At 38.1% G+C, this 144,179-nt stretch overlaps 4 protein-coding genes across 6 annotated transcripts; 1 reads left to right on the top strand and 3 right to left on the bottom strand.

Moving 5' to 3' along the window:
* The first annotated feature begins 46,026 nt into the window (after positions 1 to 46,026).
* LOC128016847 (bromodomain-containing protein 7-like) lies at positions 46,027 to 58,058 on the top strand. Its single transcript, XM_052601681.1, has 17 exons — positions 46,027 to 46,194; positions 46,891 to 47,078; positions 47,166 to 47,289; positions 47,395 to 47,452; positions 48,099 to 48,243; positions 48,437 to 48,547; positions 48,711 to 48,895; positions 50,679 to 50,793; positions 50,921 to 50,996; positions 51,080 to 51,187; positions 55,441 to 55,576; positions 55,768 to 55,879; positions 56,038 to 56,094; positions 56,878 to 56,974; positions 57,266 to 57,409; positions 57,638 to 57,781; positions 57,932 to 58,058. Exons 1-17 carry the CDS (start codon positions 46,146 to 46,148, stop codon positions 57,967 to 57,969), a joined length of 1,887 nt encoding a protein of 628 aa, XP_052457641.1. The 5' UTR covers positions 46,027 to 46,145; the 3' UTR covers positions 57,970 to 58,058.
* Positions 58,059 to 58,901: 843 nt separating this feature from the next.
* LOC128016846 (adenylate cyclase type 2) lies at positions 58,902 to 99,825 on the bottom strand. Of its 2 annotated transcripts, none has more exons than XM_052601679.1 (26): positions 99,614 to 99,825; positions 78,878 to 79,401; positions 74,389 to 74,589; positions 73,180 to 73,362; positions 72,941 to 73,090; positions 71,596 to 71,753; positions 70,751 to 70,862; positions 69,968 to 70,095; positions 69,683 to 69,841; positions 69,442 to 69,574; positions 69,158 to 69,346; positions 68,446 to 68,486; positions 67,606 to 67,686; positions 67,404 to 67,473; positions 67,169 to 67,266; positions 66,951 to 67,035; positions 66,405 to 66,542; positions 66,219 to 66,284; positions 65,753 to 65,943; positions 65,472 to 65,577; positions 65,215 to 65,373; positions 63,878 to 64,024; positions 63,215 to 63,319; positions 61,206 to 61,320; positions 60,258 to 60,382; positions 58,902 to 60,093 (listed from the first exon to the last, which is right to left on the bottom strand). In XM_052601679.1, exons 2-26 carry the CDS (start codon positions 79,040 to 79,042, stop codon positions 59,947 to 59,949), a joined length of 3,252 nt encoding a protein of 1,083 aa, XP_052457639.1. In that variant the 5' UTR covers positions 79,043 to 79,401; positions 99,614 to 99,825; the 3' UTR covers positions 58,902 to 59,946. The 2 variants fall into 2 exon arrangements, with proteins under 2 accessions (XP_052457639.1, XP_052457640.1); XM_052601680.1 differs by lacking the exon at positions 99,614 to 99,825 and adding an exon at positions 98,860 to 99,090.
* Positions 99,826 to 100,079: 254 nt separating this feature from the next.
* Positions 100,080 to 116,694, bottom strand: LOC128016844 (terminal nucleotidyltransferase 4B-like). Of its 2 annotated transcripts, XM_052601676.1 has the most exons (13): positions 115,871 to 116,689; positions 109,135 to 109,258; positions 108,061 to 108,107; positions 106,536 to 106,656; positions 106,334 to 106,441; positions 105,579 to 105,743; positions 105,184 to 105,312; positions 104,630 to 104,843; positions 104,396 to 104,522; positions 103,821 to 103,930; positions 103,539 to 103,741; positions 103,059 to 103,208; positions 100,080 to 102,925 (listed from the first exon to the last, which is right to left on the bottom strand). In XM_052601676.1, exons 1-13 carry the CDS (start codon positions 116,332 to 116,334, stop codon positions 102,791 to 102,793), a joined length of 2,097 nt encoding a protein of 698 aa, XP_052457636.1. In that variant the 5' UTR covers positions 116,335 to 116,689; the 3' UTR covers positions 100,080 to 102,790. The 2 variants fall into 2 exon arrangements, with proteins under 2 accessions (XP_052457636.1, XP_052457637.1); XM_052601677.1 differs by lacking the exon at positions 105,579 to 105,743 and having other exon boundaries at positions 115,871 to 116,694.
* A 1,288-nt stretch (positions 116,695 to 117,982) lies between these two features.
* Positions 117,983 to 133,427, bottom strand: LOC128016843 (HEAT repeat-containing protein 3). The gene is made up of 15 exons (XM_052601675.1): positions 133,172 to 133,427; positions 131,219 to 131,391; positions 130,858 to 130,945; positions 130,103 to 130,206; positions 129,670 to 129,779; positions 129,039 to 129,179; positions 126,762 to 127,054; positions 125,964 to 126,054; positions 125,638 to 125,792; positions 123,663 to 123,745; positions 123,445 to 123,581; positions 121,991 to 122,079; positions 121,749 to 121,892; positions 119,772 to 119,948; positions 117,983 to 118,296 (listed from the first exon to the last, which is right to left on the bottom strand). The coding sequence occupies exons 1-15, from the start codon at positions 133,301 to 133,303 to the stop codon at positions 118,183 to 118,185; spliced, it is 2,031 nt and encodes a 676-aa protein (XP_052457635.1). The 5' UTR covers positions 133,304 to 133,427; the 3' UTR covers positions 117,983 to 118,182.
* Between the last annotated feature and the right edge of the window lie 10,752 nt (positions 133,428 to 144,179).

The following is a 144,179-nucleotide window of genomic DNA, read 5'->3' as shown; positions in this document are numbered from 1 at the left end:
GAGGGTGAGTTATTATGTGTTGTTTTTGCTGTTTAGTAGCAGTAATATGCAGTTATTAGCCGTGTCCACTGAATTTTTTGTTGGTTTTCATGAGAACCCCCTTGAAATGACCAGGACCCCCCATTGCCCCCCCAATCAAAATTGTCTGGAGCCGGCACTGTGCACAACATGTCAAATCTCCAAGCAGATGGACTACAGAAGCAAAAGATGGCATGTGCCACTCCTGTGAACTACTGTGAAATTGAGACTACAACTCGCACAGACTAACCAAAAGTAGATAACAGAAGATTGGGAAAAGGGCTTCATTTGATGCGTCTCGATTTCTGCTGCAACATTCGGATGGTAGTGTCAGAATTTGGCATAAACAACATGAGAGCATGGATCCATCCGGGCTTGTATCAGTGGTTCAGGCTGCTGCTGGTGGTGTAATGATGCAGGTGATATTTTTTTTAGCACACTAAGCACCAACTGAGCATTACCATAGGCTTACCATGTCAAAATGAGTGGTGAAACAGAAGATTTGCATCATGGATGTGACATTACTGGGACATTAGAGCAGATTACTTATCTAATTATCTTCCATTAACACAGCTGTTTACTTAAAAGATGTATAAAAATTAGAATGAGAATTAGAACAGGATGAGAGGGGAAAAGGAAAAACCCAAAGGCTAAATGCTCAACTGAGCCCACAGAGGAGGGAGGGAGAGGGACAAAATTGGGCTGGACAGCAGTTTAGAATTACCTCGCTCTGCTTTGGCTGGTCAAGGAAATATTGAGCAACTTGGCCCACTTTGATCCTCCATGCCTACTTCACAGATCCTAAGAACCTGAAGTCTGAATGATTTCATCAATACTGACTGAAGCACAGAGCTAGAAATCAGAGAGTTTGCTCCTATGCAATGGCTGCCATGCAAGGTGACAGCCAGCGCTGTTGAAAGCACTTCTTTATGCTGACAGTCAGTTGCAGTGACTAGCTACTAATAGGTTGAACATTTCATTCTTTCCTCTGTGCTCTCTTTTTTCTTTACTTCGGTGCTTTTAAGGTTCTTTACGCATCCCTGAGCTACAGTAAATGCAAGTAAATAATGACAAGTGCTTACACGACAACAGCTAAGCGTAAAAAAAAAGTAGAACATCCTCAGTTGCTAAAATTATTTATAAGGCAATTACTTGGTAGGCAGTTTTCTGGAAACCCAGTTTTAAACATATCAAAAAACGATTGTTCTTGTCAGAATTAGTGTTTTGCAAAGTGCATCGTTTTTAAACTATAGACTATAGTATATATTTTTGTGTTTATGCTCGAATGCATCACTTTTTTTTCCTATTTATTTTGGACTACAATGTACCAGACTTGTTGTTCACTTGTTGTGGCGGAGTAGTAAATTGAACCTAAATGTTGTCACTGAAATTAAAAAAATATTTCATGTTAAATGAAAGTTAAGCTTAATTGGCAGCACTTGCGACACACCTAATGTTGATTACCACAAACATTAATTTTTGGTTGTCTGGGATACAGTGAGCCACTTAAAATGGAAGTGGATGGGGCCAGTCCATTAAAATACACACTGATTTGATAGAATGTAAACAATGTATATGTTAACACAGTTTTAGTATGAATGAACTACGCTTATTTATTATTATTATTATGGTCAGTAAAGACTTTATACTTATATTTACATAGTCTTTAATACTAATCAACAGGAACACAGACAGGGAATCCAGGAGGAATGCAAACCAATGATATGCATATGTAAAAATAAAAAATAAAAAAATAATCGGCAACTGAGGCCCTGTCTACACAAACTATTTTCAAAAAAGCTGCTTTTTCTATGTGGTGTGGCTGTTTGTCAACGCACAAACTCAACACCAGATAACTGAAACTAAACATTTTTGAAAACTCCTGCCAGGGTCCAGCCTACTGGAAGCTTCTGATTGGCCAAAATGGTTTAATGGTTGAGATTATATCGCCACCTGTTGGTTTGGCGTGCTCTTTAAAAGTACCTCATAGCATTGTTTGCGTTTTAATGTGGACTAAGATTTTTTTTTTTATGGAAGAAGGAAAAACTCTGTTTAAAAATAAAAAATACCTGTGTACGTGTGGACATGCCCTGAGAGAACTAAACAAGGGGTAATTATTCAATTGTAAGAGAGGAACTAATGACTTAATTAACAGGACACAGGTGAACAGAATGAACTAATCAAGGAAACTAAGGAAAACTAGGTCAATAAACAAAACTACACAGGAGAACAGGAAATTAAAACTCCTCAAAGTCTATGAAAACTAGGGCTGCTCGATTATGGTAAAAAATCATATTCACGATTATTTTTGTCAGTATTGGCATAACGATTATTTAACACTATTATGAGGGTGCCATATGACCAAAACTTTATATGAATGATTTATTTAAATATAGTGATACATCAAATATGTATTTCCTGTAAATAAGGTTGCTAGGACATCTACATTGTAGAGACCAGCACAATTTCAAACAAACAAACAAACAAAAAGTCCTAAAAATTATTACAAATGATTAAACTGTCAGTAATAAAAAAAATAAATAAAAAAAAAATCAAAAGGACATAAAATGGAATAAAAAGATACAAAAAAAAAATAAAACCTGCTGTCACTTTAAAGGTCCCCTTCTTCGTGATCCCATGTTTTAAACTTTAGTTAGTGTGTAATGTTGTTGTTAGAATATAAATAATAGCTGTAAAATGCTAAAGCTCAAAGTTCAATGCCAAGCGAGATATTTTATTTAACAGAATTTGCCTACAAAAAATGACTTGTTTGGACTACAGCCCTCTAGTTCCTGCAGTAATGACATCACTAAAACAGTTTTTTGCCTAACCTCCGTCCACAGGAATACACAAACAGGGGGGCATGGCCTTGTTGCACTCCGATGGAAGAGAAGGAAGAGCTGGTTTGTGTTTGCCATGTCGTTGAAACGCTGTTAATTTCATCTCGGAGTCCAAACACCTTTGTTTGGGCTTCCAAGGGACGCTGTACTTGGACATTAATGGTTACAATTTATGTTTAACTCAGATCTCCGAAAATTATAATCCACATGTAAAACTATGTGCAGCACATTTTGCTGAGGACAGCTTCCTCAATCTCAATCAGTTTAATGCTGGATTCGCACAAAGATTATTCCTGAAAGATGGAGCAGTTCCCTCTTTGTCTGGAGAAGGCGTTGTTATGGACCACAACCGGTAAGTGTATTTTATTATTTAAGTTGGTGCGTTTAACAGTTTCTGTAACTAATTACACAAAGGGCAATGCTTTTTAGCTTTGTTAACTAGATGTAAGGGCTGTGCAAAAAAATCGAATGCGATTTTCATGCGCATCTCGTCAGTAAAAACGCTCCTGTGATTTAGAAGTACATCTCCAGCACATGCGTTCTAGTCCAGTTGCGTTACCAGGAGGGCAGCCTGCTCTAAGCTGGTATCGAATCACAACACAGGAACCGCTGGCCCAATCACAACTCGTTACATATTTCTGAAGGAGGGACTTTATAGAACAAGGAAGTCATCAGCCCGTTTTTATGACAGTGAAAACATCGGTATACAGATAGGTGAATATGTGTGCGAAAAATACTGTGTTTTTTTACACACGAAACATGAACACATGTTATATTGCACACTGTAAACACAATCAAAGCTTCAAAAAAGCATGAAAAACAGGACCTTTAAGAGCCGCATGGATCCAAATGACTGTTACACGTATTTTCATTCTTAACTCTTTACGTTAAGTTAAGGTATACATGAATAAGTCCGGCATTTTGACACGTTTTTGAGAGTATTTAACTGTTAAAGGTCCTATGACATGAAAATTTCACTTTCTGAGGTTTTTTAACATTAATATGAGTTCCCCTAGCCTGTATATGCTCCCCAAGTTTCTAGAAATTTGAATCGGTGTAAATTGAGATTTTTCTATCTTTCTCTGCCTTTGAGAAAATGGAAGCTCAAACGGCCTGATCTTGAATCTCCTCGTTGTGACGTTGCAACGAGAATTGTTACCTCCCCTTTCTCTGCTTTGCCCGCCCAAATATTTACATATAATTCAGTCGCAATGTCAGCACAGGCGTTTCAAACAGACTTTTATGATATGGATTCGACAGCACCGGCACAAACGGTGAGTAACAGTGTTCATTAATGCCTGATCTGTGATCAGTGATTTCTGATGGGTAGCTAATCATTCAAGTTCACACAGACTTTCTTTCTAAATCGTTTAATACTGTTTATGCATCAGTGAATCAAGCCAGTGACTAAACGATCAACTTCAGGTTGTTTCTCTTAGAACCATGAAACAAATCTGTTATTTAAATTGTGATTTAACTACAGAGAGTGATCAAAGAACGCTCGCTTTTTTCTGGAGCTGTTACACATTGCGAGTATATCTGCACACTACATTCACCCAAACTGCCGTTACAATGAATGACGCTGTTATGCTGCACAACGGAGCTCTTACTGTATTCATGTGTTTTCTGTTAGCTGTGGTGAAAACATTTTGTGAGAGAAAACGTGTTGCAATAATGACGAGATCACTGCATTCACGCGATAAACAGACTCTGTCTACTCAATGCTCATCACTGCAGCCTTTCATGTGATGGGAAAAGATCGAAAAAATAATTATATAATCAACACTTCCACGATTCGTTAATCTCGACAGCTGTAATAGTAAATATATATATATATATATATATATATATATATATATATATATATTTGAGAGGGGTTTCACATGTAATTTGCATTTCGAATGCAAAGATGTCAGCCAATCACAACAGTTGTGGTTTACTCTGAGTCTCACAGCAGACACACCCCTTCAAACAGAGCATTCAAGCCAGAGGGCTAATATCATGATCTAAAAATGCTTTTTATTTCAAAATTTGAAATGTAAAAATCATACCAACAATATAAGTACACCTAAGGAAACATTAAAAAGCATTTAAAGAAAAGGAATTCATCCATGTCATGGGACCTTTAAGGCCTGCACCTTTAGCTAAAAGATGACTTTACATGTCTGTGTTCTGTTCCAACTCTGAGCGCATATCTCTTTCTGAGGAGCAGCACAAGTTCTCTTTCACGCTTTTAAAAACATGAATAAATATACCATGATAAATCAAGCACATTCCATTTTGCAAAGTCACATAACATTATTTTACTGACTTGCATAGGATATTAGGCTTTTATGGTGGAACAAAAGCACTGCGCTGAAAAGGCGTTGTAATGGGGCACAATAATCATTTTATCTTGATTATTGTATTTTCATAATCGTTGGAGGCCAAAATCCAAACAGTGTTTTTTGTTGTTGTTTGTTTTTTCAATTAATTGCACAACCCTCATGTAAACAGAGCTTTAACTGTGACAGTACTCCCCACTCCAGCCAGGCACAACCTCACGCCTTAGCAAAAACATAGGAGGGGACAGGCAGGCAGATGACCAGGGGGGTGAAAATAGAGGAAGGAGCCAGGATGGAGGAAGGAGAGACCAGGGCAGACCAGACAGAGGGAAGAGCCAGGAGGGACTAGGGCGGACCAGATGGATGGAGGAGCCAGGATGGAGACAGGAGGGACCCAGAACGCAGCTAACATGACAGCCCATGGTGGAGCTGATAGAGGCAGGAGCCATAGTTGAGGAAGGGCTGATGACTCCAGGAGGCAGACTGACAGCGGCGGAGCAGGTGGGAGGGGAGCCCAATGTGGAGACGGAGAGGCGATGATCCAGGGTGACACAGAGGATCCGGAAGACCGATGTGGGGCAGATGGCTCAGTCGACTGAGGTGGAACTGGAGGGAGGGAGGAGCCCAACCAAAACAGTGGGTCGGATCGACGAGGCGCAGCCAGAGGAGTGGAGTCCTCAGGTAATGGCAGGTCGGTGAGTGACCAAGACGAAATCAGAGGGATGAGGGAGCTTAGTGGAGCTGGTGGACTGATGGGCCACGGCAGAGAGGAGGGGGCTAAGAGCCATGGTGGAGCTGCTGGCTTGATTGGCCCTAGGAGTCCAGGTCTCAAAGACTGGAGGCGGAGACAAGCGATTCTCCAGCCATAACTCAGATGGAAACTGGCAGACCCTCGGAGACACCATACCACTGATAGTGAGCTGAGGATGAGCAGAGGGACTGATAGGAGACAGTGGAGGTGATGGCGAAGACTGGTGAAGATGGGGAGCTGGTGGGAGGGTGGGTGGGGACTTGTGGCTGGGTTTGGCACAACCACTATGGTCATGATGGGGCAGACAGACTGTTCAGGGCAGATGGACAGTTCATAAATGGCTTCCTTGGCCATATTGGGACAGGCACAGTGTTTGTGACATATGTATGTATATATGAAGAAAACTCTTAACACTTTCTGCCCATAAGCATACTAATCACACTTACGCAGTTGTGGACAGGATTTACTCAGGTTGAGTGTTTTTGGGATTGGTCTGTGGTTCCCACAGTTTTCTGTATTGGAGAGAATGAGACAGAGAGAGACAGGAATGTTCCCAGCCTCCCATGCAGAGAATAGGCCAAGGAGAAAAGAAATGCTTTAAACTTCCACACAAACATGCAAAATATCTGAAAAGAATTTGCACGTCTCCTCTGGGTGGCATTTGCAAATTTTTGGCTAATGAAACTCTGCTGTGTACCGCTTGGTGCTTTGGAGTGCAGTCTTAATGATAATTAATTGATTCCTAACAAAACTGCATGGCAATTACAACATTTCTGCAGAGCCGCACTCTGGCGTGCCAGCATGTACAACATTAATAGCGTAACCTTCATTTGAAAAGAAAAAATAATTTGAGATGTCTCAAAACAGCCTCTGCTCATTAAAGGGAAATCTGTTGAGTCGTCATTAAGGGATTTCTTCCCACCTTTTCCCTCTTTCCTCATTCACTAGAATGCCGACAGAAACAGCAAAGAAAGAATGCTTTATTTCCCTGAAGTAGCCTATAAGTGAAAAGCTCCAAAGAGATTTGTTTTAAGTTGTAAATGGTCAAGCATTCAATATTATTCTTTATTTTGTATGAAAAGGGTGAAACTTTAAAGAGTTTTATGCTAATGCAAAGCTTAATTGGCATTAGCAAAATTGCTGTGGCATGCTGAGGGGCTGTGAGATTACCTAGAGAGAAAGAGCGAGATAAAACCTTCAAAAGGCCTATTTCAGAGGAATTATGGGTTTCCTTTGAACATCTTCCAAGATTTAAATACATTAAAAGCCTGTTGGCATACATGTAAATTAAGCAGCACCAAAGCGCTCCAGTGAATTCATGCCGTATAATGCCCAGGGTGGGAGGACAAATAAGAAAGGGCTCGATCACAGGGGAAGTGAAGCCAGCGATCCCTCCATTGCCTGCAATCCTTCTCAGCTCACTCATTCTTCCGTTGTCCATCGCTCTTTCTCTCTCCTTGTCTGTCCACAGGCCAAGTGGCTTAAGAGATGAAAAGGCAGCAGAGTGGTGAGCGATCCCAGAGAGACAGTCATCTGAACCCACAGCTCAGTGACAGAGTATCACAAATGCACATACACACATGCTATCAGGCACAAAAGCCTATTTAACACTACTCAGTCAAGATCAGTCACAGCAAGCCTTGGAGTGAGAGTTTATAACACACATACACACACATGCACACACACACACACACACACACACACACAGTAAAATGAAGTCTTCAAGCATCTGCTGTGAGTTACCTGTTTTGAAGCTGACCAATGAACGCAGCTCAAATGGATGTAAGGCATTTTAACAGAGTGAGTATCTAAATTCCAGATGCCGGAAAGCTTAGACTAATGTAAATTTACTCATTTTTTATTATATTATTATTAGTAGTAGTAGAAGTACTTAAATTCCACATCATTTTAGCATGACTGATTAAACTATGTTTATTTGATTTACTGTCTAAATGTTTTCTATTACAGATACATGAGTAAACTCACTGGCTAATTCAGTGAAAAACCAGTGCAATGTTCTTGGCCTTTGGTAAATCAAATTTACTTACTACCGCAGTCTAACAGGTTCTGGCATTGGGAAAATGTCAAAATATTACTGCAAAGAAAAATGTTTTGGGAATCCACATGAAACCTACACAAAGAAATAACTGACCAAATTAAGTATGAAAAATTTTTTATGAACACATTTATTAGAAAGAAACCTTAAGATAGTTTTGTTTTCCAGAGCAAAAACGCTAAATGTCTAATACTAAATTATTATTTTAGGACGAGTAACTGTCAAGATTGGGTTCAGCTTAAACAGTTTCATTAGAAAGCTTTTTTTTTTTTCATTTATCACTCTGGCCCTCAAGATCCATTTTCCTGCAGAGTTTAGCTCCAACCCTGATCAAGCACACCTCAACAAGCTAATCAAGGTCTTCAGGATTACAGAGTTACAGTCAGGTGAGTTAAATTCAAAAGTTAAAGTTTTAGACCTCTTTAATCACACAGAAAGAGACACAAACAGAGGCATTGTGCTTCACAGACAGATTATGCCTCATTTTGACACCATATATACAAAACAAAGACAGTATCTTTGACAGCTAGAAATACTCTGGATGTGAAGAATGACATCCTTAGCCTGTGACCTCTATCAGAGCCCTGAAAGGAATAGCATGCATTTTAAGTCCCTGTGTTAGAAGTTACCTCACCATAGCACTTCAATTCTAATTTCATATGGACGGCAACAAACTGATACCTACATAAGATGAAGAGAGAAGACATTCTTTTGGTGAGTCCTTAGCAATCCTAACAAACCCCCTCCCTTATTCTCACACATACACACAGATATACAAATACATGCTATGATGACATCGGTGTTCTTATACAAGGTTCTTCTACTTTGAGTGACTCTCAGTTGTGAATCAGAATCTTTGCTTCATTTCCAGACTTGCTGGAATCCATCGGATGAACAGAGACTGGAATGACTCCGATGCCTCAAGCAGGCCACAACACTAAATATAAAGTTAAGAAGATTTAGATCAAAAGGTTAGCAAGGGGGAAATAATGGGCAACTCAAATGAAAAGCATTGCCTTCGCAGTTTTTAAGCTGCATGAGTATCTCAACCGATGCAAGACTCTGTTGGTTTTTTCGTAGCCTCTAGAGATGAAAGAGAAGATTGTCCGGTAGCCAGCACCACATTAGATTCTGCTCTATCTGAACATGCAGCCAGCCGAGAAAAGTCTGGCAAATTCAAAAATGTGCCATTACAGCTGTCAGAGCGGGGGGATTTGTATAATATTGATTATTTTGGCTTACCATGATAGGCCTGTGTGGACTGAAGCCTTGTTGTTTGACTTGTGTCAAAGGGAGGACAAAAGGGACTGTGAATCTGCTTTCTTTCAGGACTTAATCAAAAACCATTTTATGAACCTCATCTTCTTTTTCTCTTCTCTTTGTTCAGGACAACCGTTTTCACATTTATTTATTTTCCCCCTCAAAAGTACTCTTTCAAAACAGCTGGAGTGCTTTAAGATGCTCTCAACCACCTGGTGAGTAGGAGACAGCTAATTGGTCAGCTCTAGCTGATATTTTATCATCAGCAAAACAAGCATCAAACTAAATCAAATCAAACATAAATCAGCAAGCTGAAATCATGGGGTATGTAGAAAGCAGAGCAGCAGTACGGGGACTCAGCCGGTGCTTGCAGGTGGCTAATGGCTAAAGCAGTCTGCAGTCATATTAATATTGATTACTGGCCCAGCTGTGCAAATGACAGATAAGCTAAGTAGCCCATGCCAAGCGTTTACACTAAGCCAAAACATTTAGCACAGCAAGGTGAATATTTCCCTTTTATTTGGATGGATTTGCTAAGACTGTATATACTTTGTATCAAATCCCAGTTTGCCAAAGCTCACTTTTGAAGAATGTCAAATCAAAGAGTTGAACATTCAGACATCATTTACTCGCCCTCATGTCAGTCCAATCCTAAAAGGCTGTCATTCATTTTTCGAAACACAAACACATCAAAAAGTAATTACGAGATTGCAGTCCCTCCGTTTAAAGTCTTTTTAACTAAAACTGACAACTCAAACAATTCACTGAAATAAAAATTGTAAACATAATCCATATGAATCGAGTGGCCATCTGAAGGGGCATGATTGATTTATATGATGAACAGATAACATTTAGACATTTATTCACATAACAGCATCGATCAACGCATCGTATATTGATCACATAAAATATGGAAGATGGAATCAATGATGTAGGTCCTTGTGCATCAATCAATTAATCACTTTGATTAATGTGCGTCAACCAATGCTTATATATGAGTAAAAGCCTAAATTAAAATCTGTTCATCGTATACAATGACCACGCTGTTCATATTGATTATGTTTAGAATATTTTAATGAACCTTTTTTTTTCTTAATTTTCAAGGTTTTGTTTACATGGACTTCCAATCAGGTGACAGAATTTTCTCATAGAGTAAATGATGACAATTTTCAAGATTTTGTCCCATCTATATAATTTGTTGAACTGATAATCAATTCACTGTAGCAGAAACTGACAAAAAATTACAACATTTAGAACAGATGTGCCCTATTTTTAATTATTTGGTTTTCCAGCATCTTTCAAACGATTCCTATGATTTTGAGACCCATCTTTTCACACTGAGGACAGCTGAGGGACTTTCATGCAACTATTACAAAAAGTTTAAACTCACTGATTATTTAAGTTTAGTTTTTACTGTTGTTATTAATGTTCATGTTACTCTCTCTCTCTCTCTCTCTCTCTTTCTCTCTCTCCGTGTTCACAATGAGAAGCACTCTTCTTTCCCACATAAAACTTCTACTTCCTTACAGTTGTCTTTTGTTTTGCTGTAAAGCTGCTAAAAACAGTTATGAATAATCCAGTGTCATTAGAGGGCACTTTTACTGCAGCTTACCAGCCTCTGTTACACTGCTCTGGTAAAGTGTTTTAATCTGTCTGCCATGGTAGAGTAGTCTAAGTCTGAACAGGTGCATGCCGGACATACACACAAACCTCTAAAAACACACACACACACATGTGCGCACACACACACACACACACACACACACACACACACACACACACATAATTAAACACTCTATCTGTATGCACTTCAGAGAGGACAAAAGGGACAAAGTGAGACACGAGTGGCCATTGAATTTTGTGTTGCGTCAACATGGAGATGACATTTACAGTGCCTTCCAAAAGTCTCCCTCTCTCTTTCTTGAACTCTCTCTTTCAAGCTCTCTCTCTCTCTCTCTCTCTCTCTCTCTCTCCTGCAACATGCCTACAGGGTTCTGAGGACAATGGCGCTCTTCTACTTCAAGCAGCTTCAAAGGCTTAGCTACAGCAAGCAGGCATCTGTGACTTCCTCTGAAGTGCATCGCTATAATATATTGTATCTAGATGTCCCCAAAGTGCCGCCCAGGCCTGCTATCTGGACCAGAACCATACCAGGGTCTTTGCCCCTCTTCATGAAGTCTATAATCATTCCACTGCCATCATGATACATTTGAGATGACATGAGATATGAGGAACAATTGAGAAAATCAAAACGGTGAAAACAGAAATGGCATCTTTGTTAAGCCAACGAAGACTTCTTAGATGTGACTTTAGAGAGTCAGTGGGTACACAACAATGATGCAAAGGGAATACCAGATGAAAGCATTAGAGATGTAAATAACTCTTCTCTCAGGGAGAGAGAGAGAGAGACAGAGAGAGAGACAGTGAAAAACAGACAAAGAGAAAATGTGAATGTGAATGTGAAAAGAGATGGAATGAGTGCTATAGAAACAGAAGGAATGTGAAATGAACCAAATCCATAAGCCTATATGAAATCTATGTGCACTGAACTGATGATTTCTACAGAACTGAATTGCCTGTCATTCACAAAGTTATCCACCTCTTGCAAATTAGTTACTAAACATTGTTTAACTGGTTAGTTTCGGCATGTTCAAATCTATTGTACAGACGGCCTACTAAAATAAACTCAGAAAAGCAAATGTCTGAGAATTTATTCGATTTTTGATTAATTTTTAAACAGTTGCTATGCTAAGTCTATACCATATAGCATATTATTATGAATATATAATAATAATAATAAAATTGGTAACACTTTCTATGAAGTAGAATTTATAATACATTATAAGGGTATTCTTAAAGCATTATAATGACTGCATAAGGCATTATAATAAAACATATAATATGTTGTATCATCTCATAATAATATAATATTTACTTATTTGTGATTATAGCTTTTAAGAGTATGATGATTTATAACACAATGAACGTGTTGCATCCACTTTTACAATGGATTATATTTCTCATAGTTATAATGTATTATAAGTCTCATATCTTGCCATTTTTATGATGCTACTTTACTTAAAGCGGTCAAAGACCACTTAAAGTAGTAATAATAATAATAATAATAATAATAAAATTTTGCTTTCTAACAGCCATAAGATAAGATATCAGATCAGTTGAATGTGTAATATGACACATTTGCTTTGGATTATTTTTATTGTAATATCAGTTTAATTATTTTGATGGTACCCTTTAGACAGCTGTTGAGAAGTAACTCCGCAACTACATATCAACTAGCGGTCATTAGAGTATGTCTGTACTGTAAATGTATGCTAACGCTTTATTTTGATGGTCAATCAGCAGATAAACTGACTATAATTCAGCTTATTCTACCATACTAGATTCTAGCATTCTTGAGCATACTAATACTCTAATGAGAGTTAGTTGGCATGTAGTTGCAATGTTGTTTATAGTCAACTGCTTAAGGGGACCATCAAAATAAAATGCAACCATATAAAACATAGCATTTTTTTCAGTAGGAGTATTATGCACGTCAATTAATTAACATTAACTCCACAGGAAACACTCAAATAACACTCCACATTTAACCACTCACAAGCTGTATAAGACACTGTGCAGATCTTAAATAAACAATGTCAAGATATGAAACAGTCCAATATACTGTAAATGAAGTAGATGGAATATGGTGTTCATTGTGTGTTTTAAATAATCATACTCTTAAACTTATAACCACATATACGTTAAGTATTATGATGTATTACAATTGTTGTTATGATTATTCATGAGTTGATATAACATATTATAAGGTTTTTATAATGCATTCATTATAATGCCTTAAGAATACCCTTATAATGTATTATAAATAAGGCCTTCATAGAAAATGTTACCAAAAAATCTACTAACTATTAACATCCATCTCAGGTGATCTGATCACAGGTGTTCAGTTCCACAAATCATTCAAAATGTTAAAATATTCAAAAAAAAATAAAACATGGTGGCTGCTAAGTGGTGTATTTTATAAGGAACTGGATCATTCGATTTAAATAGTTCCATGGGGGCTGCACAAAATGAATCATGGTTAATAAAATGTATATATCAATACTTTGAAGGTTTTAAAGAGAGGAGTGTTTGGAATGAATCAAAAAGGTTGAGACGCACTGATCTAGATGCTCATTTAGGATAAAATAATTAAGATGTCTCAATGTTTTGAAAGAGGCCTCTTAGGATCACGTGACACTGAAAACTGAAATAAGGTCTGATGAAAATTCAGCTTTGTGATCACACATTAATTACATTTGTAAATATAACAAAATAGAAAATTAATGTTAAATTGTAATAACATTTACAAAAAATTTTTTTACTCTATTTTTGATTAAATAAATGCAGACTTGTTGAGCATAAGGGACATCTTTTATCGACCAGTTGTGGAATTATACTCACATTAAGCTTCTAAATACAAAATATAAGATACAAAATCATGACCATCGAGGATAAAAAGAAAAATTGACAGGGTCAAAAATAGTATACATTTAATTAAGAAAATATATGTTTCATGACTGGAGAGACCTATTGATGAAATAGAATAGGTGTATGAAGTACATTTTCTTAATTCATCCACCAGTGGCAAGCTACTTTTATTGTCTGGATACATATAATAAATTAAATATAGATCAAATTTATTTTGCATTGTGTGGAATGCTCATCCTGAATCGCATGGTAATCTTATCGATCAGGAAAGCTGAAGGCTTTGAAATCAGGACACAAACAAACAGAAGATGTGAGCGTGAAACCGAGCAGGAAGCAGAGCTCATTCTTTCTTTCTAAAAGAATCCCACGTCCTGTTCCTTCCTTCATCTTTTTCTCACTCTGTTTAGTTCTTCCATTTTTAAACCTTGCTCATTTGAAAGGGAGATTCATCAAAGATGGAATTTCAGTCCAATTTGTCATCAAAAGAAGGTAAAGTCTCTCATTATGTGGGCTGTTCCCCTTCATTCCTATTAGAAGGGCTGAGAGAGAGAGAGAGAGAGAGAGAGAGATGTGTTAGTCATGGCCACTAATCTAGCAACCTTATGAGTGCAGGATTAAAAGATGAAAGAAGAGAGAAGAGATAGTGTTATAGAGAATGTAAGCCGTTTGTGAACTCTACAGACTCAGCCTTTATCTCTTTCAAAAAATATTCAAACCTCTCACTGTCCCTGTCAGTGTCACCCAAATGAAGAATAAGTGAAAGCATCAACTAGATTCTTCCAGGAGAAGGTTGTTTCAGACAGCAAGGTGACAGCGATACTCTGCTTTTAACATGCATAAACATATTCATAAAATAAGTGGTATATGACATGCAATAATTCATCTAATTCTTCTGTAATAAAATCAGCTTTACTGACCTTTGAACTTTCAGTGAAAACTGTCTCACCATAGAACTATTGTCAAGGAAACAAAAGAGTTCAATAGTGGCTTTACAAACTCTAAAGACATGGTATCTGGAGACTTCAGCTACACATAAATATGAATGTATTTGCATTATGTAACAAAATATCAAACAATATGCCATTTATTTTAAATACAGTTTTTCTGAATTGCTAAACGACAGTGAGCACAACTGGAGCTACATGTTCAAAACTCTGACTACTGTACAGTCTGCACTACCAACAGCTAAACAGTTCACATCACCTGCAAAACTCATTCCAAGCAACACAACTCTTAACACATGGCTCAGAACAGGCTCAGTGCAGCCAAACACTACACACAACCCTCACTGAGATAACACACACTGTCACTCAGAACACACTGAGAGGAAAAACACTAGCATCAAACACCAATACAGAAAATACTAAATTCATCTTTACAGTTTGAACAATTTCAGTTACTTCGTACAAAGTAATATTTTCTTCAAAGGAAAGAGTGACATTCTTTCACATGATTTATTTACATTTTTAGAACATAATTATTTAAGGTAAATGGAAATTAGCAGTTTGCTTCAATAGTCTGTAGTAATTTACGCAATTACAGTAATAAGAAAAAAGGTATAAACTAAAAGTACATACTGCAGTTCGAACAAATAATTTCCAGGGCTTATTCTGAAATTGCAGTCAGCAGTGTTTGAAAGGCACAAGGCTGATATCTATTCTGTTTTGAATGTGTGCTTCACAGTTTTGACAGCAGTGTGTTAGCATTTGAACAAAGTGCTGTAAATCCACAGTGTTGTGCAGGTTGTGGTTAAAGTCGTGGGATACATGTGTAGAGTTTTGAAAACTGTGTTCAAGCAATGAAAAACGAACTAGAGTTTGGTCCACATGTAATGCTGCTGTGCAGACTGTAGTTAGAGTTTTGCACGTGTGACTCCAAGTTGTGTTCACTGTTGTTTAGCGATCGAAAAAAAACTGTGATATGACAAATTATACCTGTGGCTAATCTAAATTTGAGAGGAACTGACTTCATATATAAACCATATATATATATATATCTGTGTGTGTGTGTGTGTTTGTGTGTGTCTGTGTATAAACATGTAGGGGCCAGTTGATTAAAAGCAATTGCAAATAATAAGCATATATTGACGTCTGATGCATTATTACTGTATGTGTTGTCTGCCCATATTCAGTTCTAATGGCCTGATATGGTCTTTGACTTTGATGACTTTGAAAGTGACTGTGAATTGTTCAACACTAATTATGTATAGATGCAGTTCAATTACACACTGAAGAAGCGAGAAGCATTGAGATCAGAGTCATGTGAGGTGTGAATTTCACAGTCATTATAGTAAGGTGCTCTACAGTATATACATTATGACTGTGAAATATGATCAGAAGACAAAAAGTAAAGATAACCGGAGAAAAGAAAAAAGCCTGCAAAAAACAATAGAACAAGAAAAGCAATGTTGGAGGATGGAATGTGCTTGTTATTTTTGCAATAAATAAATAAATAAATAACAACTGTAAAGGTCCAGCTGACCTTAGCAGCAGAAGAATTATTTGCGTGGCAAAGTCAGCTCCAGAAGGATTGCTGTACCGCTCTGTGTTCTTGAATGTGGTGTGGGGGCTTCTCTAAACAATGCCGAAGCTTTGAAGTGCTTCAACCTTTCATATTTATTTTGTATTTAAACACAGCTCTGAAAAGTGAGAATTGGGGAAAAGAGCGCTTGTGTGAGAGAGAGAGAGAGAGAGAGAGAGAGAGAGACTGTGGAATACGTGAACTATATTGAAATAATCCATCTCTTATGTTCAGAAACTGTCATCTTAACCCTCTCAGGCTCAAATTAAGTTTTAGTAAAAAGTTTTTAGTACTCCAGATACAAAAAATATGTATCTGGAGTAATAAGGTAGTTAGTTTTTAACTGTGGCAAATCAGCAACGCCTGCCTTGAGAGGGTATTCACATGTTCATAATGGTAAATATATTTGGCTTGGTGTCTATGTTGGAGCATTTGAGCTCAACTTTGTCCACCTGAACGTATAATTAGATAAATCATCTCCTATATCATAAAAAAAGGTCATAGAAATAAGTTGAAATTGTAGGGGTAGAAGCATGATAAATGAAAACAGACATTTGTTTTGTGACTGATAAGAGAAGATTTCTTGTAAATAAATAAAAAAAAAAAAATTCTGTCAAAAACTGTATATTACTGAAAGTTTACGTATATAAATATAAGTGTATATATATACATATAAGTATAGAGGCAGACTTGCTGTGTCTGAAATTTTTCTACTAATAAAAAAGTATGTTCTGTGTGTCATGAATGTATTTAGTATATTTGTATAATATTCATATTCCTACATCTATCATGTTGTCACTGACATGTGACTTAGTTCGTTCACAACTTCATACAACTATGAATACTATGAATTCAGACATTCTGTTTGTCTGTATAATGGTTTACAATAAGCATTTAAGAAACATGGATTACTTTCTTTAATAGCTCATAGCTATATAGTCTATCAGTACATTGACTTGAATGGGTCAGCAATCACATGAAAGGCTATGTAATTCACTCTAATGAGACCAAATTAAACCTCTAATGTGATCGATTTGGCTGTCTAGCTATTAATATTTAAATGTATAAAGTCAGCTTACAAAGATACTGCTGGAGCAGAGCGGCCATCTTTGACTGTTGATGTGTGTTAATATGCTTACCCATCCAAGTCCATCGCATGTTACTTGCACAGTGCAGTCTGAACTTAAAGTCCTATACCAAAGCTTCAGACAAATGTTCACTTTGACTGTGGCATCTGTTAAAAGACTTGGTTTTAATACTGTCGAGATCAGGTGAGGTAAAAAGTGCAAAAATAAAAACAAAAAAACAAACAAAACAAAATGTAATTGATGTAATTGCAACTGGAAAAAAATAAAATAAAATTAACATTAAAATATAAAAGCGATAATAAAAAATAATTAATCATTAAATATAAAATAAACACTCAAGGACCTAATGCACATTAAGAATATATACAGAAAACTTTTTTTAATATTACGATCAAAGCAGTGACTGCAAGATAGTGTGCATCCCAAATGTTATGAGCTGCCTCAGATGCATGAGTGACCTCCTCTCATGTTCCATCGCAATCATCTCAATATCATTATACTTCCTTCATTCATTTTCCATCCATACCTCACCTCTGTCGTTGGGGTCCCGTGGGGTTGTGAGGAATTAAAACAAACAGGGCGCAGCACAGAAGTAGCCCTCTCCAGGAGAGCAGCCTGCAATCAAAGACTGCTGCACCCCTCTTCCAGATCCCTATCACAACAACACAACCAGCAGAAACAATTATTTATTCCCTTTGATGTGGGGTTTTGAAGTTATCCCTCCATCCTTTTTCAGCCCCCCCAAATAAAACCCTCTCCCTCACTTGCTCTTTCTCTCATCTTCCCCTCCCTTTCCCTCTGTGTCTGCTTTTTTAAACACTAAGGAAATGGTTATGCTAGTTTATTTCGGAGAGGGGATTTCTGTTTGAGTGTGCCGAAATCTGGGCTTTGTGTCCCGCCCTGTTGGATCTGTTAGGAAAGATAGACTCTCCTATTCATCAGAGTGAACATGCCTCACTATCAGCTTCTCCGGGCCGTGATCTGAAGTGTGCAGCGTATCGGATCGGTTAACTCAAAGAAAGTGGAATAAAGACCTGTGAACGTGTATAGCTGTGATATATGACTGTTTAGACAAAGACTAAATGGTACAGGTGAATCAGACACATTTATTCTCTGTAGAATTCAGTTCTATAGAATACAGTGCGATCTGTGGCTCCAGTAGATCAGTTCAGTTGCCTGTAGGTCTTTTGGCCTTGACTGTGACATTTTGTCTTGAAGCTAATATAAAGGAATTTTTTCAGGTTTAATACAAGTTATTGACAACAATTTGTAGCACAATTCTAACAATTCTCAGCAAGTCCCTCAGTTAAATAAATAAATAAATAAAATGTTGTCAATAATATAAAGCATTTACAATGGAAGTTAATGAGTCCCATACTAAAATACCAAGACTAAAATACTATAATGTTATACAAAGAGATTATCACTTATTGACCTTGTCTTTGTAAAGTTACATTTCATCTTTCAACTTCACTTTCATGATGATGTACTTGTCGCTTTCCCATTGTCTTTCCCATTCATAATGTCTGATAATGAAATCAAGTCTAAACAAAAGCCATTTGCTTCGTCTTTATTAGACTCCGGGTTTATAACAATTCTCCTCTGCTGATACCGTCGAAACCCTCAGATACTGCATCAGTGACAACAACTTCACCGCTCAAATAATACCCATTGATGAGAGAATTTATGTAAATGATTTAACAAAAATATGAACTTCATATTTTAGTGAAAAAATATGAACTTCATATTTTAGCACTGAGACTTTTCTTCCATTCCCACTCTAACCCTGATTTTTACTTTTCAAACAAAAATTAATTGAAAATGGTCGATTTAATTTCAAAATTTTCCTTTAAAATGGTTTGCAAAACTTACCTTCAGCAATGTTTATTAGAAAGCATTGTTTTCATGCACATTCATGAGAACTGCCACTGGTCATTATCTCCCAAACTGTAGCCATACTGTTCACCTGTTAACACTTAACAACAATTTTCAATCCCAGAACAATTGGGAAATGGGGACGAAAGGCAGTTCAAAGTCGGTTCTGTTACAGAGCTTTTTAAGATCATGTGGAGAACATCCTCTTTACAAAGAAAATTATAAATCACCAGTGAACAAACAGCCTGCTTTTTTATTCTATTTCAACATACGAGTGGCCATGTCTCTCACAGGAAGGTGAAGCAACATTGAATACTCAACAAAACAGTTAATTTACTGACTGTATCACTTCTTAAATCATCAAGTCTACATCTGTAATAACAATAAAAGCAGTGAAATATTTCATAGCAACAAAAAATAGCCTTTTAGTTACTTTTACAACTCTCAGTCCAAAACATCTGCTTAAGCCATTAAAGTTCTCAGCCCTTCTCCAACAAAAGGCTTAAAGGCAGATCCCTTGAGACAGATGCCATTAATCATGTTTCATTCGCTATTTGTTGGGCTTTGATCATTTCTAGTCATTTAATTAGTCTTGATGCAATTCTTCATTAACACTCATGTCCAACAGACTCTGGTGACTTGTCCTGGTAAACATAAGGCAGAACGTGATGTTGATCATCTTTCATTGGGGATCTGTTTCACAAAGTCACCCCTTATTTAAGAAAATGACTTAACAGATCTAATAAACTAATGACAACATCAACCCTGTTTAAGCTGCAACTGAATATATCTTATTTTTCCCCTGATCACCTGTGTCTAACAGTAGCTTTTCATAATGCCATAAACACATTAAAATATCTGTTTTGTATCTTGCCTTCCATTCTCAACTTTTGACAAGTTACTGAGCAGAGAACACATTTGATAATGCAGTGTAATGGGGTTAAGTAGCAGAAACGGATATTTTGGCTGTAGGTTGTGTAGGTTTAACCACTACCCATGTCTGTGAGTCTGAAATAAATCATACAACATGAGGCTATCCATCATGAAATTATATTTCAGCTGGCACCAGCGTTAGCTGCACTTCATAGGCAGCGATCCATTCCAAAAAAAGGAAACTTGTTGGCATCGGAGTGAGACAGCCCTTAAAATACAGCCTAACCCCAGTGTTTCTGAGAGTCGAGTGATGTGCTGTGGATGCAGCGATGACATGAGCACTTCATCTGACAGGAAACAGACAGACTGCATCCAACTGCTTGCATTTACAGCTGAGAAGAATTTCAACATGTGAAAACTCCCGCTTGCATTGATTTTGAGTCACTTTTTCAATTTAAGCATCATGGGAAATACAGGTTTGTGTAAAGTTGTTCTAATAATACCCAGTAATATAGGTTGTATATGATGGATTAATATAATTATCTCACACGCACAGTAAATTTGCACGTAGGAGAGCGTTTACATAGTCCCTTTGTTTCTGAATCTGTTATGATTCCTGAAGCCATGGAATATGACACTTCGTGGGAAGTGAGATTCTATTATTCAGTAAATAAATAATTGCAAAGCTCTTGTGCAACTGACCTCAAAAGCTAAAATATGAATTGCCTTGCGCAAATTGTCTTAATATAATGACAAACATTTTAAATGATTAAATCACTTGTTTAATTAGCAGTAGTGAGTCTCGGTTAATTGTTTATTTAACTTCAATATCAAATTTACTGGCTTCTATGGTAATATTTTACATCTGTTGCATGTTATCGATAAAGTCTATTTTCTGTTTAATAGCAAATAGTGGAGAGACGTAAAGGCCGCAGAACATTAAACATGAAGCCTTAGTTTCTGCGATTTCAATACAGCCTTGAAGGACAACATAGAGCTTGTAAAGCATTTAATTTCTGTTTTATAAGCAGCTTTGTTGTGCCTCTCAGCCTCCCTGCTTCAAATCTCTCTTTAATTAAACTCCAGCTAATTACACAACTCTGGAATGGCTGTTGTTGTTCCTCAGGAATGAGGGGAGTTCCAAGAGCGGCTGTTTCTTTAACTGAATGTCAGCTGACACCCAGAGATTCACTGCTTTCTCTGAATTACAGCCAGTGACTGGCTAGTGGCCAGTAACACACAGATTTAGATCAACAGGAGTCGAGTGAATTCACCCAACTGTAATTATGTTAGATGAATTTGCTGTAGGGAGTCAATCACTGTGTAATTAACATAAAAAACACACAGAGTCTGCAAACTAGTAAAGGCCTGAACACTTTTGGACTACTTCATCTTCAGTTCTAATTTAAAATGGAGGTAAAGTCAGATGAGGTTAAAGGCTGTCTCATTCAAGATTCAATGTAAGACCACTACAGAAGATCGGCAGAAGAAGGAACTGCATCAGATATCAAGGTAAAAACAAAAGAAAGAAAGAGAGAAAGTAAACCTTTATTATTTTTATATCATTAAAGCTAAAAGCATAAAACAGTTATTTACAACAGTTGTAAGAAAACATTAAGTTAGTGAGATGCACTTAAATTATATAAATGAATAAAACCTTTTCCCCTTTTATTACTTAAATTCAGTCGCAGTAAATAATTTTATATTATTTTCTTATTTTCTTAAATAATAACTAATTTCAAGTGTTAATTCACAGCATTCCACAAACACAATTGCTAGATCTTAAATGTGTCATTTAATCTGTTCTCAGTTTAAAGGGGTCATATGATGTTGCTAAAAAAAGACATTATTTTGTGTATTTGGTGTGATGAAATGTGTTGATGCAAAAAAAAAAAAAAAAAACATTATTTTCCACATAATGTACATTATTGTTTCTCCTCTATGCCCCGGCTGTCTGAAATGTATCATGTTTTACAAAGCTCATCGGTCTGAAAAACGAGGTGTACTTTGATTGGCCAGCTATCCAGCGCTCTGTGATTGGCTGAACGTCTCCAGCGTGTGACGGAAATGTTACATCCCTTGCCATACTGTGATGTGTGTTCTGGTCAGAACACCGCTGCGACAAAACAAACCAATAAAACCCATTATAAATGATCCACTTGTTGCATCCAGTGGGGACATAATTACAGATTATAATGTCTTACACTGTGTTTTTATGCATTGTGTTGCATCGTGCCACGTAAACATAAAACCATGTCTGCATTTTTGATCGGAGAAACGACAAACAATAAGCGCCAATTTACAGTCAGCAGTTCTCAATTCCAGTCCTCACGCCTCCCCACATCGTGATGTAGACATGTGGGGGCGTGTTTACACGAGACGTTTTAGGATAGCATGGACGAGTCTTACATTTTATAAAGAATATCTCTTTGGGTTTACGACTTCAATCTTTGCAACTTTACAGATCTTCTTTATGCTCCAAGAGCTTGTAACACTCCAAAGAGAAAGGAAAAATTAGCCTTTCTGGAGTTGTAAAGTCATAATCTGTTAAATTCTATATTTCAAACGTTCATAAGCATTAAAACTTTAAAAGATGCATTACAGAGACTTTGTTTGATCAAGTTACATAGTTATATAGTAGCTATATATATATATAACTGCCATCATAAAGTTCAAATATAACTGCCATCATGAATGAAAGCCATTTGTATGAGATGTGTAAGTTGCGGGAGACTCACCAGCAGCATGTCACTGTGGTCTACTGGTTTGTGTGTATTAATCATGGTCATCAATAGAGTCTGGAATACTTTTTCCTGTATTCTAGTCTCTGACAGTCCTCTCGTCCTGTGCCAAGAAACATGCAATTTAGTGATACCATGTGATACCTAGTTTAGTAATAACTTTTTTATTTTGATATTCAGTAACAATTTTAGAGATTCTCCAGGCACCTGGTGATATGTGGTGTTCTCATATTTAAACAAGTAGGCCTACCTGTTCCCTTTTAAGGGAACTGGCTTTTAAAATGTAGCTACATTCAAAACCCTTAAACCTTGAAAGCGGAAGAACTGAAGGTGTTTGACGGGCTGCTGTGGGTCCATTTATCTGTCAGATGCTCAGGGGAAATCAGCTCCCATGTATGTTTCCTGTAGAATGTGGTCTACTTACTGTTAACAAGTCCCCTGACTCCAGTTGACAGACAGCCACAAGGAAAGGTTTAGTAAAGTCAGACAAGTCTATGCTCTCCTGAGTATTGCTCACTAATGTTCTATCTGAAGAGGAATCAGAGAGAAAGGATAGTTGGTTGTACACTCATTAAATGTAATGCAATGATGAACAAAAAAGAGTGGTTTAAACTTTTATATATGTAAAAATATAAACTTAAATTTGTATCTTAATGGATAAATAGGGCATATCATCCATTAACATCAACATGCATCAGGTTACGGTTGTCACTTTTCAGAAGTTTTTCACAGTGTTTTTTATTTATTTTTTTATTAAAAAATGTTCTTTTTAGCCTTTTATTTATCAAAGAATGCTGAAAAAGTATCACAGGCTCCAAAAGAAGAAGAAAAAACTTAATTACATTAAGCAGCACAACTGTTTCCAACATTGATAATTAATCAGCACATTACAGTGACTTCTGAAGGATCATGTGACACCGATGACTGGAGTAATGGATATTGAAAAAAATTCAGCTGTACCCTCACTGGAATAAATTATATTTTAAAGTAAAAAAATAAAATAGAAACCTATTATTTTAAATTGTAATAATATTTCACAATATTACTGTTTTAAATAATTGCTGTTTTTCTGTATTTTTTATCAAATCAGTGCAGCCTTGATCAGCATGAGAGACTTAAAACACATTCATTAAAACCCATTAAAAATCATACTGAACCCAAATATTTGACGTTTTTGTGTGTGCAAATATAATTTCATTATAAATTGAGAACACATTCAAGCCAAAATATATTATTCAGTTTTTTTTTTTTTTTTTTTTTTTTTTTTTTTTGCATGAAAACATTCCTACACAGATTTTAAACACATGTATGTAAGTACACATACTTAGCAAATGAGACTTACATTAGCCCTGAAAATCACTTTTATGTAACAACACCTTGCACCGCACACATATTAACACAAATTTAATCCTGTATACTTTGTTTATCTGCTAGTGAATTCTTGAAGAAACATCCTGTAAGACATGAAATAATGAAAAAAAAAACCCTACTGATTTTCATTTTACCTCTGTTTTCATCAGAATAGCCAGTGCTTGCTGTGGGAATGATCCCTTTATCTCAGTTTCATTAGTGTGTGTGTGTGTGTGTGTGTGTGCCGCTCTTGGCTGGGATGGCATGTCTGTAAGACAGTCACTTCCTGGTGTCTGTGATGTTCAGGCAGATTACAGAGATGCTTTGAAGCTTTGGATCCTCATGTCTCTGGTGACAGAACGAACAGACCCCTGCCTTCTTCTGCCGTACACAGAACCGAGCGGAACATTGACGAAAGGCGCCATGCTGAACCTAAGCTTCTCATCTGCTTTATATGTTCCTTTAGTTCCTGTGAACAATAAAGCCACACCTATTAAATCTCAATCCAGGGGCTTTAGAGAGTGGGAAATTACATGCATAATTCTGGACGTCCAATGGAGCTAAAACGGAAATAATGGCTGGTCAGTAATCGGCCTTAACTGCAGCCATCCGGACTTTGGTGTAGATATTTATCAGAATATTCCACCTTGTAGCATGGTTTCTCACCAAGAAACTTAAAAGAAAGTCAGAATGACAAAGAGACTCTGAAGGCTGACTCAGACCTGGACTATAAGATGATTTTTGATAATCAAGGGTTTGATCATCTGCCCCCTGGGAATTAAAGCGGAGCTTTGAGCTATAATAACTGTAAAATGTCAGTCTGAAAGGTGGTGATAACAGCTCAGGGATGAACAGATCTGTCCATAATGGTAAAAATTCATGAAGCAAGCCTTGTCGTCCCCTTGGAATTAGAAGGTTCTATCTGCATTCCGATTAGTTTTGAGATATTGAGCTTCAAAGTTTTTGTGTTCCATTCGACTGTCCTGGTTTCCATTGGATGTACAGAGAAACAAATAGAGACATAATTAGCATAGCTGCTGTTCCAACAAAGTAAAACGAATTAGTTTAACCCAAGTTAAAGAATAATAATGTGCATTTGATCAGATACAACTATACTCACAAATTATGAGATGCATTATTTGAATTCTGCTCTACCTCCTTTAGTGGACTTTGCTATCCTAGAAACTACCAAAAGTCCAGCATTTTGTGACCTTAGGGAGCGTGATGGATTGTAACGTGGTAAAAGGCTAGTTAGGTATGCAGGAGCTAAACCATTTAGGGCCTTAAGTAATAATACTTTGTAACTGATACGGAACTGAATAGGTAGCCAGTGCAGAGACTGTAAAATTTGGGTAATATGATCATATTACCTGGTAAGGACTCTAGCCGCTGCATCATGGACTACTTGTAGCTTGTTTTTTGAAGAAGCAGGACCACCCACCTAGAAGTATATTAACAGTAGTCCAGTCTAGAGATCATGAATGAATGAACTAGATATCTGTATCAGAAACAGTTAACATGTTTTGTAGCTTGACAATGTTTCTAAGATTGAAGGATTATGTCTTTGTAACATGAGAAATATGGTTTTCAAAGTTGCTGTCTAATATAACACCCAGATTTTTGACTGTAGAGAAAGTAACATTATATTAGTCTAGTTGCAAACTGTAGTCTACGAGATTCTGTTTACTGCTTTTTGGTCCAATAAGTAATATCTCTGACTTTAATAGGAGAAAATTATTGGTCATTCCATCTTATACATTTTTAACACACTCTATTAGCTTAGAGAATTTAGAAGTTTCATCTGATCTCGTTGAGATATATAGTTGAGTATCATCAGCATAACAGTGGAAACTAAACCCGTATTTTCTAAAAAATATTACCAAGGGGCAACATGTATATTGAAAACAGAAGGAGACCTAGGACGGATCCTTGTGGCACTCCTTATTTTACTGGTGATAAATGAGATGACTCCCCATTTAAATAAACAAAATGGTAGCGATCGGATAGGTAGGATCTAAACCATCTTAGAGCCTGCCCTTGAATACCTGTATAGGTTTGGAATCGATCTATGAGTAGGTCATGATCTATGTTGTCGAAACTATCAATGAGATGCAACCTTTATCTGATGCAAGAAGTCGTGGCCTAATGGTTAGAGGGTTGGACTCCCAATCGAAGGGTTGTGAGATCTAGTCTCGGGCCGGACGGAATTGTGGGTGGGGGGAGTGCATGAACAGCTCTCTCTCCACCTTCAATACCACGACTTAGGTGCCCTTGAGCAAGGCATCGAACCCCCAACTGCTCCCCGGGCGCCGCAGCATAAATGGCTGCCCACTGCTCCGGGTGTGTGCTCACAGTGTGTGTGTGTTCACTGCTCTGTGTGTGTGCATTTCGGATGGGTTAAATGCAGAGCACAAATTCTGAGTATGGGTCACCATACTTGGCTGCATGTCACTTCACTTTCACTTTTTCACTTTCACTTTCATTTTAACAAGTGCAGTTTCTGTGCTATGGTGGGGCCTGAAACATGACTGAAATTCTTCATACAGATAAAATTTTAGACATAAATGGAAGATTTGAAATGGGCATATAATTTGCCAGTTCACTCTGATAGTTGTGGTTTCTTAATAAGAGGCTTAATAAAAGCCAGCTTGAATAGTTTTGGGACGTGACCTAAAGATAACGATGAGTTAATAATATTGAAAAGTGATTCTTCGGCTAGAGGTAACAACTCTTTCAATAATTTAGTGAGTACAGGATCTAATAAACTTGTTGTTGGTTTAGGTGCAATGATAAGTTTATTTAGCTCTTCCTGTCCTATAGTTGTAAAGCACTGCAGTTTATCTGTGGGTGCGATGGATGAAACTGAAGTATTAGACACTGTAGAATCTACATTTGTTATTGTATTTCTGATGTTATCTATTTTATCAGTAAACGTCTCACCTGCACATTCATCCGCCATTGAAGCAAGTAACAGTGAGTAAAGCAATGGTAATGTGTGTGAATATAGTATTAGCAATGGAAGCGGGATTAGTGGCAACCACACTGGCGATGCTAATGGGCTATAAGCTAAAAAGCGGACTCGGGAAATCGAAATAAAACTAGTGATAACAAGGCGCTCTAATTGTTTTTGTTATAGAATATGATAGAGGATATAATCACACGTTATAGAAATGAAAATAGATTATAGAAAATCGATTTCTAAGATAAAAAATAGTCGATATATAATGATAATATAATAATCTGATATCATGAAATGTCATTAAAGAGCCACACAGATGGGAAATCAAAAATTAACTGTATTACAGTGTATGATGTAGCTGTCCATCAGTGTAAACAATGTGCAAAGTAATTAAACCAAAAAGTACATGATTTATAAAGTTATTGGCTTCTAAAGTAAGGAGTCGACTCTGAATCGCTGAAACGAGTCGTTATAAATTTCAAATCTTTTGCCCATCTCTATGTACGTCACTAGGAACACTTTGCATAATAATCTCCGCCTACCGTGTTGGGAGAAACGGAACTCTGACCTGCCCCCCACCCACCCCCCCCCCCCCCCCCCCACACACACACACACAGACGCTATGGTTGGTGTGATAGCATCATGTCGAGGAGACAGTGTGTTTTTAATTGTAAAGGCAAGTTTGTTTTATTTTCACTGCCAAAGAATGAAAATCAGAAGAACCAATGTCTAAAATGAATTTTTACCACAATACCAGAGCAGTACAACAAATCCTGGTTCTGCTCACAACATTTCACTGATGACTGCTTTTCTAATCTCGGTGAGTACAGCAGGATTTTCAAAGCATTTGGCCATAAAAGAGGGTTCATTACCAACTTTATTTAGAACAACGAGCATCTCCGAATCACAACGCGAAGTATCCCAGCCGGCACATGACCGACCTTCAACGTTGAAATATGGTTGAAATAAGGTCAGTTGTGGTTTCAACGTTGAAACAACGTTGATTCAACGTTTAAAGCTGAATGGTTGAAAAACATCCAGCACATGACCAACTTTCAATGTTGAAATATGGTTGAAATAAGGTCAGTTGTGGTTTCAACGTTGAAACAACGTTGATTCAACGTTTAAAGCTGAATGGTTGAAAAACATCCAGCACATGACCAACTTTCAATGTTGAAATATGGTTGAAATAAGGTCAGTTGTGGTTTCAACGTTGAAACAACGTTGATTCAACGTTTAAAGATGAACTGTTGAAAAACTTCCAGCACATGACCAACTTTCAACATTGAAATATGGCTGAAATAAGGTCAGTTGTTTTAATGAAACGACGTTAAAAATGTTTAATGCTAAATGGTAGTTAAAGGTTAACAAGCTTTTAAATTATTTATATTAAATTATTTAAATTAATTAATTATTTTAATAGCATTTTAAAATATTTTAGTCATGATACCTATTCTAAAATCTAAAGGTATATGTTAAATATTATCATCATTAACAACAATAAAACTGTATACATTTCGCTGCTTTATCACACTGAAACAACTCCCATTGGTAGTTGTATTTTATTACTTCTATCATGATTGGTTAATCTGGCTGTCATTCAGGAAACTGGACAATGAATCGGTTCGCGCCTTTCTACATTTAAAAATATGACCGTTATTGTCGTCTTTCTGTGAGTGAGGCGGCTGACTGTGAGCTGCTGCTCGTTATAACTGACTGCTCTATCGGTCCCGAATTATTTCATATTTGCCTGTACATTTTTTATTTATTTTGAGCGAATTTGAGTCGTGACATGTCAATGGAGAACAAAAACTGTGAACACAAGAAGGGTCAGGTGTTCTGCGAGGTCCTGAAAACATCCTGGCAAAATGAGGTAAGAAAATCGCTAACGTTATCTTTATTATCTTTTGAAAATAGTAAAGTATTACCAGAGTTTACAAATGGGTAGTTTAAAGGACATGTAATCTGCAGATGAATAAATACCCGTGTGTCTATTTTTGCATTGCTTTATCACAGCTGATCAAGTTAGGTGCTCACCTAATGTGTTGCTGGTAAGAGAGATTTAGAGATGGTTTAGAGATTTTCCCATATTTTCCTGATATGTATCCCATGCATTAGGTGTGTTATATATGTTTGTATGCTTATAATAGTTTCAAAGTGTTTTCTGAAACATATAAGTGCAAATGTCTGTATTTAAATAATATAATTTTAATGAATTAATGAAAATGAATAAATAAATAAAAGGATTGTTTAAAGCCATGGTTCTCAAAGTGTCAGGCCCCCTCTAGTTGTTATGCAGGTGAATCACTAAATTAAACTAATTAATGTTAATATATTTTAACTTAATCTTTGAGTAAGTTTTTTTTTGCACATTTAAGTATGTTAGAGTTAAAGTACAGTACAGTTTTGTAACTTTTGTTACATAATTACATTTAAAATTACATTTTAATTTAAACTTTTTTTTATTTACCTGTGTATGTAAGCACAGTTGTAGTGTTAATGTTCAAACATGGTAAAGTGTCTGACAACAATAAATATTCTTATTAGAATAAAACTGCCTCATTTTTTAACTGTAGACCTGTAGCTGAATAGTTTGGTCTACTACGCTGCTGAAATGTAATGTTGGTCATTATGGTGGAACTTAATATTTAATAACAAATATTTTCTGAAGTGGTACTTGGTATAAAAAGTTTGAGAACCAGTGGTTTAAAGAAATGGTATAATATGAAATCCTGCTTTTTAAGAACTTTTCAGTAAACCATTTCTTCTTTCCCCTTGTAGAGTCATCGAGGAGTCATCGAGGATCCAGCTTGTTCTTGAAACATTGGTAAGAAATTGTTCATCTGCTACACTGCACTGTCACTTCTGCTAGAGATGCTTTGACCTTTTGTGATAGGTTTTGATTGTACTTAGTTTATTAAAAATTTACTGAATTAGATTTTATTTGTTTTACTACACTGTATTACTGGTGTTCTGATTAAAACAGTGTAACTGGGGGCTCTGAAAACACTGCTTGTGAATAATTTGTTAATATTGTAAATTTTCATCTGAATACATTAAATAAGTGTTTAATGAATAGTGTTGTCCACTTTGTTTCCAACCTCACTGTTACTGAACTGTAAAGTGAAAATATTGTGTGATTTATTTTGCATTCAGTTTTCAGTTAAATATATTTCACAATATCAAAGTTATTGTGAAACATTGTGGACATACCTAAACAAACTGGTTAAATCTTATGTTCCCTCCAGAAGTTTGCCCTCTGCAAGTGAACGACGCCTTGTGGTGCCATCCCAAAGAGGTTCAAAATCACTCTCACGGACCTTTTCCTGGACTATGCCCAGCTGGTGGAATGACCTCCCAATCTCAATCCGAACTGCTTAGTCTTTACTCATTTTCAAGAAACATTTTAAGACTCATCTTTTTCACCGGAACTTAACCAACTAATGCTAGCACTTTTCCTTCTTTTCTTGTCTTTCATATTTAAAAAAAAAAAAAAAAACCTGGCTATGCGTTCTGTACTAGACTAACTGAGACTTGTCTTGGCACTTGTATACTGTTGTTGTTCGCTTGTACACCTGACTGCTTCTGTTCTTCTCATTTGTAAGTCGCTTTGGATAAAAGCGTCTGTTAAATGATTAAATGTAAATGTTTATACAGGACGGTACAGAAAGTGCACAAGTGGGAGAGAGTGGAGGGGACGGCGTCAGAAAGGACCTAACGCTGGGACACTTTCAAGGATCACCCGAAGCACAACCACACTGTATACACGAGGCTGCTGGTTCTAACATTTTAGAGTGCCCTGCGGTAGAAATCTCATTCTGCTTCCCCACGGTAAAGAAGACACAGTCCGGGGGGGTTCCCATTAGAAATCAACTGGTTGAAGGTTCCCTGCTCGTACTGTGCAACACATTTTCACTGCACAAATGTGCACAACTTGAAATGAGACACATTACTAAAACATGTTTTTGACAGAAACTGTAGTATTCCACCAAAATAAAAGATCCACTGGTTTCAGTCATAAAGGTACAAGGGTTTGTCTTGTAAGTGCTGAAAAAAATATGCATTTTTGTGCCGAATTATTTTACAAAAACCTTTAAATATTATTGTATTTGGATTGTTCTACTACATGTTTTTAGCATTACCTCCATGCATACTCTGCATAATAAAGTGTGGGATTATTTTCATCTGTTTTATTCAGTATGTTTCCAAAATTTAACTGCTGTTTGACAATTTTGAGCATGTGGTAGTTTATTGAAGTTGTTTGTAAAGCCATTGCTGTCAGTCATTAGATTTTTAGCCTTGCATGTACATTGTTGATCTAAATGCCAACTAGGATCTAGGTGTATTTATATACGAGGTACGACGGGGAAACAACGTCGTGTTATCAACGCTGATTAACTTTTCAAAATCAACACCTCATTCAGCTTTCATCCCAGGGCTGCAGCACGACCCTAATTCACCCATAATGCAGGTAAGACGGTGAAACAGCGTCGCGATTTCAACGGTGAATCCACGTCGTGATTTCAACGTTGATCCAATTTGCAAAATCGAAAGGTTATTCAACGTTGATTCAACGTCGGGATTTCAACAGTGAATCAGCGTTGTGATTTCAACCGTACATCAACGTCACGATTTCAACGGTGAATCAACGTCGTGATTTCAACGTTGATCCAATTTGCAAAATCGAAAGGTTTTTCAACGTTGATTCAACCATGGTACCTGACGTTGTTTCAACGTTGAATCAACGTTGAAATGCCGGCTGATTATAAAGTTATGTGTCTGTTTTCTCCCGAGCGTCTTATCAGTATGTGTGCTGTCTGCAGCCTGTCTGCGCTGATCGTCATGTACAAACACGTCATTAAAATGAAGTGTAACTCCGTGAATACTCAACGAAGAGACATGAGTAATGCATATGAAAACAACGCGATGTCTGTTTTTCATGTCTCCCTTCGTTATATCTAATGTGACCACGCCCCCGCGATGAACGCGCTATTCAGATTCAAACTGAAGCGCGCGGCTTGAATACACCCACACAGAAGAAAAAGCAGCGAGACTGTTCAAGTTTTTTCATGGCTCATTTGGCTCATTTACAAATAAATTACATTACAAAAAATTAATAACATATCACAAAAATAAACTATAGAAATTGTGTTGTTTCATTGGCAAAATAAGTTTTTTTTTCCCCCACTGTTTTCTCTTCTTGAGAGAATGCTTAATAATTAATTTGTTAACCAAAAATAAATAAATAAACAGACTCTCCATTCCCTCCCTGCTCTCCTGTGCTCTTCTCTCCTCTATCTCTCTCTGGAATTTGACGTCCTCCCTGAGAAACTCCATCAGCTCACCAGCAAAAATGTGTGTATTAATGTGCTTACATTTTAATTTCCTTCTTCGCCAGGCCAATTTTCTCCAGAACTGTCCTAAAACAATTGTCCTAAAAAATGTTAAGACAGGGCTGCAATCTTAAAGGAGTTATATTACGTTGCTAAAAATATATATATATGGTGTATTTGGTGTTTAAAAAAAAACATTATTTTCAACATAACGTACATTAGTCTTTATCCTCTATAACCCGCCTTTCTGAAACTGGTTGATTTTTACAAAGCTCATAATTCTAAAAAAATCGAGGTGTACTTTGATGGGCCAGCTGTCCCATGCATTGTGATTTGCTGAATGCCTCAAGTGTGTGACGAAAATGTTATGCCCCTTAACAATGTCATGCCGTTTCCCAGCAGGACGAGACTCAATCCAGCTGCTCTGCTTGTGCACATCCCATCATCGGTTCTCTTTTTGTAGTTTAGTTTATGTACTGTTAGGAGTAACTGAATAACTCGGGATATTGGTTTATTTCGCGTCAGAGGGAGTGTAAGGCATGTTTATAAACCGAATGCCTTAAGTAATTTGTGTATTAGTCTGTACTGGAGATGCAAATTGTTTCAAATGATTCAGGTTAAATAGAAAGATTTGTTCCTGATCTGGACATCATTAGACAAGACAAAAACAATAAAACCCATTACAAACATGGCATTTGTTGCATCCAGTGGGGACATAATTACTGATTATAATGACTTATACTGTCTTTGCGTATCGCGATGCGTAAACATAAAACTATGTCTGCATTTGTGATTGGAGAAACAACAAACAACAAGCCAAATCTACACTGCTCAAAACTTGCTTTTGAATCATCATTGGCAAATTATTTAAAAATATAAAAAATGTACTTACAGTCTGTAAGTTGGAATTGCTTAACTTTATAGAAACAGCCTTTGTGCCACAGACCCATTGTATAAGCTTCTGGTTCAGGAAACAGTCCTTGTCCTCCATAAAATGTGCAGCACATATCTGAATATTTGGGTTGAACTGTCCTGGAACAGTGTTGTAAATACGTCTTAACCACTGATTTCTAGTCTTGTCCTCATTTGGAAGGCCAAACAAAGTAGGTTCGCTTTCACAAGCAAGCACACAGCATCTCCACAACATGGCAGTGGGGGCAACAGCACGAATAAAAGTTACGCCTTCTTTCTTTGCGTGAACATTTGGGTGGTGTTTAGCAAATCATCCCACACAGTGACGTAGACATGTAGGGGCGTGTTAGAACGAGCCGTTTTAGGGACAAGTCTTAACTTTTATAAAGAATATCTCTTTGGGTTTGATACTTTAGTCTTTGCAAAATTACATACCTTCTTTATGCACCAAGAGCTTTTAACCCTCCAAAGAGAAAGGAAAAATTTAAATCGCATCATATGACCCCATTAGCATTATATGACACAACAGAACATGCCTACAAAATACTAATGTTTGGTTAAATCCTTTGTTGACACATCTTGCATGACCGCACTACAACACACAGCAGAGTGAAAGAATATTGCCTTAAATACTGGTTGTCTTATTATTTGTGGACTTTGTGTAGAGTGATAGCTGTCTGCTCGTTGCTCCCTAAAACAATTGTAATATTACAAGTTTTGTCTCAGACCATCTAACAAATGAAGCTGCGCAGTGGTAACATTTTTAGTTTAAGTTCACGTTTAAAAAAAATAACATCCTGGCTTAGTTTCGCTAAGTATTTCAATAAATTGAAACATAATACTTAAATTTAAATGTGAATTCCTCGGACACCACAGAACTCTCACCCCCCATGATCTTTGAATATAAATTCCATCTGCTTGCAACTGATTGTGAACAGGGGTGCATAGACGTATAATATACACTCCATTTTCCTGCGAAACTGTAGGAACATTTGAATTCACTTCCAAATTACATAGCCTTCTTTATGCCACTGGCCTTCAAATGAAATCTTCAAGGTGTGCACCCTTCACATATAAAGCTATAGTATTGAGTCAGTCATGGTATTGCACTGTACATTCACTCCCCCCACTTCCAATACCTGCCGGTACCAAGACTTAAACCCACAACCTTTGGGTTACATTCTGACTCTCTTACCATTAGGCCACGACTGCCCCATAAAAGATCGTTAGCCCAATCAAATAACAGAATTCCATATGAATACATTATCACTATTGATTCTATCGAATCAATCAAGCAAGCAAATCTTTATCATAATTTATTGTGCAGAATGAAATTATATAAAAAGTAATTAAAGATTAAATCTACTCTTCAAAACAAAATCGATAAGTTCAACTCATCAAAGCTAAATATTTAATAATCCCCTATACCCTCTCCCTCTTTAAAACAGAAAAAAGTAATTAAATCTTAACACTTTAGATTGAATAAATTTCACAAATATTGATGTTTAGGGTCGGAGAGAGTCATTTCGTCACACTGATATTAAATTTGATTTTGTGGCATATTTTGTTCACATTAATCATTAATCACTACGCAGACTTGCGTTATTATGAAATGTTATTAGCAATGGTTCAGTCAGTCAACTTCAGGCTTATTTAAATTTATTTTGGACTTTTATCCAAATGATTAATGTGTGCGAGGCACTATATTGCTTTTGTGCCATATTTTGATGCAAATAAGTACATATGTCTAGGCAGAGAGACTGGGATGTTGAAGGGAATCACGTGGTATGCAACTTTTCCCTTTGAGGGTACTGATTATTTGAGTTAAAAGAGATTTCAAAGAGAATGACAGTGAGCAGCCTTTATAGTAAGAGCTGCTGGGGTCACAGCTTGCCTTTTCTTCTAATCTGTCTTTTTCTGCTTTTCCGTTCTCTTTATTACTCTCTGTCCGTCTCTCCATTTCGCCCTCTACCTCTCTGCTGCTGTTTCCACTCTGCTGCCCTCGTTTTTATGATAAACACAGCGAGTCGCAGACGGAAGCACACCAGAGCGTCGTGTGTGTTAAAAAATGTTTCCCAATGGCAGCATCACAGTTTGTGTGAACTTTTTAAATGTCTCTGAATCTGGTGGAAGACCATCGTGGCGCTTCTTGGCTTTGAACAGATATTCTCCTGTGAATTCTCCTCTCCAAAGGGCCTCTGCCTTCAGAGGTTCACAGAGAAGAAAGGCCTCGAGCGACAGATATCAGTACCCCCCACCCTCCTTTTCTTCATCACACACACACACACACACACAGATAGAGTGTGCCTCCCCCACAGTGTCTCTCATCAGAACAGGCTGTTAAAAAGCCCACTACTTCCATTAAAGAGACCTTAAAAAACTGAATAATACATTAAATAAGCTTAAACATCAGATATAGCCTGCTATAAAAACAATAAGTAAGCCAAATGAAATAATCATTAGAGTAACTGGATCAGAGAGCAGTGGCATGTTATTGAGTTACTGGAAATGGATGATGCTGACGATGACAGTGTATCAGATCCAAGCTCTTTTTTGATTTTAGCTTTCATCCTAAATGAAAAACTTCACTGGAATTTCAGAGTAAATGAGATGATGCTTGCATTTATAGGCATTTATGGTCTGTACTGATCTAACAATATACACCAATATGCAAACTGTAACTTTAGTATAAATAGAGGTTGGGTAAATGACAGCATTTTCATTTTTGGGTGAACTCATATATGATTAGAAGTCATTAACTTTGTATTTGTTCTGTATGTTTAACGAAGGGCCATTCAGCAAGCACACACACTGAACAAAGTTATAAATGCAACACTTTTATTTTTGCCCCATTTTTCATGAGCTGAACTCAAAGATCTAAGACTCTTTCTATGTACACAAAAAGCCCTATTTCTCTCAAATATTGTTCACAAATTTGTCTAAATCTGTGTTAGTGAGCACTTCTCCTTTGTCGAGATAATCCATTCACCTCACAGGTGTAGCATATCAAGATGCTGGTTTAGACAGCATGAATGATGCACACATGTGCCTTAGGCTGGACACAATAAAAGGCCACTCTAAAATGTGCAGTTTTATCACATAGCACAAGAGCGTGTAATTGGCATGCTGCCTACAGGAATGTCCACAAGAGCTGTTGCCCATGAATTGAATGTTCATTTCTCTACCATAAGCCGTCTCAAAAACTGTTTCAGAGAATTTGGCAGTACATCCAACCGGCCTCACAACCGCAGACCACGTGTAACCACACCAGCCCAGGACCTCCACATCCAGCATCTTCACCTCCAAGAGCATCTGAGACCAGCCACCCGGACAGCTGCTGCAACAATCGGTTTGCATAACCAAAGAATTTCTGCAGAAACCATCTCAGGGAAGCTCATCTGCATGCTCGTCTTCCTCATCGGGGTCTCGACCTGACCGCAGTTCGCCATCATAACCGACGTGAGTGGGCAAATGCTCACTCTGACGGCATCTGGCACTTTGGAGAGGTGTTCTCTTCACGGATGAATCCCAGTTTTCACTGTACAGGGCAGATGGCAGACATCATCATGTGGGTGAGCAGTTTGCTGATGTCAACGTTGTGGATCGAGTGGACCATGGTGGCGGTGGGGTTATGGTATGGACTGGTGTATGTTATGGACAACGAACACAGGTGCATTTATTTGATGGCATTTTGAATGCACAGGGATACCGTGATGAGATCCTGAGGCCCAATGTTATGCCACGAGCATCACCTCATGTTCAGCATGATAATGAACGGCCCCATGATGCAAGGATCTATACACAGCTCACGGAAGATGAAAACATGGCCAATGCATGGCCAGCATACTCACCGGACATGTACACACTAATCATGCTGTCTAATCAGCATATTGATATGCCACACCTGTGAGGTGGATGGATTATCTCGGCAAAGGAGAAGTGCTCACAGATTTGGGAACAATATTTGAGAGAAATAGGTGTACATAGAAAAAGTCTTGGATCTTTGAGTTGAGATCATTAAAAAATGGGGGCATTATCATCAGTATATCAGAACAACGTACACAGAACACGTACAGATCCAGAAATGGAATACCCTACTGTTGGTTTCTACTGTGTCACTGTGTCTCATTTGAAAATAAATGTGAAAATAAATTAGTCAGGGAGAGAGAGTACCCAAACCTTTACACTGGAAAATGACAGGTGGTCTCCGTTCATCCCTAATGGTTTTGCTGATTAAAACATTATGCAGATTGTACAGATTTATTTTATTTATACAAGATACTGGCATATGAATAGCAGAAAAGTATATTATAGTATTTCATCATTGCAATGTCCATCTGTCCTTCACAGCTTCAGCATTGAGTCTTTGAACACATCCTTTGCGCTCTAGTTTGGTTCACAGTGCTGGCCATATAAAAAGATCGGAATCGTTTCCTTTGAGGAGGGCAGGGGATCAAACCAAATTTCAATTTAGCCCCTGCTGCAACAATGTTGTTCCTTTAGAATGGGACTTTCTAATGTGTGTGTTTTTGGATTGTATGTTCCTATGTGAATATCTCAGTCTTTTTTATCCTGGCTGAATTAGGCCAAATCTGCCATGAGTTTTCAGTAAACCTAAAGGGGTAGTTTACAGAAAAAAGAAAATGTACCCTCTTATGGAAATGTGAATTTGATGAAAGTGAATGTGGGCTGAGGCTGTCAAGCTCAGAAAAAAGCACCTTAAAAGCTGTCCATATGAGTTGTGTGTTACCTCTTCTGAAGTCAAATTATTGCATTGTGTGAAGAACAGAGTGATGTTCAAGTCATTCTTCACTGAAAATGTTCACTGTATCCCACTCTAGCTCTCAAATAAATGACTGCAGCAGCACGGCATCAAACATCAGACCAGTGGCTCTTAACCTGTTTGACTGCAAAGAAATCTTTTAGATTTCATTGTCTACAATATTGAAAAGGGTGTTTGTTATTCCCTGAATCACAATTTCTGGAAAAGGGGAGAAGATAAGTCAAAGTAAAGAGTGATTAAAATTTTTGTGTTATTGTTTGGCTTAAGAAGACATAGCACATGTGTCTTGAAAAGGCTTTCCTATAGCTCCAACAATACAACACGGCACTAACAATAGCAAAGTCATCGGTTCGATTTCCAGTAAATGCATTAACTCCAAATGTGTCAAACTAACTGTACTCCCCTTGACTTTCATTTAATGGAAAAATATGCCTTTTTTCTTCAAAGAGAAAAAAAGTCACACTGATTTAAGTAAGTGATAATCATATATGGATACCAATCCAATTCTACTAGCTTATATGCGACAGGGTGAAAGAAGCTAGCAAGTCTTGATTTTGTTCTTAAATGGTTGCACTCTATGGATGAATGCTTCTGCATTTAGCCTCTGTCACCACTGCAGCTTATGGTGCAGCACAATGTATACAAAAATAAGGGTTATGGTAGTCAAACCTTCTGTTTCTCTTTACTATAATGTAATGTAATGTAACATCATGGCTACTATAGTTAATACAAATAGAATTTACTATATTGTTACAGTAATATCATTTGAAGTGATCAATAGTTATTAGAAATACAACATACTGTAACAGATTTGCTTTGGAAGAATACTATTCTGGAAGTCTGCAAAGAGGAATTTAGTGGAAATATGAAGACATTTAGCTTGGATACAAGTGCATTACAATAAATTAATACTGTATTAAAATGAGCCACTATGACAGCCTGATGAAGGAGAGCAAATACATTTTTTTTGATCACAGCTCAGGTACAGAATGTAGCGTTGTTGTAATGAAACTTTCTGAAAGTTTAATCCACTATCATTTGATTGGGAACGAGTTAAAGACAGCTTCTTTTTCTGGAGCAAAATCCCATGTTTGGGAGCCAAGTTAAAACTAAAGACTTCACAGAGCAGCGTTCTAAGATTTCATGTCAGCAGAGACAGATAATGCACCATGGGTGCGCCTGATGAAGGAGTCTGTCTCTACCAGAGACAGTACCAGACACAGACAGTTACCGTCCTAAGCAGAACCACGACCCTATAGCTTTAACCTGCCATGCTAAAACAAATCGCTATAAATCTAAAGCCAAGCCCCAGTTACCTCAGGCTGGACTTCCAAGACTTCAAAGAACACCTGGCCAAGAATCCTAGAAATCCATCTGAAGCAAATCAAGATTTTATTCCATTCCCTTATGAAACATGTCCAACATACAAAATTAGTTGTAGTGTCATCCCCGATCACAAATAAATAAATAAAAACTATTATCATGGAAAATAAAAAGCAAATGCTGAACCATACAAATATATTTAAGCAAGTCAAATAAGTCACAGAACCAGTTCTTAAGGAACCAGCTGAGTAAACAGTACAAATGGGTTTCACAGTTTAGGGATTTTTGAGAGACGATTGTGTATATTCTAGTGCATGAGTGTAAATGATACATAATCATGCCGTGTCCTCCTTCAGGGTGCCTTTCAAGTCCAGAGCTGAGTGAAAATCAAGACCAGCCCTGTGTTAGATATTAATGGTAAAATTAATCACCAGAACAAATGTGATGATTGTCCCCAATGGTTTGTGGCTGCTTTGATTAGAAATGCATCCAATGAACTGTTTTCAAAAGACATTGAAGGGCATTGTCTTGTTGAAGTAAATGAAACTGACCCACCTCATTGTGCTCTTTTGCTTTTGGATCCAGCTCTTTAGAGTATGGCCAATATGGTGGTCAGATTCAATTAGATTTGAAGCCATAAATGTATCATAAGAGAGCAGGGCTCCATGGTATCACTGCACTGCCTGCATTATGATTAAAAGAATAAATACCATTTTTGTTTTTATATAACAAACTGTATTCGAGAGGATGAATTCATCATTGGACATGTTGTAGGAGAAAATTTTATTTTACTATTTTGTTTAATGCTTTTATTATTTTGTAGTTCTATCCATATTTAGATTTCATATTTAGAGCTTTATTATTAACTAATTGTAGTTCTTCAACTTATTTTATTTCAACTGGCAAGGCAACATTTCTAATTTTCATTTAAGTTTTTGTAGGTTAAAATTTTTCCATTAAATATTTATATTTTAATTAAAGGGGGGGTGAAATGCTCGTTTTCACTCAATATCCTGTTAATCTTGAGTACCTATAGAGTAGTACTGCATCCTTCATAACTCCAAAAAGTCTTTAGTTTTATTATATTCATAAGATAAAGATAGTCTGTACCGATTTTTCCCGGAAAAACACTAGCGCCTAGAGGCGTGACTTGTGGGCGGAGCTAAAGAATCACGAGCGCCAGTAGGATTTTGTGTTGAGCGAGTCTGGAAGCTGTGACACAGATCCAGAGGCTGAAATTTAACAAGAGCAGCATCAGCAACGACGTCTCTATGTGGTATGTACTGAAACTGTATATATTTGCTTAGCGGTTTTGGAAAATGACTAAGTTCCACTTTGTCGTCTTTTTTTTTTTTTTTTTTTTAAGCTGTACATGTGGAAAGTGCAGTTTGATAACAACATCCCATGTTGTTTACTTGATGTGCTTACACGCTAGTGATGGCCGATTCGTGAACGAATCGTTCAATTTAACCGGTTCTTCTTAGTGAACCGGTTGAACCAGTTCACCAAATCGAACTGAATCGTTTGAAACGGTTCACGTCTCCAATAAGCATAAATCCACAAATTACTTAAGCTGTTTACTTTTTTAACGTGACTGACACTCCCTCTGAGTCAGAATAAACCAATATCCCGGGGTAATCCCTTTACTCAAACAGTACACTGAATGAAATGCTATGAAGACCGAACTGAAGATGAACACCTAGCCGAGCCAGATAATGAACAAACACGCCCACTGCTGGAGCAGTTCTCGTTCTCGAGTCAAGAACCGGTTGCTTCGGTTTTCAGATCACCAGTACACTCAACCGAGAATCGTTTCTGTCGGACGCGTCCGAATTGAGAACCGATGAACTGATGATATTGCGCATGCGTGTAATTTTGTAAGTATTTTGTTAAACATCGGAAAGTGTGATAAAATAACTATATTTTATTTTGATTTTTTTTATTATTATTTTTTTTTAGATTAATGTTTCCAATCTGTATATTGTATATAATGTATAGGCCAAATGGGTTTTCAGGGAAGTTGGACAATAATTAAGACTCTAAAGACTCTTATGTTTAATAGGAATAAGGGATGATTTATGAGATATCTGTACTGTATTTATAGGTAATGATGACATTCACAAATAGAGTTTGTAGTAAACAGAACATGAACACGAGTAGAGCAGCTGATGAAACTGAACTGCAGCACGTGCCGGTTAGAGTGATTCTCCTTCTCGAGTCAAGAACCGGTTGCTTCGGTTTTCGGATCATCAGTACACTCAACCGAGAATCGTTTCTGTCGGACGCGTCCGAATTGAGAACCGATGAACTGATGATACTGCGCATGCGCGATTCAGCGTGAAGCCAACTGACTCACAGCATGTCTGAACCAAAGGGATTATTTTGGTGATTGATTCTGATTCTGTACTAGTAATGTTATGAGCGCGGGTATTTCGAGGGCTTGGATGAAGGGCAATCTGGCGAAACGTAAGTTCATTTAATAACAAATACATCGCAATGGATTATGTTTAGTAAGTGGATCATGGTTTCTGCGCTGATGACACCTAATTTATTTACTTTATATCTTGAAGACTTAAATCCTCATATGCACATTATTGCTGTTACTGTATTTAGGTGTTGTTGCAAAACTCAAATGTAAACTTTTCATGATTATGAGGTTTTAGCTGACTAAAGTTATGATTACTGACTTTATATATTTGAATGTTTGATAGACGTGACGCCATTACGTCATCGCCAATGACGTCATTACGGCGAGCGTGAAAGAACCGATGAACCGGTTTTTTCAACCGGTTTATTGAATCGAACCGTCCGAAAGAACCGGTTCGCGGAAAAGAATCGAACTTCCCATCACTATTACACGCTGATAGCTAAGTTAACAACACAGAGATATTTGAAGCAGTTTTACTTGTGCAGTTTGATGACAACATCGCATGTTGTTTACTTGATGTGCTTACACGCTGATAGCTAAGTTAACAACACAGAGATATTTGAAGCAGTTTTACTCACCGCCTGCGGTTCCAACACACGATCGTGACCCTTTTTCGTTGTGATTATATTATCCTTAAGAAATAAACGATGTGCAAATCCAGCTTCAACCTGGGCCTTGTTTGTAAAACAAGCATCTTCGAAATGCAGGGGAACAAACACAAACACTTGCACAACTCCGTTGATGCTCTGTAAAAATAAACTCCATCCACTGGTCCCTTAATGCTGGTTTTTTTTTGGTAATCTGTGCAGGGTTGTCTTGCCCTGGCAACCAAAAACACACTCCTTTTGTGACATTTCGCGACGCTCTCGCTCTGATCAGTGATTGTCTGTGCACAGCCTCTCTCTGCTCTGCTCTACGGGAGCGTGCGCTCTTCCGGCAGACGCGCCCTTAGCACCCATTTAAGGAAATTCCGCTCCATCTAACGTCACACAGAGCCATACTCGAAAAAAACTTTCCGAAACTTGTGACAAACCGGAAGGAGTATTTTTGGAACAGAAATACTCCTTCAAACGTACAACTTAATTTTTGAAACTTTGTCCATGTTTAGCATGGGAATCCAACTCTTTAACAGTGTAAAAAACTCAGTATGCATGAAATAGCATTTCACCCCCCCTTTAAACTTTATTTCAATTTATTTAACTTGCAGTTAGTAAAAAATAATAAATAATAATAAATAACAACACTGGTTGGAGAGAGTCATTTCGTCACACTGATATTTAAGTCTTTTGTTTTGCACAGGTTACACACTTTATAGGATGAGTGAATAGAACATCAGTGTCATGGCTTAAAAAAAATAGGTCTGATTAGAATGAAAGGATTTATTTCTAACAGTGATTGCTGTAATATTCCTTACAGTAATAGTTATTCAAAAGATTCAAAGCAAGCATAGAACCAGTGTGAAATGGCATTACAAAGAGTATGTGATAGAAAAAAAAAGATCCAACTTCCAACATATCTATTCAAACATTGATAGCTTCGCTCAGGTTTAAGGCCTGTTACAAACAGATACAGCACAGCTTAGATATGGCCATTAAGGCTGTGTGGCTTTACTGTATATGAGCAATAAGAGCAAATGCAACAGTACATGAGATGGACTGAAATGAGTTAAATCACATCACAGACTGCCTGAAGAACAGCCTGAGGGACTTTGCATGTATACAGCTTTTGGAAAGCCTAAGCCATACCAGAGAAGGACAAATTGAGGGTCATGGGTCATTTTATATAAAAAATGCAGATCTGAATCAAGTAAGTGTTTAATATGTCATGCTAAAAGTGACTATAAATAATAGCTGATGGCTTCATTAAAGGGTTAGTTCACCCAATAATCAAAATTATGTCATTAATGACTCACCCTCATGTCGTTCCAAACCCGTGAGACCTTCGTTCATCTTCGGAACACAGTTTAAGATATTTTAGATTTAGTCTGTGAGCTCTCAGTCCCTCCATTGAAGCTGTGTGTACGGTATACTGTCCATGTCCAGAAAGGTAAGAAAAACATCATCAAAGTAGTCCATGTGACATCAGAGGGTCAGTTAGAATTTTGTGAAGCATCGAAAATACATTTTGGTCCAAAAGTAGAAAAAACTAAGACTTTATTCAGCATTGACCGGTTGCATCAGTTTTCGGACAGTTCGATTCAATAAACCGGTTCACCGGTTCTTTTGCGCTCAACGTAATGGCGTCATTGGCGATGATTGCCCTTGATTCAAGCCTTCGGTTTACCCATGCTCATAGCATTAGCAAAGAATCAGTTCAGAATCAATCACCAAAAGAATCAGTTCAGTTCAGACGCTCTGTGTGTCGGTCTGCTTCACGCTGAATCACACATGCGCAGTATCATCAGGTCCTTGGTTCTCGAATCGGACACGTCTGACAGAAACGGTTCTTGACTCGTGAATGAGTCAATGTTTTGTTCGTTATCTGGCTCGGCTCGTGTTCATCTTCAGTTCTCTCTTCACAGCAGTTCAGTCAGTGTACTGTTTGAGTGCATGCATTACTCCGAGATATTGGTTTGTTTGAACTCAGAGGGAGTGTCAGCCACATTAAAAAAGTTAACAGTTTAAGTCATGTGTGAATTAATGCATATTGGAGACGTGAACCATTTAAAATGATTCAGTTCGATTTGGTGAACTGGTTCAAGAAGATCTGCTTACATCGAGTGATTCGTTCGCGAACCAGATATCACAAACTGCTTTGTTTTGAACTCTCTCTCACAACAGACACGGAAGAGAAGACAATGCTGCATAAAGTTGTGGTTTTTGCTATTTTTGGACCAAAATTTATTTTCGATGTTTCAAAAAATTCTAACTGACCCTCTGATGTCACATGGACTACTTTGATGATGTTTTTCTTACCTTTCTGGACATGGACAGTATACCGTACACACAGCTTCAATGGAGGGACTGAGAGCTCTCGGACTAAATCTAAAATATCTTAAACTGTGTTCCGAAGATGAACAGGTTTGGAACGACATGAGGGTGAGTTATTAATTACATAATTTTGATTATTGGGTGAACTAACCCTTTAAGTAAACTAAAAATCATATAACATCATTATAATCCTGATAAATACTTTGCACTGTTCAGATGAATTTTTTTTACAGCAACCGCATAGCATTGTGGGATCACTGTTGTTTGAATTTTGAAATTACGTGGCCAACGGACGGTGCCAGAAGTATTTTAACATTTTTGGAAGAAAGAACATGTCTCAGGTATGTAAGTCTTTATATATTAATACCGGTGATCTGAGTGAGTGCTGATTGTTTCATTTGGTATATTTTCAGTGGAATAGGGTACTAAAATATTATTTATTAATAAAATACCCCCCCCCCCCAAAAAAAATAAAAATAAATAAATAAATAAATAAATAAATAAGATAATGGCGTTTTTTGAGAATTAAAAATTATCTGATATATTTACACATTGCAATCAATGCATGGAGGACCAATATAAATTGGTAAAACAAATCTTTACATGTCTTGAAATAATAATTTCTAAACATTAAACTGACTAAACATTGACTGTGAGTCTTTATTCACCTGTTTCTAATTGTTTCTCATTAAAATTCATTAAAGTAAATAGTGTAAGTTACATCGCTAATGTCACAGCCCTTACGAAAATTAACCATGGTTTTACTACAAATAAAACCAAAAAACCATAGTTACTGTAGTTAAACCATGGTAACCACAAATTAACCATGGTTTTGCTATATTAACCATAGTTTAACCATGGTATTTGTAGTAAATCTGTGGTTTTACAAATGGCAGTCAATGCGCCAAAAAACCATGGGTTACTACAGTTTTACTATAATAAAACCATGGTTATTTTTCGTAAGGGAGAAGAATAGCACATTGTAACTGTTTTTCAACGGCTCTGGTGTCAGCTAACCCCGCATTACTTTGTGCCCCGCGCTCCCCTAACGTTACTTGTGCTGTTATTATTTTTGTTATTTTGCCTTTAATGTGGTGTGCGTGTGTGTGTGTGCGTGTGTGTGTGTGTGTGTGTGTCATGACACATTAACTGTAATTCTCCCGCCGAGCATCAGGCGCCGCTGTTTGAATCCTGCGGCTTCACGAGAGTCGCTCTGAAGACTTTACCGACACAAAACAAAGAGCGGACTGGTCAAGCACTGAGCTGACTGAACCATCCGCTTTACTATAAATTATGGGCAAAAAGCACAAGAAACACAAATCGGAGAAGCACACACACAACGGTAGGTCACTCACGACTTATCCCTATGCTGGAGAATATTTCACTATAGACTGAAATCCTGCGTTAAGTTACGTCTTGGACTCAGTTGAGCTATGAAGCAGCACTAAGACTCTAATGCTGTCAGATATTACATGTGCACAACGTGATGTTAATACAGAAAATGTTCTGGTTTATATAGAATAATAGGCTTAAGTTATCGGTTTTCTCATTCGCTTGCTAGCAGCTGTTTTGCTCCGGAAAACTAGCAGCTGTTGCTCAAAACATCCATAATTTCCGCAAATTGCTTAAGTCTAAATGCAGATTAAAGTGCATCACCAGTTGTAATAAATTAATAATATTAATAAAAAAGTCATTTTGTCAAGTCGCTTTGGATAAAAGCGTCTGCTAAACGCCTAAATGTAAATGTTAATGTAAATGTTCTGTGGGTTTTTAAGAGAGGATGTTTCAGACTCTGACACATGCAGTAGTGTATGAGAAGAGTGGATCCTCTCAAATGAGGGAAGTATTTGTTAGGTCTAAAAACGATGACAAAAATAATATATAAATGTTCTCCTAGTTTGAAAAGCAAGACAAAAAGAAACGGGATACTATGTGTACAAACCAGATCCAGTGTATAGTCATGGTAATGAATGGGACGGTATTTCAATATTATATTATATTCGTGTCCTAAATTACAATGTTGTGTTTGGCCTTTCAGAGCGTCCACTGAAGCTGGTGTTGAAAGTGGCTGGGAATGAAGTCACCACGGGCAGCCCTAGCCTCCAGAGTGTTTACAACGACCCTGTAGATTACGACAAACACAAAGACAAGAAAAAGAAGAAGAAAAAGAAGGACGAGAAGGACAGAGCCAGTCCTCCAGTGTCACCAGTTGACAAAAAGAAAAAGGTGGGATATGAATACGGTGTTTTTGTGATTTACTTTTGATGTTTACTTGCCGGCTACATCCTAATCAATGTTATGTGTGTCCTACAGATGACCAAAAAAAGGAAGGGCCCAGACTCTGTGGATCCAGACTGGGACGAGCAGAGCAGAACTCCTGCTCGCTCCAGTGTGTCCCAGGACAAGCCCCTCACTCCCTCACTTGCCAAAATGGAAGGTAGAGCTGCACACCCTTTCATGGTTTAGAACTGATCTGTTTTAATGATATTGTTTTGAGGGATTGAGTGCTGATTATTTGTCGTTTATGGCTTTTGTAACTCAGAAAAAGAGCAGACGCCTCTACAGGAAGCTCTGAGTCAGCTCATCCGACAACTCCAGAGGTACGAGTAAACATTGCTGACCGGTGGACAGTTTGTGTTTAGACAGATTGTGGATTTATACATAACTAATGTGCACTTACATTCAATGGTTTTAAGGTTGGTAAGTCTCTTTGATCAAAAACTGAGTAAAAACAGCAATATTGTGAAATAATATTACATTGTAAATTAACTCACAAGATCCTTCAGAAATCATTCTAATATACTGATTTGGTGCTCAAGAAACATTTATTATTATTATCAATGTGGAAAACTTTTGTGCTCCTTTTTTTGCTGAGAACATTATATACATTTTTTGAGGATTCTTTGGTGAACAGAAATTTTATAGCTCATAGCTTTATAACTATAAATAATTTGTATCATTACTTTTTGATCAATTTATTGCATCCTTGGTGAAAAGAAGCATTAATTTCTTTAAAAAATAAAAAATAAATTGTCCCTAAACTTTTGAATGTTAGTGTATAATTGTAAAACCGTTCTCTCTTGCACAATTTCCACAACACCTCTGATTCTGGATGAGTTGTTTTTATATGCATCTTATTGAACCTGTTTTGTGGGGGTCATATTCCTGTAGTGTATGTATGATCACAATCCTGTCTATAATTTCTGTGAATGAAAGTCGAACGCTGCTGGCTGCTGTGTATTACAGGAAGGACCCAAGTGCGTTCTTCTCATTCCCTGTGACTGACCTGATCGCTCCAGGATACTCTCTCATTATAAAGAGACCCATGGACTTCAGCACTATGAAGGAGAAAGTGAAGAAGGAGCAATACCAGTCACTCGAGGAGCTCAAGGTAATATAATCATCACAACTGTTAACAGGACACGGACAGTCGCTGAATGATTGAATATGCCAGCTGCCTTAATTTGCCTTAGAACATTTGAATTAGTCATAGAACATTTGAATATTGATGAAGGTAATTTAGATGAAAATACATTTTTCATTTTTGACAAATGGATGACACTGCTGTACTGTTCTCCCAACAGCTGGATTTCAAAGTGATGTGTGAGAATGCTATGATCTACAACAAACCAGAGTCGATTTACTACAAAGCCGCAAGGAAACTCCTTCACTCTGGCATGAAGATCTTGAGCAAGGTGAGTTGGAACTTGTATTTCATTTAGAAAGTGTCTGTAGGTATGGTTTGTGAAACTAAACTTGTTTTAACACCAGAGGGCACTGGTGTGCTGTGTGTGATGTGATGTGGGTTATACACATTCAGATCTATCAACTGGAAGATGACTATGTGTGTGCTCTTAGGAGAGACTGGAGAGTTTAAAACAGAGCATCGAGTTTATGGCTGGCCTGCAGACATCCAGCGGTCATTCAGCAGAGGACGGAGAGGATGAGGGCGGGACGGCAGACCCTGCCAAAGAGAACTCCTCTGTTATGGACACAAGTGACAACTCCCAATCACCCCGTGTAGGCAGCAAAGATACACCAAGGTATGAATCGTATGTGTCTGTATTTTACTTATTATCTAGGACTAGTTTGTCTAGAACAGGGGTGACCAAACATGTTTATGGAGGGCCTCTAAGGCATGCACTTGACACTACATCATAGCGTGCATTTGTGTTTTCATGTGGATGGAGATTTATTTAAAAGTGGAAGAAGGAAAAACTCTGTTTATTAAAAATACCTGTATACGTGTGAACATGGCCTAACCTGCAGAGTTTAACTCCAAGTCTAATTGAACACACCTGGACCAGCTAATCAAGAGCTTCAGACTCACTAGAAACTTCCAGGCAGATGTGTGTTGGAGCTAAACCCTGTCAAATAAACTGCTAATTATTTTTTTATTCAATGTTCTCGGTGTGAATCACTTATTAAAGGTAATTTGAGTTCAGGGTTTAGAAATTAACTTCCATTTAGACTGATTCTGAGGTTGCTTTGAAAACTGAACCATTCCATTATTTATTTATTTGTATATTTTCTGAGGAAGATTTCCCTAAATAATAGTTTCTATTAATCACAGGCAGGATATAAAACACTTGCCAATTGTCTAATGTGAATAAAATGGCCAGTTGTTACTTGTGTAACTTCAACATAATCAAATTCAAATTCTCCTGTTGATGTAAGTGACGTGAGTAACATGTAACAACACATGTCTTACGTCACCGTTTACTTCAGAGGAAAATGTACACATTCTCAAGAAAACATTCCAAGAGTACATTTTCTTTTTCTCCAGAACTCAATGTGGAAACACATTTCTGAAATAGTCCCTGCATTAGGACACTGAAACAAATGTTTTATGTTTTGATGTGTGCAGAGGAGACTGGATCAGTATCTGATGCTGCAAGAAACAGCGTTTGTTTGTCACAAATGAAGAAAAAAAAATCATCATATTAGAACGATTTCTTAAGGATCATGTGACACTGAAGACTGGAGTAATAGATGCTGAAAATTCAGCTCTTTCACAGGAATAAACTATTGAAGACATTTATAATAATTCCTTTTTTTTATTTTTAATCAATTAAATGCTGTAGTGGTGAAAAATAGAAAGTTCTTTAAAAAAAAACATTTAAGTCCCTAATCATAGATATTAATTGTCCGCCTTTAAAGTGAGTTGATTCCAGTCATTATTTATCCTGGTAGCCTATCATATCTGCCTGGAAAAAGGAGTGTGAGTGTACATAAAAGAGTGATCCAGTCAGTAAAATGATTCAAATTAATAATCAAATGGTTAATTTCATTGTGTTGTGTTGTTGTAACTGTGCAGCAATTCACAATAGCTTTGTAGCTGCATTCAGGTTTCTTCAGCTGTACTCGAGCCAGTGAGACATTGCAGGATGTTGCCGGGGTGTTCATGGGCTTTCTCGCTTTACTCTCTGTTTTTGTTGCTTGCCTAATGCCTACGTAAATCAGCTTGGCTGTTGCTGTGACCAAGAGTCTTGGAATTCTTAAACATGTTGTTACTTGTAGGCCATCTGTAGCGCACAAGCTACACACTCTTTAAACACACACACTTTGTAGCTTTTCAAGAAGGATGAATCATCTTGATTCAGAGAAGCTTGAGAACAGGCCCTTAAGGACCACACATTGACCTATTATCACATTATTTATCATTTATCCAATCACTGCTCTGACTGACTGAGTTTATTAGGCCTGGAATCATTTCAGAAATGATGTGTCTCATATGTGGGGGATTTAATCACTTTGAAGGGGGTAGAACTGATGACATGAATATATCCAGAATTGCATCATAGATAGTATGCAATGTTTGTGTAGAAGGGACAGTAAGGATGATGCTCAGAAGAGCCAAGCAGAGAAGGACCTGGAGGAGATCAAGAAGATCGTTGAGGAGTCTGGAGGGAAACTCTCAGACAGAAGCCTGCAGTGTGAGGTAAGTGTACAAGACCAGATAGGGTGAATCGTGTTCTTGTACATCCCTCAAATGAGAGATCATTCACTGAGGATGGCAGAGAACAGTTGATGAAGGGACACTTTTTTTATTTATTTTTTATGAGCAGCTGGAGTTTGAGAGAAGGAAGTCTGATGGTTCAACTACTCTGGGCATTCTGAACCCCGCTGACTTGAGCGCTGGAGGTTTGTGACGATGGGAGTTGAAGAAAACAAACAAATGGATGTTGTACAGTACATGTGTACAGTTCATCATGTTTCCATGTTAGACCCAGGATACTGCCCAGTCAAATTGGGCATGATGGGAGGTAGACTGCAGACTGGAATCAACACCCTTCAGGGTTTCAAAGAGGACAAGAGAAACATGGTCACTCCAGGTATAGTGTGTGTGTGTGTGTGTGTGTGTGTGTGTATGTATATATATATATATATATATATATAACTCTCCATTCGTTTTCCAACCAGTTGAATCTCACTTCTGTGTATCAGTCTCAATCGTTCTATTAAAACCGTGCGGCAACCTCGCGCTCTCTCTCATGAAGCCAATAAGGAAGTGACAAAAACTGCAATTCATCGACTGGCCGCTTGAGGCTGGCTACAAAAGGGAGTCAGTCCCATAGACTCCCCATATTAAAATTAAAAAATATATTGCTAATTTTGCCCTTCATGACAACTGTGAGGGGGGTGAATTTTTTTTAAACTCATCCTTTTAAATTATATTAAGACTTAAAGTTCTGCATAATTAAGGGCATGGCCACTTGGGTGACAGGTGGATAGCTGCTGCTGACAATGCCGTCGCGCTAGGTGGGCGTGGCTTCAGCAATCAGCTCCCGCCTTTTTGGCCATTTTCGACTATCCGGGAGAGATGCGCGGTGACGCGCTGCCAAAATGGTGATGGCCCGCTCTGCACACTTTGCGCTTCAAAACCAGGCGGCAAGGAAGTCGACCGGAAGTTGAAGTCGGCTGCGTGCTGCCATCTTGTAGCAGAACTTCACTTGCGTTAGTATTCTCATTGACTCCCATTCATTTTGCCGTCACTTTGACAGCGAGTAACTTTACATCTGAGGCGTTTAAATACTCCGTTTGTCCATTTATTTATTTCTAAAGCTACACGACAATGTATAAAGGCAATTAACTTAATATGGCGTACTGGCGTTACATTTTAAAATACTATACAAAATAATTAATCAGAAAACATACTCCTGCTCACTCACGACAAAGAACTCCCCGTTCAAGCTCGCCGTCTCTTCAAGATTAACGATGGCAGTTTTCACGCACAGCTACTAGAACATTTACATCTGTCAGACAGGTTGCCCACGTCGTCAAGCTTCGTTTGAGTCTGCGCGTCAGAAACGGAAGTGCTAAAAAAACGTTAAAAATGGGCTTCAATTGTCTCAGTTGAGTTCCAATGGGGTCGCTGTGTCCATTTCTTTTACTGTCTATGTTCAAAACCGCTATTGAGGAGTCTATGGCTGACGTCACGGACACTACGTCCATATTTTTTTTTTACAGTCTATGATTAAAACCAGTACTCATATTCATTTTCCTGGAAAAGCAACCTCATGCAAAAACTCTCTCTCTTCTGTGGCCTTACCTTCATTCATGTGGACAAGATCATGGGAAGGGTGCGATACTATCTCTGTTTGAATACCCAGTGTTCAACTGCCAGAGGAATGTAATATTATCCAGTTGTTCCAAGGAAAATAGAAATAGGATAGGTCAAAATCACTGCAGATTCAGTGGACTTTAGTTTCTACTTCTCTGTATCTTTTATCTGTCAGTTTCAAGTTTGTTTTATTTATATAGCACATTTAAAAGCAGCAAGCACAGCTGAGCAAAGTGCTGAACAAACTAAGACATAGAACACATGATTCATATCATAAACTCAGAATAAATTAAAAGCCAAAGAAAAGAAATAGGTTTTAAGAGATGATTTAAAACATTTAAAGACCGTACCAATGTGATATAGGCTGTGAAGGCTGTTCCACAGCTTGGGGCCAGCAACCACAAAGTCTCTATCACCTCTATGCTTTAACCATGATCTGGGGACAGAGAGTAGTCTTTGATCACCAGACCTCAGAATTTGTGTAGGATTGTATGGATAAGTTGATCAGATAGATCGCTAGGTGCCAGATTTCAAAAACATAGAGAAAAGTTTTGAACTCCATTCTCAGATGCACAGGTTACCAATGCAATGATTTCAAAATTGGAGTAACGTGATCCAATTGATGCTGTTTTGTACTAATTGGTGAAGAGCGATGGAGGATTTAGAAATGCCAAGATAAAGAGAGTTGCAGTAGTCCAAGCGATATGTATGAGCGCATGGATAGCAATCTATAAAGTTTTCACAGAGAGAAAAGATTTAATTTTGGAGAGAAGGCGTAGCTGACTAATAACCATTTTTATTTGTTTATCAAATTTAATACTCTGATCCCAGAAGACACCTAGGTTCTTATACAGGAAGAAGTAAAAGGAGCAAGGAAGCCCAGGTCAATACTTCTGCTCCCTGAATAATCACTAGGGCCAAAGACTGGCCAGACTGGTCAGATTTGATTCATATAGAATTATTATTATTATTTTTTTTTGGGAGAACCAGGTTTTAACTTCATCCAGGCATGCAAAAAGAGATTCCAGAGCAGCATGTTTATTTCAGGTATATAGAAAGAGAAAGTGAAACAGCGCACACAGGAAAGCGATCGCAGGCTTTCGCAAGTGTCAGCTAACTGTGTGATCGCCTGCAAACACCCCTCCCCCCTAATCTCGCTCAACGTGATATGTGTGAGATCGCTCAAATCCCTTCTCCTTCATCCTTTAGCTGAACTTGCATTTTTATGTGTCTTCTCCAGACTGTTAACTCAAAAGGTGGCAGTGCTTTCTGCAGTTGAGTCGGATCGAGGTCGGGTCATATTCAAACCTTTAAAGAACCATACCAGAATTCCACCTCTTCATCTGGGTCTCGGTTCGGTTGTTTGGTATACGCCAGAGTGCCAATGCTGTATTCACACCTGCCAAAAAGATCCGCACCAAAGGGGGAAACAAACCAGAGTTAATTTCAGTCTAACCAAAAAAGACAGGTGTGAATAAACCTTTTATTTATACAATTTTTGGTTCGGAGGGCAGCCATGGGTTGTTGGTCCTTGGTACTTATACTCTTTTTGATTGTTTATCCTGTCTTAAGCAATATTTTTTCGATCAGCTTTACTAGGAACGAACTACTGGACATCAGAAATAGCACACCAAATAATTTTCTGCCAACATTTGAGCAATCAGATGTTTTACTGGACATTTAGTCAGAGGATCTGCGTTCCTATACAAGCTCTCCAGGCGACTCAAGCGAGGGAAGCGTTCAATTCAGACAGTGTGGATTTAGGACGGCGCCGCCGAGCATTCATCCAACGAATCTCTGCTCCCTAGCAAATAAATCAGATGAACTACGACTCCTGAACTCATAACCTTAGCCGAGGAAAAGGCATCAAAAATAATACAGGCTTATGATCTGAGAGCAAAGTATCAAGAACCTGAGTATCAGTAATAGAAAAACGGTAAGAAAGAACCAAGTCCAAAGTATGTCCGTGAAAGAATCAATAATACTGAGAATCTCCAGTTCCAGAGGTTTAGACTGACAGCACACATGAATATTAAAATCACCTAGCAGAAGAATATTGTTATATTTTGTCATACAATCACCCATAAAAGCAGAATCCTTTTTTATCATCTGTCAGTGGTGCTTCTTATTTTTCATATTTTTACTCTGATTATTAGTCTTCTGTGTGCCAATTTGTTCAGACCATGCTACTGATACGAATAATACCTCAAAACATTAAGTAATAGGCAGACAAATATCACAGCCTTTCATTTAAGGAGTAAGAACATTTAGATTTGAGGTGGGCTTCATTTTTGGGGGACTAGTCAAAAACTGCATTGCTCTGGTAACCTTTTAGAGCATCCTGCTGAGGTTTCCATTTCTCACATTCTTTCACATTCTCAAAATGTAAAACTCTTGTTCTTTGAAAAAAACAAAATGATAAAAAACTAAGGTTTGAGTCTTGTTAAAGAAATGTACAATGCAGCTTCAGTAGTGGAGTGGGCAGAGCATTAGCTTGACACTACTACTTCTCTTATAGTTCTTATAGCGGGAACTGGGATTTTGAGACGAGGAAATTTAATTAAAAAAAATCTTAAGCCATTAAAAAAAAATAGATATTTAAAAAAAAAAATAATTTTTAAATTATTTTATCAGGTAGAAAATATTTTTTTTTAATCTTTAGTCCTTATCCAGTACATTGTGAACCGTTATAAAGAAGAGTGGGAACCCTGAAGAACATTCCACTCCTAAAACGTTTGAACTTATGCATTTCAGTTTCATAATTTTAATTCGAATTATTTTAACTAAGAGTGCCCATAAAATTAAAACACGTTTTAGAAACAAAACTAGGGCTAAGGAGCCTCGTGTGGACTTTAGGCGGGCTTGAAGTCAAGATTTTTAGACCGTGTTCATTCCTTCCTCTCAGTCTAACTACTTGCTTTGGAAGTGACTTGACAGAAATGTTCTTAAAAATATAAGTACTATTTCAGTCTGAAGTTCATTGGATCTTTGAAAGTCTTCTCATGCCCCGCTCTCTCTTTGCAGTTGCTTATATGAATTATGGCCCATTCAGCTCATATGCACCTACATATGACTCCAGTTTTGCCAATATCAGCAAAGAGGACTCTGATCTCATTTACTCCTTCTATGGAGAGGACAACAGTCAACCAGAATCTGAAAGGTGCGTGCATAGAATCAGACATACGATGAAATAAATCCATTGATCAGTTTTAGATGACTAAGTGGTTTTTGCACTAAGCCACACGCATTTGTGCGGCCTTGTGAACCTCTCAAACAATAAAGCCCTGATTCACACCCTTCCACTGTTCCCCTTGGGTTCCACAAATGTAATCTGGATGTGTTTCTGTGCAGCATTGCAGATTACCTGGCTAAATCCAAGGAATACATGAGCAGGTTGGCAGATAATGTCTTGGATGCTTTGACCAGTGGAGAGCACTCAAGACAACTGAAAGAGACCGAAACCGTAAGAAACCTCGCTACACTCATTCATCAAATACCAGTGATTCCATGCCAGAATAAATGCATGATGATAAACCACTAAAATGATATACTGTATAATATCAATTTTGAATTTCCTTTCAACTGGGCAGCTTACTCTTTGATCGTTTTTGTTCTTCTCAGAATAGTCTAACCATGGAGGAGCCTGCGGAGAAAGCAGACACAACTGATGATGCTGAGGTAAAATGCTCTTATGTCCTCAAAAAGAGATTTTTTTTTAAATGCCTATAAGTGCATACTAGTGTGTATAGCTCACTTGAGTGGAAGCGAAGACAAAAACCTGCTATTTGAAGGCAGCATAAGGACTGCAAGCTCTCTGCTCTGCAGCAGCTGTGTCAACAACACCAAGCACACTAATGGAAAGAGTATTTGCCCAGACACACACAAATACCGCCCCCTCCCCTTACCCTTGGAGTTTTTGACTTCCTCCTTCACTCACAATAATCTGTGTGAGGGTGCTGATGACGTAGAGGGAAAGGGAAGCACGAGTAGTCTATGAACATACATTAGTCTTTGACTGTGGTTCTTCTAGCATACTTGGGCAGGGTGCTGCTACTGTTCAACACTGTGTTTAGCAGTCCAGATTTCACATATAGCATAGGTTATAACTATGTATCATCCACTAGCGAAGTCTGTTTGGTTGAAGGAGAACAACAAGCATTTTATCTAGGGATCCTCAACCAGATGTCCTGCTTTGGAAAACCTGAAAGAGAAATTCTATGAAAATAATAGTCAGGCAGTACAATTACAATAACTAATTTTAAATAAAGCCATGTATTTTATTTGCCATATGAACATAATAATATATTTTGTGTGGAACTGAATGCAAATGCAATGCAAATTCACTGTAATATAACTCACAATAATATAAGCACCTTCCATGCACTTCTTTATCTGACAGTAAACACACAGATACACTACCCTTCAATGTGTTTTGAACACATTTCTGTTTTGGCCATGCAGGTTGTTGTGTCAGAGCCCAGCAGCGCTGATAGTGTGACGGCTCTTGGTGCTTTGGGTTTCAATCCTGACCTGCTTCCTGAGAGCTTTGACTCAGAAGGTAAAAGAAATCCCATTATTAATATGTTTCGTTTGAAATACGGATCATAAATCTCTCTTAGTCATTTTACATATGATCAAACCCTATGGAAATCAAGGCCCCACGTGTTTTTTTTCTTCTAAAGTTTATTAATGAACCGTTTTCTAGAGACACATCTTTCATGTCCGTTATGCTGAATGAATTCATAATGATCCTCCTCCCTCAGCAGTGGAATGGAAAGCATCACATCAAAAACACATGTGAGCCCTTTTCCACCTATTAAACAGACTGATTAATCTCTTCCTCCATTAGAAGCAGAGCATTTCCAGCAGAAGCTGGATGAGACGACAGTGTTGCTGAAGGAGCTGCAGAGGGTTCAGAAAGAGAGACTGAGCGCTAAACAGCCGCCAAACATCATCTGCCTACTGGCCCCTACTGCTAAAGAGCTGCAGCTTGGTACACACACACACACACACACACACACACACACCGGTTTACTGCTCTCACTTTTCCACATGCTAGACAAACACTAGAAGGGATGGTTTTTTTTCTGCCTTATGAGCATTTGATTTTTTCTTACTCAAGAAGTTTTAGTCAGTATTATTGCACATTAACGGACCTTTCAAAAGCAGATATGTTTTGAACAGTTTAGATTACTTCTAACCCCCACCTTCCTTCTCGCAGCGGAGAAAGTTACGGGGAACCTGACCCAGCTGACCAGTCAGGTGACTCCTGGTGACGTGTGCAGTGTGTACGGTATCAGAAAGGCCATGGGGATCTCGCTACCTAACCACACTGCACAGGATTCCTTCATACGTCTGACCACAGGTAACATTAAACACAAGAAATATCGAACACCTTCGGCTTAGTGTTTCACAAGTTTTGTTTGCGAAATAACTTTAAACGGCAGTGCATATAAAACGTATCTTGTCATAAATTGACAGGATAAGGAGTGTAAATGTGTTTTGTGTGTTTCAGTGGGAGATATAACTGAACCCATGGAGGGAGTGTGTTGAGATCCTCCATCACTGCAGTCCATCTCATCCCAAATGGTGCTGTTTCTAATTGACTTGTGTTTCATTAAATAAACATCTTTTTTTTTTAAGCATTTTGTGTTTCCATTCTTAAATTGAAGAAAATTAATATTAGAAAGTAAGTAATACAGAAATAAACTGTTCGTTTAAAGGGATAGTTCAATCAAAATGAAACATTTAGATAATTTACTCATCCCTAATTTTCGGCGGCACACAAATAAATATATTTTCTCATCGTTTTTGTCTTTAGTCCACCCAGCCAAAACGTTAATACTTGGAAAAAAGATGCTGTTGAAGTTAAGAATCTATGAATAGAGCGGTTCACTCAAGTCTTCTGAAGAGCACATTTAATTCAGGATTTTAATCAGATCGAAGCACATACATAAAGCTTTTCAGGTAGTAAATGGAAGCTGAAATATGCTTGTGACATGTCAGAACAAACCTCATTGGGTCTCGTGCATCAAACATGTTTCGTTTCCTTTTACCATTATCTGATGTGCTCTATGTATGTGTGTTTATCAATGTTTATACTCAGTTTTTTGAAGATGGGTGTTGGACTTCTGGCTTTGTTATGAGGGTGAGTAAATGACAGTCAGAGAGTAGCATTTGTAAAGGTCTGAATAAAATACTAAACGGTTTCTAAAACGGTTAACATGAGAACAGCTATAATCTCTGCTATCTATCTGCTAGATTGCACAAATCCTTTCATGCTTTGGAAGAATTATGTGTAAACCTTTCAGCACTGGGAAATACTGATGATTCAGGTTTCATAATGACCTGTTGAGATTTGCTACCGTTTTAAGGCAATGAACTAGCTATTTGAACAATAGTCCAAAAGTCCAGTGTGACCTCTGACATACAGGACATACAGTTTCTCTCATCAATTTGGCAAAATTCTAGACAGGAAGCATATAAAGTGTCAAATGATTTATTCTGTAACAATGCATACAAAACCGAGGAGACAGCAGGCGTTCCTCACAAACACTGCGGTACAGAAAGGCAGCGCAGAATCTCAAACCATGTGAATTCAGTCGCTGTCACACTCTAGAGATGCATAGGATTTTCAGTCTGAATTGAACATTTCTGCCAATGGCTTCATCAGGCACAAAGAAGATGCATGAATACATCCAGTATCAAATTTACAACTTCAGATGGCAGAAGCCACAGAGCCATTTGGTCAACATCTAAGATAGATCCATCTAAGAAGTACAAGCGATGAAAGAAAGCAAGTGATGAAAGTACACTTTGACTTGACGTTAACTGAATTTCAGTCATTGACATTTTTTTCCCAGCATTTGTAAACATTCCTAGTTTTCATCTGTAGCATATTATGAAGCTAAGAAAGGCTCATCTCCAACATCCACAATCTCAATTCAAAGGCAATAGCAAATCAATATCGATATTTGGCAGTAAATACCAAAAAAACATCCCCAGCAGTGTATATTCCAGCAACAATAGGCATCCACCATTTTGTTGGTCCAAATGTTGACAGAATGGTTTCTACTAAGATACATGCTATTTGAAATGACTGAACACATTCTAGATATTTAAACGTCTGCTCATCTGTCACGATGGGTTTGTGTGGGTCCGGCCGAGCAGCTCAGTCATCCCAAATTAGTCTATATCCAACAGGATCAAGGCCACTATGACAGCAGCACACAGAAAGTCTGAGAGCAGTATTTTCCTTCACTGAACTCAGTTACCCGCTGGATCGCAAAGTTCTGCTTGTGTTTGTGTGAGATGCGTGAATTTATGTAGCTTTATGTCTGAAAGTTTCAGATCTCCAAACGCTGCCAAAACAGTTCTTCAGACATGCTCTAAGGAAAGAAATCCAGTAGCAATAAAACATTCTTAAATGAAAAAAGAAAAAAAAATAGATCACCTATAGACCCGGAGTCTGTGTGTGTGTGTGTGTGTGTGTGTATGTGTATGAGGCTGGCAGCGGCAGAGGCTTCAATCTCAGCTCAGACCGATGCCCTGCTGTTTGCTGGAATCTGTGCACACAAAGAAGGTTTTGAGCTCTCCTTTGCCTTTCACATTGATCAGGCCACGACACTCACATGAATAGCCCAGCTTCTGCAGGACATCTGATGTCTCCTCTGTCACCTGCAGCACAAAACGTGTCATAGCAAAAACCAATTGATGGTCATTTAATGTTTATTTTTTTAATGACTTGGCTACTTTGAAAAACCAAAACTGAGAAGAGAAACGTGATCATAGTGGATAAAGAGAGCTGAAGTACTGTACTATAAGAGAGATTCAGTGCATACCTGTATTTTACCCAGCTCTCCAGTGCTTTCCATCCGGCTGGCCACATTCACAGTGTTTCCCCAGATATCATACTGTGGTTTCCTGGCTCCAATCACCCCAGCAATCACTGGGCCATGGTTTATACCTGCACAAACAATCATGCACAGATCACTAAACAAACTCTGCAAATATGACATTTACATGATTTCTGCACGCACGCACACACACACACACACACACACACACACACACACACACATATATATATGTATGTATGTGTGGTCTTAGGCCATTAATATTTTCACAAAAAAAAAAGAGAAAAAAATGGTATCAAGCCAGTTATTTCTATCTTTTTCTGTAGAGTATAAGTAGGAAACATCTGTTTACATTTCCAAAAACTGACAACAGCCAGTTTATAAGCACTAATCATTTTTGGAAGATGAATGAACAATATTGCTGCTCTGAAAACACCAGATCAGGAGCTGCTTGAATGTAAAACAACACAGTGCCACGATTCACTCTAAAAGAGACAGCGGCAGTGCATAGATTTATTTCAAAGAAATCACAGCCTTCACAACTTAAAGCTTTCAGATGATGTATAAATTTCAATTTCGAAAAAAAATTGACAATTAATAGATTATATATAAAACAGATCTTTGCCACAGATGAGCAGTATGCACTCAGACTCTTTAATGAAGCATTTATGAAGCATTTCACGCCAGTTCCCAAGTGCATCTGTTACCCTGAGCTGCTGAAGAGCTGCTGCCTCTGTTTTCAGTGAGATTTTCAGCTACATTTTTAACCCTTGATGCAGAAGTAAAAGTTTAAAAAGAAATATCTATGCAATGCCTGGACGTAAAGTGTTTTTCATCCCGAGTCTGAATAAATGCAAGTATTAATTCTGACTCCAAGCAATAACTGAGTAATTAACAACAGTGTAGAATTGAGGTGTCTGTAATCATACTCACCGACCCGAAGCCTGAACGAGTTGAAGGAGTGTCTGTTGATGCCGTCCAGCTTGCCGATCAGAGCGATGGCGAACTCCACCATGTTTCCTATCTGAGCATTCTGCCTCTCACGGTCCTGAGGGCACACACAACAGAGCTCAGTCAACCAGGGACACCTACATTATGTAGCTTGAAGGACACTTTTGGAAAATGCTGGAATAAAATGAACTGCAAAGAAGAAACTTCTCTTTCAGTTGGTTTTTATATGTGCTGCCTCCTATTTTTATCAGCTTATTCATCAAGCGCTCCTCAGTCACAAGTGCTGGTCAGCCTTTTCATTTTTCATAACAATACAGTTAAGGTGAATTGAAATCTTAAAGCACTAATGTGTTGAATTAAAATTCATCAATTATTTCAGCATGTTCCCTTCTCAGGAATGTTCACTTCTCAAGCAAATCTCATATGTAAATGATATTCAAGAAAAGAAATTCACTATAATTTCTGTTAAGTCAAGGACATGGGATTGTAAGAGTATCTAAAGTATTCAGATCGACATTTCTTACCCATTTCCTCGATGGGAAAGTGCTAAAGCTAAAGCAACACTGCTCAAAAACAGTTGCCTCATGTATCATCAGCCTTAGCTTGATATCAGAAATGTATCAGTCCATGTTGCGTTAGATTTTGGTAGATCTGTTTCTATCAAGCTTTTGAAATTCGCTGTCACTTAAGATTTTTGCCATTTTATAAAAACCCATTTTGAGGTTTAAATATGCAAATTGCTTTGTGCGATGCGGTGCGTATCCTGATGCTATACGTTTATTAATACAGAACTAACTTAATTAATCTTTTGATTAGAATTAGTAAGTAATCATACTAATCAACCACTTAACTGTAATTCACAAAAATGTTAAACACCCTGTCTACACTCAGAAAAAGAGGTGTGTAAAACAAACTTTAAGTTTCAGTGAAATAGAAATAGATATTTCTTCTATATTGTGATTATTGGGGGGTAAAATGAAGGACAGGGACTGGGTTCTATCAATCGTTGTAAACTATGATGGAGGCAGATCTGAATGTGAGCTTGCAGGGGCAGGGTTTAAGCTGAATAAATGATAAATGATTTCCAGCATGCTTCACATGAGCATCGATGAATACTTAAAATAAGATCAATAACATGCATGTAGAAAATAGATGTGAAGTTTCATTTGAAACATTACATTTAATGTGCGAATTGATCAATTCAATTGAGCAATTCAGCTCAATTTCCGATTTAGTAATCCTGAAGCTAACCCTCAGGATATGAAAATGACGCCATGACTGACTGGCTTTCAATTCAGTAGCTACCAAATGTCAAAAGTATGACGGCAAAAGCTGACAATTTAAAGGGGTCATATTTCCATTTCTTTAGTGTGTTATGTAGCTATTTGTGCATGTATACGATCTGCAAAGACGCAAAGCTCAAAGTCTCCCACAAAAGGATTTTACGTCACGACACGATATGGAAACATTTGCGAAATGCCACCCAAATGTTCATGTAGTGTTAATGCAGCCATGTCAGGGAGACACAGCGTGTTTCTGTGCAAAAGCAAAAGCACTTTATTTGGCCTTCGGAAGTAGATGCAATGAAGAATGATTAGTTAAGATTTATTCAAAACAGAACAGCACTATCTAAATGTTCGAATTTGTGCAACACATTAAATGGACGACAGTTTTGTGAACCTAGGAGAGTACGAGTATTTGAAAAAGAATGTGTTTTTTGAACATTTGAACATGTCAACATATTCTGTTACACCAAATACACAAAATAATGATATTAAAATAGTATCATATGACCTCTTTTACACAAAATTAAATAGTTTCTAAACCTACAATTAGCATGAGAGAGAGCATGCTCCTTCACTTTTTTCTTAAATATAATATACACAAGACATCGGAGAGGTAAAGACTTTAAGAATGCATTTATTGAGTCTTATGTCTCTGAATTCCCTTTGCTCTAGATGTTTGTGTAGGGGTATGGGGTAGTGCAGTACCTGGCTGCTCTGTTCTGGAGGTCCGCTCAGTCCCGCAGCAGACATGTACGTGCTGCCGATGGTTTTAATCTTCTCCACACCACTGAACTTGGGCTTAGACAGCAACTGCAGGTAAAGAGAGGAGGGAAGGGCCAAGTGGATATCAGTGTTTCAGAGCAGCAGAAATCCATGCCATGATGTTATCTCACATTAAATGACAGAGAGAGAATGAGAGGAACAGCAGCCATACCACAGTGAAACTCAGCACTATCAATATGTGAAGCCTGTATTTAGATCCCTCTGGGTGAAGCAAATTGCTGCCAGAACTGTTGGCCTAAACATTTGTGTGGTCAGTCAACACAGGGCTTTGTTGTGATGGTGATCACCAACGAGTCCTGGCCCTTTCCTTGCTGACTCCTCAATCCAAATGCAGCTTACATAAGTAAGCAGTTGAAGAGATATGACTGTCCATTTACACAACGGCTGCCTCGTTTCATTAAATTACCAAAGTGATAGCTGAGGTGAAGTCCTTAGAACTGAAAGCATTTCGGATGTTGGCAGAGCGCTATTCATACTCAATGATTCATCCATTCATTCTTTCATTCGTTCAGGGAATGACAGGAGAAGAAAGAGTGGAATAAGGAGATCAAATGCATATGCTTTGAGACATGACATCACTCTGACCTCATCAAAGTCGGCGATGATCTCATTGAGGAGCCTCAAACACTCCAGTCCTTCTTTATTTATGTCACACTCAGTGTAGAACTCTTTGAAGTCTGGCACCGAGGCAAACATCACACATACACAGTCATATGACTTATAGTACAGGTCCTGGAGAAGAGGATCAGAGAGACACATGCAGCAAATCTCGCAATCATTCACATGGTACCACAGACAAAAAACAACAACAAAATATGTTTTATGACGGGACATTCACAGACTAATGTAAATATGCATGATTGGTTCATGATATATGATGTTGGGTGTTTTGAGTAATAGAAAGAACATTTTCTCTAAATGCACTCCAAAATCAGAGAGGCACATGACTAAATGTTCTGAGAAATAGATTTATTCAGGAAGGACATTCAATTGATCGAAGGTGACCCTGAAGACTTAAAACGGTCCAAAAGGAAAAAAAAATGCTAAAAATATATAGATGTTCTTTTGAACGTTCTATTTATCATAAATGTTTTTTGTTTTGTTTGTTTTTTTGGGAGGGGGGGGGCACCAAATCTGCATATAAAAATGATTTCTGAAGGATTCTGTGACACTGAAGACTTCTTCCAAAAACAATGAAAAAAATCTTACAGACCAAAAGGGACCAGTAGTGTGTTAAATTAACATAAAATTATTTCTGGACAGTGAGAAAAAGGAAATAAGACAAAACTTTTAGATAACTGTAATAATACGCTTACATTTCTTGTCATAAAGACGAGAAACCATTGATAATAAAAATACTCATAAGTCACAATAATTATTTCAGGCCTATTTTCAGACCTAAGTTCTTAATTATGGTATGGTATATTATAAACTGTGGTAGAAAATGATTGAGAGGTTACTATAAGATTGAGAGTTGGATGCTCTTAGAGTATGATATTGGAATGGTATGGTGGAGTATTGCATGATATTATTATCTTGTGTGGTATATGGAAGTGTTTCCCAACCTTTTTTCATCTTAAGTTCTGCCACAGCCCAATCTATAAGGCTCTTACAAACATTCATCTTTCACACATTATTTTGTTTCCTTAAAAAGATCTGCAAAACCATTCAATTATTCAAAGTGAGTAATTTGAATGAATTAACATTTGTTTCTGTTTTAAATATTCAACAAAGCTAAGTCAAAATCTTTCCAAGTGTCCTTTGGAACCGGCTTAGGAACCCCTGATTGGGAATCACTGGTATATGTCTGGTCTTGAATGGGAGACATGAGGGGGTGATATACAGGCTCATCCCACCCATTCCAAGCCGGTTCCTACCTTGTATTTCCTGTTTAGTAAAGAAATAGTGGACAGCAGCCCCACCTCATTCTTTTTGTTCTCGCCCACGAAGAGAGCGGCCACGTGCGCAGGGAGAACATTCTCCAAAAGAAGACGGTTCAGGTTTTCGCACAGCTCAACTTCTTCCCTATCGGCCATGTTCTTGTTCTTCAACAGGAAGTCCTGACGACAGCAGTACTCATTCTGAGAGGAAGAGCGAGAGAGGACAGAGCAAAGATGGGCGTAACTCTCTGCCCTGCCAGTATGGCGTGTTTGGGTTGTGTGTGGTGTGAGGTGGGTACCTGGTGGGATATGAGCAGCATGGTGAAGAGGAAGAGTGTGATGTAGATGCAGCTCATGAGTTGTGGGTCCTTCATAAGTCCATCGTTGAAATTTTTTTGAAATGTGCTGTAGATCGCCATCAGAGTTATTTAGCAATGTTAACAGTGTTATTAACGTTGAGTGTGAAAAGATGGCAAAGCTAATAGAATTGGAGGGGAAGGGGAAATGGGGGATATAAGCATCTACAATTTAATAAAAAATGATTTGACAGTTAAATGCATGTGTGTTTGTGAGAGTGTACCTGTTGTGGTTGGTGCCGAGCAGGCAGCTGCAGTTGTAGCTGTTGAAGAGATTTTCCTGAGATGATGCATAGAAGATGATGATGTAGGAAACGCTAGAGACGATGAGGAGGAAGGCCATCTTCAGCTCCAAACTCACCCTCAAAAACACGCCACAGGCGATCAATGCCAATATACAATTATATACGGAGTACTGGAAAGACAAAATCATACAGAAACAAACAAAAATAAAAAATCATATTTGTACAGTAACATCCTAAATAATGTAATAAATAATAATGCAAATAATTTGTTAGGGTAACAATCTGGATTTAGAGTATTCATGATAAACTGCATTTAAAAACAACCAGAAGTTTAGAGAATGTCTCCATGTAGCTATCCGTGTAATCTTGTGTGTGTGTGTGTGTGTGTGTGTGTGTGTGCTTGTGCGTGTGTGTGTGTGTGTGTGTGTGTGTGCTTGCTACTCACAGGCAAATATCGAAGTTCATTTACTAAACATGGATGGATGGTGCTGTTATTTTCAATTTTAAAATACTGTGGATTGAAAAAGTTTGATGAGCAACAAAGTTTAGAAGTGGACCTACTTTTGTAGTGCTTCAAAAAAACAAACAAACATACACCAACAATACTGTCTTATTATTAAAAAAGCATTACAAAGTTGAACATGGCGATGATGACTATGACTGCGGTGGCCACGGTTGCCAATGGGAGGCGCAGAAAAGGTTTCTTAACCACTGCTTCTGAAAGCGCCGAGAGCCACGTACATGACTTTAACTTCTCCGGAAACATCCTCTGAGAAATAAAAAGGGAAAAGAAAGGGAAAAAACAGCTGTTTAAAAAAAGACAGAGCTGGATTTGACGGAAGTAACGGACGTCAGAATGTGTTGGAAAATGCTACGGTGTATTTAAATGGGGCAGAGAGGACACTGGGAGGAACACTGTATGCATGGGCGTCTCACGTGTCATGGTGTGTTTATGTATTTATGTTTGTGACACTGTAGCAAAATGTCAGTCTGTTTTTAGTTATTTCACATTCACACATAAGTCAGTGCCAACAGTGGACACAGCATATGACAATCTCCATGCCACAGCATCTTTAAAAACCATTATACCTTTACTGTGCTAGACACACAAACAGAACACAGAACCCATCAGACTAAGTGCATGTCTGTGCTAAGGCAAAGGTAGTGGCAGTCTAACCTGTATATGACTTGCAAAACAGATGCAGAGAATCAAAAGCAGAACACACGCCAACACCGCAAAGGCCAGCCCCAGCTCTTTACGACTTAGAGAGAGAGAGACAAAGAAAGAATCATACTCTGTCAGGGCAAATGGTTGTAACATATGAAGACACGTTCAGCACCAAAGTGTTCAATTGAGTCTGCCTGTGTTGCTTAGCTTGTATTCATGACACTTACTGATTTGTAACAAGCATTTGGATGATGAAGATGCATAAAAAGATGAAGGTGGCACAACCAATGTAGTATTTAAAGCTTGGCATCTCTATAGTCCTGTACTGAGGGAACAACACACACATATTTTAATACTCATTTATTTGTGTTATTTGTTATTTTCAAAAAAAAAAAAACACAGTCTATGAAACCTGAATGAAGTTTTAGGACATTTAAGTTAAACCCACAGTAAAATAGCTACCTGCTTTTCCAGATCTCTTTTAGTAAACCACAGTGTGAGGCCAGAGTTTTCTTCAGACTTCATCCACTGCCTGCACACACACACACACACACACACACACAAAACTTTTCACTCGTTTTCATGCATATACTAACTGCACAACATTAACCAGACCAGACTTAATTCAGTCCAAAATGATTTGATGTGCTTGTTCAAGACTAACTTGCTGGAGCTCAAATCATTGATGGTGGTGGTCATCCTGTCGTAAAGATCTTCATCAAATTTAGTCTTCTGTGATTTATTCCTACAAAAACAGCATACACAGATCATAGAGACAGTAACACACTTTGTAACCATGAAGTAACACACACACACACACACACACACACACAATGCACATGTCTATATGTGGGACAGGAAAAATGTTCATAGCTGTTGTCATGCTGTTATTGAGTTATATTTGACTGCAGCCAGTTCAGGGGAATCTCGGGTGAATATGTGTGAAGTCTGTAGCTAGAAGTGGCTTGACTTGACAAGTTTTGCAGTTAATGCTTTGTGTAGTCAAATAGACATAAGAAAGAAAAGTTCTAATTTAATTTTGTTGAGAATTGAGGTGGTGTTTTTATTTGTGTCTGTGATAATAAGTGTGAGACAGGATCCCGTGAGTTCATTTAAACGCCTAAAAGAGATTGCAAGTGTCCCCTTGCAATATACCTCAACACGGCTCAGGAAAGAAAATTCTGTTTCCTTTCTCTCTCTCTCTCTTTGCAAGCAGAAAACACACATGCTTTCGGGAGCGCTAACCGTATGACTAGTTAGCAGTGGCTCACTGAGCGTTTGCATTGTTAGTGTTAAACTACGGGCCCCATAGAGCTGGCTCCACTCACTCACTTATATGTGCTCAAGGGAGGGACAGGTAAAGAGAAGGACTCCTCAAGAGACTCATCAAAGCTGTCAGAGAGCAACAGTGAGAAAGATAACTTCAACATCGCTGCTTCATTCAGCAAGACCGGGCAATAGACACACACAAAACAGACACACAGATGACACAAACACAACTCACCTCTCTACAATTTTGTTATGTACTGATCTAAGAGGGATGTCCTAAAGAGAGAGACAAACTTAAGCATCGTTCATAGAGAGTTGCTTTCATCATCAACATCATCATCAATCGAGTAAATATAATAATGAAGATATTACCCTTATGACAGCATCATTTAAACACTGTCACCACTTTAGAAGCATGGGTACTCTATCTACTGTATGTCTGTCATAGACCTGATGAATAAATTACCGTACTTCTACCGTAATGCAAAAAAAAACTAAAAAAACATAAAAGTACACACAGGATGTTATGATGAAACAATATAATGGTAGAATATAATGGTATTCTTTCTGCAGATGCAAACATATGTTGGCGGCATGTAAGTAGTAATAAATGGGCAAAATAAGTATAAAATGAAAGAAAATCCCTTTATAAAATATATCAACTGTCCTTTTGTTCAACAACTTTTCTCATTTTAAAACTTCACCGTTTAATTGTTAATGAGGTCTTGCATTTTTTCCACTGTATGCAACCCTTTTTACTTTTTAATGTTGGGAATTTGCCTAAAAGGAGCAGTATCACACACAGTTTGATGGTCAAAATAGATGGCATCATCGAGGCTTGTCAGCACAGTGATTTGATTGGCTATTATTTGGGCTGTCTGTCATTTGTCTGTCATGAGGTCAATTCTCATTGTTGAGCATTCACTCGTTTAACATGTGTTTCTGACCTTGCAGCGACCCTTCCCATTGACCATAGCATCAGTGCTGAATTCCTCTCGGCTCTGCAGATGGGCAAAAGGTTTAACAGCCCCCCACGACTCCAGGAAGCGTGTCATACGCACAGATGCTCGCATCTTCAAACCATCACTCACACGAGGCTTAGTGACACTGGGAGCCATCAGTGATGAGTCTTTTGACTAAACATGGACACCACATCAACATGTTGAGATTCACACACACTGACATATATGTGACAGGCACACACTACTAATATATGTTTTAAAGTTCCTACCCGCGGGTCTATGACCAGGAACGTCTTGATGTTAAGCTCTTTAAGGTAGGAGTCTCTCAGGTGACCATTCCCCTCCTCCACCTCATACGCTTTGTTCAAGTGCTTCAGAGTTGCCTCTGTGATGTGAACTCGGCTAATGGAGGAAACACAGATGTAGAATCTTATGGAGATGAAATGGCATTTATGATACTGTATGCAGCTTAAAATGTTCTTGTTTGATAAGCGATTTTATTGTTCATACCCTGGTAATCCACCTGACTCCATATGATTGGCTAAGGTGACATCATGTGACCACACATCAAACTGCCATTTCCGTAAGCCAATCACACCACAGAGGACGTTTCCTGAGTGCACACCTACACGCATGTTTATATCCACACCTGTCGCCTCACGCACCTGCCTGCAAGTGATGATTAGAAAAATATTCAGGCTGTTATTTGCCACATACACACACAAGGAACATTGGCCAGTGCTAGGAGAAACACTATAAGGAGAAATGCTGTGCTAATAATGATTACAGACTTACTTGATGGCTTCACACATGTCCAGGCCCATTTTAACACAGTTTTTGGCATGATTTGGCAGGGAAACAGGGAGGCCAGACACACAGTAATAACAGTCACCAAGAATTTTTATCCGCATACACTCATTCTCCTACAGGGGAACACACACAAGCAGATACTAGTCATCTTCAAGGACAGCTAATATGTTAAATTCAGAGCACAAGTATCTAATTTACTAAATCATCAATGGTATTTTTGTTTAGGAACCAAACTGACTGATAATAAGATTGGATTTTAATACATTTAATAACATAATAATCATTAAATTACATCCAGCGCCATTGAAAAAGCTCGGGGTCAGTTTAAAATAACGTTATTCAGTTAGGATACACTGAATTGATCCAAAGTTAGAGTGAAGACAATTATAATGTTACAAAAGAATTCTATTTTAAATAAATGCTGTTATTTTTAGATGCTCATGTTTCCACAGACATAAGCAGCACATTAAGCAGCACAACTGTTTTCATCATTGATAATAAAAATGTTTCTTGAGCACCATAAGGCATATTATTTCTGAAGGGTCATGTGACACTGAAGACTGGAATAATGGCTGTTGAAAATTCAGCTTTGCCATAATAGTAATAAATCATATTTTAAAACATATTAATGTAAATAAGTTCTTTTAAATTGTAATATTATTTGTCACTATAATTTTTTTAATTGTATTTTTTAACCAAATAAATGTTGCGCATAAGAGCATAATTATATTGTATTATATACATTTAGTCCTATATCGTGATACTTACTTTTGCAATCTGGTCAAATTTCCCAAAAAGTTCATTCAGCATGATCACAAGCTCCTTAGGAGAACAGTCACTGGCCAGACGGGTGAAACCCACAATGTCAGCATACAGGATGCTAGTAGAAAGCAGACAAAAAGAGACACTGTGTTTTTGTAATTCTGGAACTGAAACAAAGGGGAAGAACATGCTTGCTAGTTTGAAGAAGAGGCACTTAGAAGTTGATATGATTGTGCTGAGTATTTTTTAATGAGGAGAACAGAAGCAGCTCAGTGTCAGCTGCCTGAACGCCCAGAGAAGTATAAAAACTTCATAAACATGGCTCATGGAAATTAACCTTGAAGACCCAGCTGTTCTCAATGTGGACTACAGGACCAAACACACACACATACACACAATCCATGTCATCACACTCCTAATGAACAAGTTCAAAAAGAGAGCAGACCCCATGAATTTCGGCGGGTGAGCAGCTCTCTATTGTTTGCTCACATACACAGGTAAGTGAATCTGTGTTCTATCTGAGCATCTGTAATGAGAGACAAACAAGCCGTCTATCTAAATATAAACAGCTGCCTGAGAACCAAGCATTGTGGGCATGGGACAAAGAATAATAATAGATGCACCCCATCCCCCATCTTCACTCTTGGGGTTGATGGGAAATAAAACTAATCAAATGAGTGGCCTCATGATGAGCACTCTGAGAGTCAGGGCTAACAGACTGACCATTCATTCCCTCTCATGACCTGATTAATGAGGAAGGGCCAAATTAGAGCATGGAAACGTGGAACAACACACAAACAACTAGATATGAATGAGGGTGTATATGTGTGTGTGAGCACATAACGTGTTACCTGACGTTCTCATGTCTCTTCACGTAAAGACTGTGGAAGTTGTTGTCACAAACCATACGCTGCTGTTCCTCTCTATCTTTACACTTGCAGCGCTCCATTATGGCCAACTTCATCTTCATGGATATGTACACAGGAAGCACTGACTGTAAGAGGTTTTCCTACAGCACAACAAACAAATACACACATTTAAAGATAATACCCGTGAAATCATACATCCAGTTTGCTGTAAAAGTCTGTCTGTGAATTAAACGTGTTCTTTTCTTTAAATTAAATACGATTTCTGTCTAATCTTGGGTGTCCTATTCTTTGTCAGTTTCAACTATTGTTTGATTGTAACAGCTTAAGTGTCAACAGAGATCTGGAGTAGTAAGAGAGGGTAATGGGAAACTAACAGATCATGCGGTTTCATTCAGAAGGTCATTTCACTGTGTCTTGTAAGGACACTAGTGTCCCGTGTGTATGAATGTTTGTTTTAAGGATCCACCATTGTTTCTGAGATTTATTATTCTGAACATATACCGTCAGGGAGGTTAACAGCCAGTCATTAAACTGCTTTTCACTGTTTCCCTTACAAGATGTCACTTCCTTGACAACACTCACAACAAACCAAGAAACATAAACAAGCTTAAAAAGGATACAAGTAGTTGAGCCTATTTCAGTAGAAACCTCCTTGATTCACTTTTCAATGTCTAATATAACAGTAACAACATTAATATAATATGCATGGTGCAAATTTTAATTAGTGCATAGTGCATATTTTACATGAGTAACGATTTTTCTAACCACGTGAATCCTGTATGTTCAGCTCACGTATGCTTTTAATATTTTTGCATTAATTAGTTTGTCCAAAAGGTGACAACACTGGCCCTGGACATGGTTTCACAGTTGAAAAAGAAACATGAGACAGAAAAACAAACATGACAACAACTATACGTTAACGAGCCACTCTAGTTTAAATAAGTACAACGAAATCAGTCATGACGTCTGGAGAGAAATAGCGCAGACACTGAACGAAGTTTAAACTTTCTAGTGCTATTGTATCTATTTCTAGTCTGTTCTAGTCTAGTTCTGTATGTTCTGTCTGTGACCAACTGTGTTCGTGTACACTCTTAATTGGAGGATACTTTAAAAGAATATGTTTTTGGCTGTACACATACACCAAGTGTTCACAAACCCATATTTGTACAATAACAAATTTGAAGTCACAAAAATTCTATAAAATTTGATACTCTTGCATAACAGACATAAGCATGTATATTTACACAGAGCATTATTTGCATTTGTTTCTCCTATATGTTTGCTTTGGCTGTGTCTGTGATTTGTTTGAGTGAAGTTGTGTGAGCACCTGCTGTCTCTTCTCAGTTTCCAGTATCATGCGAATGCCAAGGCAGCGAAGAGTATCCTGAAATGTCTGCTTCAGAGCTTTCTCCATCAGAACTTTATGAAATGCACCAACCACATTTCCACAAAGAAACACCATAGCATTTGACAGCAACTAAAGAGGGAGAGGGAAACTGACTTTTAACATTGAGATGTTACATGCTTTTCAGAATCTTTTCATATAGGTTTGCTAAAGCTGTAAACCTGCTTTTCTTTTAACCAATCATGAACCGGATTTTTTGGACATCTGGGGGGTAACTTGAACACTGTGACCGAAAGAACAATGATGTGAGAAAGAGAGGAGATGATACTCAGGGCTACAGCATAGCTCATCTGGAACGGCAGCATTGTGTAGACTGTAATGACGATGAAGAGAAAGAAGGGCACCTGGAGAGAATAAGATGAAGAGTGCAACATTAACATTTATTTAAGACTGACCAGTATCAATTACCAGTTACTGCCAATATTGAATGTTTCAATGCATGACAGAGAACACCATAAGAATGCTCCTTCTTTAAAGGGCACCTATTATGCCCCTTTTTGCAACAAGTAATATAATTCTCATATGGCCCCAGAATGTGTCTGTGAAGTTTCAGCTTAAAATAGCCCACAGATCTTTTATAATATCCTTTTGAAAATGTCAATTTTAATTGGAAGCAGAAACACTGTTTAATGCATGTATCTTTAAATGCAAATGAGCTGCTGCTCCCCGCCCACTTTTCCAGAAAAGGGCTGTGCCTTTACAGTTCACACCTCAGATACTCTGCCAAAACAAAACATCTGTTTAGTTTTGATTATCATGTATATCGTGCTGAAATCATGTGTTTTAAAGTCACATCAGAGTAAACTAATTTCTCCTTCTAATAAAACTAATGTCTAATTGCATTTTAACTTTCAAATACACACAAGGTTATGTCAAAAACACACATTATATAAACACAGTTGGTTATGTCTGTCAAGGTTAACAGCTGGGAAAGTAATTTCAAAGTAAGACCTGTGACAGCAGCATAATATGCAGAACCTACTGCTGTCTGTGCTGTTTATATGACCCAAACAATAATATAAAAACAGAAAATCACTTTGGAGCCAATAATTTCTATAGCTTTAATAAGTTGAAATTTATTACTTAAATGCTGTTTTTAAATGCTCTAGCTTGATGATAAACATGGTAAACATGGCATAACATTGTACAGATTCTGCGAACAACTTGTTCTGAGACACTCAGAACAAGTTTTTTGAAAAAAAGGAGTGGGTGGATTTTTATCATTATTGTATGGTTGTGTTCACACACTGACAACAAACATTTATGTCCAAACAACATTTAAAAATGAATTTTGCATAATAGGTGCCCTTCAAAAACTACTCTTGTCATGTAAAATCTAAAATAAAATATTAAAGCTAGGTGTGTGTTACCTGGTCCCATGGTTGTATATTTTGTGTTGGGCTGAAAATAAAGGTGAAGCCCATTGTGAGGTGTGTGGCCCACACGGCGAGGCCAAGTAAAGTTCTCCAACTCTGAGAGAGGGTATCTGTACAAACTAATATAAATACAGCCAGGAACAAGCACAACGCTCCTCCCACAACTCCCACAAATACACCATGGACATTTGCATCCTGAAAGACACACACACACACACACACACACATGGAGAGAGAAAGGTGTTAGGGGCAAACATACATATCATATAAGGCAGCTCATTCAAGGGGTTTGGAAAAAGCAGTATGTGTGTGTGTGTGTGTGTGTGTGTGTGTGTGTGGAAGTGGGTGTATGTGAAAAAATAAAGAGCACTGTTAAAAATAAATTTGTCAATGCTTTATTTAGAAAAACTTTGTGAATGTGTGTGCATTTACATGTTTGCATTTGCAGTCTATCTTGGAAACATTAGTTTTGTACTTTAGTTTAATGGAGCCATTAAAGGCATATTTCACCCAAAAATGAAAATGTGATTTTATCTGCTTACCCCCAGGGCATCCGAGATGTAGGTGACTTTGTTTCTTCAGTAGAACACAAACTGAGATTTTTAACACAAACGGTGGCAGACTTTCAGTCTTATAATGGAGGTCAATGGGAATAAAGGCTAAAACATACAATAAATTAAAAAACAAAATGATCGGTCTGTGCAAGAAACTGAAGAGTGTTTATGTCGTTTATATGTTAGAACTCTCCTGAGCACATTCTCAGCAGCAGGCATGTGAGGCGTCTTCTTCTTCTTTTTCTTTGCATACGAATGAGTGCATTACTGCTCAGGAGACTTCTAACAGTTTGGACATTGAGTGAATCAGAGGTAAAAGACTATATAAATATTGTTCAGTTTAAACAGTATTACTGTATTATCAGTTAAATTTAAAGGGGGGGTGAAATGCTAATTTTCACTCAATCTCCTGTTAATCTTGAGTACCTATAGAGTAGTACTGCATCATAACTCCAAAAAGTCTTTAGTTTTATTATATTTATAAGAGAAAGATAGTCTGTAACGTTTTTTTTTTTTCAGAAAAACACAAGCGGATGGAGGTGTGACGTGTGGGCGGAGCTAAAGAATCACGAGCTCCAGTAGGCTTTTTCGTTGAGAGTGTCTGTAAGCTGTGAAATTACCGTGAGGAAAAAACCATCATCCAAAACAAACCATGGCTAACAGTCAGATTCAGCCGTATATTTATGATCCAAAATCAGATCCAGAGGCTGAAATTGAACAAGAGCAGCATCAGCAACGACTACAGCAGGACGTCTCTATGTGGTTTGTATTGAAACTGTTTATATTTGCTTAGCGGTTTTGGAAAAAAAGTTCAACTTTATGTGGTCTTTTTTTTTTTTTTCTTTAAAGGTGTACATGTGGGAAGTGCAATTTGATGCCAACATCGCATGTTGTTTACTTGATGTACTTACGCGCCGATAGCTAAGTTAACAACACAGATATTTGAAGCAGTTTTACTCACCGCCTGCGGTTCCAACACACGATTGTGACCCTTTTTCGTTGGGACTGCATTATCCTTAAGAAATAAACGATATGAAAATCCGGCGTCAAACTGGGCCTTGTTTGTAAAACAAGCATCTTCGAAATGCAGGGAACAAACAAAAACACTTGCACAACTCCGTCGATGCTCTGTAAAAATAAACTCCATTTACTGTACCCTTCATGCTGTTTTTTTTTTTTTTTTTTTTTTTGGTAATCTGTGCAGGGTTGTCTTGCCCTGGCAACCAAAAACTCTCTCGCTCTGATCAGTGAATTGCTCTGCTATACGGGAGCGCGCGCTCTTCTTGGAGAAGTGCCCTTAGGATCCATATAAGGAAATTCCGGTCCATCTAACGTCACACAGACCCATACTCGAAAAAAAAAACTTTCCGAAACTTGTGACAAACCGGAAGGAGTATTTTTGGAACAAAAATACACCTTCAAACGTGCAACTTAATTTTTGAAACTTTGTCCATGTTTAGCATGGGAATCCAACTCTTTAACAGTGTAAAAAACTCAGTATGCATGAAATAGCATTTCACACCCCCTTTAAACAGACTGATCGTTTTGTGTCTTTCCACATGCTTTAGCTTGATGATAAACATGGTAAACATGACGTTATATTGTACAGAATCTGTCATAGATTGTTCTGAGACACTGCTTATTATTTATGGGGATAAAAAAGGTGGCAGTAATGCAATTATAAGTCTGCGATCTGCCATAAAGCAAGAAGAAGAAGAAACCTCCTCACGCACCTGCTTGAGAACGTGAATAGGAGGACATGCTAAGGAGAGTTCTAACAGTTCAGACATTGCTTGAATCAGAGGTAAAAGACTATAAAAAATCATCACAAGCCACAGGGTTTAATTTTTTTTGTATGTTTTAGCCATGATTCCCATTCACATCAATTATAAGACTGATAGACTGCTACGATTTGTGTTAAAAATATCAATTTGTGTTCTACTGAAGAAACAAAATCACCTACATCTTGGATGCCCTGGGGGTAAGCAGATAAACATCAAATTTCCTTTTTTAGGTAAACTATTTCTTTAAGGGACTATTGCTTCCCACATAACTTTTTCCCCTGAAGGCAGAAAACCTCAAACATAAAAACACAGAAGCCAAAAAACCTTAAAAAGCTCTAGAGATCACTTCATGCCATCTGTCACAAAGCTAACACTACTGTAATTTAAAACCAGACATCATCTGAGTTAGCTTTTTTTTCTCTGAGATTTACTTTTTGGTATTTTTGCCTTTATTATGATAGGATAGTGTGATGACAGGAAGCAAAGTGGAAGAGGGATAGAGAACAGGATCAGGAAAGGTTCACAAGCTGAGACTCAAACTCAGTACACCCCAAGCACAACTGCGCTATATGTTGGCGCACTGCCAATGAGGCTATTGGCACCCATCTGAGTAAGCATTAATAGTTGCAACACAAAGTTACAACAAGGGAAATATATACCTAAAAAAGTCTGACGGGCATATATATATATATATATATATATATATATATATATATATATATATATATATATATATATATACACACACACACACACACACACACACACACACACACACACTCACCTAAAGGATTATTAGGAACACCATACTAATACTGTGTTTGACCCCCTTTTGCCTTCAGAACTGCCTTAATTCTACGTGACATTGATTCAACAAGGTGCTGAAAGCATTCTTTAGAAATGTTGGCCCATATTGATAGGATAGCTTCTTGCCGTTGATGGAGATTTGTGGGATGCACATCACATTCAAACACACCAATTCACTCAGGAACGAAAAAAGTGACTTATGAGTGAGTCATCGAATCATCTTCTAAAACACTAAAGTGTGTTTGCTCGGAGAGGTGCCATGGTCTATTGTGCTGTGGTTTCATTCGGAACTACTTGTATGATGGAGAATTCTATTAAAGTCCTATATTAAAGGGTTCATATGATGCAATTTCAGTGTTTCCTTTCCCTTTGGATGGAAGCATCATATGACCCCTAATATTTTGATCAAATTAAATGACACTATCAGACAAAAAGTTCCTACCTAAGTGGGCAAATCACAGCACTAGTTCGACCCCACCACTCACCCACACACCAATGTACATCCTCACTGCAGTGGGTCGAGTCCTCCATTCATGTTCACCCAGTTAAGTCAACCACTCCGAATTACCACTGAGCTACAACCTTCAAACATATCAGAACTACATACCTCAGTCCACAGTCACACACAAGAAACACACACACGCCTACACACACTCCCATCATCCTATAAGTTCAAAGAAATAGTAAAACACAACACACACACATTCATGCCCACACACAGAGAGCCACATTGGTTGTAATTCTGTTCTTCCCACAGCCGGTTGGTGTTGAGAGAGAAGGTTACAGAACTTTATACAGATGGTATAATACTTAACGGCTAAAGAGATGAACAACAGTGGCATTGAAGGAGCGTTCACGGCTCTCTTCACATCCAGCTGACTCCAGAGAACGTTTATGTGCGAGTTTATGTGAGAAAGTATCAGAGAAACCAAAGAGAGATAGCAAGAGAGATGTGCTACATATTCCAAAAGAAAAAAAAAAAAAACATTTTGGTGGACCTGGCTTGAACTGCCAATTATTACATGTAAGAAACTCAATTCCCTGACATCGATAATGGCAGTTCACATCAGAATTGTAATCATCGACTTCAAATTACGCAACTACAGAGGATCAGCACCTTATTAACTGCAGGACTATTTAAGAGAGGCTGCTTCAATCTTTAGAAACTATCTGAACAGCAAAAACAAAACGGATCAGGCACTTGTAAAAAAAAATCGAGACAGTTAATGTATTTCCTAATTTTAAGTGACTTGCGTGGGTTGATGTTAGACCTCTGATTGTGGGCGTGTGTAAGCATGCATATTGTATGAGTGCATTTGCACGAACGTGGCATCTCACCAGTTTCAGGCTGAAGAAGAGCACTAGCAGTGTGACACAGGTGAGCATGCTCAGTCCCAGCAACAGAACGAAAGGCTGGTATTGGCTAATGCCAGAAAATTTCCTGTACAGTGCTTTCTGTCTCATCTGCTGCTCGTTCAGCATGTACTTCCTGCTTGGTGGCATTCTGACCAACGGCAGTGTGGCGACTGAATAGTACTGGCCAATCAGAGCAGAGCAATCAGAGGCCCCAGAAATACACCACCTCCCATCCAACAGAGTGCGGCTATGCTGAAATCCCCATAGAAACCACGTGAGAGTGTGTGGGAGGTCATTCCAGGGAAGAAAACTTCTGCTCTCCCCTCCAGGGCACCGTTCTGTGCATGTCCTTTGTGATCCTTCTTTGTTCTGTATTCACTCTTTCAGCACTTTTGGCATCACTCTGGTGCTTCCTGGTCCTGTTAGAGAGGGCTTCAGGATACCCCACAGTGTGTACTTTGAGAGGGAATGCAATGCAATTAGATTCTTCCGCAGTCCAAGAATTCCTGTCACACACACAAAAAATAGAGTCATTTATTAGATGTGCTAAAATGAATTTAATAATATGACACCTCCTATAGTCAATCTGACCCACTCAATAACACAAAAAAACTCAAATTAGGAGCTTTTGTTTAGAAAATAATTTGGTTTGTTTCAAAAGCTGATGAATCATTTAAATTTAGCGAGCATATTTTCAGGTCAACTCCTTAGATCTTTATAAGCACTGCTCTGTTCAGTCATTCCCACACTGGAAGCTCTCTGTGTCTGTAAAAAGGCTTTTGGGTAGAGTTCAACATTTGTGTGGATTCAGTCCTCTGTTCATTACAGAGCCTAATACTGATGGCTGCTGTCCATGGCATCCTCAGCCAAACCTCAGCTACAACTCACACTGAGGCGAGCAGAGTTCTCCAAAGAGAAACCTGAGTGAACACTGGACACAGAGTAACCTGCTGGACACACAGAGACCTCGGTGCAGCGAGTGGTTAATGGTCTCACTGTGCTTGATGTGGTCACACTGCAAACATGCAGACTATACAGGAAAGGACAACAGTTAAAAATGTTTTTTAAGAAATGAATTCTTCTATTCAGCAAGAATGCATTCAATTTAAGCAGAAGTTACAGTAAATACCTTTATGGTGTTACAAAAGATTTCTATTTCGAATGAATGCTGTTACTTTGAACTTTCTAATCATCAAAGGATCCAGGTAAAGATGCATTCTGCCCTATTTTCAACATTGTAACAATCAGAAAGGTTTCTTGAGCTTCAGATCAGCATAAAAAAATAATGGCTGCTGAAAATTCAGCTGTTTGTAATATTATTCCACAATATTCTGTTTTTTCAGATTTAGTGAACATAAAAAACTAAATCTAATCTCTTTTTTCAACTAGGTGATTAGTTCACCATCATTATAATCATCATGACCCATCCATGATCTAAATGCATTAGTGCATTCCGTGCATCCTCATCCTCGGGTGGAGGAAACAGTCCACAGAGGAAAAAGAGCAGAGGAGACTCTGTAAATAACCTTCGTCCAAAGGTCATGATTTCTCAACGGAGGTTATTAATGTTTGAGGAGCGCAACCAGATGATCATAGAAGCGTAAGCAACGGCTTCACATCTGAATGCACACACACACACACCATGAAACACACCTATGAGTCACCATCCAGAGTGTTTCAAGTGATACTAAACTTGGCTATGCCTATGCTGACGCATTGCTGAAAACATGACTCAAACTCAAAAGCAAATATTATAATACAATATTTTTGTGTTCTCATTTCCTGTAAATTCATTGGATTACCATATAAGAATTCAAAGATCCACTAATACTATTGCAAAAGCTTAAAAAAGTGAAGGACTGCAAACTACAGCAGAGAAAAAAAACCTCCAAAACTTAATTGAAGTGCCCCTGAAAAGAAGTTAAAGAAAACAGGACAGAGAGAGAGAGAGAGAGAGAGAGAGAGAGAGAGACGGAGAGTGATAGGGAACTGGGATGTTCCGAGATTTTCTCTTTTGTTTAGGGTCATTTAAGACTGAAAGACAGCACCGTGTCACTCTCTCACTCTCCCAAACCAATGCACCCAAGCCAACAAGTGGCCTTTATATTCCCAAACTAAAGTTACCATGGCGAAGGAACAATCCAACAGTGCAATAACAGAAGGAAAGAAAGAGAAACGGGTGGGAGAGAGAGAAGGAATGAGAGTGAATAGTCTCTCCATGTGGAAACCGAGAGGTCAAATCCTCCTGACTGCTGTTGTATTTCCTGGAAGTGCATGGCACAAGAGCGGTAAAGCTCCGAACCTTCACAATGATCTCAATGATCTTAACATGACACAAGCACAGCACTATGATCAGGCCGCCTCCTCAGAGTCAAACCCTATGTAGCTGCACATGAACAGCACAGCACACTATCAATAAAGGAATTTATTTCCCAAGGGAACAATAACATCACCTGCTAGAGCTGTGAATCTTTGAGTAGGCAGCGCTTCGATTCGATTCACGATTCATAGGTTTTCAATTCGATTCAAGAAAGATTTTTGCAAATTTAGGACGATTCGATTCACAATGAAATTTGATTCGATTCGATTATAACGATTAAATTCTACACTCTTTAAGTGCATTCACAGGATTATTTAAATGCTTCCCCTAAATTATTTAAATGCTTAGTCAAGGGCAAATTACACCAGCCTTTATGACCATAGGTTAGAGAAAAAAAAAAAAAACGAACAAAAAGAAATTAGCTTTCGACTGCACAGGTAAAGGCGTCAGTAAGATGCAGAGAGCCATTGAAAACTACAGAAAAGTAAAACTACTTCACTATGGTATTACTGGCCACGAGTCCTGAGTAGAGATCAGACATCAGCTGCTTCAGAGACGAACGGAGCACGAGTGCAATCCAGTGACAGTCACAGGTGGTAATAGTGGAGCGCGTGAAGGATAGATGGAGGCACTAAAACTGTTCAAGGTCTCCATTAATTTGTGCGTGTAGTAATTGTGAAATATATTGTGTATATATGTGTATATATTGTGAAAGCATTGACTCGCTATAGAAATCGTGATTCATTCGATTCTTATCGCTTCTGAATCGATTTCTGACCGAGATCGGCGATTCACAATTCAAAAATCATGTTTCAAAATCGATGCATATGAATCGTCAGGATTTGTAATCGATGCATCAAGAAAACCAGTGAATCGTTACACCCATATCACCTACCCATGATGGTTAAGCAACGATACTTCTAAATGCAATATAAATGCCTATATTTTTACTCAAATGTAGCATTATATATATATATATATATATATATATATATTGAATAAAGTTTTTGTCTGTGTGTCTGTGTAATAAAAGTCAATGGGCTGAAAGGAAGTCTCAGCAATCTAAATGTGAAAATCTCTTTTCAAGAGCTCATGATGTGAGAGCTGGTATTGTCATTGGTCAAGACAGCTGCCTTTCAACATATAAAAGCCCCATTCTCTGCTTTAATTCATCAGAAAATGAACTATTTACACTTGTTATCTACTCTGCTTTCTTCTCCCTTTTGTTGTCCATTACATAACATTGACCTGCACCATCTAATCAATTTTTTTAAATGCTGAATTATTGTTAAAATTTTAGGGTTGCAATATTGTGATATGTTTTTAATGCATTCATCTGTAAAGTTAATGAAAACACAGAGAGCAAAGACTAGGCATGTGATTATCTTCCGGTAGGGTGTGTGCACTAATGACATCATACGCATAAGATAAGCAAGCAAGACAAGGTCCCTGTTTAGATTTCCATTCGATTTCCATTGATTCTGGAAAATACAAAGTCATTTAAATAAAAGAAATGATGTTCACTTTGAATAACTGGAGTGATGTTTACCCAGTAAGAGAGACACATGGTCACATGTCATATGTTCAAGCATGTTCAGTATAATCATGAATATAGGGATCCTTGAAATATGCACAACTGATGAGTGCACAAATGTGTCTAAATTAATTTATACACGTACATATATGTTTCCTGAAATATTGTTACAAAATATTTGCTTTCTATTTGAAGATATTTTACTCCTGTGATGCCAAAGCTGAATTTTGTACATATATCCATGTGTATAAAAAGAAGAGTAATCATAGAATGCTGGCTATATCACTCGTATTATAGTGATCAACAAAGCTACACAGCACTAGTACAATCTGAACAGTCTAGTTTTGTTGTGAGGAATCGTACACTATGTCTATTGCAACTGACTGATTAAATGTTTACTGCATATTATTTATACTTCATAGATTATTATCTGCCATGTTTACACATGATAAATGTTTTAGCAGCTGGGTTGATTAGATTAGTCAGATGCTATCCGAGGCTAGTTTGGCTAATCACTGCTGTTTGCAGTGCACACAGGAAGCGGAGAATGTCAAAGACACATGCCCAACTTTGGCACTGTAAATTAATTTTGTCTTAATCTGTTGTTGAAATTCCTCATCTTACACTATGAAAGTCCAGTCTTCTGAAACAAAGAGGGGATGAGCAGTATAACAACTTTATAAGGTACATCCATTGACATATTTTCAAATAGCTAAACATTAGTGTTGTAACAGTACACAAACATGACGGCTCTGTATGTACCTTATATACAGTGGCTTATATACAGTGGCTTATGTACAATGGCTGTCATAACATGTTTCACAACATATTTATTTAAACACATTAAATAATTGAGACATCACTGTAAAGTAAAGTGAAATATCGTGAGTATATAGTCGGATATTCTGTGAATGCTCTTCTCTGCCCTTCATTTCTCTGTAGCAAACTAGCGCGTTGTGGACACTGATGCCTTGCCTGAGGTAAATGAATTGCTGCATGACATTTTGTTCACAAAGTGTTTATTGACGTGTTTCCACGGTTGAGACACTGACTGGGGGATTACATGAGGCACGAGATGTTCATTCATATTTATTTTGTGTTAAAACTAGTAAATAGGAAGGGATGATCGCGCTGCCGTTTGAACTGAAGCATTTATACAGTGATCTGTCACGCCACATCAAGTGTCAACGGCATTTCTATAGTTTGAATTACATGAAAAAAAAACTGAAATGATTTGAAAAATTAGACTTTGTTTCTTATCAAAATAACAATATATAAAAGTGGAAGTTTCCAATGAAGTTACGTTCATGCAGCGGTTAAACCAACCCATGTGTACTGAACGGAAATACCCGTACCAAATACATTTACCGTTACAACTTGGGCTGCATGATATTGGGAAAAAATTACATTGTGATATTTTTTTTTTCTACGATATATATTGCGATATGAAATCTAATCCAATTTTTTCTTACAAACAAAAATGGGGTGAGCAGATTTACATTCTCATTTTAAATGATTTAAACATCGACACCATCGTGTCAATTGATTAATATGCGCGAGAGAGCAATACAGGGCTCGTGTTGTTTGAAGCGCTCTCTCTCTCTCTCTCTCTCTCTCTCTCTCTCTCTCTCTCTTGCACGCTCTTTCTCTCGCGCTCTCCACGAATCACATTCGTCAAGGGCCGGGGAGCAGCTGGCCCATACAGTTAATGAATAACGGATCAACTACGACAGCCTACATTGCACATCCTGCGATGTGACTATCGTGGATTCGTATATCGTGATATCGATGCTTAAACGACAGATCGTGCAGCCCTAGTTACAACCCTAGTGAACACTGATATATTATGATGCTGCAAACATATCTAAAAAAATTCAAATAATGGATAACACAAAGTGAGCTTCTGCATGAGCAATGCAAGATCCAAGCTGCTCTGAACACGAGACTGGGCCATGACGGTAAAAACTAACGCCAAAATTCTTCCTGCCATGCAGGTCTGATCTGCAATCAAAGTGAATTTCTGCTGTGGGTTATATAAGAGTCAGTTAGTTATTCAATTCAATGGTCAACACACACTTTTTCCACCCTGCAATGTGAATGTTTAAACAGTGTGTTCAATAAAGACATGAAAACGTATCAATGTTTATGCTATTTGTTTCAGCAGACTGTGTTTGTCTATAACATCACAAAAGCCAAGCAATATTAATCTTATGACAGTCCTAACTCACATAAATGCACTGGTCTGACACATAAACATTATAAAAACATAAACTGTCTGTGGAACTGCAGGTTCCTTTATTACTGTTTACACAATAACAAATGTGTGTCACATGAACCACACAATGAGCAGCTGGGGCCTCCATCATTTATAGTGACTTTACAGAACGTAGACTATTTTTTTTTATCAAGAGATCAACTCTGCCTCATCTGTCTTTGCATACTCTCTCTCTCTCTCTCTGATGAATCACAGATGCGGTCTGGTTAATGGCTCCATGCAGACAGAAACGGTCTCTTTGAAGGAAACATATTCCAGCATCACTGTCATAAAGAGACATAACTGTTATCCTTCGGAAACACAGACAATAGCAGTCCTGCTGTGTGAGGGCAAGGTCAAGCTACAAAAGAATCCTGTAGTGTTGCTCTGGATGGAGATGTAGTGTGTTTGAATATGACCGCACCTTTCCTTTCACATACAGTATGATGAAGTCGCCACAATACTGTTATAGTATTACAAATTAGTCCCAGCTTGTTTTAGACTTGAATTTGTACCTAACCCACGTCCAGTGCTACGGCCTACAAATCTGTACAAGTCTCAATAAACTTACTATTTTCAATGATTCATTCTCCAGACTGCATTTGCTGGTAGCACACAAGGATGAAATGTTTGATTTTGCAGTAGGTGACACATATTCGATTTCAGCATATTGCCTTATCAGGATGGAGTGTTATAACACTCACATTACGTGTTGCGGATCTGTTCACACCATCACATTTCATGCCATGAGTTAAATTAGTTTTGCAATACAGACACAGTAGAGCAGCCATAAACACTACAACCATAGAAACATATGAAATTGAACATAAAAGGGAAACAGACTGTAACGATTATAATGACCTCATGTGGCTCCACCCTAAACAGCCTCCTCAAGCAGATCTTTTCATTCTGCTCTAGCAGCGGTTCTCAGTTCCAGTCCTCCAGTCCTGTATATTTTGCATGTCTCTCTTTGTTACACCTGATTCAGATAATCAGCTCGTTAGAAGTAAGCTCCGTTCATTAACTTTGTTCCCTACACAGTGTGCACTGCTCCTTACTCCCTGAGCAGGGCAAATCTGTTGAAGTTTACTTCACTTCCGAACATTCATTTAACGATTTGCGCTGTGCAATATCTTCACACACAGACAAGTGTGGCATGATCATATACCTCTGTACATAAACAGTACATACCCCCCCCCCCCCCCCCCCAAAAAAAGTTTCATGTTTTATTTAATAGCAATTTTGTTTTTCTGAGCAAAAAATAAATATCATAAACTTTGCCCTGATTTACAGAAGACACCCAGTAAAATGTCATTCAGTGTAACAAGCTTGTCAGGCATATTTGCAACAAAAATCAATTTCTGACATATTAAAAGACTATTAAATTACTTTAACCCCAAAAACTAATGAGTTGTAATTTTAAATGTTTTACATTTGCCACTATCCTAGGTTTTGCCGCCCATTTGTCAGTAAGAATTATGTACTAATTTAAAACACAATAAAATTGAGTATGCTCCATTATTCTTTATTCTTTCTTTATTAATATGTACACGTCAGAATAAGCATGTTGCTTGAATTTTTGCATAAATATTGTGTTACACTGAAGGACAATGTAACATTATTTCAACCAAATTTTCACATTTTATTCTCCAAAAACTTATTTGAAACCTTAAAAGTAGACATTTTACTTACATTTAATGTGCTTTCTATGGACACAAAATCACTTTTTTACATTTCTTTTGATGCGGACATCTTAACGTCTTTGACCCACATGTATACTTTTTTCAAACTGCACATTATAATGTAGTAATGCCTAAATTTACTTGTAGCATTTAAAGTGATTGAGTTTAAGCATTTACATTTTTATTTACAAAAACCGTACAGCATTTTAATATTGGCCATTTATCAGTTATCAGGCATAAGAGTAAAATATTTACTGCATCACTTGTGGAAAATGTGGAAATATTTCAGAGCGAGCTGTTTGTGATGTCATAGCTCAGTATAGTCACCAGTGAAGGGCTCAGGACTTTCCTTTCAGATCCTTGCATCTTTGTGCTCCCATCAACCAATCAAAAAAATAAAAGTTACAAATTCTAAAAATTCTTAACCAAAGGAGCAAAAATCAAGCCCCTTCATTCTAAAGTCATACTGTCATAATTATCTTAAATACAAGTTTTCCAGGTGGATATAACAAATGAATGGCATCTTAAGTCATATTTATGAGTGGGGAATAATACACAATATATGTATTTAAAACACAAGTTGCCCATTGGAAGGGTGTGTGTCAGTGTGAAACATGGTGGAAACACTGATCTAAAATACAGTTCATATCATATCATCTATAATCTTTACAGAGATCAGAGAGCGGAAAGCAAGTCTGTAGCGGACGTGAAGTTTGCATCACATTTAGTTGTGATACCATGTATAAATAGGTGATAGAAATACAAATTTATTATCATTTTAAATTTAGCTGCATTTATTTGGGTTTGCTGTTCAGAATATAATTATTTTCTTTTGTTTATGTCTCAGACTCTGAATACATGACATGTTGTGATAATGAACACTCAACGAATGCCTGAAGGAACATGTTTCCCAGGTGCACTTGAAAGGTGCCATTATGACAGATGGCTGAAAGTATCTGCACACCCAACCAGATCAGACTAGTAAATTACAAATAAACATTTACACTCCCTGCAGAATATCATTAGCTGGGGCGATGTGATGTGTAGCATTGCGCAGGAGGGCATTATTATCCTCCATCTGAGGTAAGAGTCAGGGCATCCAACCATTCCACACCTCCGATATCCGATTACTGCTCGTGTAATTATATATAATATTACTACCGGCAATCTGGTCTTTGTCTTTCATTAGGAGCCACCATCAGGACTAAACGGCTGACTCATCCGACTGTCTGTCTTTCTGCACGTGCACTGAATTTCATTTCTGCCTCCTGAAAATCCCCAGCTAGTTTCTCAAGGTCTAAGTCTAATGTTTTTCTATGTTAACAGGCTTCCGAATACAAGGGATGTGCAAAAATATATATTCTTTTAAAAATCACTAGACTTTTAATATAATTTAGTTGGATTAAAATACATTATTTCTAGAATGCAAAGTCAATTTCAGGGGTCTCAATACTCATTTTATCATTTTAATTATAAAGACTCAACTCAAGTTGGACTCTTTTAACTTAACACACTTTAAAAAAACAATGTGAGGCACAACATAATGCCAAAGACATCCATATTGGTGTATATGTAGCGGTGTGCTGCCCTCCTGTTTTTCTTCCAGTCAATGAAAGCAGGCGTTGTGTCAGAAAGTGGTGCCCCGGTGTTACATTACACTGTTTCAACTAAATGTGCATGTGTGCGTGCAGAATAAACATTGTTTTTGCAGGTGTGTGTGCGTCTGTGTGGAGCTATGCAGGAACATTCATGCAGAAAGTATATGTCTGTGCGTTTCCCTGCACGATATCAGGATTCACTCCCTTTTTCTGTTATGGATAGATACTGGAACACACACAAAAGTCAGATTGTAACCAGGAATATGTAGTTTATACTGCATCAGTGTGTGTGTGTGTGTGTGTGTGTGTGTGAAGGAAGCTGAAAACGTGATTATTAGCTAAATGGAAATGGCAATCTTGTACATTAATCACCTTCTTTAGCACCCTTGTTCTGGTCACTCTCTAATTCCCACACACACAGGTAAATGCATCAATACATTGTAAAAAACAAAAACAAAAAAAACAACAACTTAAAATGACAATTTCTTCCCTTAAAGTAGAAGGAAGAACCTTTCACAAGAATTGCTTTAAAACAGCAGAGAAGCAACAGCATGACATCATCTCCCAAGCTCACGTTACAAAAAACTCACTGAACATGTTCAGATCATACACTTTCGCAAAGAAACACACTTCATCATTTTAACCTCAAGCTACACACATGCGCGGTAGGCGATGATGTGAAAGACGGCGTGTTATCATAGAGCTGATTTTTGTATTGTTGTGGTGATAAAGGCGGTCGGAGTGAGTGGGCACTAGAATAATACGTCGATGAAATACACAGCACACACAAATGCAGAAGACAGAATCCACCATTTTCTGAGCAGAGCAACTCTCATCAAGGACAGCCTTCGAAGTCTACTCGATCTAACCACACACCAACCAATTTCCTTAGCAACCGTGACTCATTTCCCTAACTACAGGGCTGAAGACAGTGCAATACAGGCAGCAGAGCAGTGAGGTACATCGCTTCAAACAACAATGAACCTTTTCTGAGGGATTTCAATGGAGGAGGACTGTCGTTTCTCCAGCTCTGCAATTCACACATCGCAGTACAGAGATAAGTGTGTCCCGGACGGGTCATGTGACAAAAGAGCGGAGAGCACAAACACACAGCCTCGATTCTGACCTTCAGGTGCATTCAGACATAAACAGGCTCCTCACTATTTAAGAAATGTAATTCTAGAGAGAAAAACATCAACAGCAAACACGCTAAACCTGAGAGAAGGGTGATTTAAAGGGATAAATCACCAAAATTAAAAAATGGACCTTAGTCCATACTGACTTTTATATAGATAAAAACAAGGCTGTGAGGGAGTCTTTACAAATGCACATACATACTGTATAAATGTACTGGATCAAATAACTGTTTTATGGAGTTTTTGTCAAATGAAAGTTTTTGGCAAGATGTTTCGTCAGCCCAACAATCAGTATGTTGTTAAACAACAGTGCATTCCATTTCTACCCTCACAGCCTCGTTTTCATTCCTGACAAACAGTAAATATGGCACGGACCTGAATAAAGTCAATTTGTTGGAGCCATTTAGCAAGTGTTTCATTTTACACAACCTCATTTTGTTACCAAAAGTAACGAATTTGCTTTCTTCTGTGGAGCTCAAGAGAAGATATTTAAAGAATGTTTTAACAATTCTGTCCATGCAATGCAAGTCAAAGGGGTCCAAAACAAGAAGTGAGTAAATGATCACAGGATTTTCATTTCTAAATGCATTGTGGACAACAGGAAAGGTTTTTTTCAATGTATCTTCATAATCCACACCATTCAGGAGAGAGACCTCCACAGCAAAACCCAACCACAAATTGTCACCGTTACAAACCCACCTGGCGAGCCCAATTCCACATAAGCGTAATAAAAAAAAAAGCATGCAACAACTGGCGTAAAACACGCAATACGGTGACACACCCTCTAAACAACGCTTCACATCAGCAACTGAAATACCTCTTCAACAGCAAATGATCTTCAGAGATCGCTTCAAGTGCCACATCCACGTTTAGGACAATGAAACAAGAGCGTCAAAAGGGTCAAGAGCAGGAGAACCTCCACACAGTGCACACGGCACAGGGATAACGTCCACACCTCGGAGTCTCAGGATGAGAGCGCATGTGAAGGAGAGACGGTGAAAAACTGAGAAGACAAGACTAGACAAAACATGACATCAGTGCCACGAGCAAACACACGCTGCGAAAGAATGTTCTGAATGATTGTGACACACAGATTCCAATCCTCCACTATATACTATAATCATAATATTCTTGACATCATGGTCTACTGTTTGTTTATATGCAAGCCTTTGTGCCTATGGGAGAAAAATAGGGCTTTGGGGGGGGGGGGGGGGGGGGTTGTGCGTGAGAGGGGATGGGGCAGAGGATATGCAACAATTAAACAGACTGGGAACAAAATGAGAAAATAAGAGAGGGATTATAGGAAAGACACCATAACAAAGACAACAGATATGCTTTTTTCTATCAGCTCAAGTGTGCTTCATATGAGAGGATCAGATGGTAAGACGTGGCAAATGAAATCACCTCTCCATTTCTCACAGGAGAAAGATCTGATCTCGAAACCTGGTGAACACTTTGAAGTATTGACCTTCATATTAAAGTCTCCTACATGGTGTATCATGACCTCAGATTTTCAAGAGGATAGTAGTACATAAATGCTACTGCTACAGAGAATTTCAAGCTCCTAAAAACAAACAAAAAAACAAAGGACACTAGCAAGGGACATTACCTCAGAGAAAATATACTAGTATGCAAAATATTTTGCATATTCTTTTCTAGAGAAAGTTTACCACAACATGAACTGCACAATAACACATCTGTTATGGTAAATCTAGTGCAGAACTCTTGTTTGGAGTACAGATAACAAATGGGAGATCAGTACAAGATCAAGCCCTTTCTCTTCTGTCCAGTCTTACTGGAATCCAGTCCTCTTTCTTTGTCAGACATTTCTGAAGGTTCCAACACAGACCCTTCCTGGATCAGGACGTCCCTCCAAACTGGATGAAAGAGCATTTGGTCAGAGAGGTGACCAAGAGGCCTACAGCAACTCTGAAACAGCTGCAGGAATTTATGACAAACAGTGATCATTGTGTGCATGTGACAACAATATCACAAATTCTCTACAGATGTGGCTTGTATATGAGAGGGTTGCAAGAAAAACGCCCCTCCTCAAGAAAGGCCTCAATATTTGGCCTCAACACAAAACTACATATCTGGCAGTAATCCAATACAGCTCACCATCCAAATAACAGCGTTCCTCCGGTAAAGCATGGAGGTGGTAATGTCCTGTTATGAGAGTGTTTCTTTGAAGCAGGGACTCGAGAACTTGTCAAGGTAAAAGAAAAAATGGATGGAGCAAAATATCATTAACTTCTTGAGGAAAATCTGCTGCCATCTGCCAGAAAGTTGTCAATGGGAAGAAGGTTTACCTTCCAACATGACAATGACCCTAAACACACAGCAAAACTGAGCACACAGTGGTTGAAGGAAAAAAAGGTGAATGTCCTTGCATGACCCGATCAGAGCCCAGACTTAAACCCCATCTTAATATCTGTGGAATGACCTGAAGACTGCAGTCCACAAACACTCACCATCAACCTGAACTGACCTTGAGCAGTTCTGCAAAGAAAGTCTAGATGTGCAAAGTTAGAGACAGAGACAAATCCCAACAGAATAAAGTCTGTAATTAAAGCAAAAGGTGGTTCAACAAAATACTGACGCAGGGGGGTGATCCTTTTTCAGCTCAGGGATTCTGTTTTTTGTGTGTGTTTTTTCTGACATGTTGGTGTTTTATCTTTCACTTGGATGTTATAAGTTGCACTGAGTAAATACAGCTGGATAAAACAAAAACGGTGTCTGTCTTCATTTCAGACTGCAAAGCAACAAAATGTGATTATTTTAAAGGGGGTGATTCTTATCTATACCCACTGTAGGCTATATGAAATGTCATAGTCAGATATGACTGAAGCCAATGTGCAAACTGAAAGAAAGTTGCTGTTCAAAACACAATCATCTTCATTAAACTAAAAGTAGTGAGACTAGCTTGTCTTTCCAGTGCTAAAGCTGCTCTCTCTCTTGTTCTGGTCTTTGATCTTTAGCTGCACATATCTATTGCTTTTATTTATGTGAATTCACATAGGAATTTAAGATCGGATTTATATCCATTTTGCAGAGACACATGCATGTGGACAAGTAAAAACTGAACCATTTTAACAAATAAAAAAAGTGACCAAGTGTAAACAAGCACTTAGTTTCTGAAAGCATCTCCACAAATTTAAATATTAAACCGCACAACTGTTTTCAAGACTGATAATAATAAATATTTCTTAAGCATTATATCAGCATATTAGAATGATTTCTGAAAGATCATGTGAAACTGATTTTTTTTAAATATATATATTCAAATAGTAAACAATTATTATAAATTGTAAAAAATATATATTAATACAGCTTTTTTGTATTAAGAGTCTTTCAAAAACTTAAAAACAAATCTGTAACACTTTACAATAAGGTTCATTAGTTAATATGAACTAAGCATAAACACTTCTACAGCATTCATTAATCCTACTTAATGTTAATTTCAACATTTATTAATGCATTATTAAAATCAAAAGATGTGCTCGTTAATATTAGTTAATGCACAGTGAATTAACATGAACTAACAATTAACGACAGTATTTTCATTGTAATAAATGCATTGTTCATTGTTTGTTCATGTTAGATAATACATAAAAAACATTAACGAATGGATCCTTATTGTAAAGTGTTCATACCGGCCACAACCTTTTGAACGGCAGTATACATGTGTACTAAGCTATCACGACATCTAAAACAAACCCTAAAAATAATAGATTTAAAAAATAATAAATAAATGTTTTATATAGCCAATAACTCTCTCTCTCTCTATATATATATTGTTTTTATTTTTATTTTTTTTATAAAAAAATCATTAATTGTTATACAGTAGTATTTTACTATGAAAAATACAACTGTATAACAATTAATGATTTTTAATCATTAATTTTATTTATACGTATAGTGTAAAAATGTGTCCACAACATTGACCAAAACTTTTAGAGAAAACACACACACACAGGAAACCCTATCAATCACCTGATGACACTGAAGTGTTTAAAATTTGACTCCTGCTAAGCTGAATGCCTTTTCAAGAGATGGCTGCTAACTCTTCAACTCCTACACACATTTTGAACACACAAGTGTGAGATCTAGTTTTAACACAGAGCTGTTAAGCAACTTTAATAGACCAAATCTAAAATAGATCATTCAGCACATGCTTCACTGCCCACAAAGCTGGAACAGCAACACACTGCACTGAGCGGGAGCAGGTTTGAGTAACCTTTTGTGGTAGATTTGATCAAATTACATGAACTGTTTTTCTTAAGATTTAATACGACAGATGTCTATGATGCAGTCACTAAACCTCAATCGACTGGTCTCGCTCCCTCTCCCTCTCTAAATGCTCTGTGTTTGTCATGTGTGGTGAGCTTAGATTGCTGCACATGGACCAGTCTGTCAGTCAAACAGCACGGCAGACCACAGCACTTGAAACTGAACTATAATAATGATCCGCCATATCAAATACCTCACTAAAGCTTCTAAAGAGCAGCTTGGCACCACTCCGTCTGTTATTGGCTTGATTATTACATTACTGGACAGATTGATTTTGAGTTATTGGCCATATAAATTAAAAACATGAATGAGAAGAAGGGATTCAACAGTCATCAACTCATAATGTACAAAGAATCTTCATATGAGGGACTGTAGTTCTGTCTAGCACTGAACCTCTTGTAGTGCTAGAGCATATTTAGCATTTTCCTTATATTATTGCTGAACATATATGATGTGTTTAAGACAAGTATGTACAATATTTGCCTCCATATTTCATCTTTTCTGCAAAGATCTTCAACAAGTGAATTTGTTTTACTTTTACCCAATGTTGTCCACTTCATGTGTGGTGCACTTGGAATAGAACTTTATTTATCCGCCTGAACGCCACTCTCTCGTGAACACGGGTACGACAGAGTCGGAGTCAGAGAGTCAGAGTAGCTTTATTGTCATTCCAGCTCTATACAGTTAGTATACAGTGAAAGGAGACAGCGTTTGTCCAGGACCAGGGTGCTACATAGACAAAAAACACAGAACACAGGACTGCAAAGAACTAAACTCGGCATAATTAAAGTATATTAAATAAGCTAAGCTAAGGAAGACTATTTGAAAATAGAACTGTAAACGTTTAACACACACTATGCAGGAGTCAGGACTACATAAAGTACATGTGTGCATACTGACTGTTAGCGGATGCTAGAGATTACGGTTTAAAATATAGATATTTTTCTTACAAAAATGCATCAGTTCGCTCCAGGAGGCCTTTTTTAACCAACTGGAGCCATGTGGAGCACTTTTTATTAATGGATGAATGCACTTTATTGGACTTCTATTGGACTATTGACCCCAATTCACTGCCTTTCTAAAGCTTGGAAGAGCCAGGACATTTTTAACATAACTCCGATTGTATTCGTCTGAAAGAAGAAAGTCATATACACCTAGGATGGCTTGAGGGTGAGAAGAGGAAAAGAAAATAAGCCAAACTAAGCTGAGGAAGTCACTTCCTGAAAGTGCACCATGGATGGTTAACTCCATTAAATCTCCACAGGAGGAAGGGAGTGTGCAACACACGGGGCAGGGGTGGGAAAAACTCAGGAGACATCAGTGTAGCACATCCTAGACACATACACACACACACACACACACACTTGAATGTTTAAACTCTCTACCTTTAATAGACCTCAAGCAATAGCGAGAGAGAAGGGTGGAGAGCACAAAGGTCAGAGGGGGTCCATCCATGTGCTTCTCAAATTAAAGATAAGTAATCTAGCAGTTCTCCATTGTCTTGGGGAGCAACTGTGTGTGTCATTTAGAATAAGAAACAATACGTTTACCTAAGAATAACCATTTGGCATCCACAAGCTCATTAGTCAGCTAGGAAAAAATAAATAAAGAGGAGCATTTTGCTACATACAGCGCTATTTTGCATTTTTTTTTTTTTCTTAACCTGTTGTCTACCTGATAAGAAAGAAAGCAGTCTTGAGTAAAATGATTTTCACTTAAATAAACAAATTAAGGTGTATTTGGTGGCCCATTACCATCACAGACAAAACTAATTCAGTGCGTCCTCAGTGGGTCTGATGTCGGGAGAAAATTAAGACTTTTATGTTCTTCTATATCCAACTATAAAACACCTGCACTGCTTATGAGACATTGCTGCTACAGCTGCTCGAGTGCAGAGAAAACAGCAAATAGTGTACAACTGCTGGTGGAAATATGCTAATACGAGACAGTCCGTCAGTGGCTGTGGGCGGGGCTTGAGCAATATGACGTCATATTGCTCGGAAAATCAAAACGGCTTGATAACTGAGACTCTTTAGGTTTTATGGGGGTTAAAAAAAAACAAAAGTGAATGGATTTTTATCATGTAGGCAGGTTGTGTCCACACACTGCTAAGGCACATTTATAAGCAAACACCATGTAAAAGAGAATTTTGCATTTGATGTCACTTTTAATCATAAAATCAATAGCTCAATCAAATCAACATTTTTTTTAAATATGACAGAAAGAGTTTACTACTACAAATTGCTATCAGACAATACTATACCAGAAGCTTCCATAGTACTGAGATTTCAGAAGAAATAAGCAGTCAGTGAACACAGATTCTTTTATGCAGTTAAAAAAATCAAAAATTATCATTCAATAATCAATTAAATTGAATGGCAACATTCTAAGACCGTGTAAGGTCCAATTTGGAAAAGCTCACTTATGTTTACACATACATTTTAACTCATGCGTGTAAACATTACCAATAGTCTGACCATAATGCATCAGCATTATGCTCTCAGTGAACTCAATACACTCTCTGTTCAACACTGCACAGATGCCCAGAACAAACAACTCCTGCAGAAAACCCAACACAACAATGCACCTTTGGGTGGTGTACCAATCTATTTGCCTCATGTACATGCTACATGCAGTATTTGCACTGTATATACATTTAAGGCTCAAAGCCTGCATTTCTCAAAAGTGACTAGAAAGAAGTCCAAAAACTCAATTTGATAGACATTAGAAGTGCTGACAGAACATCACACATATAAAACACTTGAGTTTATATAGTATTATAGTTTAATAGTAGTTCTAAGAATGCCAATATGGATTAACAACCAAAACCAAAGAAATAAACAATCCCTTTTTCTTGTTCCATGTAAAATATATTATTTTTAAATACTGGTAAACGGTTGACAACATTAATGTCCCCTTCCAGTAGCTGACTGCTCAGGAGACCAAAGATCAAAAGAGCTATGAAAAAGATTTCTGTCATAGAACATTTTCAGAATCACTTCCTGCTGACTCAATCCTTTCATCGCCCACGACCTTTTTTGAGTGGAAGAGTTCATCTTTACAGTGCTGACTATGGCAGCCAAGCCACAATAACTGTGCTATGGTAAGTTCAGATGTGTGACCTATTAAACATCAGTCAATGTCAACTTAAGATACTAAATGTTTAGTTGACAACATTATCTGTTTCTGAATAAATGAAGCAATGATTGAGTTAAATGTCAATATTATTGAACCCCTACTTTCATACGAACCACTTACTATTTGTAAAGTAGACAGTGAAACCCTGCAGCCAGACCATAAAAATGCCACTTCTGCTTCAAACTTACCAAAATGAAAGACAGAGCTAAACTGCAGCTCTGACATGACAGCAATGCAGTCCTTTTAAAGGGGGGGTGAAATGCTCGTTTTCACTCAATATCCTGTTAATCTTGAGTACCTATAGAGTATTACTGCATCCTTCATAACTCCAAAAAGTCTTTAGTTTTATTATATTTATAAGAGAAAGATAGTCTGTACCGATTTTTCCCGGAAAAACACGAGCGCCTAGAGGCGTGACGTGTGGGCGGAGCTAAAGAATCACGAGCGCCAGTAGGATTTTGTGTTGAGCGAGTCTGGAAGCTGTGACACAGATCCAGAGGCTGAAATTTAACAAGAGCAGCATCAGCAAAGGCGGTATGCTATGTGGTATGTACTGAAACTGTATATATTTGCTTAGCGGTTTTGGAAAATGACTAAGTTCCACTTTATGTCGTCTTTTTTTTTTTTTTTTTTTTTAAGCTGTACATGTGGAAAGTGCAGTTTGATGACAACATCGCATGTTGTTTACTTGATGTGCTTACACACTGATAGCTAAGTTAACAACACAGAGATATTTGAAGCAGTTTTACTCACCGCATGTGGTTCCAACACACGATCGTGACCCTTTTCCGTTGGGACTGCATTATCCTTAAGAAATAAACGATGTGCAATCCGAAATGCAGGGAACAAACAAAAACACTTGCACAACTCCGTTGATGCTCTGTAAAAATAAACTCCATCCACTGGTCCCTTAATGCTGTTTCTCTTTTGGTAATCTGTGCAGGGTTGTCTTGCCCTGGCAACCAAAAACACACTTCTTTTGTGACTTTTCGCGACACTCTCGCTCTGATCAGGCTGTGCTCAGCCTCTCAGTGCTCTGCTATATGGGAACGCGCGCTCTTCCGGCAGAAGTGCCCTAGGACCCATATAAGGAAATTCTGCTCCATCTAACGTCACACAGAGCCATACTCGAAAAAAACTTTCCGAAACTTGTGACAAACCGGAAGAGGTTTTTTTGGAACAAAAATACTCCTTCAAACGTACAACTTAATTTTTGAAACTTTGTCCATGTTTAGCATGGGAATCCAACTCTTTAACAGTGTAAAAAACTCAGTATGCATGAAATAGCATTTCACCCCCCCTTTAACAATTTTATATGAACTATATAACAGTGACAACTTGGAAACTACTGAAAACAATAATATTTAATTACATTTATACTTAGATATTATATTATTTTTTACACGTATATGCAACAATTAACAGAAAATTAGAGACACTTCTTAAAGTTTCTTCTTTAGTCATGGCTTTTTTAAGGGTTCCCATATGACCATGACTTTTCCAGTTATTCATGCTTAAGGTTTTCTTCTTCGTCTTCTTCTTTATTTATTTTTAACAAGTCTTAAAGATCGCTGGCGTAGATCTCCGCAAATGTACAAAAGTCTCTAAACAAACAAATAAAGATATTTGGGCTCTCGGAGGATTCGCTTTCTAAATGCAATTGCAGAGCATAAGCAGAAACATTGTTATTCACTACAATGATTTCTATCATTTTTTCCAGGGAAAACAAAGTTTAGAATTCCCTGTTAAGTCCATGTCTTCCACGCTCAGGGGAAACCTGCTTCTTACGTATATATACTGTACTCTTGAAATCAAATAAACCAATATTACAAAACAAAGCACCCCATTATCCAGCAGACATCTGTCAAACGTTTGTAACTAGTAAGCATTTCTTGGAAGACAGAGTAACTTAAGTTCAACATCACCATGAGAAAAGCAGAGCAGCAACGGTAAAGAGCCAAAAGTCACAGATCCAGATGTGTCTGCAATGAGCTTCTACAGGTCTCACTCACCTCTGCAGTCCTGGTAAAATGCTCCACCGAACCTAATGAAATCTACTCCTTTTTTTTATTAATTTTTTTATCCACTTGAGTTGAATTGATTGCCTTAAGGGCATCTGTTTTACCCCGTCCTTCTCTCACTTTCAGATGGTGAGCCCAATGGTTTTGTTTGCTCAGAGCACACTGCATATGATAAGCCTCAGTACACTTAGATAACATATTCATTTCCTGTACAGAGACCACTGTCAAGAAGAAAACCAGTTACTTCCACTATCTAGCAGACGCTGCTCGAAGATTGCCGCGTCAAGTTGTATTTGAAACAAACAATTATCAGGCTAACTGTACACCAGTTTATCACCTGTGTTCATAAAGATTTGGGACCCAAATGACACATCAGTAACGCTATTAAACATACATGCATCCCCAGTTTCGCAGGACAGGGCTAATGAAGATGAGCTATATGACACTTCAAACAAACGAGACACATATATTGTGCACAATGCTTCCATATATGTATCCATAATACAACAATTAGCAGATTTTAATTTAGGAATGTTTACTCTCTCTCTCTTTGAGCCGAACTGATGCGCTACAGGAAAGAGATGGACCCAGACAAAAGAAAAAAAGCACACATTTAACCGAAAATGTGGATAACTTAATTGATATTACTATGTAAAAGAAAAAAAAGGAAAGAAAGGAAAAAAAAACCAGAGAAGATCTCTGTTCGTAATAAATATGCTGTAGCCTAGTGAGAGACTTCACTCACCTGACTGCTGTCGTCGCACGTTGCACTGCTGTTTACTGCCGAGCCCACAGCGGTAAGATACATTCGGTTTTGGCCCTCACTCAGTTCCGTGTTTGACTGTGTGTGCAAATTCTTCTCTAACTGTTTCTCTCTCAGAGGCTCTAGTTCAAGCGGCTCGATCACAAACTGTGCACGCGCTGCGGAAACTATACCGTGTCCACTTTGAGCGCGCCTCCCCGCGTGCAGCCAAATCATGAGTTGGGATCTTTCTAATGTTTCTGTGGGGTCTTAACTATGAGAATTGACGATTTCATGTACTTCTACTTTAAAATAGATTTTCCTTTTTTTTTTTTTTTTTTAGTGGCCATGTCCAAACAATGTAAGTGTCCATTTTTGGTGATTAATGTACTGAACATCACACACATATAAAAGCATGGTTATTCTTCTGAATGTAAATTGTAGGCTACATATAACACAGCTACACTGCTGATTTTAAAAGTGCATTTTATTATTGTAGAATACAGATCTTCCTTATGATTGAATCCAAAATTGAGCTTTATTCCCTTTTCATTTTCACAAAAATATACAAAACATAGCAATGTCTTAATAGTAGCTAATAATATGAGTGACACAGCCTCAAAAACAACTTTTTTTTTTGCCCCAAAATAATGATCAACCATGAAATATTATTTAAAAAATAATAAAATATAGAAATGTTAATGGATATCAATATTTGCTTATTTTTGGGATTACCAGTTTTGACCATACTACTGAGAAATCAATAGAAACATTGTGAAAGCTGCAGTTCTGTGCTTTCTGCATATCAGTGAACAAGCTAGAAAAGCCTACACTTCACAAGTAGGAAATATACAAAAAGTAGAATTAAACGGTATCTATGCCCAATGTTTATTATTATTTTTGGTGACTGATTTTGGAAAGTGTGATACGACTGCTCAAGCAGCAACAATTGTTTCCACTGCCATATTATCTTTATATATATATATATATATATATATATATATATATATTATATATTGGCATGCCAAAGAGAATAGAGATGAGGATAAGGTAAATGTCTGAGTCTGTCTGGGCAAAGAGTCATCTCCCAGAGTCAAAGCACCATTAAAGGTGGGATTTGAACACATTTAAGATGTTCAACACTCTCAGTGTCATTAAACCTGGTGCACGTGCAAATTTGTGACAAATCAGATGTTCTGTAGTGCACAAAATGCAATTTCCTCAACCAGAACAAAGCTACGAAGTCGAGCAAAAAAATGACTATTGTTGGAATTGAGACTTTTAGTCTTTATCAAAGTGTGACTGGGTCTTGGATAGAGAACATAATATCAGGTTTAATTATGGAGTTCATTTGCTTGGCTCAGTTACTGGCATGTTAAATGTCCTATACCAAGACAATATAACAAATTGTCCAAACATTTAGTACACTTAACAGTATGAGAGTACAAAATGTATAGCAACTAAAATAAAAGTGTTGAATAGAAATTTTATAGAACAGTATATTGTACAGCTTGGTGTTTTATAGCTGTGCTGTAATGTTTATTGCATGGATGATCATGGAAACATGTGGACTAAACCTGCCTAGAGCACTGGCTGTGGCACTAATGATCCTCCAACTGTTCTATCTCTGCCTCTCTCACTCGATTTCAGTGGCATCCATCTGGTTTTAAGACAGATTACTGGCTTTGATAGTCCATTTTAGCATCAAATATACTCAATACAGGTGGAGTAGCTTATATTATCTCATCAAAAGCCATCATCTCTCAAACTTACACCAGAGACCTGTGACAAATAGTAGGCAAATCTTAAAAAAAAAAAAAAAAAAAAAAACTTTCACAGGGGAATTATTGCATATGAAATAACCTTAGGTTACACCACCACCTTCTGGTTATCTGAAGAATCGCAATAATATTAATTTAGAGAGAACAGGCACTTATACAGTACATCAAGATCCAGTGGAATGAAAAATAAAAAATAAAAATAAAATAAGAATATGAACCAAAACTAAAAATCGCACTTAATAATTCACCTCATCTCCCTTTAAGTAGACCAGCCACAAATTAAAATGTTTATACCATCTTTTCATCTCTATAAACTTGGTCACTCAGTTGTTACCTGAAAAAGGGTAGTTGACATTAAGAAAAAAGTGTGTAACACGACATGACGAGCAACAATCATGTTTTGCCATAAGACAGAACACAAAACATGTCTGGCCTCTGCGGTCAGCATATAGAAATCCACTGTCTTTGATAAAAATAAATACATTAACAAATACAACTCATTTTGTGATGGGCAGATCACCTGAAAACCACAGTGGTAGTGTTCTTCAAATTTCCAGATCAACTTCACTCTCTGACAGACCACTCACACACATTCATGCAGTGTGTGCACAGAGTTGTTGCCAACTACTAACACTTCTCTTACACCGCCCAACCACATCATTACACAAACCACAGAACAGCAGAAGAGGCTGATGAGAAGTGTTGGCAATTGAACCCAAACTCACACATAGCTGTGAGGAGCCGTTTTGCACTTAATGTGTGTACATCTATAGCATGGAAAAATACTATGAAATAAGTATGAAACCATTTCCATGTTTGATATTTTTGGGTTATTTTGTGGTGCTTTTTTTTATTCATTTTTTTTTATATAGAATATTTTTATAATCTGCTTTGAGAAAAAAAGAACCACTCTTCAAAGAAGAAAAAAAAAACATGCATAATTCCTCTTGTACAAATTACATTTTCTTTTCTGTTTCTGTTTCTTTAGACAATTAAAAATCTTTGCACTTTCAATATAATTTTTTTTTTTTTTTTTTTTTTTATATAGTTGTCCTCAGTGAGGCAAAATCCAGGGCTCCAGGTATTGCTCAAGTTGAATTCTCTCTCCTACATTCTCTGGTCCTTCACATGTCCAGCAGAGCAGTGCAGCTCCCACATGGGCCGTGAGCAGAAGCTGAGCAGAAGCCAGTGGAAATCAGACCTAGACTCTCCCACATGATTCCAGTCCCATGGCCAATGCCACACTTGAATTATTCTTTCTTTTTGTTTTTTCCTTTTCCATCAACAAAGTCACACACATCCCTTAAACAGTGGGACAGGAGAGATAAATGACAGCAGCAGCACCCTTCTGTGGTCAGAGACATTAAAAGCATGTGTAAGTCTGACTGAAGAGCTCCTCCTATCTACACAGGTCCTCACGCGCTACCTCACGCTGAGGTTTCCTCTTCTTCATGTTGGTTTTTTGGGACTTGTTTTGCTGGATCTTGTTGGGGTTGTTGTGTTGCCCTTGAGCACTTTTAGCAAGCTGCCGACTCTGAAAAAGAAAAAAAGATGACACATTAAGGTTAAAACTCTAACAATGAAACTAAGATGCTACGTTGTTGGGATACTGTACCAATGTGTCTCAATTATAAATTGAATCATAATCACTTCCATCAAGTTCTTACCTTATTGCCCTTATAAGTGGGGGTGGGCATTGTTGCTGAATGATTTTGTGATCTGTGATTGGACAGATTCCTTACTGTATTCTCACTGTAAGAGTTAGAGCCCCGGCCACCCAAAGCTTTCAAAGTTTTATAGGGTGTTCCGTCAGAGTCCTGCAGAACGAAAAAAAAATACATGTATACAAATACAAAAATTCATTTTCTTTCTGTTTTGAAATAATACTTGACCAAATCAGTGTCTAAAATGTATTAGGTTTTATGCTAAAACAGCTAGTTCTAGGGTAAGAAAAGGTTCATGATAAAATAAATTTAAAAACAGACCAATCAAAATAAATAAGTGGATGTTATAATAATTCCGTATTTAACACGAAGTAAGAAACAGACAAACATGATCATTTACATATAGAAAGAAAATCAATACAACATTTTAAGGGTGGCCAAAGAGAAAATGTGGATTTGCACGGATCCATATATTGAACTGACCACATCACTCGAGCTAGAGGCTGTTGAAGAAGGCGATGATGATGATGATGGTGATGAAGGGAGAGAGGGGGAAGGAGAGGAGGAGTTTGAGGACACTTTGCTCCGGGGAACAGTAGGAAGCACCGCACTATCTTCTGAAACGTTATTATTATTATTACACTCATCAAGCTCCTCAGACTCCACGAGCAGCGTGACATCATTTTCTATGGAGAAACAAAAAACAGATATTCAGCTTTCTAAAGTGAAAGACAGAGCGAAATAAACTCAGGGATAATGTCTCACCATTACAGTTGAGGACCGGCTCATTGTAGCTCCGCTGGCCCCACTGAGCACTGATCCAGTCACGGTACTCCGCTACTTCCTGTGTGACACGGATTATTCGACCTAGAATACTGCAGGGGAAAGATAACACCAATCATGAATCCCATCCCGAGTAGATCCTGATTTTTTCCCCTAAGACTATTAATATTAGTTGTCATGTCAGTTTGCAGTTGTTTTTTACTGTTTTATGCACTGTGGGTGTTTAGAATACTCCAAATACATTAAGATTAAAACAAGGTTAAGAACAAATTCACATGCATATACACATGATGTAGACTATGCAGAAATCTCGAAAAGTTCTCCTGTGTGCATAAAGACAAATAACACTCGTAAATATAAGTGAATATACCTACGTATGATAAGGGAGTGCATATGTCTTAAACCAAGAGAGCTTGAATACTGCTGTCATAGTCAATAAAGAAACTCTTTCTTCGAATTCATGAAATAATACCAAACACATTTAATGTTCTGCCCAGCCCTTACAACTAAGAAAGTTAAACACACACACATCTTTTACACGGTTCTCCTTGTCTCACCTCTCTGACTTGTTGTTGGGGTAGTACTTGGCAATCGGGGACACAGCATGATTTAAAACAACGTAAGCGTAATCAAAAGCCTCTTTCACCTGCATCGCCCCATACGAACTTCGCCCAACATCATTTCCTATGACACGGACACACATGATAAGGATCAGAACATCTTCCGTCCAATCTTTGATGACATCTAAGTTTGAAATGTGCATGTGTGCGTGAGGGTGTGTGTGTTTGTACCTGGCTGCAAAGGATCCTCAATGTAAAGCATAGACGGTCTGTACCCATCCAGCATGCCTTTCTGCACTTCATCCTTGGCCACGTAAGAGCCACCATCTCTTATCCTGATCCCTGTCTTCAGGTAGTTAAAATGGCGTCCGTACAGCTCAAAAAACTCAATCAGCAGGACACCCAGGTTTGGGTTTGAACTACACGCATCCTCTCTGTAGTGCAGCTGAGAAATAAAATAGCAGTTCATTATAATGAAAGCCTAGGGTCACTTTTCTTTAAGTAGGTGATTTTCACTTTGGAGGCAAATCTGACGATGCATAAACCTCGGATAACAAAAACAAGCGTTAACAAGCTGATATTCACCATGGGTGTTGAATCTTCTACATTTAAAGCTGTATTCTAATGTGCACTACTGTCATAGCTTTAAGTCTTAAATATAGTAAAAACAGTAATATTGTGAAATATTACAAATAACCGTTTTCAGTACACACGTTTGTTAGTATTATGTATTTTCGGGTACTAGTGAGAGAGTGTGTTTATCTGAATGTGTAGAAGTGTGTTACCTGTAAGAAGCTGACAACCATGAGGAAGAGACTGTATGATCCGATGCCTCCCGTAAAAACCTCATTCAGCTCTCTTTGCAGCAAAAACTGCTTCAAAACCAGCACCAGGTACGGTAATACGGGAAATTGCTAAAACACACACACACACAAATACAAGTAAAAAAAAAATAATCTGTATAAAGACTGCAACTACAAGACTGAAGACCACCTCACATTTAAAGGACACCTATTGTGCCCCTCTGTACAAGATGTAATATTAATCTTATGGTTCTCCTGAATATGCCTGTGAAGTTTCAGCTCAAAATACCATACAGATCGTTTATTATAACGTGTTGATGTGTGTCATTTTTTGGGGCGGGTCTAAGAAGTGCTGTTTCAGGGGTGTGTTCCCTTACATGAAAATGAGCTGCAACTTCCCGCCCGACTCCAGAAGGGGGGCGGAGCCTAGACGTCTCTGATTTGCGTATGGCAATAAACAGAGAGGAGAAGCAACATGAGCAAGAGGACCGGTATTCAGCTGTACATGTACGAACCGGACTCAGACCCAGTACAAGGAGAGACTACAGCAGAAGAAACAATAATATGAATATACCAGAATGTCTCCGAATGATAGTGTGAATAATTTATGTACTTGCATAGTTTTTCACAGCTGATTTATAACGCTGGATGCGACACAGCCAATCACACGCAGACAAAATGACTGACATGGGACAACACACTGAGGGCGGAGGATATGGTAATATGCGCCCGTCAGTCAATAGAGGCTAGAGGGAGAGTGAAACCTGTGCGCTGGACACTGTTGGGGCGTGCGGCACCCCATATATTTACGGAACATATTTTCAGCTCTTTTGGCCCAAAACCGAAAATATAAATTTTGGCTGATAATTTCCAGTGGCCAAATTTTGGAGCATCCTTAGACTGGATCTGGAACTAGTAGGAGCGTGTCTCACAAGCACACACACACATTCTCGAGGAGAATCAACATCACGCACTTAATACGATCTAGGACTTCATGTCAGGTAGTAATCGGACTTGAGTCTTGTAGTATGCACTTGACTTTAGGAGATCCAGCTCGAGTGAGTTCCTAAAACGGTCATCTTTTCGGTTTCCCCGATTTATGGCTCGAGTTGAAAGAGGACTCCACACTCACCTGTTTGAACTCCTTGATGAGGTTTGCAGCTTTAACACCGTTCTGTACATTAAAGCTGATGTCCACTTTTACCTCTGTGTGCAGGTCTGTCAGTTTAATGATGGGAACCTACAAACACACAGAGCATTAAACACAAGCAGGGATGTCTGACAGACATCAAAATCAGCCTACATACGTGTATGACACAAAGCACTGCGCGTACCGTTGCTTTGTCCAGGACTTTGACCGAGTTCTCATCTGCAATTTTTCTCTTGCGTAGCGCCTCTTCCAGAGTCCAGAGAGGTAAAGTCTCCCAGTGACCAAAAACCACCAAGTCTATATCACTGGTATAAAGAGGGAGAAGAGAAAGCGTTAAATATAAGCAAACAAAAATGATTTTTATTCTTAATGAATGAACAATGTTGTTTTGGAACAAGTTTGAGAGGCAAACGCAGGTCTACGCAGAAACCAAACTATAAAGTTGGCTTCGAAGACAACAAGACACTGTGCAGTGCAAAGTCTTTGCATTGCCTTTCTTCTGATCCTAACATTAGGAAAGAGTGGATGGAGTTTATTTTTAATAAACATCAAGACTGCATCAGTTAGAACTTGGTCCTTTGTTCACCTAATTACACAGAGGATTCATTTACAAACAAGGCACAATTCAACACAGGATTTTCAGAAAGACTGAAACTAAAAAACGATGCAGTGCCGAGTTTTCTATATTGGATCCGATAGTAATGTCGCACCACACGAGTGTGAGAAACTCTTTTAATTACATGGTCACTTTTGCTTTGTCTGTTATTACAGATCGTTTGATATGTAGTGAGTATTTATGCATTTTTAACCTAAATCACAGCTGTGTCCATCTATGTAGGATGTCAAACATACACAACTGTTCTGAGTCTGTTACTTCTGAGTCTACAATCCACCACACCTATTCAAACAGAGCGTTCTGATGAGAGGGTCAAAACAGGACAGAACATAGCCTATTACTTCTATATTATTGTTTTTTTTATGTTAAAATCTTGATAACATTATGAACACCTTTAAATAAATTAAAAACAAACGTAGGTAAGGGCACCCAAGTATGTTATAAATGAATTTACGGACACTGAATAAAAACTGAATACTAAACTCAACTGTTTAAGCAACTAGCATACTTGTGCATTGGCACAGAAAGATTTATTCCACTCAACCACAGTTTAGTAATCCAGGTGGATAAATGCAGTATGGTCTGAGTGATGTGAGATTGCCACAAAAAAGAAAAAGAAAAAGAAATAAATTAAAGTCACACACACAACGGCAAGTCATAATACAATAATTTACCCAATTACAAAAATTTTACTTTCATTTAAAGCTGCAGTAGGTAACTTTTGTAAAAATATATATTTTTTTTACATATTTGTTAAACCTGTCATTATGTCCTGACAGTAGAATATGAGACAGATAATCTGTGAAAAAAAGAAAAATCAAGCTCCTCTGGCTCCTCCCAGTGGTCCTATTTGTTTTGTTTTAAATCGCACAGCCCTAGAATGGACTGGAAATGAACAGAAAATAATTGGCGGCCCACCTGCAATACCACCACGGACCACAGGTTGAAAACCACTGCGCTAGAGCGTCAAAAGGTCCCTACCGCAGCTTTAACTCACACCACAAATCAGGTTTATGTACACTAACATTTATGATCATATGGATATTGAGCTGAGTGTAAAAAATGTATCAAGAGTAAAAAATCATAACATTACCTTGTAGGTAAATACAAGCCTGTGCTGAAGCTGCCAAACACTTGAACCTGAATCAGAAAATAGAAAAATAGATTAAATTTGCCCTTACAGAATCTACCCATGGAAATATTAGTCCCAACAGCCAGCCTGTGTTCATATTTAACACAGAGCATATAGTGTTTGAGTACATGAGCGCAATAAAATTGCAGAAACAAACTAGGGTTGAAAATGGCAAGAAAGATGTGTGGCAAGAAAGAGACAAATATTTTTGGTCAAAGCTGTAAATTAAACTTAAAATGTAAAATGAAACACAATCCTCTGTTGCACTATTTAGCCTATGCTTCCTTGGAACATTATCCTGCACTCTGATCTAAATATAAACACAGTTACAACCAGAAGGAAAACCAGACTTTTTTTTTTTTTCACAACACAAAAGGTCAAATAAGGGTGTTGACACACTTTTAATTATTTTTCAGCTCATTATCCATGCATTTAGAACTACATTTTAGCAACAGAAGGTCCTGCCACTTTTGGCATCCACAAAAGGTTTCACTGCTGAGTTAGCTGTGCGATTTTCTCTTAGCAGATTCTGTGCAGTTTAAATTTCCACATCACTTGTCTTTATTATTTCACTTTGTACACCCATTGGGCATATATATATATATTTTTCTATGTTAGAAAACATCCATAAGCTACAGCTGGAATATAAATAAGATGATTATTACTAACCAATTCAAAATAGCTGGACTGAACAATGCAAACTGTAAAAAATGTATATATAGCAAATTCATTGTTAAGTCAATAAACATGTCCTTTTAGATATACAGGTAAACTGAGAGGAGTATTTATTGTATTTCTGACAACTGTTCCAGAGACAACTTAGAAATGGAGTCCCTCAAGGCTCTATATTTAGACTTCTGCATGTCCGTGACACCGATGTGTAATGGTGAACTACTGCAAGAGCAAATTCACGTATGGGCTTTAATATTTAAAAGGTCAAGAAGAATTGTAGTATTGATTGTTCCTCATCATCCAAATTTTCAAGAAAAAATATGATGTAAACCCCAAGAAGACAATCATATGAGTAAAACTTACCTCAGCATTGGGCCACAAGTCCTTGATGACTCTCTGGATCCTCTCCACCACCTCTTGCCTCATGTGGTCCTCCTCTGGACGAGGAGAAATATACTTATAAAAGTCCTTTATCTCCTCATGCAGCCTGGAAAGAGAGAGAAATTAAATGTTACATAATCAAAAAGTTAGTGCATTATTGGCAATAAAGCTCTTTAATGTTTAACTCCCAATACTACATTAGAGAGATGAGGTGACCTGAACTGTTGTGAGCGTAAATCAATATCAATAAAGGTAGAACAAGAAATAACAGCCAATAGTAAGGCCTACAAATGTGTTTGTTTTCCTAGTACACCAAAAACCTAATCTAACTGCTTTGGGCATCTCTTATGCTCACCAAGACTGCATTTATTTGATAAAAAAAATATATATACACACGTTTTTTTTTTTTTAGCTTACTGACACCAAAACTTTTGAATGATATTGTATGCAGTCATGCAGTCTAAGTTTATTCCAACCTGAACTCTAAATTCAAGCAATGGTAGCAGCATCTAACACTGCATAGTACACACCTGTAGAAATACTAAAAATGTAAGCTGCTTAGAGAAGCAGAATTAATTCACTGAAATAATCTCTTGGTGCCACACAAGTTCAGTATGTTCAGTAGATGACTGCGCCAAGGCACCTGCTATAACCTCTCATTCTGTTCCAGCTTTTACTAACACTGGTCTTCTGGTGCCAGGTGGCAATCCCATGACTAGGGTTGAATCCACATATGCCTGCCAAACTGGTCGCCATCCTTATTTATGAACATGTAGCTGCTGCTGCAAGGGGTTTTATGTAAGGTTGCAACAACTAATCATCGATAATAAAAATCATCGACAACAATTCTCATTATCGATTATTTGGGTCTGCCCACAGTGCACGTACAACTTCAGCCAGTTGCAGGTGTGTTTTTGTCAATAAAATTAAAATAAAGAAAATTGTGGGGGGGTTATCGGAGTAATCGAAATAGATAATCACCAACAAATCGATTGTCAAAATAATCGTTAGACCTCCTGTAGCTCAAACATGAAGCTAACAATGCCATGGTCATGGGTTTGATTTAAAAATAATGCATGAACTGATATAACATACACAATGAATATTATGTGTGTGAACATTGAAACTCAAAGCTGCTTGACATAAAAGTGTGCCAAAAGCATAAAAGAAAATAAGAGGGGAAAAAAAATCATACATAGTTCACATCTGTTTAATAGCATCAAAAAGTCGGTGGAGAGTAGTGTTGGGCGATATGGTTATTTTTCAAATCGTCAGCCCGTGAGATCGACGATACACAGTGTTAGAGCCATAACAACATTAATAATTTTGTAATATTTTTTCCTTATGTTAAGAATGGTTATGTTCGACGATACACAGTGTTAGAGCCATAACAACATTAATAATTTTGTAATATTTTTTCCTTATGTTAAGAATGGTTATGTTTTTGAAAAATGTGTATTTTGTATTATTTGTATTTGTATCACATGACTTTGACTAGTTACATACGTATTACATGAGGACATAAATACATAAACTACATCACCAGAACTGTTCTGAGTCACTTCACAAGCATTTTACCATTTCTTCTGAGTAAAACCAGTGTCAAAATACATAAAGGCATTGTGCTAGATATTACTATTATTTAGTATAATGTATGTGATACTGCTACTACTGTGGAACAAATTTATAAAACTTTATTTTTTAAAGAAATAAATCACAATTATTTTTGTTTAAAATTTAAATGTTTACATTTCATTAATTAAAAGACAAATTAAATTTGGGTGAAACTTGTTTACTGTTTTACATAATTATATTACTTGTCGAAAAACTTTAAACATAATTGTAAATAAGTATAAAGAATGGTACTGGTTTTATTTTTAGTGATAATTTATTTATTTTTTTAGAATATTTTTGTGTTTGTTTTGCTTTGGTACTGAAATTGGTACTGAGAACCGCGGATTTTCATTGGTATCGGTACCGACTACTGAAATTTTGGTACCGTGACAACACTAGTTCTTACATAATCTGATCCCTCCTCCACATTTGACAGCAAGTGAAGGTTGACGGGCCGCATTTTTTACAGTTGTTACATCTTTAACGGTCCAGAAAAAGGTGTTCAGATATGGATACATTACACTGTCAATAATAATAATAATAATATTAATAATAATACGTTTTTTTTATAGCGCCTTGCTGCAAACTCAAGGTTTATCTCAAGGAAGTTCTTAGTACCTTCAGTCACAAGGTCCACAAACAAACAAGTCATGCAAAGCTTTGAGCATAAACAACAATACAAAGACATACACACAAGTTTCTTCTGGGGCTCTGATCAGTGTCTAAGCACATTTGTCTATCCATGCTGGTAAAACTAAACTGCATGATAAAGTTCTGCCCTGGGCATGAAGCTCTGCAGATGCAGTCCGACAGCATTCATCAGAGCCAGCCAGCCTGCAACATGAACACACCTTCAGCAGGCGCACACTCACGACTCCACAGATCAGGCCCTTGGATTAGTGTTTTGGGACCAAGGGTGGTTCATGTTACCAAGTTGAGAATCATCATACATACAAACAAAAAAGCCCATTACATCACAGAGTTTCTATGCAAACTAAACAGAACATACATTTATAGAGCATCTCTGCTAATATTTTCATTTTGCAAAGCGTGTGTTGTTTCATCAAGACTAGACAGAAGTGTGTTTCAGTCCTGGCAAACTAAAAAAAATAAATAAAAAAAAAAAAAAAAAAATCAGTCTAAGAAATGGAACTGAGAGAAGCAAAAGTGGAATCATCACATGGACTGAATGGCCTCCTGATCTCACCATATCTGCTTTAACAGCACTCTCACAAACTGGACAAGAAAGACCAGAAGCAAACTGATCAAATCTAAAACAAGATGAAAATTGAAAAAAAAAAACTGAAAGTACTTAATTTAACTGGAGCTAAATAAATCCCAGCAGACTGTCTCACAGTTTAAAGAGCACATTTGCCCTCAGTGTCATCAAGCATTGCTGTGAAAAACTGATAAGAAAAACATAGTCTGAGTTTCGTTTCAATGAATAAACGGTTCAGATCAGTTTCAATTCTCCAGAGCAGCCTGTTGTGTCTTCCAATCAAGTACAAGCGGCGTGCAGTTTACTCCCAGTGTCAGCCAATAAGAGAGCAGACTCTGTCACTAAGAAACTCTTCACTGGGAGGGCCAACACAAGTTTAGCTGTTACTGCTGTGGATTCACTGACTCACATCACACACACACACACATACACACAGTTAGCCTAGATACTGATAAACACACAATCATCCTGATTTACACTCATGAGATGAAATATAGCAAAGCACTAAATGACCACTGTGTTGTTTTTAATTCAAACGTCATCGGCTGATCCACATGCATCTGTTTACAGATGGAATGAAATCAAATCAGTCTATATCAATAATTATGATAATTATCAAATCTTAAAATTACATTTAGTTTAAAACTTTTTTTAGTTATTGCATGTTCTATTGAGTGATATTGTTTTAAATCATGAAACAGGTTTAAGTTGCCTGACTTTGATGACACTTGTCTTCAGCACAGTTTGCAGTGGAGGCAGCAATATTAATATAACTTGTATATAAAATTATATAAAATTTTGATTTAAGAGCAAAACCAACATCGCTAACTTCTGTGTGAAACTTAAAGGTTGTAAATGGGTTTTCTGAATTCTGATGGCGCAGATGCCAAAACATTGCCTTCTTGATTGAAAGTCCATGTTGAACTCATCTAAATGTACATTCGACAATGTTCTGTGATGAATCACCTTACATTCAAGCTATTACATAAGTTCAAAGTGCTCCCACCCAACTCTGACTCAAGTCTCAAAATCTCCCTGGTAAATCAAATGGGGCAAAGCATAAGCATGTCCATTCCATAGGCACTGAGCATGTGAAGTCGGTCTGCTGCTTTGTGGCCTCAATACTCAGACCACACCAAACCACATTCAAACTAAACTCCATCACACAAGCTAAAATCATTCAGTAGTCATTTGATATGTTCTGACAGCTCTGTTCCCCTCATATTTTGCTCCTATATTATTCATCTGGTGTAAACGGACCACAAAAGGTACAAGGATATGAACATCTTGGATGTCACGTAGGTGAGCAAATTATTGGAAAATTTGAATTCTGGAGTGAACTAATGCTTTATTGTTTTGTAATGAATAACACAAAAAACTACTATAATTACTATAATTAGAACTGCATGCAGTGATCATGTTAATGCAAAGATGAACTAATTTACAATTCTTTAAAGTTTCAGCATGACCAAAAACTATTCAAAGACTCAGGACACCATATGTTCAGCAATGCTTTCTGAATACAAATGAATGTTAGTGTGCAAAAATATATCCTTCGCATCCATTCAGTGCTCTTTATAAAGAGACCAGTGCACTGAACTCTTCCCATACTTTAAAAAAAAAAAAAACATTGAGAAGACCCAACATAAAAAATTCAGCAGCAGCTCAACTAAGCGTGGAGAGAGGATGTTCCCTCTTCTCTCATTGCAGCACAGCTGTCAGGCAGATGAAAGGATCTTGACACATTCTGATTGGCTGGAAGCACCATGACATCACAGAGACAGGGGATTGTGTGTCAGCTGGAAGGGGGAGCATTTGTTTTTGGTAGAGCAAGGAAGGAACTTGTCCAACATACAGAGAATAACAACATAAAAAATCTCTCCACACACACACACTCCCATAAAACCATATGTCTGTTTTCTCACGCCTCAGAACAGAACAGCAAAAATGATTGTGAATTTAGCCTCCAACACATCCACAAAAATTCATATCATGTAGGTTGGAAATACTTTGGGATGTAGGAAGGAAGCACATTCCACATCCTGGAGACAAGCAGAGATGGAAAATAATAAAATCCAAAACAAACGATCCCAGAACAAGATTTAAATCTTTAAAGCATTTCAGACACGCTCTCTGAATACAATGCTATAGCATGAGCCAATCTGGTCTTAATCTGTACATTTTGCCCCACGTCTATAAAACAGAGCTGACGGGAGTCATTCATTTGAGAAACAAGAATAACATTGAAGAACACTCTTATGCAAAGTTGCAAACACTCGGCTAACATTACTATGAATGAGGATAAGGCTTGTGGCTGTACTTTGCTCTGGGCTCCACAAGTTGCTGCACATATCACTAAACAGGACAATCTGAACTTTCAAAAACCTACCAAACCACCACCACACCCTTTAGACCTCATTCTAACATCATACCACTACTCAATCCATAATCCAGCACTACTTCATCATGCTTCATTCAAAACGGCACCTCATACAGTTTGACAATCCACCTCTCCAGCACACCCTTAAAGTATGGCCACTAAAACCTAAGTGAACCTCTCCCAAATAGTGGTTTTGAGAGTATGCTGCTGCTTTGTTTTCATTTCACACATTTCACATTTAAAGATATCACTCCATAATGAAAAATTCTGGCATTTACTTTTGTTGAAGATATTTTTCATTAGTCTTATGAGTTTGGAACAACCTCGGGCTAAGTAAATGATGTAAATTGAAAAAAAAAATTCATTTTATTCATATCAGGAAAACAATATTCAGCAATTGTAGTAATGACAGCAATAAAACAAGAAGTAAAGAAAGAAGTCTATGTAATTATGACTTTTGATCACTAAGTAACCGGAGTTTGAAGTGCAAGGTGTAGATTATTGACTGACAAGATTGTGACTGGGAGAAGATAATGATTCATAGAGGCAGTAACTATAGAGATATCTGGGATTGGTCTCATTAAATAAATTCATGCACACAAAAGAAAAGATCCACAGAGATATGTAATCATCCATGATGGCAAATTTATAAACCTTCAACATCTAGATTTTAAATTAAGCATTTTGAAGTCTTCTACTAGTTTTCCCCCAAAGATTAATAATAGAAAAACTTACTACAGTAATACATAAATTAACATGGGCTTTAATTTTCTTGTAGTTCTGACCACTGTAGTAACTATGGCATAACGACAGAAACCGTACATTATATGGCTGGTGACAAGCAGCAGATTAAGTAATAGCTTCCCCCAAATGTCATGTCACCCCCAACCTGTATGGCTTTCTTTTACAGAACATAAAAAAAAAAAAAAAAATAAATAAAAAATCTGAGTGTTATTTGTGTCCATACAAAGTCAAAGTAACCAACATTCTTCCAAATATCTTCTATGTTCCACAGAAGAAAGAACGTTACACAGAGGGTGAGTAAATAATGACGACATTTAGTTTTTAGGTGAATTATCCTTTTGAGACTATAAGTGGACTTTGACAGAGAGCTCGTGCTACTTGTGATTGTCACCAGAGACGTCAGGGGAGCAGCTGACGGGCCAGACAGCGCAGGACATTTAAAAGGAAGGATTGCAAGGATACTCTAGACATGCCAAATATGGTGAAGAAACGGCTCGAATGTCAAACCACTGGTAGACCTAAGAGAACCTTATAGCCTAGATATTTTAGGGAACGGACGGTCGCCGGACCAACACCGTGCTGTTGTAAGGCTTCGTATTCAGGTAATGACATGTTAAACATGTACTGATTGAACAACCCTCAGTTTCGTGTCAAACGCGTAAGAGTTAGGCCAGCTCCTGAATCCGAGCAAACATACTGGGCCCTGCGCCGAGGTCATCATCATATACACCCACGCATATAAAGGTCGTTTCTGCACTCACCCCACAATGCCTTCCGTGTAGTTTCTGCTCTTCCACGGTGTGCCCGTGTAAATGTCCTCCACTCCATCTGTCAGCAGCAGATTTCGGTTAAAACCAAAGGTGCTCGCCTTGTTGTCTCTTTTCCTCTTGCTTGGCAACTCAGTTCCCACGACCGCAAACCTACTGCCAACCACTTGCCCCCCTCCGCGGACACCCCTGCTGCTGCTATTGGCTTCCAGAGGGATAAAATCTTGTTGATCGGAGACCTCACTGTCGGGTTTGGATCTAGACATCCCCCGATGATCCTTGGGCTTGCCGCTGCTGTCGGCCGCGTTGCTGCTGCTCGTCAGTTTGGCGCTGGCTGTGTTGCAGTGGTTGTTGAAGTAGAGGTTTCCCAACGTCTGCGTCGTTTCCCAGATGTGCATCCACAGGTTGTTGGCAGGTCCGCGCTGTTCTGGCTGAAACCAGGCGATTCTAGGATCCATCAAACGCTGAGCTGCTGCAGGCGTGCTTACCCCCAGAGCAGAGCCTGGCTCGGTTCGCTTAACCCACTAACGGGAACACGTTCGACCTGGACAGCTACTAAAATATCCTGTGCGGGTCCATCAACGTATCTCGGGACAAGAAAAAAAAAGAAAAAGGAAAAAAAATGCACCAATGTAAACGGACTGTAAAAAGACGTTGTTAAAAAAAACGGTAATCGTCACACTTCAGAGCACGAGGAATGGAGAATCGTGAGTGTCGTCTGTGTCACTGTCTGACTCGTTTCCATCGGAGATCGTGTATTTCAATGGCGGATAGACTACAGCGCGAATGCGCATGCGCGGCCAGACGCGAGCGAGCAGCGGAGGAGCGCGTGGTCTACGAGAGTTACGAGACTTAAGTCTCTGCAGAGCAAAAGTGGGCGTTTATCACCATGTGGGTGTTTTCCAACTGCTGGGTGTTTCTAAATCATCCAATCTAAATGATCCCCCTTGCCCAACCCCACCCCTAAACCTAACGTCACTATGACGTCAACCAACCAGGTATCATGGTGTAAAAACACCCTGATCTGGTAACTCCCATTACTTTCCTGCAGAGAGACCTATACTGGAGAGTTACGCAAGAGAGCACGTTACAGTGTCTGTTGCGTAACATAACAACAGTGGGTTTGATACTTTGTAGTAATATATGAACCTCTCTCGTTTGTGTCATGTTCAGACCACAGACTTTATAAAACAGACGTACCATTTCGTTTATCTAATTCACGGGGCCTCAGTTTTATCTTCTAATTGGATTATTTTGTAATGCAGTGACATAAATAAGATTACTGGGAACAGGAGGCCGCGAATAGAATATGAAAAACAGTATTATTGTTATGACCAGTGTTTCTTTTCTACTACTTAAAAGACATATAAAACATAAGTCATATTTCGTGCCGTTCCTAATCTTCTTTCTTCAGTGAATGTCAAAAGATCCTAGGAACAAACACCTAATATATGTGTGTGTGTGTGTATATATACACACACATACATATATATATATATACAATTGTTTTTTTGTTTTTTTTTTACAATGTAAGTGAAAGGTGACTAAGATTGTCAAACAAACAGTGTCCTTTAGTGTTCCACATAATAAAGTCAGTGGTTCAGGTCGGAACAATATGAGGATTGGTCATTCAAGACTGATTTGAATTATTTTTTGGTGAGAAGTTATTTTAAGATGACGCAACACCTACAAGATGTTTCCTTCTCCAAAAATGTGTTTCTAAGGGATCTAATACAACTCATAAACATCTGATAATCTACTGTTGTTGTGGGCCATAAAATGCTACATAAAAGGGTTTTGTTCTTGTCGCATTACTATGGACCGGGTGAGAGGGAAAGCATTGCAGTGTTTATAAAATAACCCCTGAGCACTGATCCTTCATCATTTTACAGATGATCTCATGAGGACAAGGACAAGTCTTACCAGAAGCCCAAAAGCCAGAATATTAAGGGGGTTAAAGGGGAATCTGTTATGAGACTGGATGACATTGTTGAACTTTGCAGTTTAATTTAAATGTTGAAATCTGATGGCCAATGGAGTATATGTTAAAAATCTAAAACACAGACACTACTGATTCATCCTCCTAATACTAACGACAAAATACCATTCTGATATTTTATGCTTTAATTAAAGCACTTACATATGTTTGGTTTTACAAACATTATTTTTTAACTTAATTTCCTCACATAAACAATCTCACATTACAATAAAACCAAAGGAAACCCAGAGAAGAGTATTGGCAGAAAATGTTAAATAAAACAAGGTGAGATGTTTACAGAGAATTTGTACTACTGATCTTTGAAATCTCATTTTCTCTGCAGGTTCTCCAAGTAGCTGATGAATCTCTTCAGGTTGATCCTTATGTTATCCAGAACACAAAGCTGATCAGGGCTGTATTTTCCTCTGCCTTCTTTTCGCAGCTGCCAGGGAAGAAAACACCAAACTGTGAAAAGCCTGCCATCTAAAGGCCTACGAACACACTAGAACACAGAGATCTAGCAGTGGCTGCACTGTGAATGGATAAAAGCAATTGAAAAAACACTTTAACATTTTAAAGTGGAACATTTTAGATCAGCAACCAAAGCCCCTTTCTCTGGACAGTCATTATGAGGCTGAGACGGTGCTTATGCAACAGATCTCAGTAGCTGCTTTTCCACTGTCGGGCCAGGGCTTAAAACGGGCCGGGCATGGCTAATGGCCTTGGGCCAGTAGCACCGAGGCCAAAATAGCACTGTGTTTCCACTGTCGAGCCGGAAGCTACGCGGCGCGTCACTAAAACACGCCCTTTACATTCCCCTCAGCAACAACGTCATCCAACCCCTTCATTTCACCAACAAACAGAAGTTTTCAGAAAACTAAGAAATAAGTCACTAGAAATAGCGCGATAACAAAACAAACATGATAAAAGCGGCCGTTTGTTTGTATGCTTTGTGACATATTCAAATTCAAAAGCATCGATGTTTTACTATAGAATAAGTGATACATTGATCATAATTAATTAATTTATCAGGACTCAAAATAAGTCACACAAAAATAAATGTATTTCTATTTTATTTATTTATTTATAATTCTTAAGCAAATTTTTAATTTGAAGCCTGCTTATTCAGTCAAGTCTGTTTCTGTTTATTTGTAGTCACATTTAGAAAGAATGATCATTTCTCTCTTATATAAAAGCTCCAGAACAATAAACATAATATTTTTATGACATATGCTACATGGAGATAAACTATCCAGACGAGGCTTATGACAGATAATATAAGTTACTAAATGAATACACGATTGTGATGGAGATTAAGAAGCTGACGTCTGAATTCTCCAAGTGGTTGCATTTATCATGTTTACTATGGTAACGTTAATGTTTAGCGTCTTTTACATCGCTTATAAATATTTCTGCCTTGTTTAGTGACTATAATCCACATCAGATCAAGTTATTTAAAACACTTGCTGCTGACCAAGAGTGATTTTTTAGCTCAACTTATTTTAGAAAGTCTTTAATGCTGGTGTTATAGCCGTTATCTTTCTGAAATGATCAGCCTTTGTTCATGACCACTCCTCTGGCCGCAGCTGGCCCACTTTGGCCCAAGGTTTTCATTGGGGCAAAAAACCCTGGCCGTTTGCCCTGAGGAAGCCCCGACGGGGAACGATCAAACCCCAGAAGTGACAGTGGAAACGCGACTGGCCCTGGCACACACTAGCACACCCGCTTTTGGCCCGACAGTGGAAACGCGGCTAATGTCAGAGAAGACAAACTTGAGCCTTGAGCTCAAGCCTGAACATGCATTTGGAGGAGTGAGATTTGGCATTTTAGTGTCTGATTTAATATTATTGTTTGGGTGTGTGAATTTGATAAATGAGATTGTTTGTATCTGTGGAGAGTTTTTTTTTTTTAACAAACCTTAGCCCTGAACCCTGGCTGAAAGGCTTTGAGAGAGGAAAGCAGGTTAATGTTTTTTCCAGCTTTCTCTGCTTCATCACCATCCGCAAACACATCAAAGAGGGCATCCAGCGCTTCCCCGCACACAACCAAGTTTGAGTCCTTCATTGCAATATTCAGTAATGCGTTTCCAATCAACTGTAAAAAGAGATTGCATAGCATTGGTCAGTTGTTCAGCTAAACTAATGACAAATATACTGCAAAAACAATGCTCAGTTATTAACATTATAAAAGACAGACAGATTTTACTATACAATTATTTTGTAAATACATAAGTATAATACTACTACAGAAATTTATATAAATGTAGCCACTTGTAATTTCGTAAAAATCTGACTGTCACTGCATTTCAGTGTGTTTGTGTGTGTAGAAGATGGTTTATATATGATATATATCAAGGGGAAGTCATGGCCTAATGGTTAGAGAGTCGGACTGGCTATCGAAAGGTTGTGAGTTCGAGTCCCGGGCTGGCAGGAATTGTGGGTGGGGGGAGTGCATGTACAGTTCTCTCTCCAACTTCAATACCACAACTGAGGTGCCCTTGAGCAAGGCATCGAACCCCCAAACTGCTCCCCGCTCGCTGCAGCATAAATGGCTGCCCACTGCTCTGGGTGTGTGTTCACATTGTGTGTGTGTGTGTTCACTGCTCTGTGTGTGTGCACTTCAGATGGGTTAAATGCAGAGCACAAAATCTGAGTATGGGTCACCATACTTGGCTGAATGTCACGTCACTTTCATATATTTCCATAATCGCGAGCTTCATCTAGTCATCATCTAGCCTAATATATATATATATATATATATATATATATATATATATATATACTTCATCTAGCCTAATATATATATATATGGCCAATCACAATTCACTGGGTCAGTTGGCCAATCAGAGAACAATTCATTTGACCCCTTTAAGACGTGGAGTATTCCGATTGTTGTCACATTCTTAAAGTGCAATACGCACCTTAAACTATTTCCATCGTGTTGGACTTTTCACTGCATTTTGAGACAGGCTACACACCCGGCAGTTGTCAACCATTTGATGGCTGTGTCCCAATTTGCCCACTTATACTATGCCCTAAAAATATATATATATATATATATATATATATATATATATATATATATATATATATATATATATATATAGTGGAAGAACATTGTAACCGGAGCGGTTTATGTCTATGGTGAATCATCAGGTACTGGGCTAGTCCACAGTCTAAATAGTCAGAATATAAATACTTGTTATACGTATACTGCAGTGATTCAGGACAAGCCAAAAACACTTTTTGGAAAATAATTTCATGGTGTACTCTTTTATTACAGAAATTTTTTTACATTTTGAATACAAGAAAAGCTTTAATAAAAATCGAAAAATAATCTAATAATAAATGCAAAAACAAAGAATTACAAATTAATTAAACAATTAAAAGGTTTTATTAGGTCTAACATTATAAAATGATTATATTTTGATTATATGATTATAATTATAAATATATTAATATTTTGTCCATTCTCTATCATGTAAAATAGGGTATCAATTTCTGAATGTTCTCCACCTTATTTTTCCCGTAAGAGTGGCCCATTTGTAAATTTTATGTGCAAGGTTTCCAGTGTCATTCACTTCCTGTTATTATTAGCAGAACAAAACAGCGCATTTTGCTGCTTGATATTGCAAACTGATTTGCCGTGCCTTGTTATTTTCATGTATTCTCTTAATTATGAACACAGTGGTTTGTAGTGTAAACAGTTTTACCATTTACAGTAAATCTTCTTGCTATTTCACTACAGCGGTTAATGAACCGTGAGCATTTTACATTCATAGAAAACATCTAGCTTCCATGTTGAAAAATAAGGTGGATATTTCTTGTAGGCATAATAATGGCACTATAAATATGGCTAATATGATTCTAATATTTCTACCGCAGTCTGTATTACCTGTAGAGTGTCTGCTGTGTTATTCTCTTTGGAAAGAGAGCTTCCTGTGATCCCGAGAATGGCCAGCGCATTAACTCTCACGCTGACCAGCTCACAGCTGGTGGCAGCCTCACAAAAACTCATTAGCTGGTGAGGAGTCATACACTACAGGGTACAACATATAAAACACATACAGTTAAAAATACTGAAAAAAAAATAATTAATCGCTAAAGCATAAAATGATAAAAGAATGTGGTTCTTACCTGAGGGATGTTTTTGGTAGCCATGATCTGTAGTAGAGAGCGAAGAGCACTAGTCACAGCCTCCAGGAACTCCTCATCCTTTAAAGACTCTGGAAATTAATGTACAATCGTAGAAGAGAATATTATAAAAGTGCACCTAAAGTAGAAAAACCACATATCAATAAATACAAGATCTCCTATATGTCCAATCAATAAACAGTGAAAAAGAACAGCAGGAACAAAAAAAAAAAAAACAGAACAATTAAAAGTACTTATACTGAAGCCTGACAGATTCAGTAAAATCTCACAAAGTATGGTTGCTCAATTATGAAAAAAAATTCACCAATAAAAAAATTGGTTTAAATCAGTTATTTCTGTCTTTTGCTGTGGTGTGTCAGTAGGAAATATCAGTTTACATCACCAAACACTCCTTTTGCCATTAATTGTAATAATCCAGTGAGATTTTTGCATGTACAATGAGTCTCTCCACACAAAGATCTGATCTCACCATCATCCAGTCCGTCTGGGATTACATGAAGAAACAGAACAAACTGAGACAGACTAAATCTGTAAGAACTGTGGCAACGACTCCAAGACACTTCAAGAAAACTACAATACTGTGAAAAGTACTTAAGCACAATACTTTAGGCACTTGTGTAAATATCCTGTAAATTGAGGATCATGCTTAAAAAAAAAAAATGATTATAGTTAGCAATTAGCTTATTAACTAATTAAATTTAATATCTGGTCTGACCACCCTTTGCATTTAAAACAGCTTTTGTCCTTGGTACACTTGCGCATAGTTTTTCAGGTAGCATTGCACAAAAGTTTTTAAGTGTCTTGGAGACGTTGCCCCAGTTCTTTAGTCTGTCTCAGTTTGTTCTGTTTCTTCATGTTATCCCAGACGGACTGGATGATTGTGAGATCAGATCTCTGTGTGGAGAGACTCCCTGTGCATACAAAAATCTCACTGGATTATTACAATTAATGGCAAAAGGAGTGTTTGGTAAAGTAAACTGATATTTCCTACCCACTAACTAAAGCAAAATATAGAAATAACTGATTTAAAAGGTTTTAAAAGGTTTTTTTTTTTGGTGAAAATATATATACATATACACACACACACATAAAATAAAAACTATCAATTAAAATTTAAGATAATTTAAGATCAATTATGTTGCATTGTTCTTCCATAGTGCACTACAAAATATATGATTCAGCTTACTTTGGTATAAATTATTTGTATAATTTTTAATTCAATATTTTTTATGTATATTTTTACATACATAAATACAGCCTGCCGATGTAAGTGAAAAAAGTGTGCTGGGTTTATAACACAAGACAAATGGAAGCATCACTGCAAAAAGGAATGAGGCACAGGAAGCATTGTATCTCGATTATCTTGTGTTCACAATTGCTGGAAGCCCAAATTAGGGGGAAAAAAATATATTAAATTGTAATAGTGAGACGTCTACCTGCTGAGCTGAAAACCAAAGAGGAGAGGTGCTGAGCCACAACCTGTAACCCTGAAGCACCTCCAAGAGACTCTGTATCCACAGAAGAAAGGATATTATGGAGACATGTGAGTGCCCGACACTGCACCCGGTGCATCCTAGGAGAAACAGAGAGTATAAGAATTGGGTTTTCACAGACTGGTATGAACACTACAAACCACATGAATATGCTTTTTTACTTTTTCAAGAGGCATTTCCAAGTAGGGTACTTGCTACAGAGCTCAAGGGCAGCAGCACTGGGGAACTCAGCCTTCTTCAGGACCTGAAAGAAATCAATCAGGGAAGTGAAATAGTACACACACTTCACAAAAGGGGCTTTCGCACCTGAGGAACCTTTCATAGTTCCTAGAAGTACTGGTGGAAATACCCACTTTTTGGTGTGTTTGCATCGCAGAAACTAGGAACGGTTTCAGTTCTAGGAACTCTGAGAGAAGCTGGCTCTCTAGGAACCACCCTGCTGGCTAATCCTAGAACTGGCCCCTTATGACACAGGTACAGTATGTTATACGACAGTGGTGGGTGGTATGACCAAAAATTGATATCACAGTATTTTTCAAAATTATACCGTTTCTTTTTTCCACGCGTGATCGGATGTAAGCCAAATTTTCTACTGATTGAGAGAGGAAATAGGCTACTGCTGTACATTTACTTAGAATGTCCTATTTTACTGTCATGAGTGAATTTTGTAGAAAAATTCTACTCTAAATAGTGACGAAACACGACCCATTATATACATGTTAAGCAGGAGTCACTCTCATTTATAATCACGACATCGTCTGATAAAATGAACATGCATGTACAGTAGATGCATCTTGGGCGGCTATGTGGTGGTTTTGGCTATATTACTTTTTGTCTCATGCAACGCACTGCCTCCGTCTGAGTAACAAACAAACAAAAAACAACAAACAAAAAGTGCATAATATTTCTCTGCCGCTCACTGCGCAGAACCGACACAGAGAGCTGGACCTCACGCTCGCGGGGCAGCACTGGCGACATCTAACTGAATCATAGCTAAGGTTTATCTAAAAAAGTTGCTAGGTTTGTCAGTATATATATTCTATAGAAAAAAGCTGCTCAAAGCATCTGAGGGTTGCTAAATCTAGCGCAGAAGTCACACTCGTGTGTGAGAGGTGCGGGAGCTGATGGCAGCAGACGGTGGATGTGTGTGGTGGTCAGGGGATATTGTGGACGAGATCTTCTGTGTCATCACGTTCTACAGCATCAGTGTCTGAACTTTCACACTTAGTGACACATACAGCTGTGTACTCGCCTCAGTGCATCAGTGAAAAGAGACCCCTCTCAAATGCGTTCCAAACATTATTAAAATGACACAGGCATTTCATAAGAAAAATAAACACTGGTATTCAGCATGAACCGGTATACTGCCCAGCATTTTTATACGAACAATATGTGAGTATGTATTGAGTATATTAGGCAAAAAGAATGCCTTTAACACATCTTCTAGAGCGGGATTGTTAGTCACCCCTAAATTTAATCTGGTGTCTGTGGGAGCCAGGTCTTTCAGTTCTATAGGAGCCGCGGTCACACAACACCTTTGTTCCATAGACTTCCAATCATACTCATGCGAATGTGTCAGAGCGGAAATGCACGCCCATGCGAAGATATTCCACATTTCACTTTGTAGCAAAGTTCACGTTTGCCTTTACTCTGACCTGGAAATAATTGAGCCGTTTGTGCCAGGCTGGGGAGAAAGGTATTTTAATCATGTTAATTATGTGAAAAATTATGCATTTTTCAAACCACTAAGCATGAGAGCATGTTCTTGTACACCCCCAAAACAAAATCAAAACTTTGATCCAGATTTCTGAACAATAATCTACAAATTCATGATTATTTTACCAACAAGCACATTTTTATCATGGACTACATTAATTTCCCTTCTCTGTGCCTGCAAACACAAGACAAATCCTTCACAACGCCTAACCAGTGTCCTCATTTAGATGCCAGAATATGCCCATCACACTCCCATTTTAGATGGTTTTACCATTTTAGGAGGTTTTAATATCCCAAAGTGGCCTGGAGTACAGTATGTGAGAGCTGTGATCTCACTGAGCCAGAAGGTTCAGTGACATCCGAATAAAATAAAAACGGTGGCATTGTAAGTATTGCTGACAGTGGAATAATGTGTGTTACCTGTTGAGGTATGCTGTGGTTGAGCAGGATTGTGTGTAGTTCAGCAGACAGACAGAGAGGAGAGAACAAGCTGGAATTAGTGTCTGACATCCCACCAGCACACATCTCGCTCTCATCGCTGCTGGACATCTCCTCCCACTCATCATCTGAGGGCTCTACAGACAAACACACACAAACAGTCAATATCCCATCATATTATCCGTCTCGTCTTCTCTGACACAAACATAGAACTCATTCATCTATTCATACCGCACATTAGCAGAAAAATCCTGAGGATTGCCTATAATAATCTTGTCTTCCCTGCTCTCATATAAACACACACTCACCATCGGAGCAGCACATGTTGCCGATGATTTCCAGCGACGTCTGCTGTGCTGACAGCAGTGCTTTGGCTTCTCGCAACTCCAGTCTGTCTCTCTGAAAAACACACAGACACATACAACAAAACCACACAAGTAATTGTTTGGGTTATTTATACACATACTGTATAGAGATAGCTTGAATGAATACTGATAACCGATTTGATAAAGCTGAAATAGAGAATTAAAACATTAAGAGCATTCACAACATGGAGATTTTAAACATGGTTTGCATTGCTTCATAATGTAAACTGGGCTAGAACTATGAGGCTCAAATCTCTCTCTGAACTTTTAAAGAGGAAGACATTCAGGACACCCTATGGGTAGGTTAGACAGGAGCTGGAGTGGTAACAGCAGCCCTGCACACTCAAGTGTAAGTGGGGAAAGTCACTCTGTTTAGAGAGAGTCAGAACCATCTGGCTCTGAGGGACAGATGTGCCATCATTTGGGTTCACATGGTGTGAAGGGGAAAGAGAGAGTGCAAGAGGTATGCTATAGCCTTCATGTCAAGGAACATAGAGGAGATCCATAGGCACACTAACCTATCATAATAATATAAGTGGTTCATATTTTGTAGTTAATGTTTATAGATAATTCACTCCAAAATAAACTGTTATCATTCAATCACCCTCATGTTGCTCCAAACCAGACTTTCTTCTGGAAGGACATAAGAGTGAGTAAGTCACACATTTTCATTTTTTGATGAACTATGCTTTTAACATAAACATTGACAAATCTGAAATGTTCCAAAATGTGCAAACATACTGGCAACAGATCTGAGACGTCATCGTTTGTTTTTGACATTCGATCATTAGGCTTTCTTCCATTCATCTTCTCATCTTTCATGTCCTCCTCCATCTCTTCGGCCTCGTGACCTGCGGGCCGTGCATCTGAATGATCTGACTCTGTGGCCAGACGGACAGCTTCAGCCCGCCACAGCTCTGGGATGAGTTCTCCTGCGTCCAGACTGAGGCTGTGTGAGAGAGTGGTGGCCAGCGCAGTCAGAGTCTGAGACTGCTGTGCTGAAGACAAACCGCTCTTCAGATTCAGTAAGGAGCCTGAAAAAGATGAACAACTATTAACCACGCGAAACAGTCTTCAGCTTTACTTCAACTATTCATTCAACCACTTCCACACATTCACAAAGCAACATCACTGTAATAATTATAAATTAACTCACTGGTTATTAGCACTATATCAACTCTGTCGAAATTACAACAGGGTTCAATTAGATATATATATAGTGTCACGGGAGGGGCACAAGACAGACACAGTGGGCGTGGCGTCAGGCCTCGGAGAGGCTTTTATTAACAGAAATCATAAAACACAGGGAATAAAAGTGGCCAAAGGGGGCAAGTGTCCAAAATAACAGGGGATCTGGTGTCCTCGTTGTGCTGCAGGGTTCGTGTGGGTCGGGCAGTGTTCATGGAGGAAGGGTCCAGGTAAGGGGCGGAGTCCGGCGGCCGCACGCGCTCCCCTCCTTGGTCCGGGGCGCGAGGGGCGGCGGCTTCCTCTAGCGGCCGCATCTCTCTCGTCGGCCGCGGCGCTGGTAGGGGATGGACGGCCCGGCATCCTGGCCCGTCGGCCGTGTAAACGGGTGCGGTTCTCCTCCGGATCGCGGGTCCGGCTGCTCACGTCTCTTGTGGCGCGGGAGTCCCTCAACGCACCCTTCCTGGACCCACGAGGACACCAGCGTGCATGCACGGGGAAGAGACCGGTCTCCCGAGGAGAGGCGCGTTGGGCTTTTAAACAGCGGCGGGGATGAGGCTCCATTCACATCAGGTGTGCCCCATCACACGCCGCCAGCCCTGACTCGTCCAGCGCCCCTCCTCTCACACACCCACTCCAGTCGGGAGCCTGGTGAAGGGCGGCGATTTAGGACGGGGTGCCGGTGACAATCAGGGAGGAGGCAGCTGACTCGTCACATTCCCCCTCCCAAGCGACATCCCCGTCCCCAGGGCGCCACCCACACGGGAGTGCTACCATCCTCAACCAGGCTCCAAACGGTCGGAGTGGGCGGGGCTTCCTCTCCGGGCGGTCCTCCCTCTCGCAGCGCACCAGAACAGGGACAGAGAAACCGGGTTTTAGTGACAGCCTCAACCAACCACAGGGTAAAATGACAATGGAAAAGTCACTTACCCCTTGTGTGGCTGGGAGGCTGTCCCCAGTTTTCCTCCGTCCCAGTCTGGGTTCTCACGAACGTTTGCAAGCGAGAGGGAGTGACGTCACCAGACGTTTCCCAACTGCGCTGTCTAGGCTCCGCCTTGCCCGCATTCTCCACCAGTGTCACAGGAGGAGCACAAGACAGACACAGTGGGCGTGGCGTCAGGCCTCGGAGAGGCTTTTATTAACATAAATCATAAAATAACACAGGGAATAAAAGTGGCCAAAAGGGGGAAAGTGTCCAAAATAACAGGGGATCTGGTGTCCTCGTTGTGCTGCGGGGTTCGTGTGGGTCGGGCAGTGTTCATGGAGGAAGGGTCCAGGTAAGGGGCGGAGTCCGGCGGCCGCACGCGCTCCCCTCCTTGGTCCGGGGCGCGAGGGGCGGCGGCTTCCTCTAGCGGCCGCATCTCTCTCGTCGGCCGCGGCGCTGGTAGGGGATGGACGGCCCGGCATCCTGGCCCGTCGGCCGTGTAAACGGGTGCGGTTCTCCTCCGGATCGCGGGTCCGGCTGCTCACGTCTCTTGTGGCGCGGGAGTCCCTCAACGCACCCTTCCTGGACCCACGAGGACACCAGCGTGCTTGCACGGGGAAGAGACCGGTCTCCCGAGGAGAGGCGCGTTGGGCTTTTAAACAGCGGCGGGGATGAGGCTCCATTCACATCAGGTGTGCCCCATCACACGCCGCCAGCCCTGACTCGTCCAGCGCCCCTCCTCTCACACACCCACTCCAGTCGGGAGCCTGGTGAAGGGCGGCGATTTAGGACGGGGTGCCGGTGACAATCAGGGAGGAGGCAGCTGACTCGTCACAATAGCTAGTAGCATGTTGCATATTGTTGATGTAGTAAATAAATTTCACATCCAGTGTCATGTGTACTTTTACCTGCAGCCAGCGTTCGCAGGAGAGTGTATTCCATACTCGTGTGTGCGGAGGACAGAATGTTTTCCAACACTCCAAACATCGCTGCATTCACACTGCGCACCAGCTCTTCGTTCTCTTCTGTTACTGTGTGCAAGCAGTAGGCTACAAAAAACACACACACACAACAACTATTTGAGTTTGGGGTATATACAATACTGTTTAAAAGCATGGGGATAGTAAGAATGTATTTGAAAGAAGTCTCTTTTACTCACCAAGGCTGCATTCATTGGATTAAAAATACAAAATACAAAAAATGTCATGCCGCAAAATATCATACAAAATCGAAAAGAACTGTTTTCTATTTGAAAGCCTGTAAAATGAAGTAGTTTGCTCCAGTGAGGGTAAAGCTGAATTTTCAGCATCATTACTCCAGTCTTCAGTGTCACATGATCCTTCAGAAATCATTCTAGTATGATTTTTGTGGAAACCATGACATAATTTAAGGAACCTTTGATTCATAGAAAGTTCAAAAGAACAATATTTACTTGAAACTGAAATCCTTTGCAACATTACAAATGTCTTTAACACTTACTGATCCCTAACTTTTGCTTGGTAGTGTATATATGTGTTGTTTGTCTATAACTGTAGTCACCTGCTGATACTGCCAGCTCCATATTCTGAGGGTGTCTCTGTAGACAATGTAGAAGAACATCCAGAAGTCCAGCCTTGTTAAACACTGAAACAGCTGTGCTACTGCTCTCACTACACGTCCACAAAAGAAGAAACACACAGATTATACAAGACTCCAACCATGTCATCTTATTGAATATTATTGGCATTATGATGTTATTTTGACTGTTTTGACCGTCATTACGTAAACCATTTAGTGATGGCATTTTAAAAACCACCAGGCATATACATGTATTTATTGTATGTATATGCCAGGTTGTTTTTAAAAATACCATCACTAAATGGTTTAACTAAATGGTGCTGTCAAGTGGGCATTTGTAACATTTGTTAATACACTTGTTAAATGTAAATGTCAATCTGTCTTGACTGCTCACTGGTGATTGGGTCTCTCTTACCAGAGGTTCCAAAGTAAATTTACAGCCTCATTGGCGATGTCTTCCGCCGTGTGTTTCTGTCCTTTCATAGTAGGAGACGAGCTCATGTCAAAGCCAGTACAGCACTGATCAACAAACACACACAAGAGAGACTGTCAAAAAGAGCTTTTTCTCTCTTCTCTCTAGGAGTGGGCCATATGGCAAAATTATCATATCATATAATTTATTCATTTTATTTAGCCAGGATCAACATCCAAAATCTTTTTCATGTTCATTTTTAAGACTATTGTGCAAGTGAATAAGAAGTACGGCCATGCTAATTTCATTATCGAAAAAAATATAGCCTTGCAAAGTAACAAATAAAATAAAAAAATAAATAACAAAATATCTCTACATGGTTAATGAATTAAGGGGACTGACGAAAATATCCTTCATAATAGAATAATAGTAGTAATAAAAGAATAATAATGTTTTAAGGGACGGTCACACTTTTGACTTCCATGCATATACATATAAATGCTGGAGTCAGGAAACGCAAGCTCGCACGAAAAAGTTTCACATTTCACATTTCTATCAATTTAGCTCTCAGCTGAGATAAAAAACACAAACTTTAAAGCTACAGGGTGGCTGCATTACAGGAAAGTGGATTATATATTTGTACGTTCTGAATTTAATTATCAATTAATTATTACGTGTTGAACTTATGTTTTTCTGTTTTAAGTTAAAGACTGTCATGCCAAAAAGCTCTTTAAATTGAACTGATCCAGCATTCGTACCTCCCTCAGGAGAGCAGACAGAGGGGTCAGCACATCCTGTCTCACCATGTCCTCACACACTTCAGGGCCTCCGCAGGCACTAAGATTCCTGTAGCACAGACACAGAGGAAAATAAACCCCCGAAGCTGAGCAGTCTTGTAGCAGGTGTAATAATGAGAGCAAGCATGTAATACACCAAGCTGTTCATTAGACAAACTACAGTGGAGGGAAATAATAATTCACATTTTATAACTGCCGCTTAGCATTTCTATGCAATAAATGCACAGTCTGCATTGGTGGCTGGATGTGTACTACAGTCCACAGTTTAAGTTAAGTATGTCAGTGTCACCTAAAGTGAGTGAGTAAGTGTGTGTGTGTGTACCTGAGCGCTCCAGCAGCAGTCTCTCTGACCGCCAGGCTGCGATCCAGCAGTAAAGGTCCGATTTTCCTGACTGCATCTCTCTGCAGGAATCCTGGGATCATCTGACTCTGCTGTACAACACGAGAGATACTGGCACACGCATAGTCGCGCACATCAGCTGATGGACTCTGCAGCTAAACACACACATAGACAAGGAGAGTCACCTGCAAATAGACATATAGGTGGGAGAGCAGGGTGATTTGACCCCGTGGGGAAGTTGAGCCACCACTTAGATCTACACAACCTTAAACAAAATTGGTGATATGACCACACATATTTGAAGAGTTAACCATTTTACTCCAAAAACTTTTTTTTTTTTTACTGTTCAAAGTGATTTTTGGGTAACACTTTAGAATAAGGTTCCATTAGTTAATGTTAGTTAATGTATTAATTAACATGAACAAACAATGAATAATACATTTATTACTGTATTTATTCATCTTCGTTAATGTTAGTTAATGAAAATACAGTTATTCATTGTTAGTTCATGGTAATTCACAGTGCATTAACTAATGTTAACAAGCACAACTTTTGATTTAAATAATGCATTAGTAAATGTTGAAATTAACATGAACTAAGAATTATAAATGCTGTAGAAGGATTGTTCTTGCTTAGTTCATGTTAACGAAAGTAGTTAACTAACATTAACTAATGGACCCTTATTCTAAAGTGTTACCGATGTTCAAGGACTCATGCTTCTTGTGTCTGAACAATTACAAACAAATCTGAAAACACACCGCAAATGTGTTTGGGCTATAAGACGTTATAATATGAGTCTATAAGGTTAGCTCTAAACTGCTGGATGACAGAAGTTTGTTAAAATGGGCCAAGGGGTGTAATTTGAATCAACAGCCCTGGGTTAAGTTGAGCCAGTGGCTCACCCCTTCCTATGATTATTAAGTATGATTTTACTGTAATTCTACATGATAGCGGACTCATTTTAGACCAAACATTTTTGGTTATGTTCTTTGTTTTCAACTTGATTTTGATATATATAGGCCTTGTTTATGAAAATTGGCCATTGAACGTTTATGAAATTTTATTTCCCTGCAACATTTATAAGTGGGATATAGAGTACTATTCGCCCAGTTCTGTAAGGTCCACTTAAGTCATTTTTTTTCTTCCTTTCTTCAATTTGAACTTTATTTCGTCCGGAAATTTGTAAATAATAATCTTTATTATGTTTAATTACAAATTTTCAGGAGTCATCCTTCCATCCATTCTATTATCCAAACCTTTTTGTCCTCATGAGGGTTGTGGGGAGCTGGAATCTAACCCAGCGTCTTAAACCACAGGTAGAGAAAAACCATGGATGGATGGCCAGTCCATCACAAGGCTCACACATAGATATCATGAAGTCTTTTTTATTGAATTTCTCTACTTTTAAAGAGAAGGTTTACTTCAGCGTACGTAGTAAATGACCTCCATATATATCCACTTTTTTTTTTTTTTTTTGGAAAGCAGTTTATTTTAGATTCAATGTGATTATTTCCAATGATGCACCAATGAAATGCATGTACATATTTATGTTGGACCCATTACTGTCATGTGCTCCCTTTAAACACACTGAACGAAAAACAAAAAGGCTCAGCTCAACACACACTGACACTGCCCTATTTGAACCTCCCTTAGGAATTTAAGAAAGACTGGATGTTAAGGTTGAAGATATCGCTTTGCTTGACAGCTGCATCAGTCCGTTCAGCCGTCAAGGTTTGCTGACTCGCTTCATTTCTTCATCATGCCAACATCCCATCAGTCAAAGACCTCACACAGCCAGTCAGTACACACTGCATATTTAGCTGCTACGCTAATATTGATTTTTTTTTTTTTTTATCTCAGCAAGTACAATATTCAGATTAATAAAACATAGTATCGGAGCAAGTCTGACGAGTTGTCACAGCAGTGTAAGCCTACTTTCTGGAGCAGCTCCGCCGCCGGAGAGTCTTCGTCTTCTGATTCTTCAACAGTCTGTTTAACAGCAGCTGCTGGAAGACCATCGGGAGAAAACGACGGCCGTTTGAATTTGTTGTTTTTAGTCTTTCCCATGGTGTTAATGTGTTTGGACTAAAATTGAAGTTAAATATCGATTTCAATCTGTTTTACGACTCCGGCAAGCTCACAACACGAGCGACCATGTGGACATTAGCCGCTGCCGTAAATCGTTAGAGACAGTCGTAAGAAAAGTGTTGTCGAAAAAATGGGAGCGCCACACTGTGGGCCCAACAAGGCACTGCACATTTGGACACGGGTGTAATAGAAATCGTATTAATCCGCGTGAGATATATTGGATGAAAACCTGAAAACCAGAATGAAGAGTTTAAGGAGTTTTTATTTATTTATTTATTTATTTAATTTTTTATGTGGTACCCAGGGGCGTTGGACTTGGGATAAAACCAGTATGGATTACCAGGGCCCCAAAGGAAGAGAGGGCCCTTAAGTCTGGAATATATATTTTCAAGGGGAGGGGGACCCATTAAGACTGCCTATGCATAGGGCCCGGAACTTGTGCAGCGCCCCTGGTTACAGCATAAGTAACAAGTGAAGAAATTTATAATTTTTTTTTTTTTAAAAATATATATATATATTATATTAATATTTTATTGTATGTTGTTTGAGGATACCAGGACTAAGTTATTACTATCTATACATTGCAACTAATTTGCATATTAATGTGTTCTTGGGGCAAACCATAATATAAAAAGAAGAGTAATAATGGGAATAATAACTTGGCAAGATTTTGAAGAGAATATATCATATTTCATAGGAATATTGCTCTATAATCCTTTTGACTTTTTGTCTCCCCCCAAAGTTCCTGATTAACACGATGTTTGTCCTTGTGTCCTCTACAGAAGACATGTATAAAAATTATGCCATTTTGTAACTAAAAGTCATATTCCTGACATTTTTCTGAGATTGTTATGTACGACAGACAATATGAAAATGAGTCAGATTTAAATGATAATTGCAAAACATTATCACATTTCCCTAAGATTGCTAAATTGGATCATTCAGTCAATTTCAGTCATATTTAAAGAGAAAGGAGAGGGAGTGTTTATGATCAAACTTCCAAGCATTTGATATCTCTAAAAAGGCCCTATGTGCTCTGTACAGGACATCCATCCAGACTTAAGAAAGAAACATTTCGTACTATTATTCATTTTCATGGAAATCGTGATTCTCTCTCAGGATTCTTTAATGAATAGAAAGTTCAAAAGAATGGCATTTATTTGAAATGTATTTACTGTCTTTAATGCATCCCTGCTAAATAAAAGAATTAAGTCCTTAGAAAGAAATAGACATCCAATGACCCAATACTTTTCAACGGTCGGCTACTGTAAGCAATCAAGTAGTTTAGCTTAGATAAAGAAAAATATCATCTAAATCTCCCACAGACATTTTAAAAGCCTTCCGACGGTCTCAGTTTTAACAGTTTTATTTTAATTTCAGTTTCTTCCTTTCTTTCTTTCATTCTTTCTTTCTCAATAGAGTACGTTTTGGCTGTAGAGCTTGTTTGACCTGTCCTAACCCTGTGCAGTGTGTTGAATGAGGGCTAGAGACCCTGGGTCTTCCTTTCCAAATCCCCTACTGCATGTCAGCGCGTGGCAACCCTCCCCAGCAACTGTCCTGAGAGGACCCATGATTAATCCCAATTCAGCATGTTTCAAAATCACATATACAGCCAGCAGATCAGAGAGGATTTCAACATTATGTGTCTGAAACAATTTGAGTAAAAAAAAAAAAAAAAAGTGCACACATTTATCTCTGTCTTTCTGTCTACATCGAATAAACTGAAAAAGAAAAGAAAAATTGAGTGTGTAAAGGTTAGTTCCTGTTCCAACAGGTTTCCTCTAGGCACAGCGTCTGCTGTCCTTGCATTATTTCACTGATAATGGCTCTCTATCTACAAAGGACAGAGGAACCCATAAACACATAAACTCTTTATCTAACATACACACCTACACATCCTAAAGCAGGGGAGTCAAACTCAATTCCTGGAGGGCCAGAGCCCTGCAGAGTTTGGATGTAACACCTGGTCCAGCTAATCAAGTCCTTCAGGCTTATTTGAAAACTGGTTTGTGTGTTGGTGTTGGAGCAGGGTTGGAACAAAACTCTGCAGGGCTCCGACCCTCCAGGAACTGAGTTTGACACCTCTGTCTTAAAGTTTATATGTTCTTAAATATGTTTATTTTATTCACCCAAGTCAAAGATTACGTAAACACCATACATACTGAAGAACCTCAAGAGCCCCTCAAAGAACATGAAGATGAAAGCAAACTCGTCCATCTCGCCACTAGATGGCAGTGTTGGTCTATGTTTCTCAAACAGCCTCGTCAAAAATCTCTCTCTTTTTTTTGCCAGATCGAGTTTGTGTGGATAAACAGTGCAGCATAATGACGAAACACATCTGCTGGGTGAAATATCCTTCAGCGCCTGAGCCAAATGAAAGCTGGACCGTTGTGAGAGGCTGTTCTGTCGGATAGGCATTGGCCATTTGGCCATTTTGAGGGGAATGATCTATGTGCATAGTTTTTCTTTAGAGAAAAAAACTAAAATAACACACATTCCTCCAGCAAGCACATTTAGTTATATGGCTTACCATTGTTCACCCAACATTAAAACACAAGCCATTTCAACACAAAGTTAATGTAGATTTACAAGTTACTGAAGATTCTTGGACTTTTTTATATTTATTTGAATGTTAGAATCTAAATTCCAGAAGACATTTGGATCTCTTGCAGAGATTTGTTTGTTGTGTGTTAGATGGTATCTCCAAATCCTCCCCATGTGAGAACAGTAAGCACAAGACAGCAGAAGATTATTTCTGCTTTTTCTAACACGTTCACTATCTCTCCGAGCAAAATGAAGAGAGGAACCCTACAAAAAACTATTGACTACGTGTGAGTTCTTGTTTACCCGTCTGCTCAAGGAGTCCATTTCAACTGATTTCACTACTATATGGTTAAAAGTTCAGTTCCGTATATAGTAGTTCAGTTCAATATATAATCATTCTTTTCTGTATACATCTAATGCAAAACAACAACAACATATTTTATGCCCAAGTTTCACTTTTTATTATTATTTATTAATATTTCATTTAAATATTTATCTATCTTCAATGCTCCTGTTCTGAGTTTTGAATTGAGAGAAAAATTTCGGTGAATTCTCATAGAGGACATGGCTGTGTGTTTATACCTCATGACAAGCTCATCAGTTCACTGCCTTACGAGACAGTAACCTCTTATACTAAAACATCATCTTCACCCACCTAAGCACTATAACAGAGTCAGAACACAGACTTAGTCCCATGCTGCCGTAAAATGCTACAATAGAGCATTTCCATCCAAGATAGAGAATGAGAAAGGCAGAAGAAGGAATAAAACGACTGATGCTATAAAAAAGGGAGAAGGGAAGCTCTTTAGGTCAAAATAAGTGGGTGATGTTTATCTCTGATGTCAGAGAAACCACATAATGAAATGTTAATTACAGTATATGGACATAACCCCCCCCCCCCCACCACCACCACCACCCCAAGACTGAGAAACAACAAGAACAATGACAATTTTCTTACTACAGACAAATTAAAAGTATAAAAGAGAATCATTGTATTTATTTTCCAAGAGAGGGAGAAAGAGCGGCCAAATGAGCAGATGAGGTAGAATTGTTCTTATGTTTCGTGTGATCTTTATCCATCAGCTGTTGGCCTGCAGGCTTCAGTCTGACCTCTTGAGCAAAGCAAAAAACACACACACTCCAGCTGCAGAAACAATGAGGGAAGAATAAATACAGCGCAAATCTGGACAGAGCGAGCGGGTCCAAATGCTTTTCTTCACCTCGCTTCTCTCTGAATCCGGCCTGATCATGGCCCTCAGTGTAGGAGGGAACTGTGACGTCATGCTAAAAATGTGGATCACTCATGCAAGAACAGCCTGATCAGACAGGTTAACTCGTGGTTTATGGAAAAAAAAACTGCCTTGATTCATAAGAGTGGCTTTCCAGAGAAAAATAATACCTAAAATGATGAATTGATTAATTGTAGAGTAGAGTATTGCTAGAAGGAAACAATATTTCCTTGATAGTGTAATAACAACATTTCTCAATTGTAAGGTACTTTGCTCTGACATAAACACTCAGTTCTCAGTTAAACACACACATTTAAGTGCTTTAGGGTAAACGCATTGTTATTCAACTGGACTCCAGCCATCAGCGAAACACATACAGCATTGTGATTTATCTACACATCAGTGAAAAGGATCCTTAAGAAGTGTCTTTGCTTGCAGAGGCTGCACCATGACCCTTAACATGACCATTACATTTAAAGTACATTTCTAATTTTCACTTTTATGAGTAAAAAGTTCAGATGTCAGGTTTTTTTTAAGTGCCTTGTAGCAGTAAGTAAATACCACTATTTATGAAAATACCATGGTAGCATTAATGTGGTTCCACCGAAACACTTGAAAGGGATGGCATTGTCTCTCTGTGTCTCTGTCAGAAGACAGTAGTGAACCCTTCAGTGCACAATTGAGGGGATTTCTGACTCTGGCCATATGATAGCAACACTTTCAACCAGATTAGCATGCATTAGCATGTGTTTTTCATTGTAAGGTGATTAAAAAAAAATCTACAAATTACACCTACAACTACAACTTACACATTACCTATGACTACTTACAACTAAAGTCTTAAATGTGCCGAAGGTGTTAGCATGTGGAGAGCATGATAAGCCCCAAACCATGGCATTATGCAAATTCACAGTGAATTTGTGTTTGTATGTGTGGTATGCCTTAACCTCCGGAAATCTGTTACATTTTTGACCCACACTCAGAAGTCATTTAGTGGGTGAATAAACAATAGTTTACAAAGATATACAAGAGCATGCAATGCAGTGTGTGTCTGAGAAAAGGAAGTTTGGTGACAGTAATTTTACATTTGTATGTGTCAATGAAAAAATTGTAAGTCATTGAATCAAGTGAACATTGAACTCCCATTCTTGTTAGCTAATCCTGACGTCTATTCTGAGTCCAGTTTACAAATTTCAGCCGGCTAGAACTAGTTCAGCGGATTTTATGCAACGATATTTCTCTATACCTGAACATCCAAAACTTTGAACTGTTTTTGGGTCTGAGCAACATCTACACCATCGTGCCCACACAAGCACTGTAACAGATTAAAAGCACATCTCATTATGTATTCAAATATGCAGTATATATTTTCTAATATTATTGGCAGCTGAAACTTACAACATGGACCTGACAGCATCTAAAATGTATTTGCATTCTTGCAGCTTTAGAAACAAAGCAAATCTTTAATATAACTAGCAGTTAGAGGTGTCATGAGTCACGGTCTGAGAGTATGATGCTTCAGTGAGCATGAGATATGAAACACTTGCATACTCTTCCAACAGTAACACTGTGATGACAGACACATAATGTTGGCTTTGTACCATATCTTTGGATCAGTCAGTGGAATAAGAATCTCTAGGAAGTGCTAATACCTCTATAGTGACAGTTGTGCTGCTGGGCTTTTCATTGCTTATGCTTAATATTATGTCAAGCACTACATAACAATATGCAATTCCGTTATGCATATTGCATATGTATGAAAAAAAAGGCAAAAAAAAAAAAAATGTTCTTGTACCACGTGATGAACCTGTTGAACCTACACCTGAGAAAGTCTTGTTCGTATTGTTCTCGTGTTCTGGTAGCTTGAACTACGACAACAAATGCTTCCCCTCCAATCACTTCACACGGAAACCGGCATGTTGCTTACGGATTATGTGTTTTTGTATTGACCACCCATTACTTTGCCCTGAAGATGGTCATAAATATAAAGGACAAGCGGAAAAGTCACATGGCTGAAACATGAATAACTGGATCAAATCAATGTATCGAATTTCAGACAGTGGTACCCTGTGGTGAATATTCATACACCATAAGTCACCCACACTGTGCCTTTGATGTCACATCCAAGATACTGCATTTGCACAAGTCTGTGAAAAACTGCATCTTGGTCTCTGTACGTTTTGGGTTTAGGAGTATAGGCCTAAATGAAAGCATACTATTCAAACATTTAACTGATTGGACTCAGATGTCACACGCATTTAATTTATTGTGCATAAAGAGCATACGTTGAAATTGCTTGGGTGAAAGGCTGTAATATAATGGAAAAATCTCACCGGGGCGAAAAGTTTTGTTTTAATTTTTAACTCCCAAATGATGGATCTTTGACTTGCATACTATATTAATTACTTTCTCTGATGCAGAACCATGCATAGGGGTGTACATGATGTGTCAGAGTGAGTGTCAATGCCACAGCAAAAGACTATGTTAGACCCTGCTACCCAGAGACCTCCTGATCTCTCCCCAGGTGCCCAGTGAGTTGAGGGTTAAGAGAGGGAGGGGTGTCAGCTTCACAAGCGTAATCATTGGCTGGAAGGGCCACAGTCAGCGAGCCTATCGTGTGATCTCTCCAGGCGGTTATCCAGTGTTTGGCCTGGAGGGCGTGAGCTCGACATTCTCTGGCAGAAGCTCAGCTGGACTTTATACACTCAGAGTTGGTGCACAAGACTTCTTTAGACCTGGACACAATGTTATAGCTGTTTGTCCTTGTAATGTAAATCTTTGGTTGGATATGAATAAATGTACTGTAAATGAAACCCTAAGACGCTATGTCTACCTGATGTAACCTTTAAATGTACTTTTGTTTGGGAACAGTGTACTTAGGTTGATTCAGTGATGCTAATACAATATTTTGGATTAGATTAAAATCAATTGATTTAAATGTTACCACATGAAGCACATTTTTCCTCAGCTGTGCCTCCACAGTACAGTACTTCGGACCATATGTATCTGAGCTGTGAGCCAGATCTGATCTGAATTACATTCTGTCATATATTCATTAAAGCTCTCTCTGACCCGGTCCAGCTTCTTACAGTTTAAGCTGTTGGCAGTATTCAAAGCATCATTCTAAATATTATCACTTATAAAAGTCCGCATCTATATGCATTATGGTCCTAATGATTTTTATTAGGATGCCTAAACCCTCAATGCTTCATTCTCTAAAACATGCAGTAATTCAGAGAGAGACATTTTTACAGTCCCTTTGTTTTCTGAGAGCTTTGGGTTGTTAGAGGAATATTCCAAACACTGCTTTCCAAAATCACTCTGCAGATGACACTGATTTATTTCATCTCACTGCAGCAAAAAAAAAAAAAAAAAACATCAGAGTTCACTGACCTCTGCTGAATTAAGGCAAAAATCCTCACATCTTCTAAAGGGCAAAATCAGGTGACTGGCATTGGCGCTAACATTAAATGGAAAAGTCTTGTGTGCACACATTGTTATCGTACATTGATTGGTCTTCATTTAATATTTTGAAGAATGAATTCAAAAACTTGTATCGAATACAGACTGTTTCCATTTGTCTTTTTATTAATCAAAGTTGGGATGTGGGGAATCCATCTCAATAATTACTAATGTTCTTTGGACTGATCCTTCATTGAACTTCAAAGGATAAATATTGACATGAGCAAAGCCAGATGACCCGTACTGGCCCCAATGGCTATTTTGGACATGTGTTTAGGAGATAAAACCAACATCATGATCAGAGACGTTTGAAGAACTTTCCTCAAATAATTATTTTCTCCTCTTTTTTTTTTATTGAGAAAAACACTGAACATATACAAAACAGTTCAGGCTCTGTTTTTGGTATTCTGAGGGGATAAACAAACCAAGTACATCGCCATTCCAAAGCTGAAATCATAAAAAAGTACACAGGTCAAGTGTTTTTTTGTTTTGTTTTGTTTTTTCTAACATAGCTGACCATTGAACATACTCAATTGCTTTAAATCAAGTAGAACGGAAATTCCTATAGATCAGTAAAGATCCAGTCCAGAATGTGCTTATTATCAATGAATGAGTGCAGATATGTGTAATGAGCTTGAGTGTATGGCATGTTTGCTGAATCAGCGCTCTGTGTTAACGTCCCCTGCCAAAAACAGAGCCTGGTTCTCACATGCTCTGGTTCATAAGGCCATACTGCACGTCCCACACAGAGTTTGCTGTTTTAGGAGGATCCCATCATAAGTCCCTAATGGATCTTATCACTTCTCCGATGTAGGACGGTGAGGGGTGTTAGGGATACAGTATCCTCCCTTCACTGCTGTCGTAGTAACAGCGGATACAACTGCATGTTAGGGAATGGGATGAATTTGTAATCAAAGTTGTAATTTTATATGAACATAAACAATTCATTTAAATACATTTTTATAATAGTAATTATTTTTGTATTTTTTTAAATGGTGTCTTATTCCTGTAATTACATGTAGTTTATATTTACATTAATTTAAGTTTATATAATCAAATAATTAAATAAGTTATATTTCCCGCCTTATTTTTTAACATAGTAAAGTTTTGTTATATGTGCATTTTAGAAATTTGATTTGCACATTGGTGTTTCCATTAAGAATTTATAATGTAAAATTGATATTTCAATAAATCTTAATGGAAACAGGCCTATGAATATCTGAGCACTTCCATGTATTAACTGTAAAGTGTTTTAATTATCTTGAACCAGCTGTAAAATGCAGTAAGGATAACTTTCTCTCAGAGAACTGAAAGCCATTCAAATCTATTTCGAATCAGGTCTACGATCATAAATATGAGTAAGCTAACTTTTGCACAGCATTCTCAATGTTTCTCATGTCACCTTTCACCCTGACGAGCAGCTGCCCCATGCACTTCAGACAGAATCAGCAGAAATGCCACACTGAGACTGAAGAAGTGATTATATGGAGCTGTTCTCTTCTTTGAGGGTTTATAGAACTGTGACTGAAATAAGATCAGCATCAAATGTTGCACACAACGAAGTGATGATGCAGAAGCACATGCTCCGTAAGAGGATTTACTTCCTGTAGAGACAAATAAACACTAGCACACAAGCAATAAGTCTTTTTTTGTATGCGTCTGGACAATATGAAGACAGTCCCCCTACAAACAACCCCTCCACCCCCAAATCATGAGACTATCCATGCTGTCTGTCTCTCTCTTTCTCTCCTGTCTTTCTCTGACTGAAAGAGGAAGTGCAGAGACCACTTCCCGGTGTAGCATGCAGGGTTGTGCTGATTCACGAGTCCACTAAGAAACCAAAAATTTTCCATCCACAAACTGTGACGAAACGTCTTAATTATTCAAATAAAAAAACAGAAAGCATTTATTTAAACAACCACTGTGAACAGAAATGTTAGTGAACAACAGTAGTGGTTCTTACATTTTTATGGGCAGCACCCCAGCACCCCACTGTTCCCATCAAATAAGATCTAGTATAATTGTATTCCCTGAAGTATAATGTTCATTTGATTTGACTGGACAGTTAACCTTATAGTTTCCCAGAAAGCACATAAAATAAATGTTATTGGAATTATATAATATAATATAGAATATAGAATATAATATAATCAAATTATATCCAGATTATTAAAAAAATAATCAAATGTGGGAGATGGTTTTGTTTCTATGCATCGGTTGTTGATTGGATGTTGAAATGTAAGCATTGCACTCAAAAGTGGAGGCAGATGAGCGCGAGCTTGCAGGGGCCGGGTTTATTGAAGTTTAGAATAAAACCTACAACAGACCTTTCGAAAAAAGTTAGCGTGAATTTTTATTTTGTGGTGAGTTTAGGTAAAGAGGCAGATGTCGCCAACAGTAAATGGATACCGAGTTCAGTTTTCAGACATATACTTCACGTGTCTGTTTTACTTCTGAAAACAGGAAAGTCATTTATTTTACCGAACATCCCGATCATCCAAACAGAGCTACACTGGCTCAACCAGTGATTTGAGTCTGGGGGCGGGACTAACAATTTTGCTAACCAATGCCAGAGGGAGATAATCTTCTGAAAACTTGTTTGAAAGCTTGTTTGGTGATGCTAACAGTGTGGTAATTATTCAATTTGACAGTACAGCTCATGCTTCTAGTGTTTTGTTTATACATCTAAAATTACAAACTAATTCTTGAGTTACTTTTCAACAAGGTATAAAAGAGCTAAAGAAGTTATTTACAACATTGCAAAACCCTGTGGGAAATCTTATAGCATATCACATAGAAGCCTGTGGTTTTCAACCTTTGATAAGAAGTTTAATGGATGGCAGTGTGTATTCCCATGAGTTTAAAAGCTTAGAGAACCATTTCGCCAACTTGGCCCTGATGAGGTCCAGAGCTGTACTTCACTTCATTCCTGCTATGAGACTGACATGAAATACAGTAAAATCCCCAAACCGCTCGCAACTTGAAGCATATGCTTGTGTCCAGAGCTGTTGCTGCAACTCTTTGACAACAATTACAGCCACCCAAATCTGTTAAAGCCTTTGCTTTGAAACGTAAATGAAGGCTGTCACTAACTCAAATGTTCATCTGCCATCTCTTTTTCACACATCATAACTAACGTGTTTTCCTACTGCTACATGTCGGATAAACCATCACATTACAGATCTGTGGTTTGGTTTGTAATAATCTCTTGGTTTACATGATGTGCATAACAGAAATACTTTGGTTGAACCATAATTATCCATTTGAGTCTGTTTGAAAACAAATAACCCCAGAGCACGCCTCAGTGCTCAAATCAAAATGTTTAATCTCTTTTGGAGTGACGTAATTAATAAAAACACAGCATAGTGTATGATCCACCATACTTATAATGAAACCAGAAGCACACTGATGGTAGACACAAAGGTCATTTCCTCTTATTCTGCTGTCAAGACATAAAGATGAATGGCAGTTAATGAGTGATGCTTTGCTATATTAATTAAAAGCTTGGTTTGAGCACTCAAACCATGGTATCAAAGTTTATGCATCATTTCTACGAAAGCAAACCCTGCTTACACAAACTGTGGCGTCACTAGGCATGTTGTCAAATGCTTGTGTTTTTT

The sequence above is a fragment of the Carassius gibelio genome, chromosome A7 (assembly GCF_023724105.1).
Source record: "Carassius gibelio isolate Cgi1373 ecotype wild population from Czech Republic chromosome A7, carGib1.2-hapl.c, whole genome shotgun sequence".
Lineage (NCBI taxonomy): Eukaryota > Metazoa > Chordata > Actinopteri > Cypriniformes > Cyprinidae > Carassius > Carassius gibelio.
This window is presented reverse-complemented; position numbering and strand designations above follow the sequence as displayed.

What these genes read in the sequence shown, in the direction of transcription:
- LOC128016847 (XM_052601681.1), top strand. Translation starts at nt 46,146, where the DNA reads ATGGGCAAAAAGCACAAGAAACACAAATCGGAGAAGCACACACACAAC. An exon ending in GGAGAAGCACACACACAACG is followed by an intron (nt 46,195 to 46,890) that starts GTAGGTCACTCA and finishes TTGGCCTTTCAG; the next exon opens with AGCGTCCACTGAAGCTGGTG. An exon ending in TGCTAAAGAGCTGCAGCTTG is followed by an intron (nt 57,410 to 57,637) that starts GTACACACACAC and finishes TCCTTCTCGCAG; the next exon opens with CGGAGAAAGTTACGGGGAAC.
- LOC128016846 (XM_052601679.1), bottom strand. Translation starts at nt 79,042, where the DNA reads ATGCCACCAAGCAGGAAGTACATGCTGAACGAGCAGCAGATGAGACAG. An exon ending in AATTTGACCAGATTGCAAAA is followed by an intron (nt 70,096 to 70,750) that starts GTAAGTATCACG and finishes GTTCCCCTGTAG; the next exon opens with GAGAATGAGTGTATGCGGAT. An exon ending in CATAACAAAATTGTAGAGAG is followed by an intron (nt 67,687 to 68,445) that starts GTGAGTTGTGTT and finishes CTGTTTTTGTAG; the next exon opens with GAATAAATCACAGAAGACTA.
- LOC128016844 (XM_052601676.1), bottom strand. Translation starts at nt 116,334, where the DNA reads ATGGATCCTAGAATCGCCTGGTTTCAGCCAGAACAGCGCGGACCTGCC. An exon ending in ACTTGTGGCCCAATGCTGAG is followed by an intron (nt 108,108 to 109,134) that starts GTAAGTTTTACT and finishes TTTCTGATTCAG; the next exon opens with GTTCAAGTGTTTGGCAGCTT. An exon ending in CCCAACAACAAGTCAGAGAG is followed by an intron (nt 103,931 to 104,395) that starts GTGAGACAAGGA and finishes TTTCCCCTGCAG; the next exon opens with TATTCTAGGTCGAATAATCC.
- LOC128016843 (XM_052601675.1), bottom strand. Translation starts at nt 133,303, where the DNA reads ATGGGAAAGACTAAAAACAACAAATTCAAACGGCCGTCGTTTTCTCCC. An exon ending in ACGTCTCAGATCTGTTGCCA is followed by an intron (nt 126,055 to 126,761) that starts GTATGTTTGCAC and finishes TGTGTTTTTCAG; the next exon opens with AGAGACAGACTGGAGTTGCG. An exon ending in CTACCAAAAACATCCCTCAG is followed by an intron (nt 121,893 to 121,990) that starts GTAAGAACCACA and finishes TGTACCCTGTAG; the next exon opens with TGTATGACTCCTCACCAGCT.